The 144179-nt window shown below is 37.7% G+C and overlaps 1 long non-coding RNA gene, 1 other non-coding gene and 3 pseudogenes across 2 annotated transcripts; 2 read left to right on the top strand and 3 right to left on the bottom strand.

Moving 5' to 3' along the window:
* Positions 1-1276: 1276 nt before the first annotated feature.
* On the bottom strand, positions 1277-2062 carry LOC145010296 (6-phosphogluconate dehydrogenase, decarboxylating 1, chloroplastic pseudogene; annotated as a pseudogene).
* An 11897-nt stretch (positions 2063-13959) lies between these two features.
* LOC145011834 (acetylserotonin O-methyltransferase-like) lies at positions 13960-26079 on the bottom strand (annotated as a pseudogene).
* An 18487-nt stretch (positions 26080-44566) lies between these two features.
* Positions 44567-44673, bottom strand: LOC145013467 (small nucleolar RNA R71). Its single transcript, XR_013665025.1, has one exon. It is a non-coding gene; the product is annotated as a small nucleolar RNA R71 (small nucleolar RNA).
* A 30013-nt stretch (positions 44674-74686) lies between these two features.
* LOC145008313 (uncharacterized) lies at positions 74687-75377 on the top strand. Its single transcript, XR_013663357.1, has 3 exons — positions 74687-74850; positions 74950-75009; positions 75109-75377. It is a non-coding gene; the product is annotated as an uncharacterized LOC145008313 (long non-coding RNA).
* Positions 75378-77883: 2506 nt separating this feature from the next.
* Positions 77884-109053, top strand: LOC145010297 (palmitoyl-acyl carrier protein thioesterase, chloroplastic-like; annotated as a pseudogene).
* The last annotated feature ends 35126 nt before the right edge of the window (positions 109054-144179 follow it).

Consider the following 144179-nt stretch of genomic DNA (forward strand, 5'->3'; position numbering starts at 1 on the left):
AGTTTTCAATAAAAATGGCAAAACAACATTGTTAAGTGCTATATAATAGACAAAAAAACTAACCAATTTAATGCTATTATTGAAAGTTCTATTTAAAACTTCAATGTTGTTATTGAAAGTTCCATTTAAAATGTCAATTCTGCTATTGAAAGTCACTACAAGAAAAGTCCTTATTAGTGTCTAATTTTTAGTGACGACCTAAAATTTGGTCACTGAAAGCATCTTTTAGTCACTAGAAATTAAGTGGTCACTGAATTTTGGTAATCCTACAAATTTAATGACGAATTATATGTAGTGGTTACTAACTCGGTCACTAAAATGTGAAAAAATTAAATTACTTTTGTTTCATATGATAGCAACTATTTAGTGACTAAAACTAATGGTCACTATGTTAACTATATAGTGACTAAGAACAATCATCAATATGTTAGAAGTTTAGTGAAAAAAAAGTGGTCACTGTATTGGAGGTTTAGTGACCAAAAATAATAGTTACTGATAACTCTTATTTAAAATTCTATGCCGATGGAGAAAAATAATTAGTGACTACTCAATAGTGGTCATTGATGAGTTACAATAAAAAAAAAACAATTAATGACCATAAAACAATGGTCACTAACTATATATATATATATATATATATATATATATATATATATATATATATATATATATATATATATATATATATATATTATAATTTTCAATTAATAAAAACTAAAATAATTTTAATTAATATTTTTTTTGAAAATAACTACAACTTTGTTTTTTTATATATAATTTTGCAAAGATTCAGTTACATTATTGACTGGTCCTTATCAAACATGTTTATTATAATAATATTTGAAAAAAGAAAAAAAATAAAAAGAGAATCATATTAGAAAAATTCAGGTTGTATTTACATTTCGAATAAAATAAGGAGGGTTTGACTAATTTTGACTATAGTTGACTGATTTTGACCAAATGAATTATACAAATACTTTTTTTTGTAAAGAAGTTTAACTACCGATAAAGTTCATATGCCCTAAATCTACTCACACGTCTCTTTTGCCCTAAATCGATTCACACGGCTCTTTTGCCCAAAATTCGATAAACCAACGATCTTCGGTTTGACAGCATTGTGCCGACCCATTGTCGCCGGTCAATCGCCGCCAGTCCGTCGTCGCTCCACACCCGACGCACCTATGTTCTCCACTCGAAGTCAAAATCAAAGTCAAACAGGTACCCCTTCCTTTGACAGTTGGATCATTTCTCCTTATTCTGCAGATGATTATATTTGTTAGAAATAGGTGAATGCTTCAATGAAAGAAAGTATATGATCTTGAATAAACAGACCATTTCTCCTCGCAAGGTTTGTCCATTCAGTGTGAAAAGCTCCTTCACGATCAATCCTTTCATAAGTATGAGCTCCAAACAAGTCCCTTTGAGCTTGAACAAGATTTGCAGGAAGCCTAGCATGCCTATACGTGTCAAAATATGTTAAGCTGGCACACATGCCAGGTGTACTGATTCCGGCGGATATTGCCAGCCCCAACACCCTCCGCCATGCCGCCTACCTCTGCACCATCTCCTTTGCAAAATCAGGGTCCACTAGCAAGATTGCAAGATTAAGGTTCCGCTGGTATGCTTTCTTGATTCTGTCTAAGAACACAACTCTGATAATACACGCTCCTTTCCAAATTCTAGCTAATTCTCCAAAATTCAAGTTCCAGTTCTTTTCACTACTTTTTCCCCTTAAAAGATTCATTCCTTGAGCATAACTACAGATCTTAGAAGCGTGTAAAGCTTGCCTCATATCATCTATCAATCTCTTCTTGTCAATCCTACTTCTCAATGTTCCCACTTCCTCCTTCAGCCCTGCTATCGCCAGTATCCCGGCCACATCCTCTCGTTGGTCCTTTAACCCGCTCAGATACCGAAAGTCAAGACTCGCGGTGATGGTGGGGGTGGCGGTGGAGAGTTCAACAGCCTGATGGATTGTCCATTTACCGGTTCCTTTCATCCCTGTTTTGTCTAGAATTTTTTCCACTAACTCACGTTCACCATGTTCATCTTTCATGTTCATCTTCAATTTTTGTCTGGCTCAATTTTTGGAGACAAAGTACCGCAAGTTTATGTCCAGGCTTGGAACCTTGGACAACAACAACTGAAGGTTTCTTGTCTCTATAACAGCCACTTCGTTTGGAACAAGGTCTGTAATGGCCTTCCAGTAACTCTTATCAGCTTCTTCATGAAAATTTTCCCTTGCAGCCAAATATACCTACCACATTTGGATCTCCAATTTCAAATTACCCCCAATTTATGAGAATTTGTAATATAATTTGTGAAAAGAAAGATCCATGCTTACCTTTTCACTTTCACGATTTGTTGCTATGTTATTGTCACAAGTGATTTTCCTCTTGCTGTGGAACTTAATCTTATACTCATCGGCTTCATTAATGATTTGGTTTAGCAACTCTTTCTCTATCTTCTCCTTCTCTTCTAAATGCAATGCATTTTCTCTATCATGATTCATGAGAAACATTATTTTTGTCTTGAATGAAAATATAATAAACTATGAAAAGTTGTTACAAATAAATCATTTTAAATTAATTTACAAACTACAAATGTGCCTATGTAATAATATAATATATCTCGATATATTATGCTAAAGTATTGGACAATTTATTAACGTCTTTATGGTATATATATATATATATATATATATATATATATATATATATATATATATATATATATATATATATATATATATATATAAAATCAAATTGATCGCAAAGGAATGGTTAAATCTAAGTGGTTTTTTCCCAGATCCTAGAATAAAATATTATAAAATATTTACAATACAACCCTTCTATTATTTTAATTTACAATTTTGTCCCTCTAATATGTAGGTTATACTTGAGCTAGAGAGTCTAGAATGTGACCTCGTGGTTCCAAACATACAAGGGTACGTTAGCTGTAAAAGGTATGATCACTTTTTCTGTAAATTACTTGACATTGCAGTTCAAACGACTTGTGACATTATTTGGATGAACTATAAAAAATTTGGTTGGAACTATACAAAATATGTCTAAAATGTTATTATATTATTTGTTTATGCGACTATTGTATTAAAGTTCACATTTAGGTCGCTATCGGAGGCGATGATTTCTATTTATGTCATGGAAACATGTCAGCATGTGTTACCAATTATACTGGATTATAAAATGTTTAGCATGTGTTGTCAATTATACACTCCTTTCGGCCTTAGGGTTTGTTGTTTTTCTTTGTTTTTAATTGGAATAAATGAACAATCTGTGGTTTGGTTTGGAGTTTGATTTCAGCAGTCCATTGTTCTTGATTTTGGGATAAATCTCATAAACTAAAGCATCTGATTTCTATCCTTCTATTAAGTTTGACCATTTTTTTCATAATCAAAACTTTGGTTCCTAAGAAATCCAAGCCATAAGACTAAACAAATCAAGACATTCATAATCTGAGAAATCTAAACGATTTTCAGGAATTTTGTACAAATAATCATATCAACTATGTTTGTTTTGCGCACACACACACATACATACATACATACATACATACATACATACATACATACATATATATATATATATAGTCTCATAGATTTGACAATTACTTAAACAGTTTCAATGGAAGGCAAAAATTAAATGGTAGCAAAAGAATAAAGGGTTCAAAATAAAAGTTCAACCTTAATGTTGTTTTGCAAGATCAGAATAAAAGTTCAGCCTTTTTGTTGTTTTTCAAGTTCAGAATAAAGGTTCAGCTTTTGTGCTGTTTTCAAGATTAGAATAACGACAATGTACTTCCTTTTTCTTATTAATGCAATTTATCTACAATATAAGTATGTATTTATTTGATACTTAGTTTGATTTCATTTCTTTATCTTCTTTCTTCATACCTTGATGATGTATGATTAAACACATTTATTCACTACTTTTTATTTTTATGTATTTGTTCTTGTAGCATCTTCAGAGTTGCATCAGTCGAAAGAAGATTGTCTCTAATGAAAATGTAAGTATGTTTTATTTTATATGATGGAATGGAATGAACTATTCTTTATAATTAATCATGGAATAAAATAAAAATTGCACTATAACAAACTTTAAACAATCTCAATCTTATTCTTACTTGTAAATGTTCAAGAACAATAACCTGGAGATCCTTTCCAGCCCCACAAACCAACTTCATTATCCGCTTTAAGACCAACGTATAAACTTTTAATTTGGCTATAAGTTGTTCCACCCTTTTTTGTTGAGAAAAAATATTTCATTTTTAATCCTATGCAGTTAGGTCGGAAATGACTCCTAAAACATTATCTGGAAGACCATTTGTATCTGTTTGAACGTGAACAAGACAAGTTGTGCCGCCTACCGGCAACAGACTCAATCAAAATAGGTAACAAATTTACCCAACTTCTCTCGTATAATTTTCCATGTAAAATCGGAAATTAAATTAAATGCAACTCTTCAGGGTAAAATGATAATTTTATTCATACATTCCATGTAAAGTGTTGTTATGGATAAACTTCTTTATTCAACCATGTTTTAATCTGTGATTAAATTTAGTTCTAGTAATACATTAAACCATTGATAAAGTTTAGTTTCTTTAACATGCAAGAAATAACAATGTACTTTTTTTTTTACTTTGTTTATTATAGCATCATACTCTCATTTCTTCTAATAAAAGTTTGCTTTGTATTTGGTTAACATTGGTATTATTAGGTTTATATTTTTACAGAATCCAACTACGATGCCTTAATAAGAAACAATTGAAAGTACAATGCTTTAATAGAAAAAGAAAGAAAGTAGGATGTTATAAACTTATAGGCTATAGCACACAAATATATTCAACCATAAGATTTACAATTGTTCATTCTTTTACATGATTGCACTGTCTTATTAAGCATTGTACTTTAACAACTCATTTCATTAACACCAGAACAATTAGCTTACATTAACTTTATGTATTATATTAATGTTTGTATTAGGGCCCGAGTTTTGTTTTTAGTGAAATTAGTATGTAACCTTACAAGTCTATATTTTTTGGTTTACAGAGGATATTGGACATGTAAATAAAGATATAGGAGGTAAAAATGAGGCACCTAACCTTCGAGATGAAGTAATCAATCAACTTATATAAACGTATAATGGTATCGGTGATTTTGAATTCTAGAAAGTACCATTTAAATTTGAAAAAAAATTAATTTTGGAAAAGTACATTGCTATTTAAGAATATAATGTCTTTTATGTACTCTTTATGGTCTTTTTTGGTATGCAGTGCTTAACTAGACATTTGATGGATCAGAAAATAGTGAGAGATCATGCAAAATTTAATGGAACCACTTGGAAAAACCAATCAAATTTGTTGAAGTATTATATTATCACTAAATGCACGGTATGATGTTATCAACTCTCTATTTTAATATTTATTCTGCTTCATGCAAAAGTTTCTTTAAAGAAACAATATACTTTCATTTCGTTATGTTATAACATTGTACTTTCATTTCTTTTTATTATAGCATTGTACTTTCAAAAAAGACAATGTATACCACAAAGTTTCTTCAAAACTGTACAATCATGTTATAATAAACAAATAAATGAGAGTACATTGCTATTTCCTAACAGTATGTGTTCTCTTAAATGAACCTTTATGTAGGAAAATTCAACAAGTGAAGAATTTCAGGTTTTTACTTCTTTGCCAAATTATATCAAGAAATGGTAAAATAACATAAATGGTCATTGACTTTTTACTTTGCATAATTACATAATTGGTCCCTATGTATTCAATTTGTAGAATTATAAAATTGGTCCATGTGATTTTTTGGTTCCTATGTTTTTACTTCGCATAATTACAAAAATCTACATGTGTCTTTACACTTTGCATGTTATAATCATTTTCACTTCTTTAATTGTTGCAGAAAGTTAGCATTAGAAACAAGAAGAACAAATCATTTAATCAAGTTCCACCTACAGTTGGCACAGTTTCAATTGCAAGGATTGTTGACATGGTAAGCAACTTCTTTAAAACTTAAGTCTTTCATTGCTTGTTACAAACTTATGGAGAAGAAGTATCATTGATTGAACGTTACAAGATTGGACATATTTCGAAAAAGAAAAATCAAATGATCAATGAGAAGGCCAGAGAAATTTGGCTATTTTTTATATTTTGACATACTTATGAATAATTTTGTTTTACTTTTAATCTAAATTGTTTTGTTATGCAGAATGAATTGCTAAATAAGGAAGCTTCTTCTTCTTGTTTCCCGGCTGAAATTTGTATGAAAAAACTACATCGTATTTCAGGATATATAAAAAGGCGTTCTGTTTCGACAAAACAAGTTTTAGGCACGGAAAAATTACAAATGGAACTGGAATTGGAAAAGGAAAAATCAAAAACCTTAGAGGATGAAATTTGTGTAATTAAAGAAGAACAACTACAATTTCAAGATGAGCATATCAAATATCGAGAGTAGCAAAATAAGAAAATGAAGTTTATGATGAGTGAGCTTTCTCGTTTATCTCAATTACATTGATCAATTGAATTTACTTTTAATCCATATTGATCTTTATATGTTTGTTTTTTGAAATATTGGATAAAATGTATGGATTTTGTTTTCTAAAAATGACATTTAATTTTCATATTATAAATGTGAAGATTTTGTAGTTATTGTTGTTGTATTGTAAAAATTTATAACATTGCTTTTTTTTTTTTTGTCTAATTGGATATTGTTATATTGCATATACGAAATGACATTTAATATTTCAAGAAACTCTTAATTATTAACCCATTTTATTGTCTAATAGGATAAATCAATGACAACCTCTAATAGTCACTAATTAAATAAACTAGTGACCACTTTCTATGGTCACTAATTGGATAAAACTAATCCAGCAAAACAATGACGACTTTTATTGGTCACTAAGTAGATAAAATAGTGACGACTTTCAATGATTAGTGACAACATTTAGTGACGAAGCGGGTCGTCATAGATTTAGTGACGACTATATTTTAGTCACTGTTTAGTGACTGTATTTATATTTGGTCACTAAATCGGTTTTGTGACGGACCTATAGTGACGAAAAGTGACGACCATAATTTTGGTCACTAAATCATTTAGTGACGACTCATTCTATTGTTAGTGACCATTTTGTTTTGGTCACTAATTGGCATTTTTTTGGTAGTGAGTTCAATTCTGTAATGGACAAAAAATATGACATTAAGGTTCTAGTTTCTTTACTTCTTTCATTATACATTAAGTTTTTCCTTAAATGCAGAAGCATTTCATAAGGTCAATACATATTATTAATCTAATTTGAAGTTAATTATTGCATTTTTTACAATTTTCATTGCTAATTTGTGGATAGATTTTTTTATGAGTTCAAGAAGAAAATACTGCGTGAATTTCGAAGGTGAAGTACCGGCCGGTAACAAATACTTGCAACAGTTGATAGAGTTATATGTATTAAACATAATAAAAGATTGAAGTTAAATTTATTGCTTTTTACAGTTAACACATTAACACCTTATATGCAGAAGTATTTGATAAGGCCAATACAATTAAGCAGATGATCAAGAATCTCCCTGACGACTGAACGACGACTGAACGTGATTACTGAGGTCTTTTGCTGGTGGTCTACTGCTCATCTTTTGAATATCTCCCTTTTCTTGAGTTCATGCATGTACGTCTTTTAATGTTTTCTCTCTTTTGGTTCTATTCATGCACATAGGTCTTTTAGGTCTTTTGATGTATGTAATGAAAGTCACATCCATGCATGTGGTCTACCATGTAAACAACGCAGGTGATAAATAAAATATTGTCCTTTTTACATATGCACAAATATATATATATATATATATATATATATATATATATATATATATATATATATATATATATATATATATATATATATATATATATATATATATATATATAGATAGATAGATAGATAGATAGATAGATAGATAGATAGAGAGAGAGGTAAGTTCCGCTGAGATTAAAAATAAAATAGAGATCTCGAAATTCAACCTCAACCACGTATTTCACATCTGCCGCTCTAACCCTTCGGGGCGTACCAACGCGGCAGGTTTAGTGTAATCATAAATGATTACACAGTGCCACCCGTTCCTTTCTCCTCCGCCACCATCCCGACCACCTTAACTGCCACCGCCACCACCACCACCACCACCTCTGACACCAGTTGACCCCACCATTGTCACCTCTATTACATATACTATCGTCATCTCTGTCACCACCACCTCTTCTGCGACTAACTGTAATAATCATTTATGATTATTCAATTTGTGAACAGACATATATGTATAATAATTTATGATTATGCATATACGTATAAACATGTATAATCCTGTATGATTATACTTCTCTGCAATATAATCATTTATGATTAAGCATACATGGTTGCTGCTGGTACGCTGAAGCATTAGAACAACAAATGTGAAATATGTGGCTGAGGTTTAATCTCAAGATCTCTACTTTTTTTTATTCTCAACTGAACCGTCCCCTATATATATATATATATATATATATATATATATATATATATATATATATATATATATATATATATATATATATATATATATATATATATATATATATATATATATGTGTGTGTGTGTGTGTGTGTGTGAAACCCTTTTCTTAAACGTTAAGTTTTCCACGTCTATAAGAAACTTCCCCACCGACTACTCTTCATGCCTCCGTCAGTTAGTAGTAAGCTGTTTGCTTGCTCGCTTTCCTGCAAAACGCCTCTTGGTCCCTACATCAGTTGACATGACATTGGGATTATAGAAACGACATCGTTTGGCTACTAATGAAAGCATCTTGCCTGCTTGCTTCCGGTCAGCCTGACCTCACGATGAGACAGAAGACTTAGAGGTGGGTTTTTCTTCTTGGTGGCGACGTTGCGTTGTTTCCCAAAGCTGATTGCCACTATTGTATCTCCTTTTCTACCACCTCCTCTGATTGCGATTGAGTCACCCTCTTGACTTCCTCTTCATGTCGACTTCATTTGACTTGCTCTTCAAGCCGACTTCATCTTCATTCTGTATTTAAGGTCTATATAATTTCATATGTTTATGGTTAATTGTTTATTTAGGATTCAAGCTAATGTCAATTAGATATCGACCTAATTTCTCCATCAACTGCCAAGAGCCCTAAATAAGAATCAAGTACCCATATAATTTTTTCTCCAATTGGGTTCTAAATTTCTAAATGTCTCTTGCTTGCTTCTAGGGTTTGTCGTATGTTATCCCAACTGGTAAGTTTCTTTTCATTAATTTTAGTTTTTTCCACCCTTTAATGTGTTATTGGGTTTCACTCCAAGTTGAATTGTTTGGAGCTCGTCATACAGTTTGGTATGGTTGTGAAGTGCAAATGATTCTGTGTTATAAAATGTTGCTTGTATCTAAGACTTTTGGTGGAGAGGTGAAGGTATACTCTCCCTATCAAACTACATTTTTTGGATTTGTTATTTAAGATGATCTGATAGGGGTTGGATTTAGGATCGTAGATGAACATGGTAACCACACCCACAAAGGATTTTGCCAATTGAGAACAAATTTAGATGATTTTCGTTTAAATAAAAGAAGAGCTTTTCTTTTTAGTTTGGTTGCCTCTTTCACACTTTCTTCATGCTTACCTCAAGTTAAGGCACAAGTTGACAAAATCGGCAGTGATTCATACCTCCGAGTCACGAGAATTCACTGTGGGTTTTGCTTCCTTGGCGGCATTAACTTAAGCAGCTTGCTCCCTCCTACTTCCCCTTTGACTGCCACCTTGCTTGATTGTTGCCAACTTACTCTCTATAACTTTCTCTATTGACCACACCTACTGCTTAGATAACCGCTTCTATCTGAATTCTTCTTATTAAAGATATGATTTCCATCTCCCATAAAATTCGGTATACACCAATTTTTTGGCGTCTTTTTATTGGATTTTTTTTTTTTATCGATTTTACTCCAAAGTATTCTTTTGATTTTAAATTTTTATATTTTTTTAATGTTTCATTGATGATTTGTGTATCAGATTTTGAAATCATGGGAGGAAGTTTGCAAATCGCATTATAATTTCATCTTTGCTTCTTCTTGTCTCTTCCTCTTTAATCTCAATTTTACAATTCACAACTTATGGGTTTAATTTTGATGTTGGTCAATGATTACTAGGTCCCCAGGTCATATGTGGATGCTGAAGAGTTTCTTCACCTGTACTCAAGTTAGGCACAAGATATTAGGTTTTAGTTTTCATTTGTTTGATTAGAAACAAATTTTTGGATCTTTCTTTGAAAATCAGCCTTCATTCTTTTTCCACACTTTTTCCTTTGTGTATAAGACAGGGATAAAGAAGATGGGTGATGGAAAAGAGTTAATTTTGTTGTTAACGACACAAGTAAGTGGCAGAAAAGTTACGTTTTTTAAGCAGAAAAATCACTATGAAATGGTTTTTTTATCAGGTTTTAACAACCGTAACAATTTTACAATATGTTGCAGGTAAGAAATTCAACAAACATGGGGAAAATAAATTAAGTCCTTCCTCCTAAGTCCTTAGATGGCAAGGTTAGTTTCAATTTTGCAGATATTGGTTTTGAATGTTTAGGTAAGTTTATTATATTATCATGTTATGATTATGTCTCAAAGTCGTTAGATTGGGGTAATCAGGTAAATATTGTTAATTAGCTCTACCTTTTTTCATCTTAGACTATTCATATGCATTTAATATCCTTTTCTATTTGTTTGATAGAAATGACAACCACCTTAACCACTTTAGTAGTCGAATGATATTGGCCAAATCAAGCTAAAACAATTCCGCTATAAATGAATAATAATTAGACATCTTTATGCAACAATTTTCGTTGTCTACTATCTGATTATCCATCAGGTTCTAGAACTTAAAACAACAGTAGTAGTCGAATCATATTGCCAGGTAACATGTTTAATAAAAACATAGGTATTATTATGAGTTGAGTTATGTAGTCAAGTAGTACAAGGTGGTTTTGCAACAATTTATTAGCTAAATTAAGAACTTTTGTCAAGTCAATGTGGAACTTCATTAATTCTTTTTACTAAATTTATCTATAGACACATGAAAGAAACTGAATAAACATTGCAGATCATAAATACAATGTTGTTCTACCAGCAAAAAAAAAAAAAAAAAAAAAAAAAAACTAAAGGCAAGAAAGTTTGATTCTCGGCATATCTACATGTTCACCATTGAAGCTTTCCATTAAAACCTAGCATGACAACTTGTGTGAGAATCGTACTTGTATTCTCTATTCATGATAAGTTGTGGTCTTTTCTGATATCTTCTCGCAAAAAATTAACAACGTACTTAAACTTATCTTTGTATGTAGCATGAACCAATCCCTCTTGTTCTCGCGTTGTCTTTTCATTGATTTTTGTGAGCCAGAAGATTATTTTTATGTTTAATACATTTCTTGACAACCAGGAAACTACCTTGTGATCCCTCAAGCTTACCAAAGTACCCTTCAAGTAAAAAATATGAAGCTATAGAATAATGAAAAAAAGGTAAAATCCCTTGAGCGGTAAGTTTTTGGTAGTGTTTTGTATGATAAAATAACGGAAGGAGTGGAATGGTCTATTCCATTTGAATGTTTGTCTTGACGGATGGAATGGAATAGCTCTTTCACAAAATAATAGTTTTTTTTTTTTTTTTTTTTTTGGTTGAATTGGTTATAGAAGTGATCATTCCTTATTTTTTAAAGTTTTGGTCCTTGTTGGGGGTTTTATAACACTTTTGGTCCTTGCTTGAAGTAAAATGACTATTTTACCCTCCTCTCCCCATGTCATTTCCCTTTGCTTTCCTGTTTAATTTATAATTTATAAAAAATGTGAATTTAAATTAATAAATATTATTTATAAAAAACTACTTGCGAGTTTCTAATAATTTAGAATCTTGAAGTAATAACAACTCTTGCTTGGTCAATGGCAGATGGAACAAGTTACTCGCTGAATTCAGTTATAAAGAAATAAGAAGTGTAGAAGGGTTGTATCGTTCACTAAAATTTCATTTATTATTATCAAGGCATTGTACTTCGGATTTTTGGTCACGTTATTTATGTTGGATCCACATTTGGTTTTAAATAGTTAGCATTGTACGTGAGGATTTAACCATATCATTTTAATGAAGTTGGTCCCATCTGATACTTTGCACTTTCATGAATGTCCAACAAGAGCTACAAAAAAACTTGGCAAATGAAGCATTTTTGGCTGCTTAGCCGTAGAGGAACTTTTATGGTGACTTATAACTTGATAATTTCATATCCTATTTATCTTTCTATTGCCACCAATAGAATTGATACTATAATTTTCTAGAAATAGTAAAAGTATTTCAAAAGCGTGAATTTAGACAAAGCACAATGCCTTTTACAAGATTTTTTTTATTAATATAATCTTATTTATGATGTTAAATTCCATCAAAGATAATGCTATTTCTCGAAACATTCAAAACTTCAGAAAAAGTGATTTTTTACCGAGTACAATGCTATCATAGATAATCTTGATAAATATAATTCCATTTATGTGTTAAAATTGTAAAAATAGCATATGTTCTACCAGAAATAGTCGACAACAAAAAAAAAATGAATCTTAACAAAGTGCGATGCTAATTAACTCATTTTCAATAAAATACAAATGACGTTAAATTCTAGAAAGTACGATGAACTTTTCAGAAACACATTTCAGTTGATATAGGTGCACTCTTGTATCTAGATTTGTCAATGTTCCAAGGTTATCATCATTTTATCATTTTTTGTAGAATCTTTAATATGAATATCTAAACAAGTATGCACATTATCAGGTAAACAAGTATGCACATTGTCAGGTAGACAAGTATCATCAAATCTTTTAGGAGTATGTAAACTTTATCTCACATACAAAAATCATCAAATAGTTTAGAAAAAATTTCAATTTTATAAAATAACAGATTAATGTGCAATATACAAGTGCTTAAAATTTATGTTTAAAATAACAACCTACTTAAAATTTATGTTTAAAATAACAACCAACTTAGATTTTCGAAAGACAACAAGCAAAAGAAATGACCGTATACCCTTTATAAGTTGGTTATAACCTATGTAACAATATAAATATTAGGAAAAAATAGATATATTACAAGACAACAATTACACAAAATCATTCCATACTTCAATATACATCATCAATACAATCAAAAACCACAACACCACTACAAAAATAGAATAAAACCACTCACACATGTAAATAAACGAAACTTAACTAATCTGAAACCTTTTAAGACTATACGTTACACGTCATTTTGAAAATTCTAAAATTACCTTTTGTGGGTCGTGCTCAGCACGGTCCGTTTAAATTCACTAGTATATATATATATATATATATATATATATATATATATATATATATATATATATATATATATATATATATATATATATATATATATATATATATATATATATATATCGCAAACACCATCGGCATCACAAACAAATAAAAAATGATGCATTGTTGAACACACTCACACCCACTAGTTAAACTATATTAGGCATCACAAACAAATAAAAAATGATGCATTGTTGAACACACTCACACCCACTAGTTAAACTATATTAAACATCTTATAATAATGAAAACCATGCATATAACTTTTTACATGTCAGAAAAGCTTATTTTCCTTTATATAAAATAAAGATATTGTGGATAAAGTTTGATATCATCAAAAATAATTTATTTACAATATAAAAATTTAGAAAATCATAAGCGATGCATTATTACACATTTTAAAAACGATGTAATTAGCTTTTTAAAAGTTACTAGACATTTTATAATATTAAAAACAAGTTAATTTTTTGAGTGTTATTGGATATCATTAAGCATTAGAAAACAAAAGATCATTACAAACCTAAAAACCATAGACGCCATTCTCAAACAAAATCTATTTGCGAAGATTAAAAGACCGAGATTCATGGATAAACTTCAATAACATATTGATAGGTTCTAATGTGTTTTATAGTGTAACGAGTGAATCCTGCCTCATGAAACACGTAAGACCATTCTTTTAAAGTGCGTTCTTTCCTCGTGCTTGTATGAGCCATCATCACCATGTCAAGCATCAATACCACGTCTTCAAACTCATGGTTTTCTTCAAGTCCAACAATTGACTCTACGATGATCACCTTTCCTGTATCTTGAGGAATAGTCTCTCGACATTTTCTTAGTATGTCGATGCATTCTTCGTCTTCTAAAATATTCAAACATGATTAATGGGGAACAGGTTAAAATCTTTCTAAAAGCTCAACAAATCATAATGAACCCTACCACTAAACCAATGTGGCCCACCGTATGAGTGGGCATCCACCCGACTGGTCCACCTCATATAATAAAATTAGTTAAAAAATATCCAAGAGGTTTGTTATAAATTGCAGTTACAAAATATTTCTGATTTGAGGGTGTTTGAAAATTTGATAAGTATTAATGAGTATGTGTTCTCATCAAGGCATGTTATTTCTAGATTAAAGTATGTGAGAATCAAATCCTCAAGTAACTTAATTTTCGAATGCTTACTTCCAAGTGACCACTAGTCACTTTGATGATGGCTATCAATGATTTCGTCTAATTAAGTGTTAAATGTATTCAATAAATAAGAACTCTCTCTCTCTCTCTCTCTCTCTCTCTCTCTCTCTCTCTCTCTCTCTCTCTCTCTCTCTCTCTCTCTCTCTCTCTCTCTCTCTCTATATATATATATATATATATATATATATATATATATATATATATATATATATATATATATATATATATATATATATATATATATATATATATGGGAGGGTTCAATTGAAAAAATAAAAAAGTTGAGAATGACGGAATCATTCTCAGCCATTCATTTATTTTTGTCGCAAAAACCTTCGTCGTAGCAGCGGAAATGAGAAATGAATAAATATGTGTTTTCCAACAAAACATATTCTCTTAAACTATGCAAATTATTACCTTAATATATACAAAAACATAGTTTTTTTCGTTTTTCATTTTTATTTTTAGAAGCTATTTTTATCAAAAAATGATTTTAAATATACCAAAATTCATCATGTTTTATTCTCTACAAATAGACATCCATATTCATATACTTTTAAGATAAATTAAAAAATTTATCTTTTTTTATATTTTCAGCTATCGTTATTTATAAGTGATTAAAAATGCATCAGGTTTTATTACAGTACATTCGTTATTCACTTATGAATAAAAAGTATGATTTTTTTTTTTTTACAATTTAAGTATAATTCATATATGAATATAGCATATAATAAACATAGTATATTCATATTTTAATATTGATAGATGCATTCACTTGTGAATATTAACATAGTATTGTAACGCCGTAAAAATTTGAACAATTTTTTTCACTTTTGAACCCATAAAATATCATTTAAAAACATAAACAAATCGTTATAACAACATTGTATCAATACAAAACCCAAGATCAAAATATAGATAAAAACTTCAGTGTGCGTGTGTACGGATCATGTCGGCGCCTTCCCGCGATCGTCGTTGGTACCTGAAACACATAACACATAACACTGTAAGCATAAATGCTTAGTGAGTTCCCCAAAATACCACTTTAACACACAATAGCCACTCGAGGCTGTAACTCTGTGGACCCTCAGATCTATGTGTCTTAGTGGGGCCCTCTAGCCCCAACTCTCTATGGGCCCTTTGGCCCTAACTCTGTGGATCCGAAAGTCCTAACTCTGTAACTCTGAATCATACATAGCACATATCACAATAAATCATAACACATAAATAACATGAAATTACACTGGCATATAACTCTAAAATACTCTATCACATAACTCTGTTACCACACTAGGTAAAGTATAGTGAGAAGACTCACCTCAGGCGTCTCGGTAAATCTCTGACTCGGTAGGAATATTGCCTAATCTTCGCCTATTCACATAAAATAAATACTCTTATAAATATAATTCTCAAGACTAGACTCAACCTGCCTTGGCACCCTCAAGAGGGAAAAAGGCTATTTTATCCCCCCTCTCAACACAAGTACTCCATTGACCAAACCCTAAAAGTCAATGGTCACACTTTGACTCTACTCGCCGAGTGCACTCTAGTGACTCGGCGAGTTCACACATATCCTTTAACACTTTGTCCCGCTTGGCGCGCCGAGTCCCTCCCTATGCTTGACAAATCATACTAGGCATGAACCGTGGGGCCACCACAACTCAACTCGCCGAGTCTCAAGAACAACTCAGTGAGTGTCGCCTTGAACTCCAGTCCTCAAACTCCCTTCTGACTCACTAAGTCATCCCCCAACTCAGCAAGCCTATTTACTAAGCAATTTACGTGAAACCCTGACCCTACTCGCCGATTCTCAACAACAACTCGGCGAGTTCATGCCATGCACAAACTCTACTGGCCTCCTGAGGTCAGATCTGTTTCCCTAAAACAAAGATCTGACCTTCCCAAGCATGAATGTCACGTAAAGCTCTAAACTTGATGCTTGTATAACAACAAAAAGGCATCAAAAGGTGATTTAGTCCCAAAAATGGCAACCTAAGTCCAATAACTCCAAACTAATCCATAAACCTCCAAGGGTTAAGGTCTTTGGACCTCTTTGAGTCCAGATCCAAGGCACAAACTCGAAGAGGGACCATTTGCTCCACATAATCACTCTCCAAAGGGGTTAGAAACCCCTAACTCTATAGATCAACACCAAAACAGAAGGAGGTTCTAACCATTACCTCAAAATGAAGTCTCTGAATCCCTGGAACTGCTAGAATCGCACCTCCCCTCTTGCTCTTGCACCTCCTTCTTGCTAAACCAAAGATACAAGGATCAAAAGTGTCTTCTTCTTCCTTTCAACTATTTGGCTCACTTAGGGTTCTCTCAAGGGAGTGGTAGCCGCAATGAGAGGCTATAAATGCCCTTAAATAGGCTCCAAACCTGGAGGTTTAGGGTTTCATTAAATAGTGTGGACTCGCCGAGTCCACTCATGGACTCACCGAGTCCAAAGCAAATCTGGATGAATAGTCGTGACCCTACTCGGCGAGTTTACGCATCAACTCGCCGAGTTCCCTCCCATAATTCAAATTAATTAAATAAAATAATATATACTTGGAAACCCGACTGTTACAATTCTCCCCCACTAGAATCGGACTTTTCACTCGAAGTCTCACTCTGGAAATAACTTTGGATGCTGCTCACGCATCTCACGCTCCGGCTCCCAAGTCAGCTCAGATCTCTTCCGATGCTGCCACTGAACCAAGACCAGAGGCACTTCCTTGTTTCTCAAAACCTTGATCTTCCGATCCCTGATCGCCACCGGTCTCTCAGCATAATTCAGGCTCGCATCCACCTGAATGTCCTCCAATGGCACCACTGTCGACTCATCCGCTATACACTTCCGCAACTGCGATACGTGGAAAGTGTCATGAATCTGACCTAACTATGCAGGTAGCTCCAAGCGATACGCTACCCTGCCCACCCTCGCGATCACTTTAAACGGCCCAATATACCGGGGTCCCAGCTTGCCCCTCTTTCTGAATCGGATCACTCCTTTCCAAGGAGATACTTTCAAAAGCACCAAATCACCGACCTGAAATTCGAGCTCGGATCGTCGCCTATCAGCATAACTCTTCTGGCGACTCTGAGCGATCAACAACCTCTGCCTGACCTGCTGGATCTGCTCAGACGTCTGAAGCACTATCTCCGTGCTACCCATCACACGCTGCCCCACTTCTCCCCAACAAATGGGGGTCCGACACCTCCTCTTATACAACAGCTCAAAAGGTGGCATACCAATGCTCGAATGATGGCTGTTGTTATAGGAAAATTCCGCCAAGGGTAAGTACGTGTCCCAACTCCCACCGAAATCCAACACACATGCCCGGAGCATATCCTCGTGCATCTGAATCGTCCGCTCACTCTGTCTGTCAGTCTGGGGGTGGTACGCGGTACTAAAATGCAGTCTAGTACCCAATTCCTCATGGAATTTCTTCCAGAATCTAGAGGTGAAACGCACATCTCGGTCTGAGACAATCGAGATCGACACTCCATGCCGTGCTACCACTTCCCTCACATACATCTCCGCCAACCTCTCCGCGTAACAGCTCTCGCTAATAGCGAGGAAATGAGGGCTCTTCATCAATCGATCTACAATCACCCATATTACATCGACGCCCCTCGCAGTCCTTGGCAATTTGGTGATAAAATCCATGGCGATCTGTTCCCACTTCCACTCGGGAATCTCCAAAGGCTGCAACTTGCCGTGAGGTCTCTGATGCTCAGCCTTGACCTTGCGACATGTTAGACACCTCTCCACGAACCATCCAACGTCCCTCTTCATACAGGGCCACCAATACTCCCTTTTTAGGTCCAAATACATCTTAGTGGCCCCGGGATGGATCGAGAACTTCGATCGATGAGCCTCTTCCATAAGAATGGTACGCGTTCCGCCCACATGCAGTACCCAGATCCGACCCTGAAACGTCATAAGCCCCCGACCATCGGTGACGAACTCTGATACTTATCCGACAACCCGTTCTCTCTTCTAGTTTTCTGGCCTAACGGCCTCGGCCTGAGCTCCTCGAATGGTGTCCAATACCGGAGTCATCACTGTCAACCTCATACGAATGTCACGCATCGGAACACTCTCCGCCCTACGACTCAAGGCATCGGCCACCACGTTGTCTTTTCCCGGGTGGTACAGGATCTCGCAATCATAATCCTTTACCACATCCAGCCATCTCCTCTGCCGCATATTCAGGTTGGGCTGATCGATTCAATACTTCAGGCTCTTGTGATCCGTGTATATGGTACACCGGACCCCATATAAATAGTGACGCCAGATCTTGAGGGCGAACACCACTGCCCCCAACTCCAAATCATGGGTAGGATACCTCGCCTCATGAGGCTTCAGCTGCCTCGATGCATATGCTATCACATGACCCCTCTGCATAAGTACTGCTCCCAATCCCGATATCGACGAGTCATAATATACCACAAAATCCTCCATTCCTTCCGGAAGGGCTAACACCGGGGCTTCGCATAATCTCTGGCGAAGTGTCTCGAAGGAGGCCTGCTGCTCTGGACCCCAAGCAAAAACTACAGCCTTTTGGGTCAACTTGGTGAGTGGCAAGGCGATCTTGGAGAAATCCCTGATAAATCTCCGATAATAGCCTGCCAGCCCTAGAAAACTCCTGATCTCCGTGGGCGACCTCGACACCTCCCAACCCATCACCGCCTGAATTTTGGCGGGGTCGACCAATATCCCTTTCTGGTTAACGAGATGTCCCAAGAACTAGACCTCTCGTAACCAGAAATCACATTTGGAGAACTTGGCATAAAGCCTCTCCGATCTCAAAACCCCTAGGATCTCCCTCAGATTCTCCTCATGCTTCTCTCTAGGTCTTGAATACACAAAAATGTCGTCGATGAATATGATTACCGAACGATCCAACATCGGTTTGCACACCCTGTTCATGAGGTCCATGAACACCACTGGTGGGTTGGTGAGCCCGAAAGGCATCACCACGAACTCGTAATGCCCGTAACGAGTCCTAAATGCTGTCTTCTGAATATCCTCATCTTGCACCCTCACTTGATGATATCCAGATCTCAAGTCGATCTTGGAAAACCAAGATGCTCCCTGCAACTAATCGAACAAATCGTCAATCCTCGGCAACGGGTAACGGTTCTGGACCGTTAATTTGTTCAACTCCCCGTAGTCAATGCACATCCGGTGTGAACCATCCTTTTTCTTGACAAAAAGGATAGAAGCTCCCCATGGTGAACTACTCGGCCGAATAAATCCCTTCCCTAGCAGCTCCTGCAGCTGCGAGGATAGCTCCTACATCTCTGGTGGCGCAAGGCGATAGGGCGCCTTGGCGATAGGCGCGGCCCCCGGAACCAAATCGATATTGAACTCCACCTGCCTCACAAGAGGTACGCCAGGAAACTCCTCTGGAAATACATCCAGAAGCTCACGCACTATCAGAACCTCCCTCACAGACCTCGGTCTCTCCGACTCAACCCTTGCATCCATAACATATGCTATGAATCCTTACATCCCTGCTGAAGGCTCTGCCTCGCCTTGGCGGCTGAGCAAAATGTTGAACCAGAACGTGTACCCTTGCCGTACACCATAAGGACTCCCCAACTAGGGTCTCACATGGTCACCAGCTGTCGCTCGCAGTCAATGATCGCTACAAATATGCTCAACCAGTCCATGCCCACGATGACACATACATCCCCCATCGCAAAAGGGACCAAATCTATCGGAAACTCAACCCCGAAAATCCCGAGTACACAACCACATATCACCTCGGTGGCATACACCGCTCTCTCATCCGCTATGGAAACTCTCAGAGGTCGACTCATCGCCTCTCTACTAGTACTGATGTGTCGGCTAAAGGCCAACGATACAAAAGATCGACTCGCACCCGAGTCAAATAACACTAAAGCAGGTACAAAATTCACAAGGAAGGTACCTACGCATAACATAATATCAGCACAATCATCATAGAATCTAATAAAATACATGAAAGAGTACATAACAGCCACGACATCGGGCGCTGCGCAGACCTCCTCCGCAGTCAACTAGAAGGCTCTCCCACATGCCTTTGGTGCTTCAACCTTCGCAGGCTGAACTTTTGCAGCTCTCACCGCAGTAGGGGCTGATCCCGGAGATGCTCCCTGTGCTAACCCCTGCAACTGTGGACACTCTGCCTTCCGATGTCCAGTCTGGTTGCAATGAAAACAGACTGAAAAACCCTTAGGGCAATCCTTGGCCATGTACCCCTCTTTGCCACACTTGTAGTAAGACCCTGCTCTGCAAATCCCCTCGTGGCTCTTGCTGCACTTCCCACAACTGTGGCCCTTCTGGTTCCCGGATCTCGAATCAGCGGATTTGACCCGCTTCGCTGCCGACTTAGACTGAGCCGGCCGTTGATCCTTTCCCTGAGACTCAGCCTCCTCCTTGACTTGGGTCTCCAACTCTATCTCCCTCTTCCGGGCATTTGCCTGAAGCTCGGCAAATGTCCGATACTTTGAGTTTGCCACGAACTCACGTATATCCCTCCTTAGAATGCTTAAATATCGACTCATGCGTGCCTACTCGGAGGACACGTGCTCTGGGCAGAACATCACCCGCTCATGAAACATCCTTGTAATCACCGTAACTGACTCAGTACCCTGCTTGAGGGTCAGAAACGCATGGGCCAAACGCTCCCTCTCCATCTGGGGAACGTACTCATCTCGAAACATAGCAGTGAACCTCTCCCAGGTCACCGCAGCAAGCTCAGCAGGCGTAAAGTGCGCAGTCACAAACTTCCACCAGTCCTTCGCTCCCAAGCGAAGCTGGTTCAGTGCGAATCGAACTCTCAAATGCTCTGGAGATGAGCAAGTAAAGAAACACCCCTCTATGTCAGAAATCCATCTCATCGCCGCGATCGGGTCCTAGGTCCCGTCAAACTCCGGTGGTTTTGTGTTGCTGAACTCTCGGAACAACAACGCATTACCACCCTGCGGCCTAGTCGCAGCTATAGCTGCAGTGGCTGCAACAACAACAGCCTCAGAAAGAGCAGCATATCTCTCATAAAATGTATCCATCAGAGTGGTCTTGCTAGACCCGAACATCTCTGGTATCTCTGCCCTGATGGCCGCAGCCACCTCCTCCTGGATGATCCTACGGATCTCATCATCACTCGAACTGCCGATCACTGTGTGTGGCGCGTCCCAACCATGGTCTCCTTCTGAAATACAACATAAGAATATTAGAGACCCTTTTTGAGTATAAATACACTCGATAACTCCACCCTACTCGTTCCTTGGTGCCCAAAGGATTCTTACTTGGGCTGCGTACCAACCCGATATCTTCAGTAGTACGGGCCCAATACTACCATCCATACCGCGTTGGCATTCATCCCAAGTCCTCCTCCTTGAGCCTCAAATCCCAAGTACTCTACACTTTCTATCATGTGCTACTCACTAGCAAAACTCTCATAAGCACCTCGCTGCTATCTAAATCACTCTTAAGCATCTCTAGTAGCAAAACCCCTAGACTAAGGCATCATGTATCAGGCCACTCTAGTCCTAATAAGAATACCTATTCTACTCTATCATCCATATCGTAACTCATCATATAGCATACATAACATATCTGATATCCACTTATTAGGAGGGTATTTTGGGAAATCACCGTTCAGGCGCTGGCTGATCGTACACACGACTCTGCTCTGTTTGTCTCAAAACTCTTTTTACTCTTTTTCAAAAATATTATTTTTATTTTTATTATTAAAAGTTTCCTCAAATCCCCATTTTGAGTTCAGATACGCCCGAAGATATATCCGAATCCCTCAAACCAAGGCTCTGATACCAACTCGTAACGCCGTAAAAATTTGAACAATATTTTTCACTTTTGAACCCATAAAATATCATTTGAAAACATAAACAAATCGTTATAACAACATTGTATCAATACAAAACCCAAGATCAAAATATAGATAAAAACTCTAGTGTGTGTGTGTGTGTACGGATCATGCCGGCACCTTCCCGCGATCGTTGCTGGTACCTGAAACACATAACACATAACACTGTTAACATAAATGCTTAGTGAGTTCCCCAAAATACCACTTTAACACACAATAGCCACTCGAGGCTGTAACTCTATTGACCCTCAGGTCTATGTGTCTCAGTAGGGCCCTCCAGCCCCAACTCTCTATGGGCCCTCTGACCCTAACTCTATGGACCCGAAAGTCCTAACTCTGTGGACCAGTAGGTCCTAACTCTGTAACTCTGAATCATACATAGCACATATCACAATAAATCATAGCACATAAATAACATGCAATTACGCTGGCATATAACTCTAAAATACTCTATCACATAACTCTGTTACCACACTAGGTAAAGTATAGTGAGAAGACTCACCTCAGGCATCTCGGTAAATCTCTGACTCGGTAGGAATACTGCCTAATCTTCGCCTATTCACATAAAATAAATACTCTTATAAATATAATTCTCAAGACTAGACTCAACCTGCCTCTGGCACCCTCGGGAGGGAAAAAGGCTATTTTATCCCCCCTCTCAACACAAGTACTCCATTGACCAAACCTTAAAAGTCAATGGTCACACTTTGACCCTACTCACCGAGTGCACTCTGGTGACTCGGCGAGTTCACACATATCCTTTAACACTTTGTCCCGCTTGGCACGCCGAGTCCCTCCCTAATCTTGACAATTCATACTAGGCATGAATCGCGGGGCCACCACAACTCAACTCGCCGAGTCTCAAGAACAACTCAGCGAGTGTCGCCTTAAACTCCAGTCCTCTAACTCCCTTCTGACTCACTGAGTCATCCCCTAACTGAACAAGCCTATTTACTGAGCAATTTACGTGAAACCCTGACCCTACTCGCCGAGTCTCAAGAACAACTCGGCGAGCTCATGCCATGCACAAACTCTACTGGCCTCCTGAGATTAGATCTGTTTCCCTAAAACAAAGATCTGACCTTCCCAAGCATGAATGTCACGTAAAGCTCTAAACTTGATGCTTGTATAACAACAATAAGGCATCAAAAGGTGATTTAGTCCCAAAAATGGCAACCTAAGTCCAATAACTCCAAACTAATCTATAAACCTCCAAGGGTTAAGGTCTCTCGACCTCTTTGAGTCCAGATCCAAGGCACAAACTCGAAGAGGGACCATTTGCTCCACATAATCACTCTCCAAAGGGGTTAGAAAACCCTAACTCTATAGATCAACACCAAAACAGAAGGAGGTTCGAACCATTACCTCAAAATGAAGTCTCTGAATCCCTGGAACTGCTAGAATCGCACCTTCCCTCTTGCTCTTGCACCTCCTTCTTGCTAAACCAAAGATACAAGGATCAAAAGTGTCTTCTTCTTCCTTTCAACGATTTGGCTCACTTAGGGTTCTCTCAAGGGAGTGGTAACCGCAATGAGAGGCTATAAGTACCCTTAAATAGGCTCCAAACCCAGGGATTTAGGGTTTCATTAAACAGCGTAGATTCGCCGAGTCCACTCATAGACTCGCCGAGTCCAAAGCAAATCTGGATGAATAGTCGCGACCCTACTCGGCGAGTCTACGCATCAACTCGCCGAGTTCCTTCCCATAATTCAAAATAATAAAATAAAATAATATATACCTGGAAACCCGGCTGTTAAAAGTATATTCACTTATGAATATTAGATGGTATATTTACTTATGAGTATTAAATGATATTTCATATGTGAATATTACATAGTATTACATGGTATATCACATGTGAATATTACATAGTATATTCACTTGTGAATATTAGATGATATATTCGCATATGAATATTACACAATATATTCACATATGAATATTACAAGGTATATTCACTTGTGAATATATTCACTTATGAATATTTGAAGGTATTTTGACAAATATATATAATTTTTATATGTTATTCACATATGAATAACATACGATCTTGCATATCTGTTTTGTGTTTTTAATAATCATATACTGATTCAGATGAGAAAACATATTCATATGTGAATATAACGTGGTAATTTAGTTTATGCATTTCATCAAACAATTTGAGTGCATACAAGTTAACTATGTTAAAAAGGTTAAAAACATCAAGTTATCAATTCCAAATCATCATATACTTCCGATTTCAACTTCAGATGCGACATCCTATGTCTGATCGATTTCTCATTTTGATTTTGATTTCCGAAAATCCAATTAGGAACCTGTGAGTACCGATTCTGAGTCCTTCAATGTCGACTGTGACTGCGAGTCTAGAACTCTGATTCCAATTTCATGAACAGCGAAGAAATTTCGGTTTAGTTGAAGAAATCTGGATGATTATTGAAGGTTGGAGAAAATTTTTTGATAATGAACGAACTGTTATCGAATTCTTTATAGTTACGTATTTGAGATTAAAGGTTATTAACATATTTACAAGTTTGTTACCGTGTCTTTTTATGCTTATATTAAATAAGTTGCTGAGAATGATTCCCTCATTCTTAACTTTTTTTATTTTCTCAATTGAACCCACCTCTCTCTCTCTCTATATATATATATATATATATATATATATATATATATATATATATATATGTGTGTGTGTGTGTGTGTGTGTGTGTGTATGTGTGTGTGTGTTTATATTTGTCTACCACTTGGAAAATTTTGTGAAACCACCCTTCCGTTCTACTATATTAATCAGCAATCGGTAAATAGGTAGGTTTTACTAAAAGACTTTAAATAAATTTACTAACCATTAGATAAGTAGCATCACCTTTTGGAATATGATCAAACATGTTGCCTCCAACATGTTCAACACCTTTACATACAGGAGCCACTGACACTACATGAGGCAGATCAAAATTAATCCCTTTGATCAATGGACAAGCCTCAACAATCAGTCGTAGTCTCGTAGAGCGGTTCCATCACTACCACCAACATCCATCACCATCTTCAGCTCGTCAAACACCTCTGGATAATCCTCAATCACCGCCCCGACCGCCACCCAAGCATCACAAGCCATTGCATCATCGATGAGCTTACTATGACCATGATTCATGGCTGCAAATTTCCATACATCATCGCCATGTGCTGCTCCAAAAGGCAAGTTTTCGTTGCTCAAAACCCTAGCACTTAGCTTGTTTCATGGTGCTAACATGACCTGACTACTCTCTAATAGCACAAAATCGGCCATACTATGCTTTGCATGCCTAGTTAGAAGCCGGGACAAAGATGTTTGAACATATCCAAGGGATGTTTCTGATATGGGTTTTTCTTGAAATATCTTATACTGGATTAAGAACCTCATGATCCTATACAACGATGATGATGAACACCCAAGCTCCGAAGCAAGTGCAGAAAGTGTCATCGGGGTTTCTTGTTTTTCGAGGATATCGGGTATACCAAGCTCAATCGCACACTTAGCCACATCCATTAGAGTGAAACCAAAAACATATTTCCATATTTCTCTTGTGGCTGCTTCTTCTTCTTCTTCTTCTTCTTTGGAATCTATTTTCTCCATGTTAATTTCTGCAGACGTATTTTATCTTAAATTGAATGCATAATTGTGAGGACAATCAAGGTGTGTTGGTTCATGTTCAATTATTTATTTAGGTGTTTTTTATTTTTAAATTGAATAGTTTAACGTTAGGTGTGTTCGTTTTTAAATTGAATAGTATAATGTCATTAATAAAATTGAGTGTCTTCTCAACAACCTTACCAGACTAATGGCCATCGATACAAAAACACACATATATATCCGGTTGTTACTCAATTTATCTCCTTATTTACGTAAAAAACAAAAAAAATAATCAAACACATAAGTTTATCCACTTTCTGGGTACACCAAACAATTATGGTACATATAAAACACGTTTTCAACTTGTATGGAAGGTATAAAATCAAGGTCTTTTTGAGTTTTTTGTTCAAAAAAAACTTAAAAAGACTATTATGCTATTTTAATTTCTCTTTTCTTTTTTCTATAAGTATTTTAATGATATTTTGATTTAAAAAAAAAGAAACAAAAAAAAAATTCTCCACCCCCACCCCCACCCCCTCCGTTCTCTCTCTCTCTCTCTCTCTCTCTCTCTCTCTAATTTCACTGGTTACTCCACCATATTTCTACTGAACATACATACACACGGAAATCTCTCTTGAAAGAAATCCCACAAAATCCAATCTACAATCGATTTATGTATGTGTATATGTGTTTTCCTTCTGGAAATTGTTTTTTTGTATGTTTATCCTAAAGTGTATCGGATCCTCCATAAGATCCAAATCAAAAACTTTGTTTGCCTCTTTCTGAAACTGAAATCAAATCCCACACCCACCCCCATCCCTCATATCCTCTTCTCCTATTACTCTGAACCGAAGGCGACTGAATCGATGTTGTCATTGAAGCACTTCACGTGGGAGTTTTTAAAGGATTTTGTTGTTATTGCAGGTTGGTTCTTGAGAAATCGATAAGCTCTCTCAAGTATGATTCGTACTCCTTTCTGGTTTCTCTAATCATCTTCTATCTATGAAAATCGAAACCACTTATAACTTCCGATTTGGTAAATGGCTTCTTGTCAGTCATCTTTGTTTTTTCCAATCAGGGTTTTGTTGGAATTTCTTATCCGTCGATGATGATCTGGAATATGGGGTTTGGATTTAGATATTGAACATTTTTTGATTTGTTTTTTGTTTCGGTTTCGTTAACCAGATATAATAACTGTTGTAATGAAGTTGAAGCTGGAAAAAGATGAAGATGAGTCATTTAGATAAGGAGGAACTTATGTGGAAGAAATTACAAAACAAGGTTTAAAAAATTGTAGCAATGATGATTTCATGATGAACTTTTTGTACAAATGTTCTTCAAGGCTTCCTTGATTTCAAACTATGATAACAATGGGTTCAATATCTCTACAACTGGGGTTGTAATAGAGAGAGAGAGAGAGAGAGATAGGAAATGAAAAGGTAAAAATCGACATTTTAAGTTAATCAATGACTAAAAACTAAAAAAAAAAAAAAAAACTTTGATTTTGGACATTCCATACAAATTGAAAACTTTTTGGACTATATCCAAACTTTTTTGAATACCATAGTGTCCAATCTAACAGTTTTATCCTTATTATATATGTAGTATGTACCCATAATTTTTTAATGTACCCGTTAAGTAAGTAGCTAAGTTTGCCTATTTGACATTTTATGCAAGTGAATTTGTGTGTGTGTCTATATATATATATATATATATATATATATATATATATATATATATATATATATATATATATATATATATATATTACTTTATAATACATATATAATTTGGCCCCACCAAATTTTAGGACAAAGTCTTAAAAGCAAGGAGATACAACATGGACCATTAGATTAGAATTAAATGGATATGATTAAAACTTGGTTGTGCATGATCCATGTGAAACAAATCTAACCAATAAAAATAGAATATCACACTATATATACGATGCACCTCTCCTAAAATCATTAATACTTATCAGCCATACTTACACTTACTCTACATGAAACAGCTCCCTCCTCTATTTGTCCCAACCCAGTCGACGCCTCTATAATCAATGTCTTCAGATGTACTCATCCAACACCTCCAAAAGTAATATCGTGCACTACCCTACGCAACCTACACCTTCGTACTAAACGAAACCTATCTTCGAGTCCATATCCTTAAGTCACTTCCCTCTATCACCACCATCATCTTCAGCCGGTACGCCACTAGTAAGCCACCCCCAAGACACCTTTTGTGAGGAACCTCCAACGCACCACAAGCGAGTCAACTAATCCGCCACCATGTCGATCCGGTCTCCACTCAAAGCTACCTCTGTTTCTAATATGATGACCATTGTTTCTCTGTTTATTAGTTGAAGATATTTGTTTTTTGATTTATTTACTTCATCATGTTAAATTTGTTACTTGAGTCATAATCTACTTTTTAATTTTCAATAATTGAGGATATTTGTTTTTTGACTTATTTATTATAATGTTAAATTTTTTACTTTAGTCATAATCTATTGTTTAATGTTCAAGTTATTTGTTGCATAGCTAATTTTTTGATATTTTTATTATTCTAATATAATGTGTAGATTTTGAAGTGAAGTAATAAGATGAATTTTAGTGAGATGTAAATAAAATTTTATAAATTTGTAATTTCCTGTTATCTAAAATAGATTTTATGTATAATATTTTTTTGGATACCAAAATATGCTTGATGAGTTCTAAGCATAGCTTTTTATGGTATTACTAATCACCATTTTTTCATAAACTAATTACAAATCTACATAATCCACAAGATGAACTGTCTTAAACTATTATTTTGGATATTCACTTTTACAGTTTTACAAACTTGAAGCTAATTCAATTTTTCTTGCAATATTTTTGGGTTTCATAGTTAATAAAAATTATCGATTTTCATTATGAGTATGAAAATTATTGATTTTCCTTGGGTATGAAAATACGCTATGCTAATTAAATTAGGTGTTCTCTTAGATAAACAAAAATAAGACTAAATGATTATATGTTTTATGTACTTTATATATATATATATATATATATATATATATATATATATATATATATGTGTGTGTGTGTGGACATTGACTTTCAGGTATTATTTGCTAAATTTCTAACATATAAACCCAAAAAATATAAACAATGATTTTTGTAATTTTTTTATTATGTGAAATCAAGTAAAATAACATATTCATAATTAAAACATGAATCTTATCACATTAAAATGAATCATAATCACAATTGCAAACGTGCTTTGTTTCAATAAAAAACAAGTTTTATATATAACATTAAAATGAATTGTATAACGATAATCTTACACACATAATATCTAATATTGTTGAATTTATATAGCACCTTAACACATTTTCATGCATTGGGAATGTAAAGTATACTAAAACATTTTTATACATTGGGAAGGCAAAGTCATAAATATTTTTCTTACAAGGGAAGTTAGACCAAAGGGAGTGGGTACGTCTTGGACCGCACTCCCCTTGTTACATAAACACAAACACCCCTCTGAATGCAGTAGAGAACGTACTGCACTCTTTTAAGGGAACACTCCTTCAAACAACCTTCGAGCAATGTGATTGGTTCTTTTTCTTCCTTCCCTCTTACTGGTCCCTTTTATTTAATAATATATTTTTTTTAAAATACCCAAGTACTACTCATTGGGTGTGGTATGAAATCACACTTTTGTGGTAATGGGTGATGTGATGTCTATGTATCACTGTTGTTTCATGAGGGAGTGCGGAACCACTCACTCCAGCCTTAAAGTCTATTCGGTAGGGTCTAGACAAAAGATAGTTGGAGAGCTATTTAAACTTCAAAGATATTTTTATTTAAGTTGATTCACGATTTTTTTTTTGTCCAATTTAATATCCTAACCAAATAGGTCTCCACGTTTTTTGAGTTTAAAACACATTATTTTACTTATATATTATTCAAGTTAAATAAAACCCAATATATATCCGTCTTTGGGATACTTGTTATTATAAAACAAAGCCAAATTAATAAATCAAATTAGTTATCTTATTTTATGGAGTACTATTTATAAAATGAATATATTATTATGGAAGCTATTTAAATTTGGCATAGCTTTTGGATATTTGTGAAAATAACAATTATTTTCGAAATTACCAATCTAGATTTAAATAAGCGTATGATGTGTACCTCGAATATTTTTCTAAAATGATCTTTATACATTCTTGAATTTACCATTTCAAATTCAAATGACCACACAAACCATCTAATATATATTGGTGCATGATAAAATATACGAAATAAAGATTATCCTTATTTATAACTAAAAGGTATATTAAAGTTAAACTTATAGAAAACTAAATTCATTAAGATATTATCATTATGGTTTATTTTCGTTAAATTTTATATGTAATTAACATACTTATATTTTTGAAATGCTATAGACACATAATTTTACTTTCAACCAAAACAATATACATCATAGATTTATTTTATTGGTACATTTTATTTTTCGATGCATTGTATATTTTTTCTGGAATATAACATTATTCCGAATGCAAACAAAGGGTAGACATGAAACTAATCTACGTTCAGATAGTATTAGCCGAAATGAACTAATACCGCAGCATCGCGTGGGTACTCCAGTAATATGTATATATATATATATATATATATATATATATATATATATATATATATATATATATATATATATATATATATATATATATATAATGTATATTACATGTTTCTTGAAAATTAAGAGTACAACTATTATAACACCATGTACAGTCTCATTAAGATTGCAATGCAAATGTATACACTTGCATATCATTTGTAACTTACAGTAGTAGATTTCCTTATCTATGAAACCCTAAAATCCTCTACAAATATTCAGTCACTATTTCTCCCAAATCTCTTCGGTCTCCCTCTTTACTCTCTTCAATTTCTGGTAGGCCTCCATAACCACCAACCTCTTCACATCGTCGCTACCTCCACCCTCCTGATATCGTCGTTACCTACATCGGCATCCCTCTACCGTCCCGCTTCAACCTTAAGTCGAAATAAGAAACCCTAACTCTTTCTCGCTGCCACCATCAACACCACCATTACACATCGTTTAGTAGAAACCCTAACCCTAAAGTGGCTTCACCATTGCCACCAGGCATCACACACGAATTGATTTCTCACTCCCCCTTTGTCGCACACCATATTACATCGTGAGCGCACCACCACCCATTAATGTCTCTATTGTCGTCTTATATATATATATATATATATATATATATATATATATATATATATATATATATATATATATATATAGGGAAAGGAACAAATGAGAACACCTAAAAGGTTCAGAACGCGAGAACATGTATATGCATTTGTGATTCCATATATTTATTTGTAGAGAAATGATAAATTTTTACACATAATCAACATGAATATGCTTTTTTCTCTTAGGTTGAAATTAAAGGCGTAAAAATTTATCATTCCTCCACAAATGAATACATTGAATCATAAATAAATATACTTTGTTCTTGCGTTCTCAACTTTTTTGGTGTTCTCATTTGATCATACTCCTATATATATATATATATATATATATATATATATATATATATATATATATATATATATATATATATATATATACTTGCGGTCTACACGCACAATGGGACGGACGGTGAATACTTTATTTCGGCAAATCATAACCAATAAGTTTATTTCCTTATTATTTTTTTTTTTGTAAATATAGATCATTAGAACTAACTAACAATAAAAACTAAAATGGTTTGTATCGTTAATTTCTTCCGACTAAACTCTATGATTATCGATCATTCTAAAAGGCACGTTATGGTTGCACCAAGCGTTCTATAGTGCAAGTCATGGTTGCATCGTCTCGATAACCTAATCGTGGCAACATTAGATATCAACCATTGATTTTTTTTCAATAAGTCAAATGGTAAGGGATTTTTTCAAGACACTATTTTTTCTGATAATTATTATGCAGATTAAACAGCAACCATTGATTTTTTTGAACTTTTTTTTTTGAAAAACTTGATATGTTTTATGCACTTCGATTGAAAATGCAACGAATTATGAGGTTATATTCGAAAATCTACTTTTTGTCCATTCGTTGGTGTAGTTGTAATGTTTCTTTTCCGTCTTTGTAGACTGGTAATAAAAAATGGATCCACATTTTCCACCTTTCCCTTCATGCTATTGAGGGACCACAACAAAAGATATATACATTTTTTCTTTTTCTATTTTTTGTCGATGTTATATGAAATATTAATAAAAAAGGAATTAATCATCTCTCTTTAATGCATCATGACCTCCACATAACTTGATAGTTGATACACCAAGCTTGTTGCATTCCAATTTCTTTAACCCTTTTTTCTAATTAAATATTAAATTCCACTTTGAGAAATCATGGCGTGTGGTTGATCATTGGCCACGTGAACAAACTTACATTGCCTTCAATTGTCTTTAATTATCTTTCTATGACTCCATGTAATACCAAGCATCCTTTAACTATATTTTTTTCTTTTAAGTTTTGCTATTATAGCCACGAACTTGTACCCGTGTTTTTTTGAAGATACCCACGTATCTGGTAAACATTTCCACATTCGCAACAAATAATTATGATATTTATTTTTAAAAATTTCCTAGAAATGAAAGGACAACGCTATTTTCTGCATTTGATTTTTAAAAACTTCTTGTATTGAATCATATACTGATATTTTCTACATTTAAACATACAAATATATTGTCTAAATTCATATTTCACCTCAAGTACAACTAATGACCACTAAATAAGTGATTCAACTATATGCTCGACTTACCATTCAAATTTCACTTGCATAAGACAACAATGTCTAATTTCCTTAATCTCATGGAACTACTACATCCAACAATCATCGTTTAAATAAGCTGAAAGTCATGTTGATTAAAGTTGTAGAATTTAAAGCATTAATGTAAATGCTTAAGAAACTAAGAAGGGAATTAATATATTTTTCATAATGGGTCTCATTAACTTCTTGCGGATGTCTTCATGGTAGTGAATATCATAATTATATACCTACAGACCCTTGTTAGCTTCTCTCCAGGTTCCATCTTCAACCTTTTCTTCATCCTCATTATGTAAGCATCTTGCACACTTCAAAACAAAAACATTTAAAATCATCCCAAAAATTAGTCAATTAGAATCATTCCTTTAATTAAATAAACCATACTAAAAATAAGATAATGATGACCGCTAAAATCATGGACTATTTTATATTTATTATAATTTTAGTACATATTAATTATAAAAATAAAAAATGACAGTGATTATAACTACAAATATATTAATTTGAAAAATAAAAAACTGAATTACATGTAAAAATTCAAAAAGAATGATTTTTTTTATATTATACCAAATTATAGCATTGCACTTTCAAAGTACAATGCTTTATAATGAAACATAAAATTGACAAATTATTGACAAACTATTGCTACATATAAGGTATAATATTGTGAATTTGAAGAACGATTCAATCAAATGTTTCAAAAGTTGAAAAAAAAATAACGTATGTATCATTGTTTTTTATATTCGTAACCTAACAGTCTTTTTGGACCATAACTATATCTTCCATTCTAAGTCATTCCATCATAATAGACACTAAAATGATTAATGGACATGAACTTGGCACTTTGTTCTTAATATACAACTCTTTGTTATTCATTTTATGCTATATCTCTCAGCCTAAGAAGATCTTAAACAAACAAAATTATAAGGGTCCTTTTTAGTTCCCAATTTAGGTACAAAGCAATTTAATGGATAACTAAACTAAAAAAAATCAAACTTCTTACATGAATGAAATGTGACAACTCCAAACTTCAATTCATGTAAACCAAGAAGAACTTGGCCATCCATAAGAAAACATAAACTAATAAAATATTATTTTTATTATTTTTTAACATCACATGTTCTTGGAAAAAAATAGTAACATACTTCTACTTGGTTGGGAAAACTTAGATAATCATGACCAATCTCTTGGAAATGGATAATATATGATTTGAGATGAGCATGGAGCATTATCAAAAGGATAAACTAGACTATTTTGGAGGAATGTTTGAAACTTTCCAACATTGACTGTAAATTATAAGTAAGAAAATTTGGATGGGCGTTTATTAAGGCACCTTCATTGTCGCCAACATGGACTCGTCTATGTATTATCTAACAAAGAAAAGAAATGGATAAAACATAGAGACTTTCCGACTTTTCGATCTTTGATTGCTTTCCAGTATTTTTTACTTCCAAATAGTTTCACTTACAGCTATATTCACCGTCTCCATCGTGGACTCATCTTTGGCCCTGTTCAACATATTGGTAAAGTGTTATTAGACAAAGAAAAAAAGAGAAAACTAGATGTGGCTAAACCTGCTGATGCATATTGAGTTTTATAACACATTATATTCACAAAAATGAGTTATAAACCTAAAAAGGACATAACACAATGTATAAATACTTTATAAAACATGGTAGAAGTACTTGGAAAAATGCATATGAACAATGGGTAAATACTTGACAAAACATGGTAGAAAGAAACATAAAATTTCCTGCTTATTACGACTGAGATAGATTAGTTTACACCTAAAAACTTTCAAAAATCGATCATAAGTTTCAAGAAAGTTATACAAAACGGAATTACAAAAAGTTAACAAATCAATATTGGTTTACCTACACAGAAAACAATAGTTGTCCCCTTGTATCTTTTGAAGTAATAAGCCCTAGGTTCCCTTCATTGGTGTTTAGGGGAGAATCAAGTATTCGACTGTCTATAAGATCCAACGTTATGTATGATTAGCATGCACGGGTGGCTATAGGGTTGGTGGAAGTTTCATGAATGAGTATAGACCATAGCAAACTAGCTTGAGGAATGACTAGCAAACTAGCTTGAGGAATGATTAGGCCTAGTGGTGAAGAATTCCATATACAGATCTTCTTGATTTTATTTTGTCTTAGTACCAATTGACTCCATTGGTCGAATGTTGATTGCTTTGTGCTTTATAGGACTCATAGTGATGTGAATTGACTATCAAATGAATATGATAAATTACATGCTACAAAAGTTAAATAATCTTAGAGCAAATGATTTGTTTCTATTACAGAGCTCTCGTTTGAGTGTAACCATTATAGGGTCGAGCCTTTTAGTCAAAAGGTTATTTAAGTTTTGTTCCATGTAACTTTATTCATGATGTGGTCAGCCGACATTAATAGGGGTTCTTCAACAGTTGATGGCATGTTGAGGTAAGGATCCTAGGAGAGCCTACGAGGTGCTCTAGTGTGGTCGTTATGGTATTTAGTAGGTATTGGGAGTATTATTATGAGTAGGTAACTTAGAGGACTCATGATGATTCTTAACGAAAGTATGGATAGGTGTGGAAGGTAGTATTGGGCCTATACTACTGCAATCATATGATCCATACTCGAATCGAGGGATGTCACAAGGATCTAAAGGAATTGGTTGAGGGTAAATGGCATGGTTGATACCATGAGTTGTGATAGTGCATCTGTATTTGTCAATCTTTTGGTTTTGGTTGTTCAGGATGACGATGAGTGTGGTTATTGCTTAGGTTTGAGTAGCCATATCATTTTGGGTTAGAATAATACAGATCTAGGTGAGTTAGATGATTTAGAGGTCTCGAGAGCCTTGCTCAAGGTAGCACCAGTTGATTCATGGGGCTCAAGAAAGGAGCAACTGTTATGATCAACACACATAACATATATGGTCTGACCTTGTTGCCTTCTACCCTTTCAAAATAGAAGGGAACTCACTTAACAAAGCTGACTGCCGAATCTCATGGTAAGAAATCTCTAACGGCTATTCCAACGACTCCTGCCTATCATTATAACAATGACACTTAGTCAAAATCCAATAATACTTCTTAGGGTAAAATGACCATTTTACCCCTGGTCAAAGTCAACATTCTAGTCAAAGTCAACGTTCTGGTCGACTCAACTCACCAAGTTGACCCATCAACTCGTCGAGTTCCATAAATCAGAGGAACCCTGAAATCACGATCCAACTCGTCGAGTTTCTCCTATCAACTGAATCGAGACTTTTCAACCCTGCTCGTAGAGTCCTTCCTTGAAATCGTCGAATCTTACCTTCTATAGGGTAGGGTCATTTCGACTCAACTCGTCGAGTCCCTTAATGAACTCACCGATTTCATCAGTTTGTTAAGCCCTTCTTAATGGATTAAGCTTCTATTCTTCAGATCTAAGCTCCATACTTCATATGCATACTGAAAATGTCCCTTTAAGGGTAAAGTTTCCACTTTTACCCATTAATACTCTTCCTTAATGGATATAGCTCAAACCCTAACTCTTTAATAGCTAGATCTTTATCTAAAAGCCATTAATACTTCAGGCTAAGGCATACAAGCTAAGATCTAGACCGTAAACACTACTTGAATATGTAAAGTCTCTACCTTTCTCTACATGCATGGCCTTTTGGGGCTTAAAAGGACAAAATGACATCCTAAAGCTTGCATGGGGCTTCAATAGCCATAAAGTATTTACCTTTATGCCATGAAAGCCCTTTAAGGTCCTAAATCTGGAAGTATACTTACTTGGGAAGTCAATTTCCCAAGGACCATGCTACTTGGACCAAAACCCAATAAAAGTGAAAATGAAGAGATCTAAGTAGTCATTAAGAAAATCTGAGACTTGCTTACCAGAAAATGCTACAAATGGAGTGAAGTTTCTAGATCTAAAAGCTTCTTCTTGGGACCTCAAGCTTCTCCTTCTTCCATAAGCTTTAAATTAGAGGTGTTCACGGGGCGGTTCAGATCGGATAATAAAAAATTATAAACCGTGACTACGGGGGCGGGTACATTGCTAGCACTAACCGTAACCGAACCGAATTGCTAAAAAAACCGAACCGAAATGAATAGTATAAAGACAGGTAACCATGGTTCGGTTCACGAGTATCCGTTAAATATAAAAAATAATAATCAATCAAAACTATAAACTCCATTTTAAACAATTCTTTTCTAAAAATAAAGACTCACAAAATCAAGAAAAAAAAATCAACGCTTGCTAATAAACCAACACTTTAATATTATAAAACCAATCATCAATTCGTTAATATATTGATATTTAATATTTATTAATTTTTTTTTGCATGTGGCCTCAAACTAATTCTTTAGTTATGAAGGATAATTAATTTGGTATCATAAAACCAACTTCACTTCTTGATTCACACAGTATATTCTCATTACAGTCAAAGAGGGTTAGTTCTTTGATGTGTAAATTATAATAAAATATATTAATATAATCATATATATATATATATATATATATATATATATATATATATATATATATATATATATATATATATATATATATATATATATATATATATATATATATATATGACGGTTTGGTTCGGGTATTTGCGGATATCTAAATATCAAAACTGAAACCGATTCGTAGGTACCCAGTTTTTTTGGTTTCAATTATTTTCGGTTTTGATTTTTTTGGATTCAATTTTTTTCGGTTTTGGGTTGGTTGGATCTGCTCGATTTTTCAGTTTTTTTGCACACCCCTACTTCAAATACAAAATATTTCTCTTGAAAATGACTCAAAAGCTCACACAAAGTATTAGGGTTTTGAGATTTAGGGTTTTGGACTTAGAGGATGTAAATGAGGCAAACATGGAGGGTTTAAGATGCTTAAATAGGGTGCAAACCTTGGGATTTAGGGTTTTACCTCTTCCATCCTACTCGTCGGGTTGAGGCCTCTCAACTCGTCGAGTAGGTTTCTAAAATCACACGACCCAAGCAGTCTCTACCCGATGAGTTTGGGCTTCCAACTCATCGAGTTGCTCATATAACTTGAATAATTATTAAATTAAATACGTACCAGGAACCAAACATTACACCACTTGTCTTAGACTTCATCCTTGAAGTCTGCTGCTTCAAATAACTCTGGGTAATGCTCTCTCATCTCCTCTTCTAGCTCCCAAGTCCACTCCGAGCCGTTGTGGTGCTGCCACTACACCTTCACCAGCTCTACCCTCTTCTTCCTTAGCTCTTTCGTCTTTCTGTCGAGAATGGCTACTGGTCTCTCGATGTAGTTCAGGCTGTCATAACATGTATATCCTCTAGAGGCACAATTGCGAAGTCATCCATTAACCACATTTGCAACTAGGAGACATGAAAAGTATTGTGGATCTGGTTGAGCTGGAAGATCTAAACAATAAGCAACCCAGCCCACCTGAGCCAAAACCCTGAAGGAACTGATGTACCTAGGGCCTAGCTTTCCCAGCTTCCTGAACTGGATGACACCTTTCCAAGGTGACACCTTTAGGAGAACCATGTCGCCCACCTGAAACTCCAAGTCTGAACGACGCTTGTCGGCATAGCTTTCTTGCCGATTCTTAGTAGTCTGGAGCCTGCTCAGGACCTACTGGATCCTCTTAATGGTCTTGAGTACTACCTCAATACTCCCCATGACTCTCTGACCAACTTCACCCCAATAGATTAGGGTCCTACACTTCCTCTCATAAAGCATATCGAAGGGAGGTCGATCTATACTATTGTGGTAGTTGTTGTTATATAAAAATTCCGCTAATGGAAGATACGTATCCCAAATGCCGTCAAAATTCAATACACATGCACACAACATGTCCTCTAGAGTCTGAATCATCCTCTCATTCTGCCCCGTTTGTATGAGTGTGGAAAGCGCTACTGAAGTGAAGACGAGTACCCATCTCATCATGAAACTGCTTCTAAAACCTGGAAGTGAAACGAACATCTCGGTCTAACACCATCGAAACCGACACTCGATGATGTGCCACAAGCTCACGAACATAGATCTCGATTATCTTCTCAGCTGATATACTCTCCTAGATCAGGATGAAATGAGCACTCTTGGTCAAGTGATCTATGATGACCCATATCGAATCTACTCCACGTGCGGTCCTGGGAAGCTTCGTGATGAAATCCATAGTGATATATTCCCATTTCCACATGGGAATATCCAACTTCTGCATCTTGTCATGAGGTTGCTGGTGTTCTGCCTTGACTTTCCTACAAGTCAAACACTGCTCCACATACCATGCTATCTCCTACTTCATGCAGTGCCACCAATAATCAGGGCGAAGATCCCGATACATCTTTGTCGCCCCGGGATGGATGGAGAATCTGGACTTGTGAGCCTCATCCATCATAACCTGGCGTACAACGCCCTAGTACGTAACCCAGAACCTCCCATGGAGGGTCAACAACGCACGAATATCATAATAAAATGAGGTCACCTGGACTATGATCCACTTACACTTCCGACACTCTTCCTTCATACCCTCGACCTGTGACTCCCAGATCTACTCCAACAACGTAGTAACCACGATCATACTCAAATATATGTCTTGTATTGGAGCCGCCACTGCCTTGTGGCTAAGACCATCGGCCACCACATTGGCCTTGCCCGGGTGGAAAAGGATCGCACAGTCATAATCCTTCACCACATCTAACCAGCGATGTTGCCTCATGTTTAGATTCGGCTGGTCCATCAGATACCTCAGGCTCTTGTGGTTAGTGTAAATGGTACAACTAACCCCATAGAGGTAATGCCGCAAAATCTTGAGGGTGAACACCACGACCCCTAGCTCCAAATCGTGAGTCGGATAGTTTGCCTCGTGATGCTTCAATTGCCTCGAAGCGTAAGATATCATGTGACCCTGCTGCATCAACATTGCACCCATGCCCGTGATCGAAGCGTCATAGTAAACCGCGAAGTCTTCGATGCCCTCTGGAAAAGTCGGGATCGGTGCCTCGCATAACCGTTGTCTAAGAGTCTCGGAAGTTGCCTGCTACTCAACCCCCAGTGGAATGTCACCTACTTCTTGGTCAGTCGGGTTAAAGGAAGAGCGGTCTTGGAGAAATCCTGGATGAATCTCCGATAGTAACCCGCTAGACCAAGAAAACTCTGAATCTCAGTTGGAGACCTCAAAACCTCCCACTTCATCATGACCACTATCTTGGCCGAATCGACCAAAATACTGTTGACAAGGTGCCCCAGAAACTGCACCTTGCGCAACCAGAACTCACACTAGGAGAATTTTGCGAAAAGTCTCCCCCTCAGTTTCTCCAGCACCTCCCTCAGGTTCTCCTCATGCTACTCCTGAGTCGTAGAGTAAACCAAGATATCATTGATGAAGACTATTACAGATCGGTCTAACATCAGTCTGTACACGCGGTTCTTGAGGTTCATGAACACGACATGAGCATTTGTGAGCCCAAACGGCATTACCACAAACTTATAGTAACCATAGCGAGTCCGAAAGGCTGTCTTATGCATGTCGTCATCCTTGACTCGCATATGGTGATAACCGGATCACAGATCAATCTTGGAGAACCAATATACACCCTAAAGTTGGTCAAATAAATCATCAATCCTCGTGAGGGGATAATGGTTCCTCATCATTACCTTATTCAGCTCCCGGTAGTCTATACACATGCGATGTGACCCATCCTTCTTCTTCACAAATAGGATCGGGGCCCCCCATGGCGAACTGCTTTTCCTGATAAATCCCTTGTCGAATAGCTCTTCTAGCTGTATAAACAACTCCTGCATCTCGGGATGAGCCAACTGATATGGTGCCTTGGTTATCAGAACCGTGCCAGGGACTAGGTAAATCCTGAACCCTACCTGCCTCTCCTGAGGTACCCTAAGCAAATCATATGGAAACACGTCCGGGTAGTCCTGTACGATCAGTACATGATCTATGGTCTCCTTACCCTTATCCCGGGTATCTATAACATAGGCCACATAACTTGCGCAACCCTGCTGAAGGTAGCACCTCGCTCTCTCCGTTGAACATAAACTCGACCCACTCTATGGACTCTCATGTTGAATCACTAAACCTCCACCACTTGGGGTCCAAATCCGCACAAGCTGCTACTCACAGTCGATCACTTTCCCATTAGGTCTCAACCAGTCCATAACCACTATACCCTTATTCCCTCGTAGAGGAATAGGGACTAGATCCACAAAAAGTTGTTTATTGAACAAATGCAGTGTACATCCCCGATGATTCGTCGCAACTCGTACCGTCCTATCATCCTCTATCTCCACATGAAGAGGACAGTCCAGCTCCTCCGGAGTTCCAACAAATCGCTTGCTAAGCACGAGCGATAAAAAAGATCGGGTAGCACCCGAGTCAAATAATACTAGAGTAGATATACAGTTCACAAGGATCGATCCTATAATGAAACACATAAACATAAACAATAATCAATATAAATAAAGAGATAAGGAGAAGATACATACTCACCACAACATCGGGTGCTGCATGTGCCTCCTCTACAGTCAATTGGAAGGCTTTACACTTCACCACTAGCACCTTTGCCCGGCCCTATTGGCCATAAATAATCCTCTATGTAGCAGGAGTGGGTATCGCCTCCTGGACTCCTGCTGCTAAACTCGGACACTAGGACCTATTGTGTCCCCTTTGATTGCACTGAAAGAAAATAAGATAATATACTGTCGGAGCGGCGGTGGTAGCAGCACCGTCCCTGCTAACATGACCAGTTCGACTGCCCTTGAAGCAGCCCGAACTACCCACCCTGAACGTCCCCTCGTATGACCTACCATACTTGCCGCAACAGCCTGGGCCCTGCTAGCCCTTCCCTCGGGAATCTACCTTGGGCTTCTTGTACGAACCCTCCACACACCAGATGCCGCATCTAGTTTCCTCTTTCTTTCTATCTTTAAATCAATTTCCCTCTCTAGCCTTGGAAATCATATCATCCAGCGTCTTGCAGTTGGATCGGCTCATAAACAGCCAAATATTGCTCCTCCACATCTCATGATACCGGGCCTTTTTCATCTCCTCACCGCCACATATTGTGGAACAAGAATGACCCTATCCCTGAACATAGTAGTGATCTCCGTCACCGTCTCAGTTGTCTACCGGAGGTCCTAGAACTCCCTAGCAAGCAGTTTCACATCAATCACAGGTGCAAATTTGGCCCTAAACCTGGCCAAAATGTCACTCCAAGTCATCACATCTAAAGCTGCATCATCTCCAACGACATGTCTGGCCTCCTCCCACCAGTCACATGCTTTGTCCTTCAGAATACAGGAAGCAAGTCGGATCTTGTCCCCCTCGAGGCATCGACTCGTACGGAAGGTGTTGGCGACATTAGCGAACCACCTTCTTCTATGAATGGGTTCCGAACCCCTATGATATTCTGGAGCTTCACAAGCTCGGAACTCCCTGAATGTCACTGTGAGCACCCCTAGCATGGCCACTATCTCGGTGTATAATGCACCAAACCTCTCGTCAAGTATCTCCAAGATGTCCTCCTTTACCGTTCTAAAGATCACAGGAGTTAGGTCTAAAATATTGCATATGACCTTCGATGAAATGAACTCTCTCATCTTCTTGTCGAGCTGCCCGGCTCCAAAGCTCCTAATCCCTCGTCAGCACCTGAACTACTAACTGGTCTACTGCGTAGCATCACCATACGGAAAACACACCATAACAAACATCATTATACTCATCATAACTCGAGGGATCTCACATAATACAAGTTTCCTAGGTTCATCTCATCCTTCCTTGATTCGTGTATGGATCCTCTACTTTCAGTTGTATGGGCACATACTACCTTCCACATTTATCCGTACTTTTCTCAAGAACTGCCTTGACTTCACCAAGTCCCTTCTACTACTACTGCTTCACGCACTAATCTCATCTTAGGCTTGCCCTAGGGTAATTTCTATCACACTCTCCGCCTTCAGCGGCATAAGAATTCCCAGCTATCTCCTCTAACTACCTCAGGAATACCATTCCATGTCACTAAGACTAGATAATTCTTTGAATGAGAGGTTCTACGCTAAAATGGTTAGACTCAAACAAGAGTTGTGAAATAGAGTGTAACGCCTCGATTCTTAGGTATGGATCTAAGTAAAAATCTCTTTGGTTTTAAGTCCTACTCGACAAGTTAAGGGTGCCCTACTCGTCGAGTAGCAACGAGGTGGGATTGCACATTTAGTGACCTACTCGCCGAGTCCATAAAGGGAATAGACGAGTAGAAGCTGGCAGATGAAACCCTAAATCTCGGGGTTCTGCACTCTATTTAAGGAGGCATAAGCCTCATTTGGCCTCCTTGAAGTCCTTGGGAGCTGATAGAAACCATAACCCGTGTGTTGTGTCATTCTTGTGCATTATAATCTTAGAAGGAAGATTTTGTGGGAGGAAGAACTTGGAGAACAAGAGGATAGTAGAAAGGAAGTAGTGGAATTCCGAAATCTACCTCAGTTAGCATCCATTGAATGTATCAAGTCGACATCTTTTCTATACCTCATATGGTAGAGATATAGGGATTTTATGGTTTGAATAAGGTGTTATTGCAAGGCATGAGCTAGATCTAAAGTTGTAACTTCAGATCTGGACCTTTCCTAAGTTCTAGAATCATAAAGTTCCTGTCTTGGTCATGATTGAGGCCCCTTTGTGCACGAAACCCCATTAAGAGCTTAGATTTGGCATTAAGAACCTTTTTAGCCATGCATGCATGTAAAGTTTGCAACTTTACGTGAAAGGCATGCCCTGGAAGCTTGGATCTGTAATTTGGAGCCATTGCATGGCTTAAATGAGTTTGTATGGCTTAAGGACTGAAGGAACTCAGTGAGTCGCAAGGTCGACTCGGCGAGTCACATGAAGATGGCTGAGCACTCGACAAGTTGGATGAACAACTCGACGAGTCTGATGAAGATTGCGATGAGACTCGACGAGTTGAAGAACAACTCGGCGAGTCGGATGAGTTTTATCTAGGATATGTATGCGTGTGTATCCGTTGAGTCACTAGGAGGAAACTCGACGGGTGGCCTTAAAGTTTGATCGGAAATCAAAGGAACTCGACGAGTCACCCCGATGACTCCGCGAGTTGGAATGTGCTACAAGGAACTCGGCGAGTACCCACTTACGAGGATAGACGACCTCTGCGACTAGTTGCAAGGCACATCTTGGTTTTCCAAGATAGATTTGAGGTCTGGGTACCATCAGGTTAGGGTCAGAGAGGAGGATGTGGAACCCGAGAACGAGCCAAGGCACGAGATGAAAAATATTGAGGAAATGTCCATGGGAGCTTACAGAAAGAGAATTCGAGATGATGTTGGTCCAGGCTTAGTACAACCTGCCATCCCTGCCACTGCCACATTCGAGCTAAAGGGACATATCCTTTCCTCACTAAAGGATATCCCATTCTATGAAAAGGATCACGAGGATGCATTCAAACACTTAGATGAAGTAAATGACATTGCCGATTACTTCAATGTCCCAAATATTAATAGAGACACCATTTTGCTAAGGATGCTCCCCATTACCTTTAAAGGAGCTGCAAAGGATTGCTTAAAAGCACTTTCACCCGGTACCGGAACTACTTGGGCTAAAATTCGTGAGAAGTTTCTAGATCAATTCTGTCCACCATCCAAGATTGCTAAACTCAAAAAAACAATAGCTAATTTTGAGCAAAACCTGGGAGAGTCACTTTACGAAGATTGGGACCGTTACAAAGGGTTGTTAAGAAATTGTCCTCAACATGACCTTAACATTCAATAGGAGGTGTCAATATTTTATGATGGGGTAAATGTGATAACAAGACAAATCCTTGATTCTCAAGGACCACTTACATAGAAAAATCCGGGCAAAGTCAAGGAATTAATTGAAGAATTTGCGACACACTCTCGCGAATACCACAACCCTAGGCAAGATGGAATCAAAGGCGGTGGAGGGGCCCAAACTTAAGAAATAGCAGCCATGATGGCTATGCTAAATAATATGGACCGGAGGTTGACATAAATGGAAAACTCAATTCATGCAATTAGAGTTGGTTGCGAGAGGTGTAGTGGTCCACACTTGACCAAGGACTGCAATTTAGATGAGTTTGGGAACATAAAGGCTCAAGTGTGCTACTCGAGTGGGGACAAGTATGATGAAGACTGGAGGAAACCAAAGAAAGAGTGGCTGCCCTATGATGAATATAAGAAGCAAAAGGAAGAGAAATATAGGCAAACTAGTAGAGGCTTCTACCAAAAAGAACAACCACCGATCGAAAAAAAACCCGATTTAGAGACCATGTTGATGAAGTTTATGGAAGCCTCAGAAAAGAGACACGAGGCTACTGATTCTACCATTAATGAACAAAGAAATTTGGTAAAAGATCATCATGCATTGATGCTAGAACAACAAACTTTAATAAAGAATCAACAAGCCTCCATTAATAGTATTGAAGTACAACTTGGTTAACTAGCCACTCTGGTTCATGAGAAGCTATCCCAGAAAAATCCTGAAATAACTACCCAATCTCATGTAATAGCCATAGATACTGAAGAAGAGGCCACCTCTGAGTTCCTGGAGGCATTAGAAGAAGAACCACAGAAGCCCGATCCAAAACCAAGGAAGCCAAAGTTCGAAAGTGAAGGGGTTTCTGAACCATCAGCGCCACGACGTGGCACTTGTCTGGCCACATCGTGGCCCTTACCTGAACAAAAAGTGCCTGAGCCCGTTCCGGTCTATCAACCGCCTTAGCCATTTCCATCCCGAGCTGACCTTAGTCCACTGGAAAGAGAGCATCTAGATTTTGTTAAGCACGTGAAGGGAATCCCGATTAATACCCCCTTTATCGAGTCCTTATCGAAAATTCCCGAGTATCAAAAATTACTGCAAGCCTTGATAGACACCCGTAAGCAATTAAAGAAGTAGTCTAGGGTGATTCTAAGTGAGCAAAGCTCAAAAGCTGTGTTGGGAGAGATACTAAAGAAGATGGGGGATCCTGGACGCCTCACTCTTCCGTGTGAATTTGGTAACAAAATGAAGGTTGATGCTTTAGCCGATTCTGGGGCTAGCATTAATTTGATGCCCTATTCATTTTATTAGAAGTTGGAAATTCAGAAGATGAAGGCTACAAGAATGACTATTCACATGGCGAGCCGTTCAGTGACACAACCCCGGGGCATTGTGGAGGATATTTTAGTAAAAATTGGAAAATTAGTTTTTTCCAATAGATTTTGTAGTGTTAGATATGAAAGAAGATCCCAATGTGCCAATAATACTTGGTCGTCCATTGCTTAACACTGCTGGAGCTCTTGTTGATATTTGCGAGTCCAAGCCCACTTTGAGAGAGGGTGATGAAAAGGAAATTTTTGGGATAGAAGATGGCTTTTAAAGGAATCATGTGCAAGAAGAGGTGTTCACAATTATTGAAGACAATGAATTAGAAGAACTAGAGAAGCTTATGGAAGAAGAGATCAAGACAGTTGATCTATTCAAAAGAACAAAATCAAGAGAATCTGTCCCCTATTTAGTTGAATTCATTGCTTACAAGAGTCCACCTTCTTGGGTAAACAAGGAAGATGATGAGATGACAAGTGATAAAGAAGAGGTTACATTAAAGGTAACAAGGCAATTGGTGAAAGAAGAGACAAGTAGTATGGAGTTGATGAGTGAAGAAAAATTAAAGACTCAAGGGAGTAAACACAAGTTCGATTTAGATGAAGTCAAGGCTAAAAACAAGAATTCGAAAAAGGCATATAAAAGACGTGTGCAAGCTTACAAGAGGCGATTCAAGGAACAACAGATCCAGCTTGGGATGGACTCTTCAGAAGATTCAACGTAGGATTTCATGTTCTGTGTAGCTTAGTGACCATTAACTGCATGAACTTGTTTGCCTAATGATTTAGTGAACATTAAATTGTTAAAGCTAGGATTGACCAATCTTATTTAGTAATTAGAGTAAATAAACTTAGCTGTGTTAGAGAACGTGGATTGTGACTATAATTACGTTTGCATAATAAATCTTACATAGCATATTCATATTCATAATTAGCACTGTGTTTAATTGTGTGTGACCATACATAATTTGACATGAATTAATTAATTATTGGTAAAGTTAGACTTAAATTACTAATACAATTACAACCAACTTGATAATCCATAATTATTAGCTAGCCTTAAGGACGAAGTGGATTCGAACTAGACAAGAGTGTTTTTACTTAATTGATTGAATTTGAGTTAAGTTCGTCTGATCTTGTAAAATCAGATAAAACCCTTTCTAAACTTGTTAATAATTAGGTTAATTTGATAGCAAGTAGATTAATTAGTAACATCGTTCCCTGTGATCGACACCCGACTTACCCAAGCTATACTATAATCTGACTAGGTACACTGCCTATAAGTGCATAGTTAGTTTAAGTTTGTTAGGTTATAAATATTAAAATTAGTGGGTACTTTCGTGCACATCAGCGGGATACCCTACGCATGACTTGGAGCTGGGGGTAGTGGTGTTTTCCCTCAAGATATGGAGACATTAACTTTATGGGGTCCGCTGTACAATTTACATGGATCACAAGTGCTTGAGACATATCTTGGGTCAACCGAATCTGAACATGAGGCAGCGCAGGTGGCTGGATGTGGTCAAGGACTACGATTGAGAGATCCTTTACCACCATGGTAAAGCAAATGTGGTTGCGGATGCTTTGAGCCGAAAGTCGGCTGGGTCTTCCACCCTCGCGACATGTATGAGGATAGCAGTGGATTCCCCACTTGTGAGTTTGATCAGAGATGCTCAGATAGAGGGTATATGACTGGAGAATTAGAAGCTGGAGAGGATCAAGGGTGAGAATAAGAGGTTCATGCAGGATAGTCGGGGATTGCTGACTCGATGCGGCCGGGTTTGGGTTCCGATGTCTGGTCGGGTTAGGAAGATGGTTATGGAGGAGGCTCATAAGTCTCACTTATCTATTCACCCGGGGGCCACCAAGATGTACCGAGATTTGAGTTAGAGCTACCGGTGGCCATGTATGAAGTGTGAGATTGCTTGGTACGTCGAGAGGTGCTTGACCTATAGGATGGTCAAGGTCGAGCATCAGAGGCCGCATGGAAAGTTGTAGTCCCTAGAGATTCCCATGTGGAAATGGGTACAGAGCACGATGGACTTTATCACAAAGCTACCAAGGACAACGAAGGGGTTTGATTCCATTTGGGTCATTGTGGATCGATTGACCAAGAGTGCCCATTTCTTGGCCATACGGGAGAGTTTGTCGACCAAAATATACATTCTCGAGATCTTGTCTCGCCATGGGATTCCCGTTTCCATTATCTCTGATGGGGATGTTAGGTTTACCTCCCGCTTCTGGCAGAAATTTCACAAGGAGCTGGGCATGCGATTTCACTTCAGCACAACATTCCACCCGTAGACAGATGGCCAGAGCGAGCAGGCTATTCAGACCCTCGAGGATATGCTGAGGGCATGTGTCATTAACTTTGGTGGAAGTTGGGATTCTCACCTCCCATTCGTGGAGTTCGCCTACAACAACAACTATCATTCTAGTCTTAGCGCCCCACCATTTGAGTTGTTGTATGGGCAGAGGTGTCGCACCCTAGTTTGTTGGGGTGAGGTTAATCACAGGGTGATGGGTCGGACGGATGTAGTCTTAAAGACTACCGAGAAGATTCAGCAGATCAGTCAGTGATTGGAGACCACTCAGAGTCGGCAGAAGAGTTATGCTGACAGATGCCGATCTAAGTTGGAATTTCAGGTGGGTGATATGGTACTCCTGAAGGTCTTGCCCTAGAAGGGTGTGATCCGCTTCAGGAAGAGGGGAAAATCGGGTCCTCGATATATTGGGCCATTCACGATCATTTCTAGGGTTGGCAAGGTAGCTTATAGGCTTGAGCTTCCGGAGGAGCTTAGCCGGATTCACAGCATGTTCCATGTCTCGTAGTTATGGACATGCATCACGGACCAGGAGGCGGTTGTATCGCTGGATGATATTCAGGTTGATGAATGCCTGAACTATGTGGAGAGGCCTGTGGCCATCTTGGAGAGGAAGAAAAAGATTTTGCAGAACAAGGAGATGCCTTTGGTGAAGGTGCAGTGGTAACATCGTAGGGGATCCGAGTGGACATGGGAGCCAGAGGCAGAGATGCACGAGCACTACCCAATGTTGTTTATTCCAGAAGACTTCGAGGATGAAGTCTAGTTCAAGTGGGGGAGAATTGTAACGCCCTAATTCTCAGGTATGGATCTAAGTAAGAATCTCTTTGGTTTTAAGTCCTACTCGATGAGTTAAGGGTGCCCTACTCGTCGAGTAGAAATGAGGTGGGATTGCACATTTAGTGACCTACTCGCCGAGTCCATAAAGGAACTCGACAAGTAGGAGCTGGCAGATGAAACCCTAAATCCTGGGGTTCTGCACTCTATTTAAGGAGGCATAAGCCTCATTTGGCCTCCTTGCAGTCCTTGGGAGCTCATAGAAACCCTAACCCGTGTGTTGTGTCATTCTTGTGCATTGTAATCTTGGAAGGAAGATTTTATGGGAGGAAGAACTTGGAGAACAAGAGGATAGAAGCAAGGAAGGAGTGGAAATCCGAAATCTACCTCAATTAGCATCCATTGAAGGTATCAAGTCAACATCTTTATTTCCTTTCCTTCTAGACCTCATATGGTAGAGATCTAGGGCTTTTATGGTTTGAATAAGGTGTTATTGCAAGGCATGAGCTAGATATAAAGTTGTAACTTCAGATCTGGACTTTTCCCAAGTTCTAGGATCATAAAGTTCCTGTCTTGGTCATGATTAAGGCTCCCCTTGTGCACGAAACCCCATTAAAAGCTTAGATTTGGCATTAAGAACCTTTTTAGCCATGCATGCACGTAAAGATTGCAACTTTACATTAAAGGCATGCCCTGGAAGCTTGGATTTGTAATTTGGAGCCATTGCATGGCTTATATGAGTCTGTATGGCTTAAGGACTGAAGGAACTCGGCGAGTCGCAAGGTCGACTTGACGAGTCACATGAAGATGGTCGAGAACTTGACGAGTTGGATGAACAACTCAGCGAGTGCGATGAAGATTTCCGTGAGACTAGACGAGTTGAGGAACAACTTGACGAGTCGGATGAGTTTTATCCAGGATATATATGTGTGGGTATCTGTCGAGTCGCTAGGAGGAAACTCGACGGGTGGCCTTAAAGTTTGATCAGAAATCAAAGGAACTCAACGAGTTACCCTGATGACTTGGCATGTTGGAATGTGCTTCAAGGAACTCGTCGAGTAGCCGAGGGTACTCGGCGAGTTGTGGTCAATATGGATTGTTGACCTTGACTAGTGACCTTGACTTTAACCAGGGGTTAACTACTTGGTTTATGGAATACTTTTTAAGGATGAGGACTTATGAGTATATTTGTACTATGGTAATAGGTGGTGGAGTCCTTGGCAAGTGATCGGAGAGTTGGGATTATCTACCGAGTTGACATCTACGAGGTGAGTTATCCTCACTATACTAAGGGGTCTAAGGCAGCATGGCCGGCCCATTGGATATGTTATCCTAGTAGTGTTGGATGTTGAGTATGAGTTTGTATTGCATGCTAGTGGTTATGACAGCTAGGTAGATCGTTAGGACTACCTGTGATGTTATATGATTATTGCATGCTCAGTAGTTGTGTTATATGTTATATGTTATGTGGGGTGGGTTGTGGTTGTACTGCTCCATGCGGTGGCCAACAAACCCTAGAGTATTCCAGACTTGAGCTTAGGGCCAAGCTAGGCATTCTAGACTTATGCTGAGGACTCGTTAGCATTCCAGATAAGAGCTGAGGGCCCGATAGGCATTCCAGACTCGTACTGAGGGCTTGGTGGCAATGCAGATGTGAGCTGAGGGCTCGGTAGGCATTCTAGATTCACACTATGGGCCCAGGGGTATTCCAGTCTATAGAGCAGTGGACCTGTTGCGTGTTGTTCTATTTCAGTTGTTATGATATGATATTGCTGACATGGTTATGTGGACTGTATGTGTATTAGTTTTTTTTGGGGTAACTCACTAAGCTTTCGGGCTTACAGTTTCAGTTTATTGTTTCAGGTACATCAGGGGATCGTGGCAAAGAAAAGGCGTGATCGTACGACTCCTCCTTTTATGTTTATGTTTCTGGGAAAGACTTTGATAATTAATATTTTGAAAACAAAGTTGTAATGTTTTAATGAACTTGAAATGTTTTAAAAAGTTTAAATTGGTTTGAAATATTGGATGTTACATAGAGCTAAACTTAAACTTCTGAAATTATTTAGTCCTCATAATATGTAAGTTAAAATATTCATTTACTAGTTAGTTACACATAGCTAGAACTCCTAAAAACACAAATCAAGCTGCATTCGAGCATTAAGTAACCATAATCAAGCATATCCTACTCAAGCCATCATATTATTAACTAATCAGTACTAGCATACATTTCAATAAGCACATACAACAGGCATATAAGGCATCCTTCCTAGATCCTTAGCCCTAGACTAGCATACAGTTCTCATACACATATAACATACATACAAGGCATCATTCCTAGATCCTTAGCCCTAATCTAGCATGCAATTCTCATAATCATGACATAACAAACTTGTATGGGTAATTTGGGAGAACTTACTTGAGATCGACCCGTTCAAACCAGAAGGAAACTCACCTCGTAAAGCTGACTGCAGAATCTGATAGTACAAAATCTCGAACGGCTGCACCAACAACTCTCGGATATCATTATAACAATGACAAATAGTCAAAATCCAATAATCCCTCTTAGGGTAAAATGACCATTTTACCCCTTGTTAAAGTTAGCATTCTAGTCAAAGATAACGTTCTGGTTGACTCAACTCGTCGAGTTCACTCATTAACTCGTCGAGTTCCATAAATCAGAGGACCATGAAATCGCTATCCAACTGGTCAAGTTTCTCCGATTAACAAAATTGGGACTTTTCAACTCCATTTGTTGATTCGTTACTTGAACTCGTCGAGTCTTACCTTTTATAGGATCGGGTCATTTCGAATCAACTCGTCGAGTCCCTTAATGAACTCGTCGAGTTCTTCAGTTTGTTAAGCCCTTGTTAATGGATTAAGCTCCTATCCTTCATACCTATTCTCCATACTTCATATGCATACTGAAAATGTCCTTTTAAGGGTAAAGTTTCCACCTTTACATGTTAATACTCTTCCTTAATGGATTTAGCTTAAACCCAAACACTTTAGGAGCTAGATCTTTACCCAAAAGCCATTTATACTTTAGGCTAAGGCATTCAAACTGAGATCTGGACCCTAGACACTACTTGAACATGTAAAGTCTCTACCTTTCTCTCCATGCATTGCCTTTTGGGGCTTAAAAGGCCAAAATGACGTCCTAAAGCTTGCATGGGGCTTCAATGGCCATAAAGTTTGCACCTTTATGCCATGAAATCCCTTCAAGGTCCGAGGTCTGGAAGTATGCCTACTTGGGATGCCCATTTCCCATGGAGCATGCTACTTTGACCAAAACCTAATAAAAGTTAAAATGAAGTGATCTAAGTAGACATTAAGAAAGTTTAAGACTTAGTTACCAGAAAATGCTGCAAATGGAGTGAAGTTTCTAGATCTAAAAGCTTCCTCTTGGGACCTCAAGCTTCTCCTTCTTACAAAAGCTTCAAATACATAAGATGGGACTTGGAGGTTGTAAATGAGGCCAACATGGAGGGTTTAAGATGCTTAAATAGGGTGTAAACCCTAGAATTTAGGGTTTCACCTCTGCGAACCTACTCGTTGAGTTGAGGCCTCTAAACTCGTCGGGTAGGTTTCTAAAAACGCATGCCTAAGTAGTCTCTGCTCGACGAGTTTGGGGCTTCCAACTCACCAAGTTACACATATAACTTGAATAATTGTTAAATTAAATATGTACGCGGAATTAGACGTTACATTATAACACACACACAAAACCACCCTCGTTGCGGCAGGCTGTGGTCGGAGTCAATAAACACCACCTCACGGTGGTGGTGACGGCTCTCTTGATTCCTGATCATGCAACACACACCGGCACACACACGTCCTTGCACAAGATATCAGCACAACCACCCACATGGTGGCGTATGGCGAACGACGGTGACACAAACGACGTCAACAACAGCACATCAGCGGCAACCACCATGGTTGGCTGCCACGGTGGTTCTTGATAACTTTTAATTGACAAAAATTCGACACACACGTGCACCCACATTACGAGCCACGAACACTGCCAAGAAAACACACCCAGCTAGGCAACCCACGAGATGGTAGGCAGTGGCCAGAGGGCACTAGCATTATGGAGCGACCGCATGGTGACGACGACAACAACATGACATGATGGAAATACAAGATGTTGGAGCGGGGGTTGCATCATTGATGGAGAAGGATACTGCAGTTCGACCGATCCATAGGAGCAGTAGTGTTCCCCGTTCCTTGCGTGGTTAGGAGGTGGTGGCCGAAATTTAGGGTATAAGGGTGGCAGCTGTTGTATATGGTTAGGGTTAGGTTTATGAGGGAATGGGTGATGGGTTATATACTGTCGTACAATTTCAAACCTTTAGCCATGTTAATACTTTCAACCCCTCCTCCACAAACCATTTTCAGCTTTAGTCTTATATATTACCATTCAGCCTCTAACTTCTAAAATACTTTTGAAATTAAATCCGTAATGTATTAAACAACCCTCAAACTTCAAAATTCTTTACAAACTAGCCCGTAAATTATACTCTTAAACCCCAAATTCCAAATTATATCATTTAACCCCCAAAGCCGACGCCTTGCTAAACTATTCCGAATTTAGGGCTACTATTCATTTATTAAAATTTATCTATTTATTTAATTTAAAAGAAATGCTACAATTCTCCCCCACTTAAATTAGATTTCGTACTCAAATTCACTCCTTACCATTCCTGTCACACCAAACAACTTGAGCGACATGGCCACAATCCTGGGCATACCACAGCCTTCACAAAGCCTGCAACCAACCTTCACAGGGTTCTAAAACTATAAGGTGAACAAATTCCTTGCATCATGATCACATTTACTCAATCTGAAATATGAAGTCTCGATATGGTATGACTCCCTTACAGACCACCCACATAGAATCATTATTGTTGAATCCTTGTAAAATACTTATACATTGCAGTCAACTGAGATAATCCTTCGAGTAGGAGATTCATCCCTGCAACGGTTAGACTCAGAGGAAAGCTAGGCAACAGTGTCAAATCAGTTGGTCTAAGATTATTTAATCTAACTACACGAGACTTGGCACTTTCGATCAAAAAGCTACTCCATACACACATGAATGCCTAAGTTACTATCATTTCCCGAAGCATCACGCTGCCTGCTATCTGCTTTCCAATGGCAACCGAGATTTCCCTAGTCTGCAACTTATCTCGAATACTGAGTTGTCTGGTTTCTGAGCTAAGAGTAACCTCACAGTCGCGACACGCGACTTTCGAAGAGGACATTAGCTATTGAAATCTTCCCTAACCATATTGCCATTCATAGCTCCATTATTCTTTGTGATCTTCCTGATCTTGACGGTCTGATCCTGTTGCCATCGAATCTAATACAAAAAGTGAATGCTACCAGAACCAACGTAGTCTTACACTTGCCTGGTCTCCAACGACCTATCGTTTCCCGAATCTAATGATACTATGGCCTATCCACATTCGTGTGGTTGACCCGCCCAGGCCTAAATCATCTAAAGGAATCCGTGAAAGAATAAAAAATTTGTCACATTCTCACTATCGAATAGGGACCGGTGAAAACTATGGGCCCCCCCGCAGTCTTACAACACTCCCATACTAACTGACCACTAGAGAATGCTAGGGGTCACCCCCATAATCGTACTATACCATTATACCAACGGCTAACTAACGAATGCTACGGGCTACCCGTGTAGTATTACAATGTTTCTATTCTATTTTCCAACTAGTGAATGCTACGGGCCACCCCGTAGTTTTACAACACTTCTACACTATCTGATGATTAATGCTACAGGCCACCGTGAAGTCTTACCGCATTCCCCATGCTATCGTGCCATTGGTAAATGCTACAGTTGCCCTATAGTCTTACATCACTTCCCATGATAACACTTCACGACATATAGATGGCATATGACATCACTTGAAGATATAAACCAAACAAAAGCATGGAAACAAACCCAAAGATACACTTACCAAAACCCTTAAAATGAAAAAACCCCATCGTGCAGTTTCCTGCAAGTGCTGCACTGAATCCGGCCCCGTTGGCCTCTTAAATACGGACCCAAAATCTTGGGTCTCTTCCTGGGACCCTCCAATACACACACATGTTCAATATATGCACCTGATATGGTCCCCTCTTCCCAATGTGCTCCAAATCAATCTCCTGCTCTCGGGCTCTAGAAATCATATCATTTAGGGTCTGGCACCATCAAATACACACCAGCTCAATCATCCACGGCTAAACTGCAGTAGCTGAAGCAACATCTCATCTAAACCGGACTACAAACTACTCCCAAGGCATGATCTCCAGTTCCGAAAGCGCAATAGATCACATAATCAACACTTATTTTCGGATACAAGAGATCAAAGGCAAACCGAACCATATCTCCTAAGGGGTAGGGACTAGTGCGGAAAAGACTTTACATCTCCTTAATCCAATGTGAACTCAAATCCCTTGCAGTCCTTCCACTAACTGGCTCACCACTTGAGTCGGGACCAAACCGTGGTCCTTCCCCATGTGTGCTCATCCTCATTTGGCAAAGCAGCTATCGCCACGATCAGAGCATAACCAAGAATTCTCATTTCCATAAGCTTCTTAGATTCTCCAAGACTCTCACCGATTCGAGTATAGGTCTTGTACTTTTTAGTAGTAAGGGCACAATACTACCTTCCACACATATCCATACTTTCTTGAGCAATCATCATGAATCCTCTAAGTCACTTCTTTAAACCATTATGCCAGTCCTCACTAAAGCATGGTATTAACTCACTGCATCATATCCAAGGCTTCCCTAGGTTCCTAAACCCACCTAGTCCTCAACTGCTAAAGGATTCCCATTAATGTCAACTTGCTACCTCATGAATATAGCGACACGCAACAAAGATTAGATAATCCTTTGAGTAAAAGACTCAACCCTAGAATGGTTGGACTCAGATAAGAGTTTCACAATAGGGTTAAATCCATTACTCTAAGATTATCCGCCTATGCCACATGTGACTTAGCATATTCACTTAATGTCTAATTCAAATTACTAAGTGTCCAACAATGCACAAAGCAAGCAACATTCGAACAATGGAAAAACTAACCAAAATACCCCAATCAAACCATTTTATCCTTTAATCAAGAATCTGTACTAGCATGCAATTCGAAGGCTTATACAATCTGGCATAACCTAAACATGCCATCCTACCACTGGCTAATCAGTTCTAGCATGCAAATCTACAAGTTCATATAAGCATACAAGGGCATCTCTCCTAGATCCTTAGCAATAATCTATCATGCGAATCTCATAATCAGATCATATCACATAACAAACATGTATTGGTATTTTAGGAACCACTTACTTAATCTCGTTTGATTGCACGCATCACACCCTTTTCTTTGCTTAGAAATTCTTTATATAAAAATGACTTTCCTTATAAAAATTTCCATACTAAGTCCTCTGTTTAAGTTCAAACACACCCGAAAGTATGTCTGAATTCCTCATACCAAGGCTCTAATACCAACATGTAACATCCTAAAATTTCAGGGTAAAAATTTCATTTTTAATTTAACTAAAACACTATTTTAACTTTTTTCACACATTGAAAATCATTTTAAATAAAACACTTATCAGAGTTCATTCCCAAAAATCACATATTGCGGAAAACATAGGTGTATGCGCTACGATCGTCCTGAGCTCCTTTATTTAAAAACAGGAGGTACCTGAAAGCTATAAGCACGAAGCTTCGTGAGTTCCCCAAATACCACATACCATACAATAAACATACTGCCTAGCATATCCGAGTGCTGGCCTACCCCTTCGGTCTCTTTCAACCGGATACTACCATACATAACTGTGACCCTTACATATCATTCATATATCATATGAAAATAAGATGCTATGTGTTAATACATAGTCTTGCAATTATGCCACGGGCCGCCACGTGGTCTTTCTCTCCCTCGATCTTACAGACAAGTGCCAAGAGCTACCTCGTAGTTTTCCATTCAGGCATCACAAAGACAACTAACATACATACTACTCTACTTAGCCCATTAGCATATAGTGTTCCAGGATCCACCACTGGTCTTTCATATATAATGCCTAGCTCTAACCCCCGGGTCTTCCTACCATACATAATAGCATATAGTATGACAAGAGCTACCTCTTGGTCTTTCATACGTAATACCTAGGGCTAACCCCCGAGTCTTCCTAAAATACATAAACCAAATTGGCCGACATTAGTGCCTTCAACCCATACAAATATTGAGGAGACTCACCTCACACTGGTAAAGTCCCGTGGATAATGTTGTGGCTTTTGGCTGACAGATCCCCAAACCGTCAACATCAAAAAAACAACCAATTAATAATAGGGTTCCAATGCATAACCATAACTCCATAATTGTGGTTAAGATACTATTTTACCGCTAACCTATCTTGGACCAAAATCAAGGCTGAAACTCAAACTCTGAAGGCCTAAAAGCCAAATAATCCACCAAGGCCCAACTATGGCCCAATTTTTCAAATTGGTCCCAAACCCCGTACATGGTCTTAGCTTAAGGCCCAACCATTTATTCTAGTCTAAACACTTGCCATTCCGATGGTCCAATATCTGATAATCATTAAGGCCCAACCAAACCTTTCCAATGGGCCTTATCCTAAAACCTAATAATTTCCTTAGTCCATAAACTTGTTCCTAATTGGCCCACGAAGGCCCACAACAATTTATTCCAAGAAATAGCCCAACAAGAACCCAAACCTAATTAGGGTTTTTCACATAAAATGATGATTAGGGTTAAATGTTCTTACTTAACACATTAAGGACTTAATCCATTAAGTCCAACACTCTACTAGGTCAACCATACAATGTGGTCAGGATTAATTCATAATTCAATTCCATTGGTCCAAAATCTGGGTCCCGACAACTCCAAAATCAATATATCCAAAATTAGGATTTTCTTAACCCTAATTAGGATTTCTAACCCAAGTACATGCGAATTAATTGAATGGTTAAATTTTTAGGTTTCTTAATGTTAATTAAGTCGAACACCACCCACTACCACCTCAGGTAGTGGTGGTCAACGGAAGCTTATGGCGGTAGCCACCACCTCGCGGTGGTGGTGGTGGATTTCTTCAGATTTTTCAGACATACAAATACATTATACAACATATTATCCAAAATGAAACACACACACACACACAACCACCCTTGTGGTGACCGGCGGTGGTCGGAGTCCATAGCCACCACCTCACGGTGGTGGTGATGGCTCTCTTGATTCCCAATCATGCAACACATACCAGCACATACACGTCCTTGCACAAGATATGAGCACAACTACCCACTTGGTGGCGTACGACGGACGACGACGATAGGAACGTCGGTAACAATAGCGCCATTGGCGGCAACCACCATGGTTGGCTGCCATGGTGGTTCTTCACGACTTATACTCGATAGAAAACCCACACATGTAACACTCCAAATCAGGTATACTTTGAAACTCTTGAAGAAATCACATTTTAGTATAATAGTCCCTAAAGTACAATGGACATACTTATGAGTACGCTTATCACACTATGCATGGATGATCACGGAGGGGCAGCACGTACGTTGGGCATACTAGAAGTACACTAGGCATACGTGCTGGATGACCAAACCCTAATTTTCAGACTTGATGCCTATTTAAACATCCTTAAGCCCCTTGGATGAAACCCTAGAGAGCCTCCATAGCCTAAGAACGTCCTTCTACTCCAGAGAGAGCTTGTGAGACCATTTTAAGCTTAGAAGGGGTGTTGGTGGCCATTTTTAGTGACATTCAAGAAGGGGAAGTTGTCAAGGAAGCTTGGAGTGAAATTGAGCTTCTAGAATCTGCATCTAGATCACCTTGAGGAGCTTCTGGAGGCATAAAGCTTGCACCTTCTGTTGGAGCATGAAAATGCTCTACAATGTTGAGTGTTTATTTGGTTAAAATATTCCCTTGTATGAAAAGCATATTCCCTCTACTAGTATATAAAGTAGAGGTGATGGTCATTTTATTAGTATTAATGTTTACTATGTTGACTTTGTAGATTAAAGAGAGTGTGGTGGGATCTCTCCCACCATAGGAGAGTTATCTCTCCCAACCATGAGTGTTCATGTAATATTTTATCTCTCCATTTATCTACTACAGTTTTACTCACATATTATGTTCTTCCTATTCATACATGATTATCTTCTTGGTAATATCTTCTGCACCGATCCAAAAGATAAAATGGGAACCTTTGTGCGTTAGTGATTTTGATGTAATGACATATTAATGAACTTCTCTGCTTATACGTTTTATTAAAAAAACTAAAAAACAAAAAAAACAAACAAAAAAACAAAAAAAAAAAAATCCAGATTCACCCTTTCATTCTGGACTCAATATTTATGGAATAAAAAAAAAAAATACCGCACCTTTACCGTTTTTCACTCCTGACCTTATTTTTTCACTCTGGAATTTCCACTCCTAACCTTTTCACTGCTAAACTTTTTCTACTTCTAACATTTTCCACTTCTTACCTTTTTCAGTTTAACGTATTTTCTTATTGAAATCCATTTTCGTAATGGATCCACCTTCTAACCCACTTTTTACCTTTTTTTTTTTTTATTATTCCGAAACTCATCCTTTTCTTTTCATTTTATCTCATTTTTTATTATAACCAATTTATTCATTTTTTAAACCAATTAATTTTATTTAACACCCATTTTTTAACACCAACTATTTTTTTTAAATCCCATTATTTTTTTTAAAAAAAAACCAATTATTTTTTAACACCAAATTTAGTCGTATGGTTCATGACTTTATTCTTCTTGCTGATTATGAGTGAAAACATATTTGGTTCAGAGATTATTATTTTTGTGTCTCACTTCTACCGAGCTACTCGCATTTTTACTCCCTTCGAACTTTTATATATGGTTTCGGACCATTATTTGGGAGTTCGGGTTTGCATTTCGGTTATCGGCATTACTACAGTTCAACATTATCATTTTTCAGTAGCGGGTTTATCATATATATTCTACATTGTTTGTTCAGTTCGGCGATACATCACCATGTTTACCCATGACCAGAAAATAATATCCTCGTTTTTCTGGGTAGATGCTCGCATCAAGGGGGAGTGTGCGATGCTCCATCATATCCGACATATTTTCTTTCCCGGTTTCATGATTATTTTTTATCTTTATTGCATTTTCTATCAAAAATAGGGGGAGAATCATGAGCATCCATTCTGGTTTATTATTGGAGTTTTGATATTAGAGACATTTGAAGACGAAGAGTCATTTAGTAGTGTGATGTGACACTGATTTTTGGTCTTCACAGATCGTTTTTCTGGCATTACTTGATGTTCTTCGAATTATGATTATTTATCTTTAGACTCTACACTTTGGGATGTCTCATTTGTGTTTGCATCCGGTTCAGATATTATGATTGCTCTAGTTTGGATTTAAGATATTTTGAAGATGATGATTATTTTAGCGATGAGGCGTGGCACTTACTTTTGATCTTCCGATCATATTTTTGGCATTACTAGACCACATCTTTGGATTCACATTATTTGTCATTCGGACATTATTTTTGGATGCTTCACATTTTCAGCATGTTATTCTTCAGAGATTATTTTGTGCATTATCATTTGTTTTTGGAATATTGAAGACGTTGTGTGATTCGAGATTGTGCTCTTCGGTTCTACAGTCGAGGGGAGACTGTGAAAATGATTGGTTTTAGGGGACTGATCAAATTCGAAGATTGGGATTTCATACTTTTATTTAGAGATTGGGGTTTCTATGTTTGTTCTTTGATGCTAGAGATTCCATTTCCAGATTCTGAGATTACGACAGTTTCAGCTTTTCCGAGACGCTTCAACACTAGACCCATCGGACCTGCCTCTCGGATGTTCTGCCTTTTATCACTGCCTTACCCTCATCATTTCCGAGCAATTAGGGGGAGATTGTTGGAGCATGAAAATGCTCTACAATTTTGAGTGTGTATTAGGTTAGAATATTCCACTAGTATATAAAGTGGAGGTGATGGTCATTTTATTAGTATTAATGTTCACTATATGGACTTTGTAGATTAGAGAGAGTGTGGTGGGATGTCACCCACCAAGGGAGAGTTATCTCTCCTAACCATGAGTGTTCTTGTAATATTTTATATCTCCCTATTTATCTACTACAATTTTACTCACATATTATGTTCTTCATATTCATACACAATTATCTTCTTGGTAATATCTTTCGCACCGATCTAATCGATAAAATGGGAACCTACACCTTTCCACCTTTAATACTAGATCTAGCCAACGTTTTCTTGTTTTGTCCCCTTTGTTGATTTTAGATCTTCTCTTGTGAGTTGAGTAACTCCAGAAGATGTGAATGTTAGATGTGAGGTCCTTTGGTCCGTTTATGACATAAACATGAAGCCTTGGTGGGTGTTTTGAACTCATACATAGGTTAAGAAACTTAAAAATGTCTTAATGGGGGTGTTAGGAACATATTAGACATGCAAAGACATAAAGTTTCCAACTTTATTCCCTAGGTCATCTTAATGAGCTTAGATCTGACTTTTGGACGTGGGGGAATCGAGTGTTAAGCACTTAATGGTGAAATTGCTTAAACTGTTAGTACGCTGGGCGTAACCTAGCGTACGCAACACATAAGTCCCAGTGACTCAGACGATGTGCGTACGCACCATAGATGGGCTTGGATCTGTTTTGGGCCTTTGAACTGTTGGGCCTCAATTGGTCATTGTGCTAGTTTGTAATTTGGGGATGGTGGGCCAGTGTCTCTATTTTGGGCCATGGATGTTATGATTGGGTCTTATTGGGCCATGAGGCCCATTAATGGTTTTTGGACATGGACTTTGGGACCATTAACAAAGAAAAAATATTTTGGACTTTGTAGAAAGCTTTGGAGTTGGGTTTCCCTTTGATTATGTGAAGCCCTAACATTTGTTAATAATATTATTTAGTGCGGGTGATTACAAACTGTAAGGAGAGCAGCCTTCGGATTCTTTAGACAAAAGGTGAGTCTTCTCACGATACCAATGGGTTTAAGGCACCGAGGCCGGCCCATTTTAGGATAGTTGGTATACTTGTTGTGGAGAGGTTTGTGGCTTTATTATGTAGTAATATGAGGTAGAGATAGCCTTTATGGCTGACGGTAGAGATAGCCACTAGGGCTATGGTAGAGATAGCCACAAGGGCTATGGTAGAGATAGCTTTTATAGCTAGCGGTAGAGATAGCTTTTATGGCTAATGGTAGAAATAACTTTATGGCTAACGTGATATGTGATATGTTGTAGAGATAGATGTATAGCTAAGATGATATGTGATATGTGGTAGAGGAAGCTTTTATAGTTGATATGACATGTGTTATGTGGCTTGTGTGTGTGGGGTATGTTCTGGGGAATTCACTAAATGTTAGCTTACAGTTTGTGGATTTGTTTCAGGTAAATCAGAGCCCAAGGGCAAGGGAAAAGCTTGATGGCACGACGTGCACTCTCTCTTAGGCATTTTTATGGGACACTCTGATATTTGGAATAAAATTTGTATTTGACTTATGTTATGAAAACAATTATAATTGGATTTGTTGATGTTGGAAATGTGTTTGGTTACTCAAGAATGAAAATTTTCTTTGTAAAAATTAGGTCGTTACAAGTTGGTATCAGAGCCTTGGTTTGAGGGATTCGGGCACACTCTCGGGTGTGTCAGGACTCAAACTAAGGAAATGGTAAAAAAAATTCAAAAATAACATAAAAAAGCTTTTGATAGAAAGGAAAAGAGGAGAGTGGAACGTGCGTGATCAACCAAACTAAGTAAGTGGTTCCGTAATATGTTAGCCATGTTATACCGTTATTTGAGCTTTGATGATCGTATGGAACTTGCTATGTGTGTGCTTTTAAAATTGTATACAATTAGGATTTTATAGCCTTAGAATGATTGATTTGGCCTTATTTCCTGTTCCTTGTTTGGTTGTGGTTTTAAGGTAGCATATTTTATTCGAAAGTGTATTTGATCCTTTTCTATGTATAATGTGCATGCATAAATGCACCGTGTTATGATTGGTCTAGTTGATATGAGTAGAGCAAAAATTAGGACAGCTCGAGAATTGATGTATGCGGTAGTTTGTAGGATATGGTTTAATTTTGGGATGAATTGAAGTTATCAGGTAGAGCATTGGGGGAAGGTACATGTAGGTGTGGAAGGTAGTATTGGGCCCGTATTACTGAAAGTATAGGACATGTACCCGAACAAATGTAAGATCTGACGATTTCAAGGAGGATCGGTGTGGGAAGATCCGTTATATGAAAATCTTGGTCGTTGTGATTTATGACATTTCAGTTCAGTATGGTGATGACATAATTTGGAACATGGGGATCAGGAACGGGATCCAGATCCTGGGCTGGATTAGGCGACACTACCGGTGACATTGACGAGAGGCTGTGCGAGCTTATTGCAGCCGAGGTTACCAGGGGCATCTTTGACACTATGCCAGTCATTTTTAGGATGGTCAAGGAGGGTATGATGGAGATTATGGATGAGAGACTCAGATCATTCAGGGCTAAGATTGTTGCGGGTCAGGTTGGGGCCTCATTCCGAGAGTTTAAGGCGTGCGGGGCACCAGAGTTTTTCCAGGTCATGGACAACATTGTTAGCCGACGCTAGGTGGCGAATATCGAAAATGCCCAACACACGAGTTCTTGCCCGAATGCGGTAAAGGTTGGATTTGCTTCTTGCATGTTGAGAGACAGGGCCTTGTATTGGTGGGGCAAGGTTACTAGCCATGTAGGAGCAGCCGAGTTGGCTGAGATGATGTGGGCTGAGTTTTTCCAACGATTTGATTTGGAGTTTGCACTAGCCATTGAGGTGCAGAGGATGGTGAGGGAGTTCCAGGAACTCCAGCAGACCATCGACACTGTGGCGGAGATCACTGCCATGTTTTGTGAGCGAACTTTGTTGATTCCTCAGTATGCTACTGACGAGGATATGCGCAGGACGAGATATCATTCCATGTTGAGGGATGATATCTGGGAGTTTGTGAGATTTATAGGGTGCAAATACCTGAATGAGATGGTGGAGAAAGCCTGGGAACGGGAGATGGAGTTAGACTTCCGCACCAAGCGGAAGCCAGAGCAGGCACATGCAGTGGTGGGTCAGGCTAAGAAGCCTAAGAGCTTAGACATTTCCAACAGGGTTTAGCAGGGTCTGGGCCGGTGTGCCAAGTGCAGTTGGGTGCACAGTGAAGCTTGTCGTATCACAAGCTCGGGATGCTATGCATGTGGCCAACAGGGACTGCCCTATGAGGAGGTTGATTTGTTTTCACTGCAACCAGACCGGCCATAAGCAAGTCAACTGTTCGAGGTTGCAGGGAGGGGGAGGAGTGGTGGTGGCTCCTGCGCCTACCACGTTGAGGATTACTGATGGTCGCTCAACCAATGCGGATGTTCCAGCGGTGAAGAGTCGCATATTTTAGTAGACCACCGACGAGGTTCGGGCAGCGCCAGACGTTGTGGCTGGTACACGTATATTATTCTCACTTCTTATTATTTGCATGACTTATGTGTAATGTATGCTCGTATAGGGATGTTTTTGGTCAATGGTATGTCTGCTCATGTTTTGTTTAATTCGGGTGCTACCCGATCATTCGTGTCACTTGAGCTTAGCAAGAAGTTCCGGGATGTACTAGGAACTTTGGATTCCCCACTCGAGGTAGAGATTGTAGATGACCGCAATGTGAATGATGCGAGGGTGTACCGAGATTGCGTCCTGAATGTATTGGGCGAGAGGATTCACATGGATCTGGTCCCGATACCGTTGCGAGGGCTGAAGGTGATTGCCAGGATGGACTGGTTGGGTGCCAACGGGGCCATAACTGATTGTGAGCAGCAGTTGGTTAAGGATTAAACCCTAAGTGAGGGGGAACTGGTTATTCATGGTGACAGAGCCTCGCAGGGGCCAATTCTCTATTCGGTTTCGAGGGCTAGGAGATTTCTGCAGCAGGGATGTACGTGATTTCTGGCTTATATCTCCGATATGAGGGTTGAGACCACGATGGATATGGGCAGTGTACCGGTTTTACCATAATTTCTAGATGTTTTCCCTGAGGAATTACCGGCAGTGCCTATGGAGAGGCAGGTGTAGTTTCAGATTGATTTGGTGCCAGGTGCAACTCCGATAGCAATGACACCATGCCGGTTGGCACCACTGGAAATGCAGGAGTTATCGGCCCAGCTTCAGGAGCTGCTAGACTGAGGGTTCATACGAATGAGTAGTTCGCCGTGCGGAGCACTGATCCTGTTCGTGAAAAAGAAGGATGGATCACACATGATGTACATCGATTATAGAGAGCTAAACAAACTAACGGTGATGAACCGTTATCTGTTGCCGATGATCGATGATTTTTTTTTGATGAGCTCGAAGGTGCGTCTTGGTTTTCCAAGATTTATCTTTAGTCGGGGTACCATCAAATGAGGATTCAGAATGAGGATATACCAAAGACAGCTTTCAGGACTCGGTATGGGCATTATGAGTTTGTGGTGATGCTGTTTGGGCTCACCAATGACCCAACATCGTTCATGGATCTCATGAACAGGGTATGTAGACCGATGTTGGATCGATCGGTGATCGTTTTATCGATGGTATCCTAGTGTATTCTAAGACCATGATCAGCGTTTGAGGGAGGTACTGGAGACCCTGAGGGTGGAGAAGATTTATGCTAAGTTCTCCAAGTGTAATTTTTGGCTGCAAGAAGTACAATTTTTGGGGCATATCATCAATCAGGAGGGTATTTTGGTTGATCCAGCGAAGGTTGAGGCTGTAATGCGGTGGGAAGTACCGAAGAATGCATCAGAGATTTGTAGCTTCTTGGGTTTAGCGGGCTACTATCATAGATTTATCCAGGATTTCACCAAGATTGTTGTGCCATTGACCCGCTTAATCAAGAAGAATGTGACCATTCGGTGGAGCATGGATCATCACATGGCTTTTCAGACCTTGAGACAGAGGTTATATGAGGCTCCGATCCTAGTACTACCTGAGGGGTTAGATGATTTGGTGGTGTAGTGTGACGTATCGATTTCAGGGTTAGGTGCGGTTCTGATGTAGAGGGGGAATGTGATAGCTTACGCCTCAAGGCAGTTGAATCCTCATGAGGCGAATTACCCCACTTACGACCTGGAACTGGGGGTAATGGTATTTTCCCTCACGATTTGGATGCACTATTTGTATGAAGTACGGTGCACCATTTATAATGATCACAAGAGTTTAAAGTCTTTGATGGATCAGCAGGACCTCAACATACGACAGAGGAGGTAGCTGGATGTGTTGAAGGATTATGAATATGAGATCCTATACGATCCAATGAAGGCTAACGTGATGGCCAATGCGTTAAGACGGAAGATGGCGGGGTCCCCGATTGGTAACATTTGTATGAGGATGACGGTGGTTTCTCCTTTGTTGGATATGATCAAAGAGGCCCAGGTCGAGGGAGTGAAGAAAGAGAATTAGAAGATAGAGAAAATTTGGGGATAGTTTCCTTTGTTTCTTAAGGATAGTCGTAGACTTTTTACACAGTGTGGCTGGGTGTGGGTACCGATGACTCGAGGAGTGTGGAAGAGGATATTAGAGGAAGCGCACAAGTCCAAGCTCTCTATACATCTAGTAGCTACGAAAACGTATAGGGACTTGAGATTGAGTTATTGGTGGCCCTGCATGAAGCGGGAGATCTCCTGGTTCATAGAGCGGTGCTTGACGTGCAGGAAGGTCAAGGCCGAGGATCAGCGGCATCATGGCAAGGTACCACTACTACCCATTCTCATGTGGAAATGAAAAGATATCACTATGGACTTCATCACGAAGTTACCTAGGATGACGAGAGGTATGGAAACCATATGGGTTATCATCGACAGACTAACGAAGAGTGCCCACTTCATTCCGATTTACGAGAGTATATCCACGGAAAAGTTGGCGGATATTTAGGTACAAGAGGCGGTCTCTAGGCACGGGGTGCCAGTATCGGTAGTCTCTAACTGGGATGTACGGTTTACATCCAGGTTCTGGATGAAGTTCCATGAGGAACTAGGCACTCAACTACATTTTAGCATGGCGTACCCCCAGACTGATGGCCAGAGCGAGAGTACGATCCACACACCGGAGGACATGCTTCGAGCATGCGTGTTGGATTTTGGAAGTAGTTGGGACACATACCTCCCACTGGCAGAGTTTTTATACAATAACAGTTATTATGTTAGTATCGACCGAGCTCCATTCGAGATGTTATATGGTCGAAGATGTAGGACCCCAGTTTGTTGAGACAAGGTTGGGCATCAGGTCATGCGGAGCACTAAAGTAGCGCTCAAGACTACTAGGTCGATTCAGCATGTGCGCGACCGGCTGTGGGTCACACAGAGCCATCAGAAAAGCTATGCTGACCTACTACGATCAGATCTTGAGTTTCAGGTGGAAGATTTGGTGTTGTTGAAGGTGTCTCCATGGAAGGGGATTATCAGGTTTCGAAAGAGGGGCAAGCTGTGGCCTCGGTACATAGGTTCGTTCAGGATCACGACTCGGGTGGGAAAACTGGCATATCACTTGGATGTACCAGATGAGCTTAGCCACATACATAACACCTTCCACGTGTCTCAACTTTAGAACTATTTCACTGACGAGTCCGTAGTTATTTCGTTGGATGATATTTAGGTGGATGGGAGCCTGAACTACATCGAGAGGTCAGGTGCCATCTTAGATACGAAAAAAAAAGGGTCTTCAAAACAAGGAGGTGAAGCTGGTAAAGGTGCAATGGAATCACCGAAGAGGCTCCGAATGGACTTGGGAGCCGGAAGAGGAGATGCAAGAGCATTATCCTGATCTATTCCCAACTACGAACTTCGAGGAAGAATTCTAGTTCAAGTGGGGGAGAGGTGTAACTCTCAAAATCACGTATACTTTGAAACCCTTAAAGAAATAAAATTTTAGTATAATAGTCCCTTTAGTACGTTGGGCGTACTTATGAGTACGCTTAGCATACTATGCATGGCTGATCATTGAGGGGTAGCACGTACGCTGGGCGTATGTGCCGGATAACCAAACCCTAATTTTCAGAATTGAGGCCTATTTAAACGTCCTTAAGCCCCTTAGACTAAACCCTAGAGAACCTCCATAGCCTTAGAACATGCTTCTACTCCAGAGAGAGCTTGTGAGATAATTTTGAGCTTAGAAGTGGTGTTGTTGGCCATTTTTAGTAACATTCAAGAAGGGAAAGTTGTCAAGGTAGCTTGTAGTGACATTGAGCTTCAAGAACCTACATCTAGATCACCTTGAGGAGCTTCTGGAGGTATAAAGCTTGCCCTTTTCCACCTTAATCACTAGATATAGCTAGGGTTTTCTAGTTTTCTCCCCTTTGTTGATTTTGGATCTTCTCTTGTGAGTTGAGGAACTCCAGAGGATGGGAATGTTAGATCTGAGGTCCTTTGGTCACTTTATAACATAAAAATGAAGTCTTGGAGGGTGTTTTGAACTCATTCATGGGTTAGGAACCTTAAAACGGTCTTAATGGGGGTGTTGGGAACATATGAGACATGCAAAGGCATAAAGTTGCCAACTTTATGCCCTAGGTCGTCTGAATGAGCTTAGATCTGACTTTTGGACATGAGGGAATCGAGTATTAAGCACTTAATGGAGAAAGTGCTTAATTTGTTAGTATGTTGGGTATAACATAGCGTACACAACACGTAAGTCCTAGAGACTCAATACGCTGTGCATGCCAGGGTGGTACGCTAAACGTACGCACCACAGATGGGCTTGGATCTATTTTGGGCCTTTGAACTATTAGTCCTCAATTGGTCATTGGGCCAGTTTGTATTTTGGGGATAGTGGGCCATTTTATCTTTTTTGGGACATGGATGTTATGATTGGGCCTTATTGGGCCATGAGGCCTGTCAATGGTTTTTGGACATGGACTTCGGGCCCATTAGGAAGAATATTTGGTCCTTTGTAGAAGGACTTAGAGTTTGGGTTTCCATTTGATTATGTGAAGCCCTAACATTGGTTAATATTATTATTTAGTACGGGTGATTACAGACTGTCAGGAGAGCAACATTATGATTCTTCAGAAAAAAGGTGAGTGTTCTCACCACACCAATGGGTCTAAGGCACCAAGGCCAGCCCATTTTATGATAGTTGGTATACTTGTTGTGTAGAGGTGTGTGGCTTGATTATGTGGTAATATGCGGTAGAGATAGCCTTTAGGGTTGGCGGTAGAGATAGCCTCTAGGGCTATGGTAGAGATAGTTTTTACTACTAACGGTAGAGATAGCCTTTATGGCTAAGGGTAGAGATAGCTTTTATAGCTAACGGTAGAGATAGTCTTTATGGATAATGGTAGAGATAGCTTTATAGCTAAGGTGATATGTGATATCTAGTAGAGATAGTTGTATAGCTAAGATGATATGTGATCTGTGATAGAGGAAACTTTTATAGCTTATATGACATGCGTTATGTGTCTTGTGTGTGGGGGTATGCTTTGGGAAACTCACTAAGCGTTAGCTTACAGTTTGTGGATTTGTTTCAGGTACATTGGAGCCCAAGGGAAAGGACAAAGCTTGATGGCGCGGCATGCACTCTCTCTCAGGAATTTTTATGTGACACTCTGATGTATGGAATAAAAGTTGTATTTGACTTATGTTTTGAAAAAAATTATTACTTGATTTCTTGATGTTGGAAATCTATTTGATTATTCAAAAATGAATATTTTCTTTGTAAAAATTGGGTTGTTACAACACACATGCACAACCATATCGCGAGCCACGAACACTGCAAAGAAAACACACCAAGCTTGGAAACCCACGAGACAGACATATGATGATGGTGGAGCAGGGGTTGCATCGTCGACATAGAAGGGTATTGCAGTTCGACAAATCAATGGGAGCAGCATTATTCGTTGGTCCTTGCATGTTTAGGAGGTGGAGGCTGGAAGTTTGGGGTATAAGGGTAGCGGTTGTTGTATATGGTTAGGGTTAAGTTTATGAGGGCATGCGTGATGGGTTATATACTCCTATTAAATTTCAAACCTTTAGCCCCTGACTTTTGAAATCCTTTTCAAATTAAATCCATAATTTACCAAACAACCCTTAATCTTCAAGATTCTTTACAAACTAGCCCGTAAATTATACTCTTAACCCCCAAAGTCCAGATTATATCATTTAATCCCCAAAACCAACACCTTGCTAAATTATTCAGAATTTAGGGCTATTATTCATTTATTAAATTTTGTCTGTTTATTTAATTTAAACGAAATGGTACATTTAGTCAATGTGTTAGAGTTTAAATCTGAGCTTTGGAAAAAAGGTAATAAGTGATAAAGTACTTAATGGAGAAGTAGGAATAGGCTGCGTACGATGGGCATACTCGGCTGTCTTGGACTTTGACTTTTGTTGACTGCCATTGACCATTGATTTTTGACCAAGTTTGACTTTGGGTCAAAGTTGAGGATTTTAAGGCAATTAATTAACATTCTATATGGTGCTTGTGTTAGTGGATTCGTAGGTGCAAGTAGTACAGAAAAGGGATTATACCGCAGTGTTTCAGAGTTGTTTGTTTCAGGTGAGTTTTCCTCGTTGTACTTATAGGTCGAAGCTACCAAGGCCGGCCCACTGTGTTTTGTATCCTGGTATATAGCACAGTAGACATGTCACATATCAATCCTAGATAATTTTCACAAAGACAATCACCTATCCAAGACTCTTACTAGTGGGCCGACATTGTGGCCGTAGACCCACCCCTACTAGGAAGAAACTCACCTCGAAGTCGCGTAGTGTCTGCACTGATCTCGGTATGAAAACCAACTCCCCTCGATTCCTCAATCCCTACACAACAATCTTTCTTAATTAGCAACTCATACTAGTAACCCTTAGTAGGGTCAACCCAAATCCGGGTCAAACTCAAGTTTGGTCAAAGTCAACCTTCTGTTGACTTGACTCGCTGAGTTGGTTTACCAACTCGTCGAGTCCATATTCCTACAAAATGATTCAACCTGACTCCACTCGCCGAGTCAAGCAACAACTGGACGGGTCCTCCTTCAACTATAAAATCGAGACCATCTTCAACCAAGTTGCCGAGTTCACCCTTAAGCGCATCGAGTTCATCTCCTTTATAAGAATATGTTAAGTCTATGACTCTCCGAGTTATGTGAACAAGTCTTCGAGTCCATCTTTATGGGTTGGGAGATTACCATGGACTCTCCGAGTTTCCTCATACACTGATCGAGTCCCATGATTTCCAGGTCTATAATCATGTCCATCTTTGTTGAGTCCCCTTCTAGACTCAACCAGACTCCTCCAAAACAGCAAAGGTCGGGGAACCATTACCTGACTCGTCGAGTCCCAAGAACAACTCGCCGAGTCCGCTAAGTCCATGTCCATAAACTCAATTTCTGTTGAGCTCATCTCATCCAAAGGGTAGATCTAACCTCTTAGGGTCGATATAACATGTAAAGTCACGAACATTACATCCATGGATGGTTCTTTAAGTTCAAAAGGACCAAATATGAGACCTACAAGATACATGGGGCTCTCATGCCGATAGATTTGGCACCTTTATGCCATGTGTCCCTTCCAAAGAACAAGATCCGAAGCCATAACTCCACATTACACCTCACAACCCGAAAATGGCTTAGAAATGCCCTAAAGATACTAAAATCCAAGCCCTAAAGATGATTAAACACATGGAAAGTCAAGATTGAAGCTTTTTACCTTAAATGAGTCGGAGATGAAGCACAATCTCTGGACCTTCTAGCTTCAACTGGAACTCGCAAGATCCTTTTTTCTTCTCAAGCTTCACAACCACCAAAGAATGCACAAAAATGGTTTAATAGCATTTCAAGTTCTTGCATGAAATATAGATTTTTTTCGACATGTTTTCAGTCAAAGATATCTAGATAATATTGTGCGGCTGTCCAATATTTTTCCTTGTATGCTAGGCATACAAGGAGTACGTTGGGCATATAAGGCATAGCAGATCGCGGGATTTAATCTGGTATGCTTGGTGTACCAGTAGTACGCTAGGCATATACGATCAAAACCCAAACCCTAATTTGAGGGTTTTTGGCCTTATTTAAAATCCTTAACTTCCCCAAACCCTCACCATTCTTAGCCTCCACCCCTTCAACGTCCTCATTTGAAACCTTAATCCTAGTATGTGCCTTGGGAGCTAAAGAAGGACTTTTTAAGTGGTTTGGGGTGTTCTTGATGTATCTTGGAGAATAAAGAACCCATTAGAGAAGAGTTGGGTGCATTGGAACTTGTAGATCCAGACTTTTTTCACCTTGATCTTTCTTTTGGAGGTATAAAGCTTAAATCTTGATGATGTATTTGTTAGATCTAGCTAATTTTGGGTGTTATGAGATTTTGGTCACTTAAGTGCATAAAGTTTAGATATTGAAATTTTGTGACATGGTTATGGAAACTTTATCCATATAAACATCATATTGATTCAGCTATAGAGGTTGGAGACTTAGACCTAATGGATTAAGTTGAAAAATATGCACTTTTGGTCCTTTTGAGACTTAAAGACTAGACCTTGGTAGTTTGGACCATTCTAACAGATAAAGTTGGAAACTTTATCCATTATTGAGTTATTAGGAACCATAAAAATATGACGTTGGTTCTTCTATTCCTTCCATGCAAGATTTATGATATCTTAATGGATTAACAAGTTAGGGTTTTGGCTTTTGGACCTTTTCTAGCAATGGAAAGTCATAAAGGTGGAAACTTTATGACTTTAGTCGATGTTTAGAGTCTAGATTTGAGCTATGGAGAAAAGGTCGTAAGTGATAAAGTACTTAATGGAGAAGTAGAAATAGACCGCGTACGCTGGGCGTACTTGGCTGCCTTGGACTTTGACTTTTGTTGACTTCCATTGGCTGTTGACTTTTGTCCAAGTTTGACTTTTAGTCAAACTTGAGGATTTTGGGGTTATTGATTAAGATTCTATTTGGTTCTGGTGTTAGTGGATTCGCAGGTGGAAGTAGTGCAGAAAAGGGATTGTATCGCAGTGTTCCAGAGTTGTTTGTTTCAGGTGACTCTTCCTCATTATACTTGTAGGTCGAAGGCACCAAGGCCAGCCCACCGGGTTTTGTATCATGGTATGTAGGAAGTTGCTATGCTGTATTGATTTGTTAGATCTGTATTTTGGTATATAGGATGTTACTTGGCGGTGGTGATTTCTTAGATATGTATCTTAGTATATAGGATGTTTCTATGATATGATGATATGTTAGATCTGTATCGTGATATATAGGATGTTGCTATGACGTAATAATTTGTAGATATGTATGACAACCTATACTTGTTGGATATTGATTGTTATGGTATATGTTGATGTGGTATGACCGGTTGTGGTTGAGGCGATCCTGCTTTATGTTGAAGACCAAGATACCCAGGGCAGTCCAGATAGACTGAAGGCCTGCGAGGCGGTCCATCAGGCCGAAGGCCTGGAGAGCGTTCAAAATAGAGTGTAGGCCCGGTACGGCGGTCCAATCATGTTGAACGCTCTGAGAGTGGTCCAAATAGCCTGTAGGACTTGTGCAACGGTCCAATCAGGTTGAAGGCTCATGTATGCATGTGGTTATTTGTATGGTTGTGTGTGATACTTTGGGGGAACTCACTAAGCTTTATAATATGATTTAAGTTTATGTTTTAGGTACTTCAAGTGACCGGGAGAAAGCAAAAGCGTGATCGTGCACATCCTACTAGTTTTATGACATTTGATTTGGACACTCTGATATATGATTTCCACTTTTGAGAAAAATGTTTTTTAAACAATTATAGTTTTGTTTGATTGAAAAAAAAATCATCTTGATCTTTGGGATGTTACAATCTTCTTTCAGATGATATTTCACAAGGAGCTTAGGTACAACCCACTTCAATTACTCTAAAACTATGTATATTTGGTGTTTGAGGAATTGTTTTAAAGAAAAGGGTTCACATAAGTGTTTGCTTTCGTATCAAATTGGGTTTCTTCTTGACTCTTTTAGTTGTTTCTGATAGGGTAGGCTATAGGGGGTATAATGGGAATATTCTATTGTGTGATGGTATATGTTGATTTTTGTGTTGGTATTTTTGTTTTTGTTATGAGTGTTTTTAATTATTAAATGTGTTTGGTGTAGTTTGTAGTTAGAGTTCATGTTGCAAAACCAGGTAAAGAAGATGGTGATCCTGTTAGGGGTGTAGGTTGCTGCATCTTTCGCCTAGAAGAAACACTATACAAGCTTTGGGGTGGGGATCCCATTGGTTTTCCTTTTATTAGCCTCACTCCATGGAGAAACAATATGAAAGGTTGAATAAGGTACTAAAAAGGCTACACGTCTCTATTTTGATGCCACTATGTGTGTATGTCTGTTTGGTGGTTTCTTTCATTTTTTCATAACTGGAAATGGCATAATAATTTGCAATCATTTCACATGCGCTTCGTGTACAAGAAAATATGACAATACGTCTGATTTATTTATTTATTTATTTTTTTTTTAATTGCATCAAAAAATTGGGTGTTTTACTTTTGCTCAGGATACACAAAAACCCAGTGAGGGGTTACTTAATGAGAAAGCAAGCACCGGTTCCTCTTAATGAATTCGCTGCACATAAGACTCATTGGGAAGCCATTCATGCTCAACTTCCTATCGTGACTGTTATGTTAGATCAATTCTTCATATGCTTTCGACTGTTTTTTGCAGAAGTTTAGGTGATTTTAGTAGAATTATTTCGTATGCTTAGTTTATTGTAGCTAATTTCATCCATATGCGATCGGTACAACCCTAATTTACCTTTTTTGTCTTTTAAGGGAATCCAATTATGGAGCCAAGAAACTATGGATCGTGATACTTTGTCGGGCATCACTGTGGTACGTATCCAATAAAAGTTGTCACAATCATTAGTAGGAAGATTACAACTCTAAGACACCAAAAAATTCCCTAGGATTTTTACTTATTTGTTTTTGCAGGATTTGTTGAATAATGAATAGGATGGAAAGACATTGTATAGTGAACTAGAAGTTGCGGAGGGAATGAATTTGGACAGAGGATATATATCTCCAAATTTCAACACAAATACAAAGCATCATAAATGTTTAAGTGCGTGTGATATCTATTCAGTTTCAAGAAAAAATGAATATTTTTTAAGGAAAACTCATAAATATATTCTTGAATCAGATTGAAACTTGCTAAATTATTGATAATTGATAGGAATTAGAGGACCCCGTTTATTCTAATCCACGACAGCAAGATATCAACATTAGTTTTATAATTGAAGTGTTAGAGTTACCACTTAAGGTAAAGTGTCCCAAATGTGTTTAAAATTATTATTTTGTTTTGAGATATGTTATGCGATTATATATTGAGTTTTTTATTCTACTCCAAAACAAAAACCATTACTAATTGTTATTCAAGACGTGGGGAGCGAAGCATTTTCTACCTTGATTCTCAAGCTTCACGTTGCTATTAAGGTTTTTATTGTTATTAAAATAAATATTTGTTCTTTGTTTATGCAACTAATTGTTTTTTTTAATATGGTTGTGCCATTAAAGCTCCTAGATTTGGTGAGAACAGAAAGGCAAACCTGTAGTTAACTTGTTTGATTATGCATCCTTCTGTTGAATGCATTCAATGTACTGAACATGCTTTTTTACATGTTTCTACTCTTTCAGGATTAAAAGTGTCCACTTGTGAGATGTTACTTTGGTAACTGGTCAAATAATTGACTCAAGTATCAGCTTTACTCCACTAATAGTATACGTAGTTTTATGGTATTGTGGTAATTGGTCAAATAATTTACTCAAATATCAGCTTTACACCATTTACAAAATCAAAGTAATTTTTCCTGTATTAAGTCGAAAGGAAGCCTTTTATATGTCTATTATTGGATCCTAAAAAAAGTATAATTAAATTCCTATTTTTGTATATGCCAAAAGGGAGATTGGATGATCATTTTTCAGATGCATGTTTGATTAAATTGCTTTTTTCTCAAAAATGGGAGGAGTGGAAGGAATTGAGGTGCTAGAAACCTAACCTTCTGCGACGGAATTAGCGACGGAACCATTATGTAGCTAATTAGCGTATGTTTTCCGAGGGATCAACTACGGATTTCACAAAATCCTTCAACTCAATTAATTTTAGAAATTTAGTGATGGGTTATCGAGGGCTTAACGACGGATTTATCTAACTTTTTTCGACAAAAAGAAATCAATTGCTAATCTGTCGCAAGCTAAAGATTTTTAGCTAGGGAACAGCGACAGATTTCTTAAAAACATGAGTTTTTTATTGGGCCTTGCCAATCGATCACTGAAAGGCAACAGTTTTTTTTTTTTTTTTTTTTTTTTTTTTTTTTTTTTTCATTCCGTTGTCTTTTCTTTTTACGTTCACTCATTTTAATTTCATTCCGTCCGAAAAAGCCCTAAACACAATTTCATCCCAAAGCCCTAAATTGCAATGCATTGACTCAATTCCATCCTCCGCCATGGAAATTATCTCCACCACTATCCACCTACATCGCCTCTCTTACCTGTATCGCCTCTTACTGAAGTTTACTTGAAGCAACGACAAAGAACATCCGTGTGGCTTTCCTCTCAGTTTGTCTCCCTTTCTCGTTGACTCGTGGTTTACTGCCAACCCCTTTTGATCTGTTGGTTGCTAGAAAACTATGGTGGTTATCCCATTCAAGCTCTTATTCTTACAAATCTAATTAACTTTGAGGTAATTTTGAAGTTTCGTGGATGAATTGCATAATTTTAGGTCATTGTAATGTGTTATATGTTTTAGATGATAGTACTAGCCGTGAATTGATGTTACAATCGATAAAATTTGATTAACTTTGAGGTAATTTTGGATGAAATTTCTATGAATATAATTTGGGTGCCGCAGAAGAAGGTGTCACTTCCTGAAAGTATAAAAGTCTATCCCTTTCAATTGAAGTCTTAATTCTATCGATTAAAATAATAATGTTATATAGCCTAACACTTTATATGATTAGATATTTGGTTGTCTCATCGAGGATTGTATTTTTGCTAATATTTAATGACTTGATTCTTAAGTATTTTAATAGTTTTTTATCCTATCTGATGGATTTTATTGTTTGTTCTACCTTTATAGACTCTCTTACATTGCTTTTCAAGGATTTAGATGTTTAAAATCAAGCTTGTGTTTATTTGGTTTATACACGGTGTTTATGGATTTTGGTTTCATATTCTCTTCAAAATATGTACAACTTTTTTAATCTAACAATTGATTACTTTTAGCTGCTACTGAGTATCAAAAAATGAAGTTTTCAGTATATGAACAATATATGTGGATTGAAGTCTCATTGTTCTTCTACTTGTTTTTCCAAATATTGTTCTTTATAGTCTTTTGAATTATGTTTTGAGTACTTTTAGTTACACAAGGCATTTGTTTCTATACAAGTCTTTTGTAGCTTAATTTTTGAAAACTATCTTTCATTCTGTAAATGTTTTTGACTTTTATCAACAACAGGTCCAACTTGACAGTTGCCCTTCATATAAGATTAAGAGAAAACTTGAAAAGGGAGGTTTTGGGCAGGTATGTCTCTGTCTCTTTACTTTTTTTTGTAGCTTAACCACTTTAACAAGTGTAACTTGTATATCTGTATCTAATTTTCTGTCTTCTTCAATCATTCATTAGCTTTGAGCTATTAATCTTCAACCTTGGTCACTCTTTTTGTAGTTGGAACTATATTTGAGAGGAATGCACATTAGAATCTGCAAATCATGGTTGACATAGCTGCAACTACATCTTTGTTTCCGATTTCTTCCTCACAACTACCTGATTGGAGCATGCTACTTGCTTCTACCACAACCATTTTCTTGGTTGCTGAGAAGCAATGGATGATGCTAGATTGGAAAACTAAAAGCCCTGACATGCTTTCAGATCTTGATCCTTTTGGTTTTGGTAGAATGGTTGAACATGAGTTTGTTTTTCGTCAAAGCTTTTCTATTAGATCTTATGAAACAGGGGCTGATCGAACTGCACCATGTCACACCCCAAAACCGGAACGGCGGAAACGTTCTGGGGTGGATGACGTCATGTCAAGTATCACAACACATGCATTAGAGTAATCAAAGTACAACAAAACATTGCATTAATAGTAATAGTTTTACATGGTTTTCATTACAATACATCACAATAATACAAGTAAATATAATAAATACAACATGGTACTAAGCTATCTTCATCAACAGCTCCGGGGATGTACCTGTCTAATGCTGACCTAAGAATACAAGTTATTTGAAAAGCGAGTATCAACATTTTTACAAATGCTGGTGAGTTCATAAGTATTTAGTGTCATTTTAGTCAAATAACTTTAATAAAAGTGGTAATTTTAGGGTATCCATTTCATTAGTGCCTTTTCGAGAAAATCCTATATTTTCTTTACTAAAAGCAGTCTTCTACCAAGACTGGACGGATTATGTGGTAAAAAGTAGTTTCCCCTTAATCGCTATCATTATCAAAATACTTAATTTGATCATTAAAGAAAGCAAGAGAAAATCAGGGAAATAACATATGTCTCAGCAGTGAGGACTGATGACTAAGGCAAAAAGGAATCATAGACTCCAGGAGAGTATCGAACGAACGACACGCCTGGCTCAATCTAACTAAAGGAGATATAGACCCCAAACGGTACCAAATGAAAGATACAGCTAGTAAGGTCTAAAACAAAGAATACAGACCGCAGGCAGTATCAAATGAAAGATACGGCTAGCAAGGTCTAAAACAAAGAATACTGACCGCAGACAATATCAAATGAAAGATACAACTAGCAAGGTCTAAAACAGAGAATAAAGACCGCAGACAGTATCAAATGAAAGATACAACTATCAAGGTCTAAAACAGAGAATACAGACTGCAGACAGTATCAAATGAAAGGTACAGCTAGCAAGGTCTAAAAACAGTGTGACTCTGAAAATGGGTTCCCAGCATACAGTGTAAATTGCTGGTATAATACCGTTACCTTAAGGCCATGAATTATAAGGCAACCTGGGATACTCGTAACCATACTAACCGACACTAGAGTACCTGACGCCCTACAAGCGTCTATAAATTATGATATTTGTCACCCCTTGGCTTGGTGGGCCGTGGACTGTAGCTAGCAGTCAGGGTGCGGGGGTGTCAATCCCGTATAGATCTATACACACAATGTCCGCTCTCTCTACACGAGACTCTGGTTACCAACTAGACAACGGAGAAGGTCGTGTCCCGAAGATGCATCCCAAATAGTGGGTAGTGGGTTTCATATGTAAGTGTTGAACTAGGGGTAGAGACTCATAACTGGACTGACTAGAGTAAACCTATATGTCTATGCTCGCATACATACATACAACTAATGAATCAAACGGCCTTCGGATGGCCATCTGATCCCACCAGACCACATCTCAACGAAGAAAAGGAAATAGGGAGGACAAGCCTTCCTGAGTCCTTCAATCATTATTTATATGTACCTATACAGGTACGGATATACATCTAACTACGACTGAGGGTGTAACAATTGGAAACGCATCGTGATGTATAACGTACAATGTGAGCGAATAGTGTGGAATAACCAAATCGTACAGTGTAAACAAACAGTGTGGGATAATCGAATCGTGAAGTATAAGCGTTACCAAATATAAGCGTATTCCACAGTGTAGACGTTATCAAGTAGGAGTTTAAACTAAGTAAAAGCGAAGTAGCGGCATCTAACAAGCAAGAGTATACGACATGAAAGAGAACTTTGATGAAGCCTTGGAAAAACCTTTATACTTAAGAAAGTCACAACTTAGTATTCTTTAGTAAATTAAGTTTGAAAACCTTTCATAAACCAGTTTAAAAAGAACTTTGATAAAACAATATAAGTAAGAGTTATGAACAAATGAAAACATTTTAGAAAACCATTTATAGTATCCTACTCGATAAAACAGTTTACAGTGTGGTAAATTCTTGTGCATGCGGGTTATCAATCACATGTGATTGATATGATAACTGGCATGTTTAACTTGTATTCCCCCCTATTAAAACATGTAAAAACATTTAAAAGGTTCATTCAGGGGTATGAACTCACCTGGTGTAGGTGGATCCGACGAAGGTGTCGGTTGGGTGTCCGGTGTCAAGTAAGGACTTGGACACACTTAGAGACCTATTTAACATATGATAACATATGTTCACATACAATTAGTATATTTAATGCTAATTAAACAAATATACGCACTCTAAGGAGCGGAAAACACTTTGGTTAAGTGTTTGGGGTGTCCCAGGTAACATTTAAGGGCTCAAATGGCTTAGGAATGGAGTTTACTCTTCAAGAGTAAACTCACCCTATGGTGTTTACGGCCCAGGGACAACTCCCCATGAGTTTACGGCCATAAACTCATGGTGAGAGTGTTCTAGGATGTTTAAAGGCTTAATATCGATTGTGGAATTTTGCTAGGTCCAAATCTAAATTGTATCAGTGGATTTAATGCATTTAAAGGGATCAAATGGGAGTTTACGGCCCATGAACCACCCCTATGGGAGTTCACGGCTATGAACTCCTATACTCTTGGTTTTATGGAAGTTTAAGGTCCTTAAATGATAGAGGGTAAACTCCTAAGCATTTTTCCAAGTCAAATGGGGAGTTTAGGGAACCATTTAACCCCTTTATAGGAGTTTACGGCCTAGATACCCTTCCATGAGGGGTTTACGGCCGTGAACTCCTTATAGAGTTGTTTTAATTGAGTTTAAGGCCCCTAGCTTGTTGGTGATTGATTCTAGAATTTAATCCAAGGCCATTGGTGTGTTTAAGGGCATTTTTAACACACAAATATGAGTTTACTCCCCATGAAGAGGAGTTTACGGCCCAAGCATGTTCTTGGGCAGTCAACTCAAGTTTACTCTCCAAAAACTCGATCCAAGGTGTTCTAAGTTCGAATATGTAAGCCTAAAAGTCATATCTATGCCTTAGGGGCAATTTGGAGGGGTTTTGGGGCTTAAAAACCCCTTTAATTGGTGTTCACGGTCCAAGAGAGTTCTTGGGCCGTAAACTCATCATTTTGTCCCTATTTTATGTTTTAAACTCGAATTTGCAGGCTAGATAAGCTATATAACAAGTGAGGATAGTTTACCTACTCGTTTGGGGCTCGAAACGGATGATTTTTGGCTCGGGAAAAAGTTGTAGAGAGAGAGTATAGAGAGAGAGTGAAAAAGGTTGAAATGAAGATTATTCTCTTTTATATAGGGGTTGGAGTTGGGGCTCAGTGGAATTCTACCCCATACTGCCGTTAAACAGGGCTTTTTGGTCGCACCCAATTAAACGGTCAAATTTTGACTTGGTTGTATCTAGAATTTTTTAAGGGCATTTTGTGGGTGTTTCTAATTTGTTTCAACCCTTACCAAGTCATTATAAAAGTCCACATATTATTAACCTCTTCCAAAAGGTTAACCGACAGTTAAATAAAACGAAGCTTTTAACGGAAAAATGTTAAAACTGACGGAATAGATTTCGGGTTGTCACATCATCCCCCCGTTAGAGGGAATGTCATCCCAAAATTCAGGTTTAGGCAAGGAAGTAGGTATGAATAACCGAGTAGAGGAAGGAGGGTATTATTGGGTTTTGAGCAATCTAACACTTCCTAAGTGTGCATGCAACCCTAATAAACCTTGGATCTATGATTTCTTCTAAAATACATGCAAATAATAATTTCCATGATTTCTTCCTAACTAGCATAGCATAAGAATTATGAATCATAAAATGGCTAGTAGAAGTACATAACTTTTGATAGTGGTTGATTGCTTGGAGTTTAAGAGCCTAGCACCAATAATGTGAATGCCTCAAATGGAATCAAAAATCACCACAATCTTTGGAAACTTGAGAGAATAGTATACTTTCTTATGAAATCGGCCACCACTAAGTCTCACACAACTAGAGTCACATTTCTTGCATCATATGCTTCTTTATATAGTGTGCATGGTTAGGGTGAAACCCTAATAATCCATGTCTTTTCCTTTCCAAGGATCCATGGGATAAAAGCTCCATGGATCATCCATGGACTTCCATATTAGCTTAGCCCATTAACAAATGAGTATTAGCGCAAACTATATAAAATATAATAGCCCATAATTTAATCAGTCTTCTTTTTAATATCTAAATTAATTCATAATTAATTTAAGACTAAAAGTAATTAAATAACATGACTTCATATTAATATATTATAACTTATAATATATTAATAAATCGTAAGTATACAATTCTCATAAAATTATCCATAAATCGTTTGGATGAAATGCAACCCAAATGGACCATGCCGGGTCGGGTGAAGGATGTACCAAATAAGTTATGGACTTAAACACCTTATCCAACAGACTCCCACTTGGATAAGTCTAATAACTATATTTGCTTATGTTATTTCAGGAACCAACCAGCAATCGTAGCTCTCGAAAACTCTGTTGAACTATGAAGCGCCATTTTAGATAAGTGATCATATAATCCTCTGTTCTCATGATGTCAGCGGGACAAATACATGGAACAACGTCGTACTTATTGTCCAGCAGTTTGTTTCCCGATTTTCGATTTGTTTGACAAAGAACTTAATCGAACACATCAATTTAGTTCTGACCGGCCGGTACATAGGTCACAACAAAATCATCGAGGGGCCCAGATATCGCTTCTATTTCTAGAAGGAACAGATAAACTTCGACTCATATGCTTGTTCTACTACTTGTTGAATTGTACACAAAGGCACATTTTATAACATCAAGTTACTGATGCGTTTACGTGCAATCAATGCACAACCAACTCATAGGTAACAACTCATATCTCTAGGTTTGAAGATTTATATGATATTACCATCTCACGATCACTTGAGATAAATTCCATGAAGTGATACAAGTGAGCATGGGTTTATTCCAACACTCATAACTTATGAGCACTCATGAATGTTGTAGCAACCATTGCTATGACTAAACCCATTTAGCCATCTACAAACTCGATTCATGACAGTCTTGATTCATACCTACATCCAACATATGAACGACTGTGGAGTGTTTAAATAACTTAGTCATTTGGAAAGAATAACCTAGCTATTTTGGAAGTCAAAACATGCAAAGTGAAACACAATAATAATCGAATCCAATATGGTCTGAGAACCCTTTTGAATATAAATAGAACCACCTTTTATTTATCACCATATTGATTACACATTATTCATTGTATAATGTTTCAAACAATCAACTTAAGACTTGAATAAAAAACAACAGTCGTCCCATGCTCCTAGCATGTACACTTTGTTTTTCTAAACAATAGTTATGTCATACTCCAAGTATGCACACTATGTTTGTCTATGATCCTTACATTGTGATGTAGATCAACTGAACATGATTCCAATGATACTCATTTCACAATCCCAAATCCTTATTGTAAATGTGATAATCCCCGATTCCTATCATTTACCAAAAAATCTGTTAATTTTTAAACTTTTATGCAATGTTCCTCTTGTAATGATTATTCACAAAGTCACAAAAACCTTGTCACCAGTCATTATAGAGTATTCCAAAGAAGGCCAACTTCTATGGAACGGAAGTATCATATTCAAAGTACATTGCTTTAAACATCCTTCTTGCATTAACGTTTTCTAATCTTACATAGATTGAATAACTTCCACCTATGGAGACATTTCCATAGTCCCATTTTGACTATCACTTCCGAACAAGAGTTACTTCTTTTCAGAACATGTCAATATGGTCCTTTCCGACAACTTACATCATACTTCCAACTTTCCCTGAGCCACCAATCTTTGGCGAACCTCAGATTCGTCCTCGACAATTGCTTAATCACTTTAGTCATATCCAGTTCTAGACTTTTCCCTTCTCAATGCCTTAAACATTTGGAAAATTTAGAAAAGATGAATATTATAGCACATACAATCGATCCTATATCCGAAGCATATGGAACACGATTCATGATGTTTGACATAAAGACATGATACTAGACCAGTCTTTTGCTACAATATTTTTTTATTTTCCATGTTTTCAAAATTTAACTATCAAGAGGGATGCCGTAATCATTATCGAATTTTGAAAACGCAATATATATAGAATTTCTTCAAGTTGAACCATTCCAACATAAAATTCATATATATATATATATATTCTTGATTAAAGATGATTAAAATCTCAATCTAAGCTTTAGAATTGAAATGAAGTATAATTTCCTCTCCCTTAATTATAGCAAAACAACTTTTCAACCCATGCAACTTCACGAATTGAAACTTTGTTTTCTATAATTAATATTGCTAACTTGCAACACTAAACGTAATAATCATGGTCCCACTAACATGATGATTATCAGCATAACACTTATGCTCCCACTAGCTCTGACATATTTCCATAAATCTGTTGGACTTCTAAAATTTAGATTCATACACCCTTTCTTAGATAGCTCACATGTGTGTCTAAACAATTTTCAGAATTATGAAAAGGGATACCGTAATCGTAGTCGTAATTGTTTAGACTGTTGCCATTTCTCACAAGTCCATGTTAGTGTGCCGGTGAACCACACATGCTCCACTAACGACTTTTGAAAATGAAAATAACACAATTGATATCTACGTAAAATTTACTTAGTGAAAGCGTTTCCTCACTATCATTTTCATGAATCGGAGAGAAACCTTATGACACTTAGATTTTATAGTGTATGAGTTCCTATCCATGTGAATTTGTTAAAACCATAATCACAAGATAAGGTTAGTGACAAATTCAGCCTTACATGGATTAAACTTGTTCAATCTTAGTTTCTTGTCACCTTGGTAGCACAAGGCCCGCCAATGCTTCCAAGTTGAAGTTTGATAACTCACATGCAAATTCAACTTATTTGAAGTAGGTACAGTAATAAGAATTATGTCAACACGATAGGTTGCAAACCTTAAGTCGTGTGCTAGTGATAAATTACAGGTTTTACTCTTGATTAAATCTTGAAACTCTTTCAGGATCTTTAAGGCTCCCACTGTCCCCTTGACATATAAATTTCCCCAGTCAAGAACCATTCCTTGACAAAACAAATATTCAAGGGATAGTGCGGATTCTTATCAAGACTAACACTTCACACAATTGGTCTTAGTTGGTCTTTGTCTCATCCAAGACATCACAACTTACCAATCTCAAATGTCGAAGAGTAGAAAACATTTTACTCTTACATTTGACTAGTGTTAATAAATCTTCCTTTATGTCACTCAAGGTTACAATCTTGGTGTATGACTTTAAGAATTGTTTTGGAACAAAGTATGACTCATCTTCTTGATTTTAACCAATCCAACAGTTCATGACCTCTCTTCTCATCCATAACAATGCACTAAGACGTCCTTAGAGTATGAATTTGTGATATGGTTTCATAATCATTAAGATGATCATGAAATATGATACTAAAGTACTCTCCCATCCTTTCAGATTTGGGAAACTTTTATCTTTCTGCCTAAGTTGATTCTTCTCATTTGTTTTGTCATACATTGTATCCTTTCCAATGTTACAGAATTATACTTAACCTTATAAGTATAATCATATTTACTAATCTTTAGCAAATCATGACAAATCAATCTTTGTGGTGGACCTTGACCAGCGCACACCTAGTGTACCTAATTCCTTAGTCCTTCAATTGACTCACATATACATATGATCAAAGAATTAGTCTTAATTTTCAAATATGAAAATTCTCATTCATCATACAATACAACTTGTATGATTCCAAGTTTCTATCCAATTGAAACTTGGGTGATGAAAAACTTTCTTCATTTGGTAAATTCAGACACTACGACAAATGAAAGAATCAAATCCACTTTCCAATATTGCTAATACTGGAAACATATAAGCAACCATTTTCCACAGATGCCATTGTAAGGATATTTTTAAAATAAATAAAATTAAAACCCTCTTTTTCTTTTATTTTGAAACTTTGCGGAAAAACTTATCCTTACAATCCACATGAAAACCTTGTTGTTATCTATTCATAAGCAATATATTATAACTCTTAAGCAACAACTCAATGTTCTGATTACCAAACCATGCGATCGAAACCCACCTTTGCAATAAGAATCAACATATACTTACTTTAAGCTTCCTATCTTTTCTTTGATTCTTAAAAACATCAACATGTGACCCATTCACATTATGTAATAAGAATCTCCAAATATAAACTTAATAGAGTTAGTAAGTGGACTTTAACTGAAGTAGAGTCAAACTTTTTGACTTGATCAATCTTATGATCTTTCAGGTAAATATCGTAGCTTCACAATCAGTGTCCCTACCTTTGGCAATAAAACATATAGACCCTTTGGTAATGGCACATGACACTATCTCAGACTTAGCATTTCTCTTTACCATTTGGTCAACCGAGTTGACTATGGCCGATCCCTTTCCATTGGGAAGAGAAATGCTTTTCTAGATATCCAATGCTACCATTGCCAATGTCCATTTAAGATTTGGGAAGTTGATCTTCTAATAAAATTTTCTTTACTAGTGTTCCAAATCATTCCTGATTCCGCAGCACAAAGCAAATAGATAAGATCATTAAGGCTCGTGTCATAGTCTGTCTCATAGTAGTCGCAAAGAGACTCACTATGTTACTAAGAAAGTGATTGAACATCCAACCTTCACGAGACTTTGACACCTAACTCTCCCGGCTTGTCAATATGTGACTTTATCTCCAAGATGTGAGCACACATAGACTATGCTTACCAATAGGTATTGAGTGACTTTAAACTTATCAAGAACTTGTAGGTGAGGGAGAATAATTGGAGGAGGTGGAGGAAGTGAAGCATGATGTTGAGGGACACCATCTTCAAGAGATTTGGGAAGATCATAGTTGTCTGAACTAGACATCTATAATGGGAGAAAATCAAGTTAGTTGATTCAAAATCCTTAATATAACACCCAATATGAAATATTAAGGCTAGGACCCAACACAATATTTTATAACTTGGAAGAGGGATGCCGTAATCCAAGCTATAGAATATTTGAAGGTAGGCAAATGGCGATTCACCAATTTCCACCATGAAAAACGAAATAATTTAATAGGTTTTAATTGGATTTGAAATTCCTAGATCTTTTGAGATTCATTGAACTTTTCAATGGCATGTTTCAATCTCAAGTGTTCCCTCTCAAATTTTGTGACTAGGATGCCGAGGATCACAAAACAAGGTGTGAATAACCATACCAATTCACTTGGTACCCTTAATATTATCACCTAATCAATGTGCCGGTTAACCACACACTCTCCATTGATCTATGACAAATATTAAGTCACCCTTCGTGATCCTTACTAGTCCAAGTTAGTGTGCCAGTTAACCACACACGCTCCACCGACGACTTGGTAAGGTACAAAGTGTGAATTCCATGGGCTAGCACCAAATTCACATTTTTCCTAAAGTAACTAAGATTGGGAATTAAATAAAATATATTTATTTACTTTATAATAATCATTATACTTTTAATGAGAATTTAAAGTCATTATCCTACCCGTTCGGCTAACGACCCTCCACCGATCAAGCAAGCGGTGGGTGAGAGTGGAAACCCATTAAGTTTCCATTTTATAGGCAACAACCTTATACCCACTTTATAGACCGGTTTCGTGAATGAGGCCTACTAACGGTAAAACGACTTGTTCTTATGCATATATATAATAATTAACCATTAATCTTATAATAGTATAAGGGTAGAATTTTAACTTTTAAAACTTCTAGGGTATGGAATTAAAGTTTGTGTGAGACTTTACAAATTCCAAAACTTGAGGGCAAGTTTTGAACATTCATAAACTTTTGGATATTCATAACTTATGAGTTTTAAGTAACTGTTTAATACTTTTAATGAAGAGTCTCTTGGAAATCCATAACTTGAGGACAAGTTATGAAGTCCATAAAAGCATTTATTAGAAAAACTCTTCAAAAGTGTAACTTATGACTTCTTAAAAAAACATTTAAAAGACAAACCTTTTGGAATTCCATAACTTGAGGAGAAATTATGAATTCCATTAAAACACATTAAGATCAATAATTAACTGACAAACAATTTGCAAATAATTCCTATGATCTAACAAAACTCATATGAACATGAACATCCACATCAACAATTTCAAGAATCATATGGACACATATAAACTTGAAATTTTGATTATAACTTTGAAATTGGTCCACCATCATCATTACCACATCAAAAACAGGTTTTATGAGTCCAAAACAGTTTAAGGTAATGATTCTAGACCAATTCCAACACCAAAACTCGAAAATCTGCACTCAGGCCTGCCAACTCGTCGAGTGCATGAACTAACTCGGCGAGTTGGTTGAATCTACACATGGACTCAGCGAGTACCATGAATGGACTCGGTGAGTCTGCTGTGCAGAATGCAGTTTTTCGACATTTTTCAGCAATTTGCATCAAGTATTCAAGAAAACAAGCCTAGGCTCTGATACCACTGTTGGGTTTTGAGCAATCTAACACTTCCTAAGTGTGCATGCAACCCTAATAAACCTTGGATCTATGTTTTCTTCTAAAATACATGCAAATAATATTTTCCAAGATTTCTTCCTAACTAGCATAGCATAAGAATTATGAATCATAAAATGGCTAGTAGAAGTACATACCTTTTGATAGTGGTTGATTGCTTGGAGTTTGAGAGCCTAGCACCAATAATGTGAATGCCTCAAATGGAATCACAAATCACCACAAACTTTGGAAACTTGAGAGAATAGTATACTTTCTTATGAAATCGGGCACCACTAAGTCTCACACAACTAGAGTCACATTTCTTGCATCATATGCTTCATTATATAGTGTGCATGGTTAGGGTGAAAGCCTAATAACCCATATCTTTTCCTTTCCAAGGATGCATGGGTTAAAAGCTCCATGGATCATCCATGGACTTCCATATTAGCTTAGTCCATTAACAAATGAGTATTAGCCCACACTATATAAAATATAATAGCCCATAATTTAATCAGTCTTCTTTTTAATCTCTAAATTAATTCATAATTAATTTAAGACTAAAACTAATTAAATAACATGACTTCATATTAATATATTATGACTTATAATATATTAATAAATCGTAAGTATACAATTCTCATAAAATTATCCATAAATCGTTTGGATGAAATGCAACCCAAATGGACCATGCCGGGTCGGGTCAAGTATGTACCAAATAAGTTATGGAGTTAGACACGTTATCCAACAGGTATTTCCTGTTTGGCCTGTCGTCGCACTCCCAAGTGAACTCTGGTCTGTGTTTGTCATTCCAACAGACCTTCACGTACGGGATGCGGACTCCATCTCATGTAGTTAGTGGGTTCCGACTGGTGTACCTACGAGGTTAGGGTTCTCAAAGGTTTCTATCAAGACGAGTGGGGTACGAAAAGTGATGTCGGGTAACACTGATCAAGTCTAGGAGGTGGTTCGATTGGGTGTGAATCTTGTGGAATATCCGAAAGTAGTAGTGGTCTAACGAGGGTTGGACCAAATCTCTGTGAGGATTCTCAGATGGTCGTAAGCTCTCGGATGGGTAGAGCTTTTCAGTACTTAGAACATAGTGTACTTCTATGGCAAGATCATCACTGGCGTGATCACCATTCCGAAGTTCCTAACGTTCTCTCCCGTACTAGTAGTGTAGTCCTTCAACTTGGTTCTTAGGAATCTCGGGTTGTCTTTGGGTTCACGTTTACTGTCAATAGGCTTTTAGAAACTTTCTAGATCATCGGATGGGTTGTGTGTCTATGGTATCCTTTTGCTATAGAGTGTCTATCTCAAGCTCATGCAAAATGAATCTGTACTTCTGATGCTTGGGGTACGGAACCCTTAGGGTCGGGGAGATAGGGTTTCACCGGACAAGTGTTGGACTATCGCGGGAGGTGGTTATACTATTTCTGGGCGAGATAGTATTCGTGGAACACCTACTAGTCCAATTAATCTCTAAGACTTTGGTTTATTCTAGTGCGGAAAGCGCCTGTTCTTGCATAACCTCTCGACTAACACCAAGGCTAGTGTCAAGTCTATAATCTCTTCGGGATCTGGGTCATGAGGCTTAATGCAACTAATTTTGCACCTTGATCAAGTATTCTTGGTTGCGGAGGTTATCCTGTGGTTCTCGGTATTCTAGTGTTCACTTCGGAGAATGAAGTCTATCGTCTACAAGGCGATGACGATTTCCTCGATGCGAGGGGGCGAAGGATCCTAGGCACTACTTGTCTGTAACAGGGTTGACGAAGTGCCTGAGTAGTGCGAGCATCTACTGCAACTACTCTTCTGAAGGTTCTAAGTTTTCTCGGTCTAGCTCAAATCTAGTGAGTATAGGGTTCCATTACTCGGACTTTAATCTCTTTACTAACTGAGGGTGTTAGTTATCATGTGAGCTTAACATGCAGTGGTTCTCTTGACTCTAGCTCCTATTTTATGGAATAGGATGAAGGGTCTTTCTAAGGAATCTGTCAGGTATGCTTCGGGTGGTTATTGTCTTCTGGAGTGCCTGCAGTGTCTTTCGCTTGGGTTTCTATCTGTCTAAGAGGGGTTGGTCAACAGCGCGGGTACCCTTCTCTTGGGTACTTCGGAAGGTTTGAGATAAGAGGGACGACTGACGGATCGCGTTAACTTTTATTATTCTCATTTTGTTTAGGTTCGGAAGAACCTTTATTTGCCGAAAGGGCTATGGAGAAAGTTTTTTTTTTATTTTTTTTTTATTTTACACAGCACTAAGGATTACACATGGCTGAACGAAGTCAAACCATGATCGATAGGGTCGTCGAAGTTGGCATACCTCGACGTGGCATAAAATGAAAATCGATAGAGTCATGCGCCGAACAGACACACCAGTTCTAGGCATCTCGAGTTTTGTCCTGTGTATCACTGCCGCGGACACTTGGATTGATAGAGTCGACGCGGAACTATAGAGTGTTCTAAGTGTTTCTGAGTGGAGTACCTTTTCATGAATGGATTCTCATGAGGCATTTCTGTAATCGCCTAACATATACTAGTCATGTATAATTAAGGTGGGGAGGACTGTTGACTGAGCGACTCCGCCCTAAATCCACAACCAAATGAGGAACAGGAAATGAGGCGGCATTCACTCAGTCTATGTCTATCCATCTTAACTATACATGGCCGTAACGTATATGTTTCGCCATTATAGTTTTACCTGATGAATTTTAAATTTTATAACAGTGCTGCGACTTTCGCTTTAATGGGGAAGAAAATTACATTTGAATTAGCCTTTTATTGTTTTCAGTTTAGTTATCCGAGATCGACAGACATACCAAAATCTACTAGGTTCCTTGATGCTTCTCCTAAGCATTAGAGTTAGACTCCTCCTGTGTCTTTGTCTTTCCATTCGGTTGGGCAGTCCTTCTTGAAGTGTCCCACTTCACCACATAGGTGGCAAACTGTACGGGTCGCCACATTGGTGGTTGATGTAATGAACTCAACCAGGGTTCTGCAGACGCGAGCAGTATGCCCCAACATGTGGCACCTAGCACAATAGAGCTCCTGGCAGAAACCATGATGATGGTAGCTGCGCTTGTTGCAATGGGGAAGATTTCCTAGGTATGGTCTTTTTGAAGTCAGGAGGGAAGGTTTGACAGGGGTATTGGCTGTCTCAGCTCGTTACCCTTCTAAAGATCCTTGAGCCGAGGTACTTCCCTCCTCGATCTTGATCTTTCTTGTAACAGCCCAAAATCCAGGTATTCTTCTGTTGGACATTTCATTTTGATTAAGTTAATGATTTAGGGTTTCATGGTAGGCGAGTACGTTGGGCGTACAAGGTGTACGCTGCGCGTACTCACGCGCCTCATTGGACGCGTTCCTCCTCAGGTACGCGGGGCGTACCCAAGGTTACACCCGACGTAGCTCATTCAGACCCAAACACTAATTTCCTTTGTTGAGGCTATAAAAGGAATGTGTGGCTGGACTTCTCAGCCAGCACCCCTCAGAGAGAAATCCTAAATAGTGTGTGCCATCGTCCTTAAGCCTTTGTGTGTGCATTCTAAGCTTGGTAGTGCCATTTAACGTTTCAAAGAAGAAGAAGAGCTTGTTGGAGAGGCTAGAAGTGGTGCTCAAGTGTAGATCTGAGCTTTGCAAGGGTTAAAGCTTCAATTTCAGGTAAAAAGTCCGGATCTTGACACTTGGTTCTTGTTGTATGCTTTAGATGTCATTTTCTAGGGTTTAAGTCCCAAAGGTGGAGACTTTTATTCAAATGGCCTCCATAAGCTTAGATGCTTCATGTTTCTGATCTATTAGAGTTGTAGACTCATAAAAATGGCATCTTGGACGTGGGTATTGCACCATGCATGATGAGTTTGAATAAAAGGTTGTTAGGTGGTGTTGGAGCCTTTATAGCCATGCCTAGGCTTAAAGGTCTCCACTTTATGGGTTTAGACACACTAAGGGAGTCAGATCTGGAAGTTGGATTAATGACTTAACTGATTAAGACCAGAAAATGGAGGGTGGCTGATTCTGGTGGTTATGCAGGGCGTAACTTCCAGTACGCATCGCGTACTGGGTGGAGATCCCGATCCGGGGGGAGTTGGCGATGTACGCCCTGCTTACATCTAGCGGTACGCCCCGTGTACTCTCATGGTTGACTCTTGTTGACTTTTAGGGTTTTGGTCAACATAAGGACTTTAGGTCAGGGAAGGGTAAAATGGTCTTTTACCCTTTTCAGGAAGGTTGATAAGGTGTAAAGTTTTAGTAGTGGAAGTCTTCGTGTATTAAATGATATTTTTATGCTTAGGCGGGGTTGAGCCTTCGTTGGATTCGGTGATAGCGAGGACACGAGATCTTAGACTTCCCACGAGGTGAGTTTTCTCACTATACTGTACCCGGAAGGGTTTGACTGTGTGATCGGAAGGTCAGATATGCTATGAGATATATGTGTTATGTGTGATAAGTTATTCGTTATGTGTGCCATGTATGATATGCTTGATATCGGCAGGAAGGCATTATATTATGGGCCGGAAGGCGAATATGTTATGGGGCAGAAGGAGTTGTAAAATGGACCGTAAGGTTGACGTAGGTAGGACCGGAAGGTCTACCCAGTCGGGACGGAAGTCCCCTGAGACACATGGACCGGAAGGTCAGGTCCCGGAAAAGCGTATGTGCGTAGGTTGTATTTTGGGGAACTCACTAAGCATTTATGCTTACAGTTGTTGTGTTATGTGTTTCACGTACTAGCGAGGATCGTGGGAAGGCACCGACGTGATCGTACACACACTCGGGGGAAACTATTTTTGTGGTCATTGTTATGTAATCGGTCGTGACAATATTGTTTACATTGGAACCTAAATTATTACTCGATGTTTTTGATGCTTGTAAAAAAAATGAAAAAAATTGGTTTTAAAATTTACATCGTTACAAGTTGGTATCAGAGCCTTGGTTTGAGGGATTCGGGTACACCTTCGGGCGTAACTGAAGTCAAATCGGGGATTTGAGAAAAATTTTAATTAATAAATCAATAAAGTTTGATAAGTGATTTTTGAAACAACCAAAGAAGAGGGAGTGTGTACGGTCAGCCAGCGCCCGAACGGTAAAATCCCCAAAATACTCTTACAATATGTGTTATGAGATATGATATGATATGATACGCATGCTAGTAGACTAGGTATTCATATTAGGACTAGAGTGGCCTGATTTTGTGATGCCTTAGTCTAGGGAAACCTGCTTCTATGAGGTGCTTTGAGAGCGAGTGGGTAACTAGTGCATGGCAAGCATAGAGTACTCAGGATTCGGGGTTTGGGGAGGAGGACTTGGGGTGAATACTGACGCGGTGTAGTTGGTAGTATTGGGCCCGTACTACTAAAGACACCGGGTCAATGGGCAACCCAATTAAGAATCCTTGGGTACCGGAGACTGAGTAGGGCTGCGTTATCGAGTGCGATTATGCTCGATAGAGTCTCTGATATTTTTATGTTGTATTTCAGAGACATCATGGTTGGACCACGTCACAGACCTGGTACGAGTAGCGTGACTGATGAGGAGCTTCGTCAGATGATTCATGAGGAGGTGGCTGCAGCAATCCGGGCTGAGATTCCGGAGATGTTTGGGTCTATTAAGACCACACTGATGGAGACATTTGATGAGGGTACGCCGCGTTGACTGAGGCCGCAGCCGCTGCAGCTACCGCAGCTGTGGCCGCTGCCAGACCACAGGGAGGTGACTCGTTCCTGTTTTGGGAGTTTAGCAACACGAAGCCACCTGAGTTTGACGGGACGCAGGATCCGATCGCTGCCATGAGATGGATTGCTGATATCGAGGGATACTTCTACACTTGTTCGTGACGGCGAACTTCACTCTGGCAGAGGTTTCAGCTGTGACTTGGGAGAGGTTTACTACTATGTTCAGAGACGAGTATGTACCCCCGGTGGAGAGGGAACGGTTGGTTCAGGAGTTCTTAACCCTCAAGCAGGGTAATGATTCTATCACGGTGATTACGCGGAAGTTTCATGAGAGGGCGATGTTCTGCCCCGAGCAGGTGTCCACGGAGCAGGCTCGGATGAGTCGGTATTTGGGTGTGCTGAGGAGGGATATCCGGGAGTTCGTATCAAACTCGTCATATCAGACTTTTGCTGAGCTTCAGGAGAATGCCAGGAAGCGTGAGATCGAGTTGGAGACCCAGGCCAGGGAGGAGGCCGAGTCTCAACGGGTGGATCGGCGGCCGCCTCAGTCTCAGCCGGCAGCGAAGCGGACCAAGTCCGCCGATTCGAGATCCGGAGGTCAGAAGGGCCGCACTTGCGGAAAGTGCGGCAAGGGTCACGAGGGGGCATGTCGATCGGATGCTTGCTACAAGTATGGCAAGGAGGGGCACATTTCTAGGGATTGCCCCAAGGGATTCATGTTTTGCTTTCATTGCAACCAGATCGGCCATCGGAAGGCCGAGTGCCCCCAGCTTCACTAGGGATCTACGCCTGCTGCCAGGGTTACCGAGACTCGACCAGTGAAGGCCGAGGCTCCGAAGGCTCGTGGAAGAGCTTTCCAATTGACTGCGGAGGAGGTCCGCGCGACGCCTGATGTCGTAGCCGGTATGTATTCTTTCATGTATTTACTTTTATGCTAAGATATTGTGCTTATATTATGATATGCGTAGGTACTTTTCTTATGAATTCGGTACCTGCTTTGGTATTATTTGACTCGGGTGCGAGTCGGTCTTTTGTATCGTTGGCTTTTAGCCAGCACATCGGTATCGATTGGGAGGTGATGAGTCGACCCCTGCGAGTTTCGATAGCAGATGAGAAAGCGGTATACTCCACTGATGTGATTCGAGGATGTGTGCTCGAGATTTTTGGGGTCGAGTTCCCTATAGACTTGGTTCCTATAGCTATGGGGGATGTCTGCGTCATCATGGGCATGGACTGGTTGAGTAAGTTTGGGGCAGCCATTGACTGTGAGAGACAGCTGATGACGATTCGAGACCCTAGTGGGGGAGTGCTTACGGTTTTTGGCGAGGGGACCCGGTGTGGGTCGGCGTTTTGTTCGGCTGCCAGGGCAAGGCAGAGTTTGCAGCAGGGCTGCAATGGATTCATAGCATACGTGACGGATACTCAAGTGGCCACGGGGAGGCCCAATTCGGTTGATGATGTTCCTGTTGTATGCGAGTTTTCGGATGTGTTCCCCGAAGAGTTACCAGGTGTGCCTCCGGAAAGGCAAGTGGAGTTCCGTATCGATTTGGTTCCGGGAGCGGCGCCCATCGCCAAGGCGCCTTATCGTGTCGCTCCACCGGAAATGCAGGAGTTATCCTCACAGCTTCAGGAGGTGTTAGGAAAGGGGTTTATTCGACCGAGTAGCTCACCTTGGGGAGCACCGATTTTGTTTGTCAAGAAAAAGGATGGTTCACACCGGATGTGTATCGATTACCGGGATTTGAACAAGTTGACGGTTAAGAACCGGTATCTATTACCTAGGATCGACGATATGTTCGATCAGTTGCAGGGGGCATCTTGGTTCTCCAAGATAGACTTGAGGTCGGGTAATCATCAGATGAGGGTTTGGGATGAAGATATCCAGAAGGCTACTTTCAGAACTCTTTATGGACATTATGAGTTTGTGGTGATGCCTTTTGGGCTCACCAATGCCCCGGCTGCGTTCATGGATCTTATGAACTGGGTGTGCCGGCCAATGCTGGATCGGTCAGTGATCGTATTCATCGATGATATTTTGGTGTATTCGAGGTCTAGGGATCAGCATGAGGAACATTTGAGGGAGATTCTTGGGGTATTGAGATCGGAAAGGTTGTATGGCAAATTCTCCAAGTGTGATTTCTGGTTACGAGAGGTCCAGTTCCTCGGGCATCTTGTTAACCAGAAAGGGATATTGGTCGACCCGGCCAAGATTGAGACGGTGTTGAGGTGGGAGGTGCCGAGATCGCCTACTGAGATTAGGAGTTTTCTGGGTTTGGCTGGATATTATCGCAGGTTTATCAAGGATTTCTCCAAGATTGCCGTGCTACTTACTAGGATGACCCGGAAGGGTGCTGCGTTTTCATGGGGACCGGAGCAGCAGTCATCATTCGAGACGCTTCGTCAGAAATTGTGCGAGGCTCCGGTGCTCGCACTCCCGGAAGGGATGGAGGATTTTGTGGTGTACTGTGATGCATCTATATCGGGTTTGGGGGCGGTGCTTATGCAGAGGGGTCATGTGTTAGCGTATGCATCGAGCCAGTTGAAGCCTCATTAGTCGAGATATCCCACCCACGACCTGGAATTGGGGGCTGTGGTGTTTGCCCTCAAGATCTGGCGGCATTATCTTTATGGGGTTCGGTGTACCATGTACACGAACCACAAGAGCCTGAAGTACTTGATGGATCAGCCAAATATGAATATGCGACAGAGGAGATGGTTGCATGTGGTGAAGGATTACGATTGTGAGATCCTGTACCACCCGGGGAAGGCTAACTTGGTGGCCAATGCATTGAGTCGTTGGGCGGAAAGCACCCCGATCCGAGATATTTGTATGAGGTTGACGGTGATGACCCCGATTCTGGATACTATTCGAGGAGCTCAGGCTGAGGTTGCGAAACTAGAAAACCAGAAGAGGGAGTGGGTTGTAGGTCAGGTATCAGGGTTCGTCACGGATGGTCGAGGGCTTATGACTTTTCAGGGTCGGATTTGGGTACCGTTTGTGGGCGGTGCGCATGATATTTTGATGGAGGAAGCACATCGATCGAAATTCTCGATTCATCCCAGGGCTACAAAAATGTATTTGGATCTAAGGAAGGAGTATTGGTGGCCCTGTATGAAAAGGGATGTGGCATGGTTTATTGAGAGATGCTTGACTTGTCGGCAGGTTAAGGCCGAGCACCAGCGACCGCACGGTAAATTACAGCCACTAGATATTCCCGAATGGAAGTGGGAACAGATTACCATGAATTTTATCACCAAATTGTCGCGGACTGCGAGGGGAGTCGGTGCGATTTGGGTGATCGTGTATAGATTGACGAAGAGCGCGCATTTTCTAGCCATCAGCGAGAGCTCTTCTGCGGAGAAGTTGGCAGAATTATACGTGAGGGAGGTGGTATCGCAGCATGGGGTTCCGATGTCGATTGTTTCAGACTGCGATGTGTGTTTTACTTCCAGGTTTTGGAAGAAGTTTCATGAGGAGTTGGGTACGAGACTGCATTTCAGTACCGCATACCACCCGCAGACAGACGGACAAAGCGAGCGAACGATTTAGACGCTCGAGGATATGCTCCGAGCATGTGTTTTGGATTTCGGAGGGAGCTGGGACACCTATCTACCTTTAGCAGAGTTTTCGTATAACAACAGCTATCATTCGAGCATTGGTATGCCACCCTTTGAGCTGTTGTATAGGCGGAGGTGTCACACCCCCATCTGCTGGGGAGAGGTGGGGCAGCGGGTGATGGGTAGCACGGAGATCGTACTCTAGACGACCGAGCAGATTCAGCAGGTTAGGCAGAGGTTGTTGACCGCGCAGTGTTGCCAGAGGAGTTATGCGGACAGGCGGCGGTCCGAGCTCGAGTTTTAAGTGGGTGACCTTGTGCTCCTAAAGGTCTCTCCTTGGAAGGGAGTGATTCGGTTCAGGAAGAGGGTCAAGTTGGGGCCCCGGTATATTGGACCCTTCAGGATAATTGCTATGGTAGGCCGGGTAGCCTACCAGTTGGATCTACTTGTTGAGTTGGGGCAGATCCATGATACTTTTCATGTTTCGTAGTTGAGGAAATGTATTGCCGACGAGTCGGCAGTGGTGCCATTGGATGATATTCAGGTGGATGCAAGTCTGAACTATGTTGAGAGACCGGTAGCGATCAGGGATCAGAAAGTTAAGGTTCTGAGAAACAAGGAAGTACCCCTGGTACAAGTGCAGTGGCAACATCGGAAGGGGTCCGAGCTAACATGGGAATCCGAGTCGGAGATGCGGGATCAGTATCCGGAGTTGTTTTCAGTATGAGACTTCGGGGCCGAAGTCTGATTCTAGTGGGGGAGAATTGTAACAGCCCGAAATCCAGGTATTCTTCTGTTGTACATTTCATTTTGATTAAGTTAATGATTTAGGGTTTCATGGTAGGCGAGTACGCTGGGCGTACAAGGTGTACGCTGCGCGTACTCACGCGCCTCATTGGACGCATTCCCCCTCAGGTACGCGGGGCGTACCCAAGGTTACGCCCGTCGGAACTCATTCAGAACCAAACACTAATTTCCTTTGTTGAGGCTATAAAAGGAATGTGTGGCTGGACTTCTCAACCACCACCCCTCAGAGAGAAACCCTAAATAGTGTGTGCCATCGTCCTTAATCCTTTGTGTGTGCATTCTAAGCTTGGTAGTGCCATTTTAAGGTTTCAAAGAAGAAGAAGAGCTTGTTGGAGAGTCTAGAAGTGGTGCTCAAGTGTAGATCTGAGCTTTGCAAGGGTTAAAGCTTCAATTTCATGTAAAAAGTCCGGATCTTGACACTTGGTTCTTGTTGTATGCTTTAGATGTCATTTTCTAGGGTTTAAGTCCCAAAGGTGGAGGCTTTTGTGCAAATGGCCTCCATAAGCTTAGATGCTTCATGTTTCTGATCTATTAGAGTTGTAGACTCATAAAAATGGCATCTTGGACGTGGGTATTGCACCATGCATGAGATCTAGATCCTTGAGTTTGAATAAAAGGTTGTTAGGTGGTGTTGGAGCCTTTACAACCATGCCAAGGCTTAAAGGTCTCAACTTTATGGGTTTAGACACACTAAGGGAGTCAGATCTGGAAGTTGGACTAATGACTTAACTGATTAAGACCAGAAAATGGAGGGTGGCTGATTCTGGTGGTTACGCAGGGTGTAACTTCCAGTACGCGCCGCGTACTGGGTGGAGACCCCGATCCGGGGGGAGTTGGCGATGTACGCCTGCGTACATCTAGCGGTACGCCCCGCGTATTCTCATGGTTGACTCTTGTTGACTTTTAGGGTTTTGGTCAACATAAGGACTTTAGGTCAGGGAAGGGTAAAATGGTCTTTTACCCTTTCAGGAAGGATGATAAGGGGTAAAGTTTTAGTAGTGGAAGTCTTCGTGTATTAAATGATATTTTTATGCTTAGGCGGGGTTGAGCCGTCGTTGGATTCGGTGATAGCGAGGACACGAGATCTTAGACTTCCCACGAGGTGAGTTTTCTCACTATACTGTACCCGGAAGGGTTTGACTGTGTGACCGAAAGGTCGGATATGCTATGAGATATATGTGTTATGTGTGATAAGTTATTCGTTATGTGTTCCACGTATGATATGCTTGATATGGGCCGGAAGGCATTATATTATGGGCCGGAAGGAAAATATGTTATGGGCTGGAAGGCGTTGTAAAATGGACCGTAAGGTTGACGTGGGTAGGACCGGAAGGTTTACCCAGTCGGGACGGAAGTCCCCTGAGACACATGGACCGGTAGGTTAGAGCCTGGAAAGGCGTATGTGCGTAGGTTGTATTTTGGGGAACTCATTAAGCATTTATGCTTACAGTTGTTGTGTTATGTGTTTCAGGTACTAGCGAGGACCGTGAGAAGGCGCCGACGTGATCGTACACACACTCGGGGGAAACTATTTTTGTGGTCTTTGTTATGTAATCGGTCGTGAAAATATTGTTTACATTGGAACCTAAATTATTACTCGATGTTTTTGATGTTTGTAAAAAAAATGAAAAAAGTTGGTTTTAAAATTTACGTCGTTACATTTCTCTTCAGCGGGTTTGAGTGAGGTTCTTGGGTGGCTGGGTATGCAGAGGTTGGTTGTTGCTGTTTACTACTAGGATCGAAATTTTCGATAAGGCTCTTGCTAACATTGGCGTTGTTAGCATTTAGGTGAGCCATGACAGCTGCCGAGACTGCAGCTTAGAACGTAGTTTTGTCGAATAGGAGGGCAGGTTTCCTGCTTGCAGACTGGTTGCGCTTCTTCGGAGGCATGGTTTTTCCTACACGGAAAGGAATACAAGATAATGAGATACGATGGCTAACCCTGGACATATATGTCCTGACTGTATTAGGCATAAATTTTCCCGTGCCTCGGGTACTGGTGGTCTGAGTGTCAACCTACATCCCTATGATGTAGTCCTGGTGTACAAGGTAGGAGTATGGGTATTGGAAAGGCCATAAGATGGGAGTCGTTCCTACTAAGTTACCTTTATACAGGGAAAGGTTTCACTCTCTGGCTTGGAAAGATTTGAGAACAGTTCGGAACGAAGTCCGCAGGAAAAAGGCTCATGAAGGCTTATGGCTAAACAACCTCAACAGAGGTGTGGGGATCCGCTCTAATCGTCTAACTGGCAACGGGAAACGACGATTTACCTAACACATAGTGTAAGTAGTGTAACCACTAACTCACTAAATTGTATTATTTTAAGGGTGTATTAGCGTGACGAACAAGAGGGTAAGACTCTGTAACAGCCCGTTATTTCAAGTCAGTAAAAATCGAGTCCTGTAACCTCTTTGAGAAAGGAATTAGAATATCATCGAAAAATGAAGTATTCAAAAACTCTATTTGGAGTACACTATGTGGTAGTTATCGTCTTAAGGTTTCCAAACATATAAATAACACAAAAATCCGAGTTATAACGAAGAAATTATGATCATTCTAAGTTTTCCGACAAAAACCGGCAATACGAAGTCGCGTAAAAACGCAAAGTTTCAATAAAACACTTTCTGACCTTAGGTGTCTAAATGAAAGTCATAGATATTGTTAAACTACAAACATGCATAAAAAGAACGCTCAAATCGGACATCGTATAAATAAGTTATGAATTTTTAAAGAAATTCCTTAATCACGTCATTTTAATAAATAAATAATAAAAATAATTTCGGAATTTGCCAACGGAATCTAAATGAAAGTTGTAGATCGTAGTCTCACCTTCGCGGGGATATAAAGAACGTCAAAAACGGAGTTCGTATGAAGGAGATATGAATTTTGGAAGTTTGATAAATAATTTATACATAATTTTTATTAAAAATTCGGTATTATCCGAAGGGGAGTCAGCCTAGGGCCGTAGTACGCGCCGCGTACCCTCGTACGCCCCGCGTACTCGAGGCAACGGCCTCGGATCGTCCACGTCGCCCCTATGCGAGCTACCCCCTCCCCCGTCCCGTCCGAAACGCTGCAGCCGAGGATGCGGTCAGCGATGACGTCCCGTACGCGCCGAGTACGGGAGTACGCCCCGCGTACGCATGCCTCTCAGCCCCCTATAAAAGGGATGCGAGGGTTCCCGGGCAAATGGCTCATTCTCTCTCCTTTTTCTTGCGTTTTACCTCGTTTTCCGTGCTCGCACTACCCCGAAGCCCTGGTCATTTTGTGCAAGTCCCGAAGGTTGATTTTACTCCCGAGGAATCCCGAGATTTCCGAGGAAAATCCATTTCCCGAGACGAAACTCTGCCCGGTTTTCCATCTTGCTATCTTCAAACTTTCAAGTGAGTTCATACCCCTTTCAAACACACTTTAAATACATTTTAAATGCTTTTATACTCTTTTAGGGGGGGAATACAAGTAAACATACGGTTATTATCGTGTATTTTATAAAGTTTCACTTCACTTGTTTTATCGAATAAATCACTTGGAACTCATTACTACTATGGAAAACTCTTGTCATACTTTGCGTGCATTAGACTTATACAAAGTATATAATGATTTCAAAGTACCTTTCATTGTTAAGTCGGTTTATACATTCTAAAAACTTATGATTTTGCTTTGTCAAACACTGTGAAAAAGGATAAACTTTACATACAAAACTATCACTTTAATACAGGCTTAGTTGAGAATCCATGAGACGTGTATATCTTCAAACGTTACTTTTCTTTATTAGAAAGTAACGCTGCAAGTCCTGTCTATAACCAGAGTCTCCCGTTCGGAGAACGTGTCAAATGTGTATAGATCTATACAGGAAGTCATGATCCCGCGCCCTGACTGTTAGCTACAGTCCGTCTTTTGGGATGACAGTTGTCATAACGCTGCGACGCCTGAAGAACGTCGTTACAAGCATATTATGTTTAGTATGGTTATAAAACTCATCGGATATACAATTATTATGGTGTTATGCTTTTATGAACGAGTAGCTATTAAAACTATTCTTCATCTAACAAATGCGATCTTCGTATAACTTTATTATATAAAACTATGACACAACTTTTAAGAACGTCGGTTTCTTGCGATTTTTGGTCTTAGAGACTGCCATTTATGTTAGGAAAATAAGGGTTTTTCCTGCATACAAACCAAACAACTAATAGGAAAATAAGGGATTTTCCTGGTGCAATTATTTACAACTTATAACACGAACATTCATATGCATTTCATACTTTTATAAGAAAATAAGGGTTTTTCTTGAAAAACACAACAACTCGTATCTCAACCATTAGGGAAAATATGGGATTTTCTGGATCTAATACATTCACTTTCAACACAACAAATCACAACTCTTTACATTTGAAATACTGCATTTTCTGGAAAACATACACCCATTTTGGAATGGCATCCAATTTTTCTAAACTACTTATGAACTCACCAACTTAATTGTTGACACTTTTTCTTTGAATTAACTTGTATTCTCAGGGACTCGCTAAGCAGGTTTGGGAATCAACTTTTGGGATTAACGCGTTGGCGTTAATTACTTCTTTTGAATGATGTTTATGTATTTACCTTTTGAACATGTAATGAATACAATTATGTAAACATCTTGGAAACTTTAATATATAGGGTGGTGTGTACTTTCCTTTCTATGAACTGTTATGATACTGAATATGATGTCCTCCGCCCCCGAACGTTTCCGCCGTTCTGGTTTGGGGGTGTGACAGACTCTTCTTGGGTTCCATGTACTGGCTCCCTGTGTCTGTCTCGTATCTTGACTAGAATCGGCGTTGGCTTCCTTCGAGTAGTTACCTAGGGTTCTCTCCTCGTATGGACATATTGAATTTCTACTCCGTCTTCCTTTTAATTCCAACTCTGGGTGTCATCACTTCACGATGGATGACTGGAATCTTGGAAGTTTAAGCGAATCTCTCACCACTGTCCCTAAAATATATAGGCACTTGGTGAATTCAATAGTCCCAACCCAATTCATTTATATCCAAACTGGAAATCTTCTCAATGAACTTCTTCGGGGGCGAAATCAACTCTTCTGTCACACACTGAAGTGGATAGGGTTTTCTACAGGGTTCGTGCGAGAATGGAAATGTCTAAAGAATCCTAAGAGATTATTAACATTTCAGTAGATGATCCACATCAAGTCCTGCTACGATTACCCAGGGTATACAAATCATATATAGCTTAGATCCGATAGGCCTTCGAATATGTGATACTACTCAAGATTCACATCCCAACGAGGAAAAGGAAATAGGGTGAAACCACACATTCTTAGCCTATGGGATCCTTATTATATATAACCTTGGGAGTATACTCTTTGTAGTTGTAGGTATATCAATAAGGATATTTTTAGTTCTTCACACAAGGTTATCTGTTTATCCTAAAATACCCCTATGGTATTTAAATTCTTTTTTGATTCTTATCTTCTGAATATGATTTTGGGATTAATGCAAGTCTTTTAGTATTCCAAATTCATATAGTATTTTAAACTTTATGTTTGGCTCTAGCATTCCTAGTTGGTAAGTTTCAGACCTGTTGCAACACCACTATCACTCCCAAGCACACGTTCATCGCATCTCGAATAAATGTAGTTGACCAGGTTGCATTTATTCCAGTGTACGATTACATAACTGCCCAAGTTTGACTGTAGTGCTCAACATCCGAAGACTTTTATTATTGTTCTTCTTGTGATACTTTTGTTCGAGTGTTAAGATTCTGGATGTTATTATACTTTGGCAAAATATGGTTATATTTTAAAGTATAATTCTTGGTCAGAGTGTTTTATCCCTTTTGTATTTATAGGTTGTATATCTTTTATGAATTGATATACTTAGCTCACTATAAACAATGCTCTGATATCAATCTGTCACACCCCAAAACCGGAACGGCGGAAACGTTCTGGGGTGGATGATATCATGTCAAGTATCACAACACATGCATTATAGTAATAAAAGTACAACAAAACATTGCATTAATAGTAATAGTTTTACATGGTTTTCATTACAATACATCACAGTAATACAAGTAAATATAATAAATACAACATGGTACTAAGCTATCTTCATCAACAGCTCCGGGTGTGTACCTGTCTAATGCTGACTTGAGAATACAAGTTATTTGAAAAGCGAGTATCAGTATTTTTACAAATGCTGGTGAGTTCATAAGTATTTAGTGTCATTTTAGTCAAATAACTTTAATAAAAGTGGTAATTTTAGGGTATCCATTTCATTAGTGCCTTTTCGAGAAAATCCTATATTTTCTTTACTAAAAGCAGTCTTCTACCAAGACTAGACGGAGGTATGTGGTAAAAAGTAGTTTTCCCTTAATCGCTATCATTATCAAAATACTTAATTTGATCATTAAAGAAAGCAAGAGAAAATAAGGGAAATAACATATGCCTCAGCAGTGAGGACTGATGACTAAGGCAAAAAGGAATCATAGACTCCAAGAGAGTATCGAACGAACGACATGCCTGGCTCAATCTAACTAAAGGAGATACAGACCCCAGACGGTACCAAATGAAAGATACAGCTAGTAAGGTCTAGAACAAAGAATACAGACCGCAGACAGTATCAAATGAAAGATACGGCTAGCAAGGTCTAAAACAAAGAATACTGACCGCAGACAATATCAAATGAAAGATACAACTAGCAAGGTCTAAAACAGAGAATACAGACCGCAGAGAGTATCAAATGAAAGATACAGCTATCAAGGTCTAAAACAGAGACTACAGACTGCAGACAGTATCAAATGAAAGGTACAGCTAGCAAGGTCTAAAAACAGTGTGACTTTGAAAATGGGTTCCCAGCATACAGTGTAAATTGCTGGTATAATACCGTTACCTTAAGGCCATGAATTATAAGGCAACCTGGGATACTGATAACCATACTAACCGACACTAGAGTACCTGACGCCCTATAAGCGTCTATAAATTATGACATTTGTCACCCCTTGGCTTGGTGGGCCGTGGACTGTAGCTAGCAGTCAGGGTGCGGGGGTGTCAATCCCATATAGATCTATACACATAATGTCCGCTCTCTCTCTACAGGAGACTCTGGTTACCAACTAGACGAAGGAGAAGGCCGTGTCCCGAAGATGCATCCCAAATAGTGGGTAGTGGGTTTCATATGTAAGTGCTGAACTAGGGGTAGAGACTCATAACTGGACTGACTAGAGTAAACCTATATGTCTATGTTCGCATACATACATACAACTAATGAATCAAACGACCTTCGGACGGCCATCCAATCCCGCCAGACCACATCTCAACAAAGAAAAGGAAATAGGGCGGACAAGCCTTCCTAAGTCCTTCAATCATTATTTATACGTACCTATACAGGTACTGACAAACATATAACTACGACTGAGCGTGTAACAAGTGGAAACGCATCGTGATGTATAACGTACAGTGTGAGCGAATAGTGTGGAATAACCAAATCATACAGTGTAAACAAACAGTGTGGGTTAATCGAATCATGAAGTATAAGCGTTACCAAATATAAGCATATTCCACAGTGGAGACGTTATCAAGTAGGAGTTTAAACTAAGTAAAAGCGAAGCAGCGGCATCTAACAAGCAAGAGTATACGACATGAAAGAGAACTTTGATGAAAACCTTGGAAAAACCTTTATACTTAAGAAAGTCACAACTTGGTATTCTTCAGTAAATTAAGTTTGAAAACCTTTCATAAACCAGTTTAAAAAGAACTTTGATAAAACAATATAAGTAAGAGTTATGAACAAATGAAAGCATTTTAGAAAACCATTTATAGTATCCTACTCGGTAAAACAGTTTACAGTGTGGTAAATTCTTGTGCATGCGGGTTATCAATCACATGTGATAGATATGATAACTGGCATGTTTAACTTGTATTCCCCCCTATTAAAACATGTAAAAATATTTAAAAGGTTTATTTAGGGGTATGACCTCACCTGGTGTAGGTGGATCCGACGAAGGTGTCGGTTGGGTGTCCGGTGTCAAGTAAGGACTTGGACACACTTAGAGACCTATTTAACATATGTTCACATACAATTAGTATCTTTAATACTAATTAAACAAATATACGCGCTCTAAGGAGCGGAAAACACTTTGGTTAAGTGTTTGGGGTGTCCCAGGTAACATTTAAGGGCTCAAATGGCTTAAGAATGGAGCTTACTCTTCAAGAGTAAACTCACCCTATGGTGTTTACAGCCCAGGGACAACTCCCCATGAGTTTACAGCCGTAAACTAATGGTGAGAGTGTTCTAGGATGTTTAAAGGCTTAATATCGATTGTGGAATTTTGCTAGGTCCAAATCTAAATTGTATCAGTGGATTTAATGCATTTAAAGGGACCAAATGGGAGTTTATAGCCCATGAACCACCCCTATGGGTGTTCACGGCTGTGAACTCCTATACTCTTGGTTTTATGGAAGTTTAAGGCCCTTAAATGATAGAGGGTAAATTCCTAAGCATTTTTCCAAGTCAAATGGGGAGTTTAGGGCACCATTTAACCCCTTTATAGGAGTTTACGGCCTAGATACCCTTCCATGAGTGGTTTACAGCCGTGAACTCCTTATACAGTTGTTTTAATTGAGTTTAAGGCCCCTAGCTTTTTGGTGATTGATTCTAGAATTTAATCCAAGGCCATTGGTGTGTTTAAGGGAATTTTTAACACAGAAATATGAGTTTACTCCCCATGAAGAGGAGTTTACGGCCCAAGCATGTTCTTGGTAAGTAAACTCAAGTTTACTCTCCAAAAACTCGATCCAAGGTGTTCTAAGTCCTAATATGTAAGCCTAAAAGTCATATCTAAGCCTTAGGGGCAATTTAGAGGGGTTTTGGGGCTTAAAAACCACATTAATTGGTGTTCATGGTCCAAGAGAGTTCTTGGGCCGTAAACTCATCATTTTGTCCCTATTTTATGTTTTAAACTCGAATTTGCAGGCTAGATAAGCTATATAACAAGTGAGGATAGTTTACCTACTCGTTTGGGGCTCGAAACGGACGATTTTTGGCTCGGGAAAAAGTTGTAGAGAGAGAGTATAGAGAGAGAGTGAAAAAGGTTGAAATGAAGTTTATTCTCCCTTATATAGGGGTTGGAGTTGGGGCTCAGTAGAATTCTACCCGATACTGCCGTTAAACGGGGCTTTTTGGTCGCACCCGATTAAACGGTCAAATTTTGACTTGGTTGTATCTAGACATTTTAAGGGAATTTTGTAGGTGTTTCTAATTTGTTTCAAACCTTACCAAGTCATTATAAATGTCCCCATATTATTAACCTCTTCCAAAAGGTTAACGGACAATTAAATAAAACGAAGCTTTTAACGGAAAAAGGTTATAACTGACGGAATAGATTTCGGGTTGTCACACATCAGTAGAAACTTTAATAAATCATTTGCAGGTATCCTCATACTTCATGGAGTTTTCTTTTTGGTTTGGTATGTTTTTGCGTGTGTGATTTTACTAAACTACCGTTTGTGTTGATTTGGTAGGAAACAACTCTTAATCATGTAACACATGTGGGGCTCTTGGGTGATGGGTTTGGTTCAACGCTTGAGATGTGCAAAAAGAATTTGTTTTGGGTGGTGACAAAGATGCAAGTTCTGGTAGATCCTTATCCCACTTGGTAAACTATAAACTATAATTCTATTCATCTATTTGATGATTTTGACACTTTTACCCTTATCTATTTTTACACATTCAAATTAATTTCTGGGGCGATATGGTCCAAGTAGATACATGGGTAGCTGCTTCTGGGAAAAATGATATGCAACGTGATTGGATGATACACGATTATGAAACCGGATAAATACTAACAAGAGCTTCAAGGTTGGAACTTTAACAAACTTTTCCCCCCTTTTTTGGCTTTTGTAAATTTGGTTAATGATTTTAATTAAAAAGGTGTCTTCTTTTATATTTTTTAGCAATTGGGTGATGATGAATAAAGTTACAAGGAGGTTATCTAAAATACCTGATGAAATCCGAGCTGAAATTGTGCAATTCTTTGTAGACACACCAAATAACTGTAAGTAATGGTTTATATTTGTGGTAAGAAAATTCATCCACCAAATAACACATTTGAATTGCCATCTAGTCTTGTATCTCTTCTCATTGAAGGCATAGTTCAAAATACACCTGATAGTGTATTTTTATATGAGGTAAATTCGTTAAGAATTTATTTATCTTAAAGATAGTTTTTTATAACTGTTTGTAACTTTTGATATAGAGTGGTGGAAATGTGGAGGTACCATTTACTCATATATTATTTTATTTTATAAATTTTGTTTTTTTTTCGTCATGATATATTATTAATATATGCAGTTTGGAATGAATTTTGATGATGTCGGGTCAGCATCTTCAATAGTTATTGCATCCTCATTCAAATCAGAGAAAAAATGAGGCGAGGTTGCAGTCAAACCAGTAAAATCATATTTTTATTTGTATTTTATTATAATAATTTTTTTTAATTGTTTTTAATATTTGTTATTATACTTGTTCTAACATTTTATTTATAACATGCTACTTTTGTGTTTCTTAATCTATTTATTTCATGTTTACTTTTTCTATAATAGGAGGCTTATGGAAGAATATTTGGATTCGCATCTAGCACAATAATGTCCTAAGAGGTTTGTTTAATTTTGTCTATTAAAGTATCCTACTTTCATAACATTGTACTTTATAGTTTTTCCTATCATGACATTCTACTAACAAAATCTATCTAACATCTTATGTTCATGTTTTAATTGTTGGTTGCGTATCAACAAAGGAAATATGTGGGGAGATGGATATTAATTAACGATGTAGAAATTGAGGCTAAACATCAACAAATGGGAAAATTGTGGATATGGATACAAAAATTGCAACAATAGATACCAAACATCAGGGGGGGTTAAAAATTATGGTACTTTGAAATCAAATATAGGTTAATGTTAAACTTTGATATTTGATTTTTTAGGATTTTTTGGTAAAATTTGATAGTTGATTCTTTTGGTATTTTTAGGTTAATGGTTGGGTTTTTAGTGTATATTTATTTATGTTTTTTGTATTTCAATATTAATGTTTCTTTTGGGATTGTATAATTTATTTGATGTTTTTTGGTATTTTTGTTTTATATTGGTAATAAAGAAAACAAAAAAAAAAAAATCCTATTATGTTATTAAATTTTCAAGGGTTCAACAATGGACTAAAAAAATTGTATCATGCATTTGCGAGGGATCAATGATGGATCACAAAAATCTGATATCATACATTTACGACGGATCAGCAACGGACTACAAAACAAATATGGAGATCTGAGACGTATCCGTGACGGAATATTGTTACTAAGTTTTGTCGCTAGATGTCCTAAATAAGTGTACTAAGTAACCATTTGTGATGGATAATCTAAATCGTCGCAAGGAAAAACCAATATGTCGCAAAATCCCTGGCTAGCACATTAGACATGCTTAAATTAGCTAAGGAGTTTGTCTGTTGTTAATCTGTCGCAAACAATCATTAGCAACTGATTAGCGACGGATTGGTTTGTCGCTGAAACTCTTGTTTCTAGTAGTGGTGTTAAACGTTCTTATAACTTTGATGATGTATGTCGGCTTAGGTCAACTTTGTTTATACAATTTACTAAATCTATGAATGTAATTGGCTCGGATGAGGTTTTTATGATTTGTAGATTCAAATGGGTTGGAGTTTGACAATTCCAGTTCAGGTAACGACCATTTTCAACTATATATGAATTTATCTTTAGATCATATAATTACATTTGTTTATTAATGAATTCTAATAGCTATGCTTAAGGGTTCCGATCACGGGATTTGTTTCTTTTGCATTGTGTAATTCTTATAAAATTATATTTTAAGGGATGACTTCTCAAAATAAATCTTCAATGTGCAATGTATCAATTACACAACTAAATTCAAAAAGATATAGTAACACTGTAATCCAAAGTTGATCGTTATTTTTCGCTTTAACCCAATGTTGGAAAAAAGCCAAAATAACATCCTTTTCGTGTTAACAAACTCGAAAAATCTAGAGAAAATATAACAGTTTAGTTTAACCCGAAATTAGTTTTTTGATTTAATACATAATTATTTGCGTATTTATGAGCATGATATCCTTTTAATTTCTAGAGGGCTTCTGTGCAAAATCAAATGCAGGTGTAAAATTGTTTTGCTAAAAAAATGTTACACATCAGGAGCTGGACTTCTAAAAAAAATATGACAAGATGCTAAGAAAAAGTTCCACTTTTTAATCATAAACGTTGTTTTATATCAATTTTTTGAAATAAAGGTTGGGAAAGCATACTAGAATTCCATATTCAGAACGTTATATTTCTATACTTACAAATTTCAAATTCTATTTGTCGTTTACGTCTTTAATGAGTCCACTAATCCTTCCTATTTTTACTAATTTTTTTTGTTATAATGACATATAGGGATACGGTATTGTACCGAAAAGGAAGGTGAGTATTTAGGCTGTCCTAACACATTGCAAAGGAATCTGTAAGCTGTATAGTCTTTTATATTTGTGTTATAACTGCCTCTAATGAAATTTCATGTAATCTGCGTATGCTCTATGATGATCTTGTGTTATTATTTTCTGGTGAACATTGTACTTTAGTTCTTTGTAAAACTACCAAGAGTTAGCATCTCATTTTAGTAAAAAAGGTTGAACACCCTTTGCCCCATGTGAAGCATGGGATCATCAGGTATTTAATACTTAAAATACACATAATAATGTAATTCAAAAACACAAGTACAAATTACGACACTCCCAAAGCCATGTTTTGTCTCATCTTCATATGTTTACAAAGTTAAAATCCATAAAAAAATCTAATTAATGCTCTCAAGTGAATTATTGCTATAAAAATACAAAGCAGCATCACCAATGGTAAGTAATGACATATAATGAAAGAACAACTCATGGCCTTAACAAATAATTGTTAGTTTACCTATCATACATAAATGTGCATGTCTCTGCCATGTGCCACACACCCCCTGCCATAGCATTTGTTTAAAAACTTCCATATTTATTGTTAAAAACGTTGAACCACTATCATGACAACGATCTTTTGTTGAAATTATACCAAACACTTGGAATCTCTCTTTGAAGTCACCTATCCTGTAATAGACCAACACCAAAGAAGTAGACACATGTAAGTGTGTTGTAATCCATGGTTAAGAATTCTCAAAACAAAGATTTTTGCAGGTCATAGAAGTCTATTCTTTCACAAAGCATGTTTCAGTGTTTTATTCAATCATTATTTAAAAAAAAAACTTTTGGCTCCTCTATTTCTATCAAACATTGACTGATTCTTCTACCATGCATGCACAACTTGACCAACAGCATACTTTCCAACAGCAAGGGCAAATCTATCCAAAAACAGTTAATATCAAGCATAAAAAACTTGTTGATGTCGATAGTAAGTGTTCATTTCTCTTGTAGTTCTAAAAAGGCAAATAGTAATAGTAATAGTAATAGTAATAGTAATAATAATAATAATAATAATAATAATAATAATAATAATAAAAATCCATTCACATCCAAATTAATATAGTCAAACAAATGACATGAAAACATAGAGGAGTTGATGGCTCAATCTCATCGAGTAGAGATAGAGATAGCCGCATGAAATTTAGAATCAAGTTGACGAGTTGGAGGACCCTAACTCGACGAGTAGGAGTTGAGTGTGAAAACCCTAATTTTCAAGATTTGTGCTCTATTTAAAGGACCTTAAGCCTTTTATTCCGCATCCCTCATCACTTTAGTACCCTGAGAGAAACCCTAACTGAGTTGGTATCATCTATGTAAGAGAGAAAGAGGCTAAGAGTGTGTGGATTGGTGCATTCTTTGAAAGAGCTTGAAGAGCAAACGGCCTGGAATGAGAAGGAGTATTTTGATCCAGCATTCTTTCAGTGTTAGCGGCCATTTGAAGGAAAAAGCCACTGACTTGATCATTTGTTTGGTAGATCTCTACATTAGGAAGTTTATGGCCATTTCTACCTTCTTTGTGAGTCATTTAGCCATTTGTGCGTTCCTTGAAGATGAGACTTCAGATTTGGACGTTACTAGGTCGCTTAGGCCGAAAGATTCATGATTTATCAAGCTTTGACCAACTTCCTGTTGGGTTTTAGTATATTACAACATCATATGGTGCACATACAACCGTAAATGCTTTTGATCTATGTTTTCTCTAATTACATGCAATATTGTTTCCAAAGCATTAAGCCTACAACTAGCATACAATTGACACAAACAACATAAAATACTAGTTAGGAGTTTACCTCTTTATGTAGCTTGTAGAACTTGTTGTATTTGACCTTTAAGAACTTAGCACCCCAAATGTGATGCCTTAAACGGTTCACAACACACCCTTGAATCATTGGATGATTTGAGAGAGGTTTCTAGGCATACAAATCGGCTATGCTTCTCCAAGAACACATCATGTAACCGATTTTGGCCATAGGGTCTAGTATATATATGTAGGAATCCAAGAGTCATGGATTAAACCCTTATCCATACTGTTGGTTTATAATCCTTGTTTCGTGTGGGCTAACTCTTCATGGAACTTACATAAACTTAGCCTATCATGGATCAATAGTCCAAACCATATATATATATATATATATATATATATATATATATATATATATATATATATATATATATATATATATATATATATATATATATATCATTGATTTACATAATCAGTACCCGTTAATTTAATTAGTCTCTTTTGATTAATAGTTAATTCCAAATTAATTATTTATCAACACTAATTAAATAATATGATTTCATATTAATATATTCGAAGTTATAATATATTAATAAATCATAAATAACATCTTAGTCAAATATCCGTCCACAAATTGTCTTGGTGATATGCAACCCGAATGGACCATACTACTCTCGGGTCAAGTACATAACAATTATAATTATGGGCTTAGACACCTAATCCAATAGTCTCCCACTTGGATAAGTATAATAACTATTATTGCAAGTACGACTCTACAATCCTAACTAGCAATTGTAGCTCTTAAAAGAAGCTGACAAACTCTAACTTAGTTAATAACGCATCAATTAGATAATGGATCATATATTCCTTCATTCTAGATATCATATGGATATGAGACATGGATTATAATCATTCTCTCTGTCCATCTATTATTTCCCGATTTCTTATTTATGATGATTGAATAATTGAACAAATCAAATCAGTCCAAGCTTGGCCATGCACTTAGGGTTTTCATCACTAAATCATCGAAGGGCCCACATATATCGCTTTTATCCCTCTAAGGGTAAAAGGAATGGATAAACTTCAACTCAAATGCTTCCTTGTACTTACTCATCAAATAACACACAATAATATGTTTTATAACACCAACTTACTGGTGCGTTTACATAAGTCAATATGCAACCGATTGTAAATTACGACTCACATGTCTTGGTTTCAAGAATATAAGATATTATCGTCTCACTATCACTCATGATAAAATCCATGAAGTAATTAGATGAGTGTGGGTTTAATCCAATACTCAAATCTTATTACAAGAGTACTCATGAACACTGTAGCAAACTTGTGCAATGCCTAAACTCCTTTAGACAATCTACAAACCCATTCATGACAGTCTAGCTTCAATACCTACTTCCAAAGTATAATCAACTGTGGATGGTTTGAATAACCTAGTTATTCGGGAAGTCAAAGATGCAAAGTAAAACAAATGAATAATCGAATCCAATATGGTCTTAAAACTTATGAATATAAATAAAACACCTTTTATTTAATCACCATATTGATTACACATTATTCATTGTATAATGTTTCGACTAATCAACTTAATACTTGAATTAAAACAATAGTTGTCTCATGCTCCAAACGTGCACACTATGTTTGTCTATGGTCCTTCCTTTGTGAAATAGATTAACTGAACACATGTTCAATGAAACACATTTCACAATTCCAAATCCATACTGTAAATGTAAGAATACCACATTCTTGCCATTTACTGTAATTTGTTAGATTCTAAACTTATATGCAATGATCCTCTTGTAATGACTATGCACAAAACTTATAGAGACTTGGAAACAGACATTACAAAGTATTCTAGTGGAGAGCAATTCCATGGAAACAAAGTCTCATATTCAAAGTACATTCCTTTGAACATCCTTCAGGCATTAAGCTTTCTAACTTACACATATTTAATGAATAACTTCCACCTATGGAAACATTTCCAGAATCCCATATTGACTATCACTTCTGAACAATAGTTGCATCTTTTCAGAATATGTCAATATGATCATTCCAAAATTTACACTATACTTTCAACTATCCATGGGAAATCAATCTTTGGTAAACCTCAGATTGTCCTCAACAATTGCTTAATCATTTTAGTCATATCCATTTTATTCCTTTTCCCTCTTAATGCCCTAGACATTTGGAAAAAATGGAACAATTAAATATTATAGCATATGTAATCGATCCTCTATCTGAAGCATAAGGGATACAATTCATAATGTCTCACATAAAGACGTGATACTTTACTAGTCTCTTGCTACAATATTTCCACATATATAATTTCCTTATGTTGAACCATTTCAACATAACATCCATATATATTCTTGACTAAATTTGATTAAAATCTCAATACAAGCTTTTTAGATTTGAAATCAAGAATGAATTCCTCTCCCTTAATTATAGCAAAACAACTTTTCAAACCCTGCAACTATGCAATTTGAAACTTTTGTTTTCTATAATTAACATTGCAAACTCGCAACACTTAACGTAAAAATTTTGTTCCCGCTAGCACAATAATTGCATTCATATTAGCATAACACTTATGCTCCATCTAGCTTTGACATCTACCCAGAAATTAGCTGGACTTCTAGAAATCAATACTTATCTACTTTCATTACCAAAGTTCATATTTCTAATACAAGATGCTTCGATAAGACTTTATCTAGGCTTCTGAAACTCATACACCTTTCCTTAGATAGGCCACATGTGTGTCTAAATAGTTTTAGAACTTACAACAATAAGTCTCAAATGTTTAGACCTTTTCCATTTCTCACAATTCGAACTATGAAGAGGGATGTCATAATGATAATCGAATTGGAGAATGCAAATATCACAGTTTTCTATGTACTGAAAATCTACTTAGTGAAATCATTTCCTCTCAATCATTTTCATGAGTTGGAGAGAAACATTATGACACTTAAAATATATGGTGTATGTGTTCCCATCCATGTGAATTTGTCAAAACCATGACTACAAGACAAGGTTATTGACAAATCCAAACTCATACGGACTGAACTTGTTCAATCTTAATTTTTTGCCACCTAGAATTATGAGGGCCTACCATTGTTTCTAGGTTGTTATGCAACAAATTGAGAACTCTCGAAACTCTAACTGAAATGGGCACAGAAACAAGAATATGTCAACACGATAGGTTACAGACCTCAAGTTGTGTGCTAGTGATAAATGATAGGTTTTTTTCTTGATTAGTTCTTTAAGCTTTTCAAGATCTTTAAGACTCCTACTTACCTCATGACATATAAGTTGTTATTTGTTAAGAGACATTACTTTGACTCATTTTCTTGATTTAACCATTTCAACAATTCACGATTTATTTTCTTAGCCATACAAATGTACGAAGATATCCTTAGAGGATCAATTGTGAAATGGTTTTCCATAATCATTAAGATGATCATAAAACATGATACTAAAGTACTCTTCCATCTTTTCAGATTGGAGAAACCTTTATCCTTCTCCCTAATTTGATTCTTCTCATTCGTTCTGCCATACATTGAAACTTTTCCAATGTTTCAGAATTATACTTAAACCTATAAGCATAACCATATTTACTAACTTTTAGTAAATCATGATGAATAGTCTTATTATTCTTTGTGGTGGACCTGACCAGTACACAACCAAGTGTACCCAATCCCCTAGTCCTTCACTTGACTCACATTTACATGTGAACAAGGAATTAGTCTTAATTTACCAACGATTAAAATGTCATTCATCACACAACACAAGTGATATGGGCATATTTATCTATAAAATTCATGCATTATCTTAATATTTTTTATGTTGATTTTATCTCATTTAATAAACAAAATGTGTTTAATTAGTTTATAATTTCATTTTTCAGTAACAATGAAATGCCCGGATTGAAAAGGAAGCAGATTTAGCAATTAGAAGCTTGGATCTTGGATTCTGAAGAAAGAAGGATGTTGCTGGACAGCTTGACCCCTTGTCAGTGTTTTGGCCACATTTCATGAATCGTAACTCCGAATGACGACATTCAAAATGTTCTGAAAACTAGACACAAATTGACCCCTTGTCAGTGTTTTGGCCATATTTCATGAACTGTAACTCCGAATGACGACATTCAAAATGTTCTGAAAAGTAGACACAATTTCGGACAACTTTTGTGTTTTGAGAAAATGCTGATTCCAAACGGACTCGACGAGTTGTCCACCAACCCAAAGAGTTGATAAGAAAGTTTGCGATTCTTGACCCTAACTTGCTGTCCACGGATTTAAGTGATGGACTCGTAGAGTCGGTCACTGGACTCACCGAGTAACCCCTGTTTTCAATATATATATATATATATATATATATATATATATATATATATATATATATATAAATGCTTCTCATTCGAACCTTAACGAATGTGGTAAATTTAGGACAATTTTTGGAGGACAAAAGGGTTCTTAGAAGCTATGGTTTTCGGGATTTCAACTTAGATATCAATTTGGAAAAAGATCAAAGGCAATGACACATTACTTTTATATTAATCTTTTGCATGAACCATGTTTCAATAATTAGATTATGTTTTTAGCTTGTTATTTGCTGTAGATATGAGATAAAATTTCATAACTTCTGTTTAAGATAGATGATTGGATTTATTTAATTTGGTGATTTTGTTTTGTTAAGCTTGTTAAAGAACCTCATTTGTTAATTATAACTATTTTATGTTAATTAAACAGCAAATTTAGTTGTATGAACATCTCTTAATTGTTAATCTCATATGATTTATGTGAATACTTTTGTTATATGCCTAGGAATAGCGAATGTGAAACTAGGATTAACTAGAAAATAGGTAAGTTAATGTGTGAGATTGTGTGACGAACCATCAACAAAAAGTTAATTGAATTAGCAATTTGATTAGCTTACTACAAGTCTTACTTAACTTGAATCAATAAACTAGGAAATTCATTAGTTTAACCACTTGATCACTACTTGAATTAATTTGTTTTCTAAGGATTAGTAATAGCGAACATGAACCTTATCACACTAGTCGGTAGCCAATGCCAATTAATCCATTGCACTTGCCATAAAATCAACCATAGGAGTAAATGATTCGAACCTAAATAGAAGTCTCTTTTAATATTGAATTTAGTTACCTTCTATTTCCTTAGTAGTTAATTTTCGTTGTTTGCGTATTAGTTAACTTTTAAGTTTGTAGTCTGGCAAACCTAGAGAAAATCACCTTTCTATTACTTGTTTTATTTAGATAATATTAGCATTTATATTAATTGTTTACCATTCTTTGTGTTCGATACCCTACTTGCTTGAATTATATTAGTAATCGATAGGTACACTGCCTTTCGTGTGTTTATTTTGTGTCTAAGTTGGTAGGATTAAAACTAGTGCATTTTACACACATCAAGTTTTTGGCACTGTTGTCGGGGAATGGTTCAAATAGTCAATTTTATTTGCTAATTGTTATTGTTTTTAATTTATTGATTTTTTTATATTTAGTTTAATTTTGAATTTTGAATTTTATTTATTATGTATTTTCCAAATCTCGATGTTTTTGATGCTTTTCTTGAGGAAATAGTACAGGAAATTGAGCAAAAAGATGAGGAGTATGACTCAGATGATGATTTGTAGAAATTTAGAAGATGGTTAGATAACATCTTACCTAATAAACAAGAGCAATCTGAGTTACAAGAGCTAGAGTTAAATTATGAATAATTTAATCCAGAAACTGATTTGGAGGAGCTAGAAATGTTACTCGCAGAAGGGTCAGACGAAGAACAAGAACAAGCTGAGTTGCAAGAACCAAGTCATGGATTGACCATTACCACGACGTGGCACCCTGTTTTTCCATTTTTCGTTTGGAAGCATGGGGTGACGATTCCAACTTTGGAGAAAATTCTGAAGCACGATCCATTTCTTATTATTATCCAACCAGTCCCAACCCTTATCATAATTCTTGGGTTTTATGTATTCAAGCTTGTTTGGCCAATTTTAGAAGCAAAGAGTCGAACTTTACAAATTGGTGCAAAGAATATATTTAATGCAATGGATGGATGGGCGTCGACATTATTAGAAGTTTATTAAGTCGAGTGTCCAGCTAAAGACTTGCACAAAAAGAAGCGATTGCGGGAGGCAACCCGTCATTTGATTTTGATTTTCTTTTTCTTTTTTCTTCTAGTATTTAGGGATAATTTTGGATTTTAATTCTGATGTTTGTTTTCCTTTTTATTACGTGGTTTTTTGTATTTGATCTTTGCAGAAGCTAGGGTGAGATTAGAGCATTTTCTTAAAGCGTGAGGGAATTAAAGTGAGGGCTCGAGTCGTTTACGAGGAGATTAGAGGATTTGAGTGATTTGTTGAGTTCGATAGTTTTAATGGTTAAAAAGAGTCTCCTCAATGATGAAAATAAGGGGTAGCATTAACTTGATACTCTCCTTGAACACAAAATTAAAGCTGAGGCAGAAAGAAGAAAAGATCTGATCAGAGCAAAAATCTCATCGAGTGTATAACACGTACTCGACGAGTTCAATAAGAAATCCACGACTTCTGCCCAAGTTACGATCCAAAACGACGAGTTTTTCACTCATAGCTGGGCGAGTTGCTCAGTCATTTGATTTTTGAGTCTTCGATTTGATTACATACGATGCGATCATTGTCCATATTTTTGAAGTTCATTTCAATGTTTTCCAAGAAGCATTTTCCTGAATATTTAGAGCTATCAACCACACGAGATTTTGACACCCAAGGCGTGGATGAGTTGTTACCATGCTTAAAGTCAACTGAAGATGGAGCTAAATTGAAGAAGATCACCCTCATCAGTACTATCCCAGGGGAGTTTGTTCTAATTCTCACTTTACTTTTATGTTCTTTATCATGCATAACATGCAATGGGGACATTGCATCAATTAAGTGTGGGGTAGGGGGTTTATTACTTTAGTTGAAATTTTAGTTAAATTTTGAAAATTTTGCATTAAAATTGCTAGGGCTAAATTAGAAAATTTTGGTAAAAGCAATTAGGAATCATGCTAGTATTATGTTTGATGACTTTATGAAGACTGAAATGTTTAGTTGAACCTCTACACGTTCTAGTGCATTTGTGGCCCCCTTTAATCTAGTGAAATCATGGGACAAAAACAAAACTTCGCTTATTTTGAGGGATATAATATGTTTAGCATCATGTACTTGAAATATATCTAAGAAGACTAATACTGTAACCAATAAAGGTTGAAGTTAAATGCCCTTGCTTAATCATGTAGGTTTTGAGTGAAAAAAAAAAGTGACATACATGTTCAAAATGAGAGAGAATTACAAGAAAAAGTTGTAAGAATTTTGGAGTAGTCAAAGTATGAAGATCAAAAGATTAAGATACTGAAGATTCAAAAGTTGAAGATATCAAAAATTAAAAAAGGTGGTGAATTCAAAGAAATCAAGATCAAATTATCAAAGAAGTGAAGAATTCCAATAGCCCCATAGTGGTATAGAAAAGTTGTAATTTTCTAAATTATGTATGCTTGGGTTGCTTGACCAAAAATATATTGAGGTTAATAAAGTTTTCTATGGATGGATTCGGAGGTTAGGTTCGATTGAGGGGGTCCTTAGAAAAGTTCATGCGTTGTAGTCATGGCATAATGGTTGGGTTCGATTGAGATTGTCTTATGTGGTATTAGTATGTTAAAATTCCATTTTGCTTGGGGGCAAGCAAAAGTCAAGTGTGGGGTCTTCTGATATGGGCATATTTAGTTATAAAATTCATGCATTATCTTAATATTTTATGTTGATTTTATCTCATTTAATCAACAAAATGCGCTTAATTAGTTTATAATTTCATTTTTCAGCAACAATGAAATGCTCAGATGGAAAAGGATGCAGATTTAGCAATTGGAGGCTTGGATCTTGGATTTTGAAGAAAGAAGGATGTTGTTGGACAACTTGACTCCTCGTCAATGTTTTCGCCATATATACTGAACTGTAACTCCGATTGAAGAGATTCAAAATGTTGTTAAAAGTATACACAATTTCGGACTACTTTCGTGTTTAGAGAAAATGTTGATTCCAAACGGACTCGACGAGTTGATCAGAAAGTTCGTGATTCTTGACGTTGACTTCCCGTCCATGAATTTTAAGTGATGGACTCGTCGAGTCGGTTACTGACTCGCCGAGTCGCCCCTGTTTTCAGAATATATATATATATATATATATATATATATATATATATATATATATATATATATATATATATATATATATATGCTTCTGTTTATGATAGATGATGTTATGATTGGATTACTTTAATTTGGTGATTTTTTTGTTAAGTTTGTTAAAGAACCTCATGTGTTAATTATAACTATTTTATGTTAATTAACTAGCAAATTAAGTTGCATGAACATCTCTAAATTGGTAATCTCATATGATTTATGTGAAAACATTGTTATATGCCTAGGAATAGTGAATGTGAAACTAGCATTAACTAGAAAATAGGTAAGTTAATGTGTGAGCTTGTATGATGAACCATCAACAAGAAGTTAATTGAATTAGCAATTTGATTAGCTTACTACAAGTCTTACTTAACCCGAATCAATAAACTTGAAAATTCATTAGTTTAATCACTTGATCACTACTTGAATTAATTTATTTTCTAAGGATTAGTAATAGTGAACATGAACCTTATCACACTAGTCGGTAGCCAATGTCAATTAATCCATTGCACTTGCCATAAAATCAACCATAGGAGTAAATGATTCGAACGTAAACAAAAGTCTCTTTTAATATTGAATTTAGTTACCTTCTATTTCCTTAGTAGTTAATTTTCATTGTTTGCGTATTCGTTAATTGTTAAGTTTCTAGTCTGGCAAACCTAGAGAAAACCACATTTCTATTACTTGTTTTATTCAGATAATATTATCATTTGTATTAATTGTTTACCATTCTCTATGTTCGATACCCTACTTGCTTGAATTATATTAGTAATCGATAGGTGCACTGCCTTTCGTGTGTTTATTTTGTGTCTAAGTTGGTAGGATTAAAACTAGTGCATTTCACACATATCAACAAGTTGCATGATTCCAATTTTCTATCAAATTGAAACTTGTGTGATGAGAGACTTTCCTTATTTGGTAAATTTTAACACTTCCACAAACAAAAGAATCATTTCTAGATTGCTAACAACAGGAACATACAAACAGAAATTTTCACAAATATCATTGCAAGGAAACTTTAAAATAAAATAAAATCAAAAATTTTCTTTTATTTATTAAATTGCGGAAAAAACTTTTCCTTACAATGCAATTACAAAAGAAAACTATGTTACTACATATTTCTAAGTAATATATCATAACTCTTAAGCAACAGCTCAAAAATTCGATAATTGAATCAGGCGATAAAAATCCATCTTTTCGTGATCAGATTCAGCTTAATCTTCCATTAAGCTTTCTTTCTTTTCTTCAATCTGGCAAAACATCAAAATGTAATTACATTACATCATGTATTAAGAATCTCCAAATATGAACTCAATAAGTTAGATAGTGGACTTACTTGAAGTAGACTCAAAATTTTTTACTTTACAATCCTTGTGGTCCTTCAGGTAGATGCAACAGCTTCGCAACCAAGGTCTCTTCTCTTGGCAATAGAAACATATGGACTCTTTAGGAATGGTACATGGCACAATATCATACTTAGAATTTCCCTTTCTCTTGGAAAGAGAAATCTTTTCTGGACTTCCAATGTTTCCATTATCAATGTCCATGGAAGTTTGGGAAGTAGATCTTCCAATCAATTTTGCTTTACCAGTGCGCCAAATAATTGCTAATTCAGCAGCAATTAGGAAATACATAATATTGATAATGTACATGTCGCGGTATGTCATATAGTAGTCTTTACCAAACTGACTATACGAACCAGGAAGTGACTGAAGAACCCAGTCAACAACCAACTTCCTCGAGACAACAACACCCAATACTCTCAGCTTGTCAACATCTGACGTCATCTCCAAGACGTGAGTACACACAGACCTTCGATCTTGATGTTTCATTGCTAGTAGGGCTTGAGTGACCTTGAACTTTTCAAGTCTTTGAACTTGTGGGTTTGGGAGAACTATTGGAGGAGGTGGAGGAAGTGAAGTATGATTTCCACTTCCACGATCCAATCGTGGAACATCATCTTTAAGAAGAAAGCTTGTTCCAAAAGATTTAGGAAGACCATACTTGTCTGAACTAGACATCTACACGGGAGAAATTCAAGTTAGTTGATTTAAGTCCTTAACATTACACCCAAATGAAATATTAAGGCTAGGACCCAACACAATATTTAAGAATTCGGAAGAGGGATGTCGTAATCTAACTATAAAATATTTGAGTGTAGGTAAATGACGATTTATCAATTTCCACCATGAAAAATGAAATTGATTTAAGTCCTCAATGAAATGTTTAAATCTCGATTATGCCCTTCAAGTTTGTAACTGGGATACCGAGGATCACAAAAAAGGTATGAATGACCATGCAAATTAGCTTGATACTCTCGATGTCATTTATCACCTAATCAATGTGACGGTTAACCACACACACTGCATTGATCTATGACAAACATCGAGCTACCCTTTGCCACCCTTGTTAGTCCAATTTAGTGTGTCGGTTAACTACACACGCTCCACTAACGAATTGACAATGTGCAAAGTGAAATTTCTAGGTTAGCACCAAATTCACATTTTTCATAAAGTAACTAAGATTGAGAATTTATAAAATATTTAGTCACTTTATAATTCATTATACTTTTAATGAGGGCTTAGTGTCCTATCCTATCCGTTCGGCTAACGACCCTCCACCAGTCAAGGAAGCGGTGGGTGGGAATGGACACCCATTAAACTGTCATTTTATAGGTAGTAACCTTATACCCCCTTATAGACTGGCTTCGTGAATGAGGCCTACTAATAGTAAGATTGACATGTCTTATAATATTATAACAGTATAAGGGTGTATTTTAAACTTTTAAAATACTAAGTGGTTTAATCTATTAATTAAACTATACTCTTAATTTAATTAAACTTAAACCATGTCATTATGGAATTACTAATTCTCTTTTAATTAAATACATTAATTAATTTAATAAATTCCATAAGGTGTAATTTGAACTATTCAAATACTTGATGGTTCTAAATATAAAAATTCTAAATTAAAACTATTTAATTAATTTTTTAAGTTATGAGCCTAATAGTTACACCTTTTTAATTACAAGAGCTTCTCAATTTGAGACTTTTCAAATACCAAAACTTGAGGGCAAGTTTTGGAACTCTTAAAAAACCTTTGATTTCCATAACTTATAAGTTTAATGTGGTTTTTATGGAAAAACTTTTCATGTTCCATAACTTGATGACAAGTTATGGAAGACATTAAAAACATTTTAAGATCAAATATTTCAATTAACAAAGTAATAAAATAATTTATCTTTCACCAAGTGAAACTCATAAGCCAAGATACTTCATATCAACAATTTGCAAGAAATTAGCCTAATCATATAAACTAATATAAATCTTGAAAATTTTGACAATTATCTTTTAATTGGATGAGGATGATCACTACCATATCAATAAAATCTAATTTTATGAACTAAACATTTTGTGGTAATGATTCTAATCCAAAACAGGCCAAAAATCGCGAAAATTTGCCATTAGAAGCATCAACTCATCGAGTGCATGAACATGACTCGCCGAGTTGAGTCTATACTAAGTGGAATCGTAAAGTCAGTTCATGGAATCGGTGAGTTCATCATTCAGATTTCTTGAAAATCAATTTTTCATCTTTGAAAATTAAGCCATGCATCAAATATAATAGAAAAATAAAATCCATGGCTCTGATACCACTGTTGGGTTTTAGTATACTACAACATCCTATGGTGCACAAACAATCTTAAATGCTTTGGATCTATGTTTTCTCTAATTATACATGCAATATTGTTTCCAAAGCATTAAGCCTACAACTAGCATACAATTAACATAAACAACATAAAATACTAGTTAGGAGTTTACTTCTTTATGTAGCTTGTAGAACTTATGGTATTTGGCCTTTAAGAACTTAGCACCCTAAGTGTGATGCCTCAAACAGTTCACAACGCACCCTTGAGCAATACGATTTGAGAGAGGTTTCTAGGCGCACAAAGATTTATAGAGTAAGACATATGATTTTAGATGAAGCCGATAAGTCTAAGCTATCAATACATCTTGGTACTAGTAAAATGTACGATGATTGAGGGAATTGGTAAGCAAACATATCGTTTGGAATACTAAAGGTATCCCCATGGAAATGCATTTTTCGATTTGGGAAGAAAAGGAAAATTGAGTCCTAGATTTGTTTGTCCTTTCAAAATCATTGAGGGAATTGGTAAGCAAACATACCATTTGGAATTACCTAAAAATTCGGCAGGTATTCATGATGTATTTAATGTGAGTTATCTGCTAAAATGTTTGAGCATATATGATGAAATGGTTCTGTTAGTTGAGGTGGAACTATATAATAAATTAAGATATATAGAGGATCCCGAAGAGAATATAAATGAGAGAATGGTTGATCTAGGTAATAAAGAAGTGGAGTTGGTGCTAATTAAGAGGAAACATCATCGAGACCCAAATTACATTTGGGAAAATAAAAATGAGATAAGAGCGAAATATCCTCATTTGTTAAAATCGTTGTGATTTCGGGGACGATATCCTCAAAAGGAGGATGTATTTGTAACATACATGTTAATAACCTTGTTCAGTTATCGTGTTTTGTATGTTTATTAGTTTAAAATCGAATATTATTAAATAATATATTGTTTTGAGCATTGAGTTCTAAGAAGATAGTTTTATGAGATTTGAAGTAAAACTATGCTTAGAATCATTCGGAAAGTATTAGAAATGATGGGAAGTCTTATGTGATTCTTATCAAAAAGTCAACTATCAAAATTAACAAAAATATAACATTTAAGTTGGAAATAAGTAAAAATGATATTATTGAAAGTTGTAAATTATATTGTTAGAAACATATAGGTGAAAACCTCATCGAACATAGAGTTCCAAGTGAAAACTTATGACCTATCAAAGTTTTGCGACACAACCAGCACAACGCTATACGACCTAAAAAGTGAGTTTACAATAAAATACTTTTTAGCCTATGTGATCTAATGAAATTTGTAGTATACGTTAAACCTAGAGCTTGCATAGAAGAACGTCCAAATCTGAGTTCGTATGAGGAAGTTATGCTTTTTCTATATATTCGGCATTGTAGTGTACAACCCGAAATTTGATTATGGATCGAGCCATTTTTAGCCAACACAGCCTAAATGAGAATCAAAGGTCTCGACAATAATAATTCAATGGTAAAAAGACAGACAAAAACAGATGTCGAATGAAGAAGTTATGAATTTTTAATGAACTTTTCCTGTCCCGTCCTATTAAAAATATAAGTTTAAATATAAAGTAAAAATTAGCTGACAGAGTCTAAATGAAAGTTGTAGAACATGGTCTCACCTATGCGTGGATATAAAGAATATCAAAAGTGGAGCTCGTATGAAAAGGATATGAATTTTTGAAGTTCGGAGCACAAAATTCGAGTTTTAACAAAGCTCACGATGTGAGCAAGTATAACTCACTGCATGGCGTAGTCCATCGACACCTCTCAAGCGTAGAACACACGCGGAAAGCCTACGAAGTTGATCAGGATAAACTCTTTACGTGAGCTTATATGGATCACGACGTGAGAGTCTAATTTTCGACCTATAAATAGAGGACCAACCCTCTTGTTCCCGTTTACAGAAAAACACAACCCTCTATCATGTATTGCTGATTTTGAGCCATTTTCCCGAGTTGACGATCGTTAACTGCTGACAGTTTCTAGTTAAATTCTACCAGCAAAACACATTTAAGGGGAAATTTCATCGCAATGTTTGGTTATTTCACAGTGAGTTCAATATAGGGACAATTGTAGAGCATGACTCGTATCAATTTGGGTGTTGGCTTTGTGCCTGTGGCCATGTAGAGTATAACTCATATCACTTTGGTATTAGCATTCGGGCTAGGTAGGGCTAAAAGCCTGTACATTCTAGCAATATGATAAGCATAAATTGTATTTTCGGTGAAACTTGCGTTGGAGTTTTTATGATGAATATCATGTTTATGATTCTAAATTGTTGTATCTCATTGATTGTAAATCCTTGAATCTAATTATTGGTTGTTATGGAAAGCTTGTCGTATGATACACATATGTCTTTGTTGTCATTTGTTTCTTTTGTTCATGTCGTATTGTTATACACATGACATAGCGTTATATTGTATCTATTGTTGAACTCACTAAGCATCACCCACTTGTCCCTCTCAGTGTTTAACTATTTCAGGTGATAAGCATCCAAAGTAAACATGTTTTCTTGGAAGACTTAGTATGGTTACCAATACTATGTTTTTAATTATCATACATATATATATATATATATATATATATATATATATATATATATATATATATATATGTATATCAATATGTGTTACAAAATTCCTTGGTAATTATGTATTTTATGAAACTCTATAAAAAAATTTTAAGTCGGTTTATATCCAAGCTTTTGTATTAGACCACTAATATAAATTATAATTATGAATATGCATGTAGTATGTTTTGACTGTTTGTTAATGTTAAATCTGAAAGGGGTCTCCCATTATATGTTTTATTTGTATGCTAGGTAGGGTCGATGACTGACAGATTTGTAAACCCAGTGGGGCCCGATGTCAGGCGAGGCCTATTATGTGTTTATTATGTATGGTATGTGATATTTTGGAAACTCACTAAGCTTTTTGCTTATAGTTTTCAGTTTATGTCTTAGGAACTTCTGGTTTCAAATGAAAGGGCCCGGGATGATTGCAAAGCACACACCATTCGTTTTCGCATTTTTTAATTTACTCTGATGATGATGATGATGTATTGATAAAATTCGATTACCTTGGTTTTGTGACAATGATATGGTTTACTGTTTTATTAATTTAAAAATGAAAATTTTTAGGTCTTATTTTTGGGACGTTTCAACTTTTATTTACGTAAAAGAAAAAATGAAAATGGAGAGAACATGATCACTACTAGAAAAAAGGCCTTTTACGATGCTCATTGCGCGTCGTAAAACGCTCAGACGACGCGCAAATGCGTGTCAAGAAAGGCCCTGTCATAAAGAGAGACGACGCGCATTTATGACGCGCATTTACGACGCGCGGTTATGACACGCAATGCGTATCAAGGAAGGCCCTGTCATAATGGAAGACGACACGCATTTGCGTGTCGTAACCTTACGACGCGCGTGTTTATGACACGCAATGCGTATCAAGGAAGCCCCTGTCAAGAAAGGCCATGTCATAAATGAAGATGACACACATTTTTGCGTATCATAATTTTAAATGTTCTAAAAAAATATTTATATATTTATTAATTTTTATATTACATTTGCATTTAATGTCTCATAATAGAAATAAAATATCATATACAAAAAATACAATCCATTGCATAAAATTTAATGTCATACAATTCTATTTTTTACAATATCTAAATTTGCATCTAATCTACTCTCTACATCAAATTCCAACTAAGTAAAGTTGCATCTTGCCTTTTATAATTCTTTAAGACTAATGCTCGAAACAGATGTTATATGGATAAGAAGTTGTACATTGGCCCATCTACTCTGTGTTTCATACTAACAATTGAAATGAAGAATGCAACACTTGCATTTGCAGCATCTTATCTCTTTCGGCTTGAGCTTTCTTTTTCTCTTCTAACTCTAAAGCTATTCGCTTTCATCAACCCTATAAACACAACACAAAATCACTTGTCATTTTCATTCTACTTTTAAAATTAATTCTTATCAGGACATTCTACTCTTAACCTACCAATCTACAAATTTTTCAAAGAATATAATCTATAATTTTTATGGAAAGTGTCAAGGGGGTTTCATTAAACTTCCAAAATTGTATCTATTCTCACCAAATCTGACCAAAATGGCAGGTGCATTGTAAAATGACCATTACGCCCTTCAATTTGATCAAGTGAAATTAAAATGAATATCAAGGCTATCTTTGTCATTTTTGACAGATTTCTGACAATGGTGCTGGAAAATGGTAAAAATAACCCTTATGCCTGTAGTTTGATTTCAAATTTTAAAAATCATCAAGTAAAGTTAATCTAAAATTCAGGGGTATGTTCGTCATTTTTGCCATTTTCGATGGATTTTAGACAAAATGCCATTGAAAAATGGTAAAATGACCATTACACACTTCACCTCGATTTCAAATTGGTAAAAACAACCAAGTAAAGTTAATCTAAATTTCAGGGGTATTTTCATCATTTTGACCATTTTGAACAGATTTCTGATCAAAATGTTGTGGAACTGATCAAAAGTTCAGGGGTATTTTTGTCATTTTCGCCGGATTTGGTGGAACTAACACGAAATGGAGAGTTGGATGACCCTTTTGACTGTTTTTATTAATAATTTGGTGTTGTATTTGGAACTTTGGCCAACATACACAGATGGTGGTATGCAACAACCGGCTTCAATGGGAGTTAATTTTGCCAATTCATATTGTTTAAGAGTCTGCAAAATTAACAAAAAAAAAAAATTATCATCACATTCTTGAAACAAATCCACAAAGTTAAACCAATCAAATACAAACCTTGAATCTTTTTGATAAGTTACCGCAATCATCAGTTTTCACAAGACAAGTTTGCAAGTGCTTCCAGTAATGTGTGTTATTCAACTAAAACCCAAAACCAAGAAACAAAAAAAAGAATGTTAATTTACAAGATTTTATGTTACAATCTAGATTCACAATCATTTCTTCCTGTTAATTTACAAGATTTTATGTTACAATCCATGTATGTGTGTTATTCAACTATACAGTGACTGAAGGTTATTTCCATGTATCATATGCAAAAAAAGCAAAGTAATAGATACCGTTTTAGGTTGTTGTCCTAGGCCTTCTTTGGAGAAAGCTTTTGTCTTTGTATCCTTTTCACAAATCTTAAACCATTCCATTTCTCGCTCAATAAGCTTCGGGCCGTTCATCAGAGCCTGCTTATAAGAGTCACTAACCTACGTCAACACGTATCAGAAATAAGAACCAGATGTCAACAAGGAAGTATATGAAACAAGATATAGGCATCTAATTCTTAGCATAGAAGCTAAAACGAGATTAAATTTGAAGTAGAATAACCATTGTCAACAACAGGGAAAGTAACAGGAAGACACCAGATTGGGTGCACTTGTAGAATATACGTTTTCTGTCCCAGGAGCACATGTAAATTATGTTTAGATTGTTACCTTTATTAGGGATGTTATAGTTTATTTTCAATAATCAACATTTTTACTACAAAATTTTAGTTGTTGCTTCAAATATGATTAGTTTGAGGCTAAAACGTCACAAAATGATTAATTTCAATCAGTTTTGTTAACTACCAGAAAATTATTATTACAACGCTTCCAAACACTTTGTTAATGGTAGTTAAATTAACTTTGCATATGCCTTCAATCAACTAATTCGTAGAATAATATATAGGTTATTACTATTTTAAAATCTATTTAATAAGACTATTTATAAAAATTATGTTATATAAAATATTATAAATTATTTATAATATTTTCTTTTTGACCTTTTATTCGTTTATTTTTTTTAACATTTTGTTTGAATAATCTTTTTTTTTAATATTTTTAAAGTTTTGTTTATTATAATCTTGTTGATATTGTACAGATGCTAGAGGAGTATTATTTTGAGCAGTGTAAGCAAGATTAGAATCTATAGTGTAGTTTTGGATATTGATGAACACAACCTGTTGAGGGTATGATTGATTTGGCTGTTGTTGCTGATAGCTACTACTAGAGTAGCCTGCATATCCTATGTTTCCATATCCATATGGGTCATTGTTCAGGTATGTAGAAGTTGCAGTTGCAGTTGGAGTTGCATAGTTATCATACTCTAAATTAGCTTCTCTAGAACTTGAAAAAGTGCCAGCAGATTGCACACTCAATCCATCTTGAAGGTTTCTTGATTGAGGTTCTGAACGGTGATCATGGCTGAAGTTTATGCAATACAAAACATTTATAAGAAATTAAAGAATAAAGGTTTATTATATAAAATAAATATGATATTCATATTATAAATTATACCTGTAATCAAAGAAATATTCTTCCAAGAACTAAAACTCCAACTGCAGTATAACTACATGACATACAAAGAGTAGTAATTGGATTGAAGATGCAATTAATATAAAAACAAGAAAAAAGAGAAAGGGGGTCTTAACATACACATTCCCAAAGCTGTTCTTTGCATAGGCTCCACCCTCATGGCCAACATACATAAAAAGAGATCCAAAGTGTTTGAGTGAAACCTAATAACACCATGGAAGTCAACCAGAAGATACCAATGAGCATTATCAGCCATACAAGTATGATAAAGGAACATCGGAGATTACAGGGACATCAATGAAATACAAGAAATACAAAGAGGTAATGTTTATAGACCCCCAAACATCATAACAACAATGAAATGAACAAGGGAATTTATTTACCTCTCTATCAGACTTCTCATTTTCAAATTTAGGATGAATGTTGCTATGATTTTGGTAGTGGAGTAAGTCGAGTTGTCTACATTAAAATTCTCCAACAAATCTTTGTTGAACAAACGGCTCAAAGCAGCAGTTTGAGCTGTAGTTTCCTGTCTGGTAGTTTCTTTTGCAGCATCACCAGAAACTGTCCCATAAGACTTTGGTTGGTAGACGCATTTTTTACCATGTAAAGAGTTGGCATTTATTACTGGAGAACATCCAACTGAAACATGGGACGACTGTCCATTACTTTGACCATGAGTAGCTGCTACTGCTACATCATTCACGGTGATACCCCCAAACTGTGGCACAAGAACAGAGGATCGTGCACTGTTTTCAGCAATAACAAGCCTATTAACTCCAATTGTGATAACCTCAATAGAAGCTGCAGACTTAACTTCTGCAGCATCAAACGTTTCATCTATTTTGCTACTGCTTGGCTTCTGAATCCACCTCTGGTCTGGTCGACCACCTCTTTTCTGGACAAAATCAAACTTAGCCAATTATTAGTAGCGATGAAGCCAAATTACATCACATTGTACAGACAATAGCCCAATCATCGAGTAAAAACAATATGAAACATACTTCTCATATATGATTAATCGATTAAAGCCCAATAAATTTTCTTATAAGCCCTTGCCCACCCTCGAATATAAAAAATAAAACCAATTAGTAACAAAAAGTTAAGTAAATAGAGGTGTTATTGATGAAATACCTGGTTACGCGGCATGAAATCCGAGATGTTAGAAGCGATGATAAAGCCAGGACGATGAACGAACTAGATAGAGAGAAAGCAAACGAAACTGAGACTCCTCAAAGAAGAACAGAGAGTGCGAGTAGAAGTTATTGCAGAGTGGGATACGAATACCGACATTGACGTAGAAATTGGAAGAGAGGGGTTTTTATCGGACTGTACAATCTTGATCTTTAAGTGTGAACGATGGGGGAACAGACCCTTTGTTTACCTGCAATTGCAAACACGGAGACACAAAGGTGTGAGATATTGAAGTAGACATATGATCGAGAAATCGATGAAATGTACCTTAGCAGAAACAATGGGAGAGGATCTCTATCCCAAAGTGAAGAAGGCGTGCGACCAAACCACCAGCATCGATTAATCCTAATTTTGAAAACAACAAACCATTAAATTAGAAAATTCCAACCCTAATACCCCCTAAAATTGATTTCTTAGATAGAACCTGCAATTATTTATAGTGAGAAGGAGATGAAAAGCAAGAACGATAGGATAGAATACGACGTGAGGAAGAAGAGGGTCATAGGGTCGTAAGAGTTAAGAATCATTGCCAATCGAACGATCGGTGGAGTAAAAGGGGATGAAATACTGGAAATTAGGTTTGGGGGAAACGCCAGAGGAAAACCTACCGTGAAGTCTTCTACCTCAGCGTAAGGTCACAGCTTGGCAGCCAAGCTTCACCACTCGTTGGTCGATTTGTAACGAGGAAGGTCTGACGTCGCCGGAGGAGAAGTGACCAAAGGCGAAGCAAGGTGAATCGTCCAATGTTTCAGAGCTAAGAGAGATGCCAGAGTGTTTTCGTTCTTGAAAAAAGCCCTAGCTAAAATGGTCACAACAATTTTGTGGAATTTAATATTTGGTGATGTTTTAGGATTTTGTTGTGCAAGAAAATAGGAGTGGTTATGATATTAGGGTTTTTTGGGTATTGATCAGTGAGGAGAGGGAAGAACGATAGAAATAATGTAGAGGGTGAACGAGATGTTTGATGATACTGAAGATGAAGATAAGGGACCTGGGGCTTTTTCATGCTAAGTAAAGAGGCGGGGGGATTAATTTTTGGGATTCAATAGGCGGGGGAAATTTTCGTCGATTTCATTTCCCGCCTAAAACGCGTGTTTCACTTAAAAATTATAAAGCGACACATTTACACGACGCACATTTTATGAAAGGCGCCCTCCGCATTTCTTTTTTTTTTCTTTTCTGACACTAATTTTAGGGCGCGCACAAATGCGTGCCCTCTATCCTTCAAATTTTGCAAAATTGACATTATCTTTTAGGGCACTTACAAATACGCGTCGTCTATCAGCGAGTGTCATTGTTTGCGCATCATTAAAGGCCAGTTTTCTTGTAGTGGATCTTGCAAGGTTATAGTGATGACGCTATCAGTTTCATTTGTAGTAGAAGTTGAACAATCCTCTCTAAGAAAGAAGCCTTAAAGTTTGATTTCGTTGCATACATTCTCACAAAATGTCATTTTCACAACGTCTTTTTTATAGAACGTCAATTATCAAGAGAATATCATTCATGCAATTGTAAATTGTGTTCATTATGTTGGATTTATACAGAGCAAAAAATCCTATGTATGCATGCAACCCTAATTTGAGGATCTATGTTTTTCACTATTAGACATACAAGCATTGAGCACAAAAAGTAGAAACCTACGAGGCACATGTAATTTTCGAAATTAACATATACTTAGGGTTAGGATACACACCTATTGTTATATTGTAATAAAAATCAAATCCTCGAAGATCTTGAACTTTGGTAGCAAGCGCCACAAGTGTCGCACCTCTAATGGCTCAGAAACAAAACTAGCAACCAAGGATTACTATGGAGTGAGTGAGAGAGAGAGAGAGAGAGAGAGAGAGAGAGGAAGTGAAAAATCGGCTCTAAGCCTTTCTTGGAGTGCATCGGATGAAATCCAACCCTATAAGGTTTATATAGGTGATAAGGAAGGTTTAGGATAAGGCAGGTGTATCTTAGATAACCCTAATCCCTTAACTTCCTCCCTAAGGATTCCAAGGCACCCTTAGAGCCGAAAGAAACCCTACGACACTTAATCTTGTAAGAATAACCATATTTACTAAACCTCTAGCAAATCATGATGAATATTCTTATCGTTCTTTGTAACAGACTTGACCTAGTTCACAACAATGTATACTAGATACTCTAGTCCTTCACTTGACTCACATACTTTTGTGAACGAGAAATTAGTCACAATTTCCCAATTACAAAGGTTCTCATTCATCACACAACACAAGTCGTGTGATTCCAAGTTTCTATCCAATTGAAACTTGGGTGATGAGAATCATTCCCTAATTGATATATTTTTGACACTGCCATAAATAACATAGCTAAGAATCGCATCGATTTTCATCATTGCTAACAATAGAAACATACAAACATCAATTTTCATAATTGTCATTGCAAGGATATATATAAATAAGACAAAAATCAAAATTTATTTTATTTATAAAAATACGGAAAAAACTTGTCCTTACAAATGAAAACTATGTTACTAGAATGTTCCTAAGCAATTTATCATAACTCTTAAATAGCAACTCAAAACTCTTATCATCAAACCATGCAATCGAAATCTATCTCTTCGCGATCAGACTCAACATACCTTTCCTTTAAGCTTCCTTCTTTTCTTCAATGCTAAAAAACATCAAAAATGTAATCTTATCACATAATATATTAAGAATCTACAAACAGGAACTTAATAGAGTTAGATAGTGGATTTACCTAAAACAGAGTCATATATCATGACTCTCCTATCTTTGCGATCCTTTAGGTAGATACGGAAGCTTCACATCCAATGCCACTTCTCTTGACAGTAGAAACAATTGGACTCTTTTGGAACAACACATGGGACAATCTCATATTCAGCCTTTCTTTTTACCCTCTAGTAAAATGGTTCAACCATGGCATATCCCCTTCCATTGGGAAGAGAACACTTTTCTGGACTTCCAATGTTACCATTTTCAATGTCCATGGAAGTTTAGGAGGTTGATGTACAAGTCAAAATTGCTTTACTAGTGCGCCAAATCATTGTTGATTCAGCAGAAACAAGCAAATAGGTAAGATCAATGAGGGACACGTCGTGGTCCATCATATTGTAATCTTTAATGAACTCACTATATGATTTACGAAGTGATTGAAGAACCAAGTCAACAACCAGCTTCCTAGAGACATTGACAGTCAGCATCCCCAACTTGTTAATATGCAACTTCATATCCAAGACGTGAGCACATATAGACTTTCCTTCTTCGTGTTTGCTTCCTAATAGGGCTTGAGTGACCTTGAACTTTTCAAGTCTTTGAACATGTGGGACAAGGAGAACTATTAGAGGAGGTGGACGAAGTGAAGCATGATTTCCAGTTCCAAGATCCAATCGTGAAACATTATCTTCATGTAGAAAGCTTTTTCTAAAGGATTAGGGAAGACGATAGTTGTTAGATTTTGACATCTACAAAATGGGAGAAATTCAAGTTAGTTGATTCAACCCTTAATATAACACCTAAATTAGCGGAAATATTTAGGGGTGGAGAATGTCATGTACAATATCATAACAATTATAATCGTAAAAAAGAAACAACATCACCCATTGCATTAATAGTATAATTCACTACAAGTGTGTTCTGAATGAAAATGTAAGACACCAAATATATATATATATATATATATATATATATATATATATATATATATATATATATATGTAAATAAAAAGACGAGTCTGAAAGTGCTCTATCTTCTTAAAACCTGACATCAATACATGTCTACTGGTGACCTGAGAATACAAGTTATTTTAAAAGTGAGGATCAACATTTAAGCTAGTGGGTTCATTAGTATTTAGTGTCAAATGTTGTATAAGTTTGAAGAAAGTGTTCGCATCCTTCTACCAAAACCGAATGTTCTGAATGTTGTTTGTTTGTAAAAGTGAGTGTTTTTCCCAAGTATGACTATCATTACCAAAATATAGTTTACATTACCATTTATGTGAGAAATCACAATGTGAATGCAATAGGAAAATAATGACGTACTGTAGTATTGTATATAATAACTATTGGTGTACTAATTACCTTAATCTAATTGTTAATTAAGGTATAATGTGATATGATTGTTACCATGCTTGATCAACTTAGTAAAACACAACATTCAAAGATGTCGAAATGGTATGACATTCGTCACCTGTAGACCTGTAGGTCCCACTGTAGCTAGCAGCAAGGTGTAGGACGGTCAGTCCATTATACATCTATACACAAAGTCACGCTCTCCCTCCAAGAGACTATGGTTACAAAACGTGACACAGTAGTAGATTGTCATGCCATGAAGTAGTGGCTCACATTAATTTTATAGTATTCTTATATATGTATAGTACGTTCTTTCTATCCTAGTGTATTGTATGTTCTCGTTGTATGGTATAAAGTATGTTCTCTTTGTATAGTCTATAGTATGTTCGTTCTTGTTTCTTGTTATAGTATGTTCTTTCTGTTTCTCATTATAGTATGTTGGAACTGACTCTTGTATGTTTCATTGTACTAGAAACAGTAAGTACTAGTATCCTCAACTATACCTATTATAGTTTACTGGTATTACTATTTGAATGACTGGGTATGTTTATACACCTTTGTTACCCAAAGGCATCGAACTAATGTAAGAACTTTTATATCTATACATGTATACATAATATATAACTAAGATTCAAATGACATTCGGACAAACAATCGATACCTTAAGTCCACAACCAAACAAGTAACATAAAATAAAGTGAGTTATTAGTCCTAAGTCCTTTGAACCTTATTTATATAACTATATCCCTATAGACATGATTTTGACAATATATAAGTTTAAAAGAGTTTGATAAAGTGTTTAGCATATAAAAGAGTTTGATAAAATGTTTTGAAATAGTTGTTTGATAACACACTTTGAATTATAAGAAATCCATTTGTTTGATAGTAATTAATTACGTGTGATTGTTATAATAACTATTATGTTTCAACTTGTATTCCCCCATAAAAGCATATAAAATAATTTAAAAGGTAAGTTAGAGGGATGAACTCACCTGTAGTGAGTGATTCGAATGTAAGATCGATATAGGATCCTAAGTGTCAAGTGAAGCCTCTAGCACAATAGGATCCTATTAAGCATATAATGACACATATATGGATACAATTAGTGTATATAACAACCAATCATGATAGAGAACCACCTTGGGGACTAAGAAACACTTGGATTGATGTGTTATAATCACATATGATTGTATTAAGTGGAGTTTACAGCCACACCTTGGAGTTTTGGCCTCAACTTTGGTGTTTATGGCCAGATGGAATGACTTTAAGAGGTGTTTACGACCCTAAAAGCATTCACTAAGTGTTCACAGTCCTAGGTTTGGACTTAAAATGAGTTTGCGGCCAATATATGCACCAAAACAAGGGTTTATGGCCATGCAAGGGTTTACAGCCATAAACTCTTGATGTTCATTCACATTATGATGTTTCAAGGCTAGGGATCATATGTTGATAAAGCCTAACTAGAAGATAGAAGATATAATCACACTTTTGAGGGTTTCTATGGAGTTCACGGCCCAAGAACAAGTGTATGTTCTTGGTGTTTTTGGTAAGAGTTGATGATCTTGAAGATCTAACCAAAAGAGGTAATTTCACGGATGAAATCATAGGGTTTCAGTAGATTATACAAGGTACCAACTAACAAATGGAAGAAACACTTACTTAATTGAAGATCAAGATGAAAACTCTTGATGATAGTTGCGAGAAAATCGATTTTCTTGAGTTGGAAGGGTGAGAAATGGTGTAAAATGAAGCAATATCACTCATAAGGCATCAGTTCACGACCCATTTGATGTAGTTTTCTGGCTTGAATGCTGCTCCATGTACTCTAGTAGATACTTTTGAACACCCATTCTTTAAATGCACTATGCTTAGAACACTCAAAAAGAGCCTAAGTAATGCTAATAGATAGCATAAACGAGTTTGACTTTGATTGAATTGAATGGTTGTAAGAGATAGAAATTTCAGGTTGTCACATCATCCTCCCGTTAGAGAGAATTTCATCCCAAAATTAGAGTTTAAGTAATTACAATATCTAGGAAAAAAGATGAGGATATTTCAGTTTCATTTGATCCTCGTACTCCCAAGTTAATTCAGGTACCCGCTTGGCACTCCAACGAACCTTCATTATTGGGACACGTCTTTTCTTTGTTTGTTTGACCTCTCGGTCCATGATCTCTACTGGTTCTTCCACGAAGGTTAGGATCTCGTTGATCTTGATCTCATCAAGTGGGATTACAAGAGTCTAATCGGATAGACACTTTTTCAAGTTCGAGACGTGGAAAGTAGGGTGTACGTTACTAAGTTGGTGAGGTAGTTTGAGTTTGTAAGCTACAAGGTCAATTCTAGTGATAATCTCGAAAGGCCCTACGTATCTTGGGTTTAGCTTTCCATACTTTCCTAAGAATATCAAGCCCTTCTAGGGTAAGATCTTCAAAAGAACACGGTCACCCATCTATGAGAGTATTGTCAGGAACTCGTCCTTTAGCTAACTGTGTGTCACCCACCTCAGCCCATCACAGAGGGGATCTGCACTTTCGGGCATAGAGGGCTTCAAATGGAGCAAACTTTATGCTCGTGTGATAACTGTTATTGTAGGAGAACTCGACAAGGGATAAATGAGGATCCCATGCCTTCCCAAAGTCTATCACATAGGCTCGCAACATATCTTCAAATGTTTGAATAGTCCTCTCACCTTATCCGTCGGTTTGCGGATGGTAGGCTGCATTCTTGTCCAACCTAGTTCCTAGGGAGGTTTGTAGTGACTGCCAGAACCTTGAGGTGAATCTACTATCTCTATCAAAGATAATGGATATGGGAACACCATAAAGTCGTACGATCTCCCTAATGAGGTTCTTATTAGTTTTTCCATCTTGTCAGTTTCCTTGATAGGCAGGAAGTGTACATACATTGTTAACCTGTCTACGATCATGAAAATAGTATCGAGACCACCCATTGTCTTGGGAAACTTGGTTATGAAGTCCATCGTGATTTTTTCCCACTTCCACTCAGGTATCTCTAGTTGTTGTAGTAAACCCGAGGGTTTCTGATATTCGACCTTAACGTTGGCGCAAGTAAGAAACTTACTCATGAAGATAGCAATTTATGCTTTCATGTTAGGCCACCAATATAGCTTTTTGAGATCCAGATACATTTTATATGAACATGGGTGGACAAAATATCGAGTGTCGTGTGCTTCAGTGATGACCAAGTCTCTGAAACCACCATGCTTCAGTGTCCAGATCCGGTCCAGGAGATATGAGGGTCCGCCACCCTTGACTTTCAAGTTTTTATCCATCCCTCTCAGGGATTCACCCATCACATGTTTAGGTTTCTAGGATTCAAGTTGAGCCTCCTTAAATTGCATGGATAGGTGTGAATGGATAGTCATAGTCAATGATTTCACTCTACGACCAGAGTATTGTTTCCGACTTAGGGAGTTAGCTACTACGTTGGCTTTACCGGGATGATAATGAATTTAGCATTCGTTGTCACTGAGTAGCTTGACCCACCGTCATTGTTGCATATTGAGCTCCTTCTGGTCGAATATATGTTGCAGGATTTTATGGTCTGTAAAGATAATGCTTTTTGTACCATACAGGTAGTGTCTCCATATCATCAGAGAAAATACCACTACTCCTAATTCAAGATTTTGTGTGGTGTAGTTGACTTCGTGTGTCTTTAGCTGTCTTGAGGCATAGGCGATGACCTTGCTTCGTTGCATGAGGATACAACCGAGCCCTTGGTTGGATGCATCGCAACAAACCACAAAGTCTTCTATCCCTTATGGGAGGGATAGTATCGGTGCGCTGCATAAGGCTTGGTTTAGTGTTTGGAACGCTTTTTATTGTTTCTCTTCCCAATCAAAGGCCACACCTTTCTGGGTAAATGTAGTAAGCGGTTTCACGATTCTAGAGAAGTTTTGAATGAACTTGCGATAGTAGCCAACGAGGCCTAGAAATTGACAAATTTATGTAGGCATCTTTGGTGCTAACCAGTTCTCAATGGCTTTTATTTTGGAAGGGTCCAAATGAATTCCCTCATTACTAACCATGTGACCTAAGAATTTGACCCTTCGGATCCAAAACTCACATTTAGAGAGCTTCATATAAAGGTTCTCCGATCGTAGTGTTTCTAAGATCTATCGTAGATGTTTACTATGCGTTTGCTTATTACAAGAGTAGATCAGTATGTCATCAATCAATACAATTATGAACTGATCCAAGTAAGAATGGTACACCCTATTCATTAAGTCAATGAATACTACGAGTGCATTTGTCAATCCGAATGGCATCACTTCAAACTCGTAGTGTCCATAATGAGTTCAGAAAGCTACCTTCGAAACATCCTCCTCTAGCACTCGAAACTGGTGATACCCGGATCTCAGATCAATCTTTGAAAAGTAATTCGCCCCTTGCAGTTGGTCGAACAAATCATCTATGTGAGGTAAACGGTAACGATTCTTGATGGTAAGTTTGTTCAGTTCTCTATAGTCGTTGCACATATAGAACGATCAATCTGTCTTCTTCACGAACAAGACCGGTGCTCCCCAGGGCGAGAAGCTTGGTCTAATAAAGCCCTTGATGAGCAGTTCGTTAAGTTGACTGGATAGTTCCTGCATCTTAGCTGGTGCTAGACGATAGGATGATTTGGCTATGGGGGTAGCCCTTGGAACTAATTCGATTCTAAACTTAACTTGACGATGTGGTGGTAATCTTGGTAGTTCTTCTAGAATGAACTCGGGAAAGTTGCATACTTCTGGGATGTTCTTTATGTCTTTCGTGTCTTGGCTCATATCGACACATGAGCAAGGAATGCATGACATTCCTTTCGTAAGTAGTTCTGGGCTTCTATACTTGAGATCATATGAAGCTTCATTCCGGGTTTGTCGCCATAGAAAATTAGAGTCTCGTTAGCCGATAAATTAAGACAAACAACCTTCTCATAACACATGATGTCAACATGATGAAGACTCAACCAATCCATGCCGATAATGATGTCGAAACTTTTAATTGAGACTAGCATGAGGTCGATTGGAAATGAATGGCTACCTAGAGTTTGAGTACATCCTGTTTATATAATGCTCGTTCTCTCAGTCTTTCCGTTTCTATAGTGAATGGTTCTTTAAGTACACGTGGTTTTTGTTTAAGTAACTGAGCAAATTTCTAGTTCACGAAACTCCTCTCCGCTCCACTATCAAACATTATGCATGCATAAGAGTTATCGAGGAGAAACATATCAGTGACCATTGTAGGGTCAGCTACTGCTTCCTCATGGCCTATAGCCAAAATTCTTCCTACGTCGCCCGCGTTCCCTATCTTCGGGCAGTTCCTTTTATACTGACCCACCTCGCCACATCTGTAGCAAGACTGACCCACAGCAATGTCGGGGAATTGTTTAATTGGCCTTGTCGAAGACTTGCAGAAATGGGTAGTGTGCCCCATCATGTTGCAGTTAGAGCACAGCATATCCCGATAGGGTCCATTATGGTGGAAGCTGCACTTGTTGCACTTGGGAAAGCTGGCAGCATACTACTTCATTGGCGCAGTAGCAGTAGGTGTTATCACAACATGAACAACCATGACCTGCTGCTTCTTGGTAGAGTTATGCACCGCTTTTTTCTTCTTGTTACCCTAGAACTTTCGCTTGTTGTCAACGGTCTTGGATGGTTCTGAGATGGCAAGGGTTGTTGTTGTTGTCGGGGTGCGGACTCCATGATCATGGAGCTGTTGTGCCAGTCGCTTGGCACTATCGAACGTTGTGGGTTTTGAAGCTAAGACATTTCCCTGGAATGGAGGCATCATCCCCCAAAGGTACCTCTCTTTCTTACCCTCGGTAGGGACTATTCTCGGACATAATACCACTAGATCACTGAACCTAGCAGTATAGGGCACTATGTCGGAGCCCTTCATGGTTGGGCTCCAGAGTTCCTGTTCTAGTTTTTGAACTTCACCCGTCGAGCAGTATTCTTCAATCATAAGCTCCTTCATAGCTTCCCAGCCCATAGCATTAGCCACTATTAGAGCAAGTGACTTGACATGGCTATTCCACCATGTGAGGGCTCTATCCAAGAAGGTGCAGGAAACAAATTTTACTTTGCTTCCTTTTGGACAGGAGCAGATCTTAAAGATCGACTCCATTTTCTCGAACCATTGCAAGAGCGAATGATTCCACTAGCTCCGTTAAAGGACCTAGGATTGCAGTTGGTGAATTCCTTGTATGAGAACTTCCTAAAGCGCACTAGAACATCACCTTGAGTATAATGTACCGATGTTACACCCCCGCTTGTACCGCTCGTACTGAATTGAGTTATGGCTGCCACAACAACCGTAGATACTGCAGCTTAGAGAGCTACATGATTGTATTGTGGAGGAGGTGGTTGAGTTGGAGTTATCAGAGCATTACGCCTCGTCACTCTTCGTGGAGGCATTTTTGAATGAAAAGCTTACAAAGATAAAGATGATAGTAAGAATCAATTGTGAGTATAATAAGAGTGGTCCATGGACTAAATTGCCATAGTCCAACAAAACAGATGATGGTATGTCTTTCATGAAGATCCAAGAATAGAATGATGAAATCATTTGGATAAAATTTCCAAGAGATCAGATGTTTGTCAATAATATTGGCATTAATGATGTAACAGGTTCAGGAAAAGTGACCTAGAAGTAGGTCTTACATCAAACCATAATAAGAAAATTTTGACAACACCAAGACTTTAATAGCCTAACAAATTCAAAGTCTTATCATAGATAGGAAATTAAAACTAGAGCTTTTACATAGACTTAAGTTATACCCAAAAGAGAAGGTAGATTAGGCTCTATCTACGATGACAGCCACTGGAATGAGTCCTTGATTTTGCCAGACGGCGCTCCATGTCTCTCTTGCGCCTTTACAACATTGCCTAACGAGCTCGAAGTTCCCTGACTTCGGCTTAGGTTGCAGTAAGTTCTCTCTGCATGGCCGCATTCTGGTTCTAAGTTCTTCCATGAGCAGAGTCCAGATGGAAACTCCGAAGTGTATTGACTCCTGCATCAGCATCAACTCCCATAATTCATTCGATGGCTGCCCTACCATGCTTATCAATTCTAGCAATCCTGTGAACCAGGATAGGCAGGACCATGTCTGCTGAGCCTCCCTCACTCAGATTTTGTAGAAGTTTTGGTCTCCATTGTAGGGTAAGGGTTGAACCTGCTCGTGACTCCATTGGTTCAAGTTTGTTGCCCACAGTGGTGTGGGGCCTTGAAAAGCGGGACGAGAGTTAGGGTTTGGGATTGGAGCCACTAGTGATAGATTATTGAGTTCTGACTCAGAGTCAGAATCCTCCAAAAATTTCTCTGTGAAGTCTTCATCCAATGGGATTGCCTGATTCTCTTCTGGCTCTGCATCGATCCATGAACCATTACCTTGTTTGGGGAAGTACAGGTCACCAGGGAAATGGAATCCAGCCATATTGTCTACGTGAGAGTAGGGATAAAAGAGATACTTAATAGACGTACTACTTAAGATAATTATAAGATGATCCTTACTAGTTACTTCAATACTCGCGTAGTGCATACTAGTTATATGTAATCAAAACAGGATAGACCTTCGAACAATTGACCCTAACTCCAAATACAGAACCAAACAAAGAACATGAAATAAAGCAAAGATCACATATTCTAAGTCTATGGCACTTTAGTCACATATAACCTTAGCGTATCCACTTAGAAACTATTGAGCTACTAGTAAAGACCTTTTTAGTTCCCAAATAAGTAATTATAGTAACACAAAATACTCCTATAGTATTTTAAGTTTATGTTATGTTCTAAAGTTTTCATTGTAGTTGTGTTGGTAAGATT

The sequence above is a fragment of the Lactuca saligna genome, chromosome 8 (genome assembly GCF_052625555.1).
Source record: "Lactuca saligna cultivar CGN05327 chromosome 8, ASM5262555v1, whole genome shotgun sequence".
NCBI lineage: Eukaryota > Viridiplantae > Streptophyta > Magnoliopsida > Asterales > Asteraceae > Lactuca > Lactuca saligna.